This window comes from Boleophthalmus pectinirostris, unplaced genomic scaffold (genome assembly GCF_026225935.1).
Source record: "Boleophthalmus pectinirostris isolate CB_2022bp ecotype Guang Dong unplaced genomic scaffold, ASM2622593v1 HiC_scaffold_16, whole genome shotgun sequence".
Taxonomy (NCBI): Eukaryota; Metazoa; Chordata; class Actinopteri; order Gobiiformes; family Gobiidae; genus Boleophthalmus; species Boleophthalmus pectinirostris.
Window position 1 is genome coordinate 27,296,958 of NW_026571095.1, and position 121,896 is coordinate 27,418,853.

General features: G+C 37.6%; 3 protein-coding genes across 5 annotated transcripts; 1 reads left to right on the plus strand and 2 right to left on the minus strand.

The window, feature by feature from the left end:
• Positions 1-6,230: 6,230 nt before the first annotated feature.
• ankrd12 (ankyrin repeat domain 12) lies at positions 6,231-75,407 on the minus strand. 3 transcript variants are annotated; one of them, XM_020941001.2, is made up of 13 exons: positions 75,250-75,407; positions 36,907-37,023; positions 30,746-30,920; positions 24,509-24,649; positions 22,413-22,607; positions 20,756-20,898; positions 18,890-19,037; positions 14,350-18,296; positions 11,945-12,043; positions 11,688-11,831; positions 11,495-11,590; positions 10,096-10,283; positions 6,231-8,469 (listed from the first exon to the last, which is right to left on the minus strand). In XM_020941001.2, the coding sequence occupies exons 2-12, from the start codon at positions 36,967-36,969 to the stop codon at positions 10,098-10,100; spliced, it is 5,337 nt and encodes a 1,778-aa protein (XP_020796660.2). In that variant the 5' UTR covers positions 36,970-37,023; positions 75,250-75,407; the 3' UTR covers positions 6,231-8,469; positions 10,096-10,097. The 3 variants fall into 3 exon arrangements, with proteins under 3 accessions (XP_020796660.2, XP_020796658.2, XP_055007882.1); XM_020940999.2 differs by having other exon boundaries at positions 11,676-11,831; XM_055151907.1 differs by lacking the exon at positions 75,250-75,407 and adding an exon at positions 71,113-71,362 and having other exon boundaries at positions 11,676-11,831.
• Positions 75,408-76,450: 1,043 nt separating this feature from the next.
• On the plus strand, positions 76,451-120,613 carry acss2l (acyl-CoA synthetase short chain family member 2 like). The gene is made up of 19 exons (XM_020941002.2): positions 76,451-76,553; positions 96,866-97,254; positions 99,630-99,825; positions 103,343-103,434; positions 105,289-105,392; positions 107,006-107,078; positions 107,190-107,265; positions 108,042-108,126; positions 108,977-109,114; positions 110,450-110,620; positions 112,153-112,286; positions 113,562-113,694; positions 115,178-115,234; positions 115,317-115,397; positions 116,593-116,701; positions 116,787-116,855; positions 117,710-117,886; positions 119,169-119,243; positions 119,986-120,613. The coding sequence occupies exons 2-19, from the start codon at positions 97,131-97,133 to the stop codon at positions 120,111-120,113; spliced, it is 2,022 nt and encodes a 673-aa protein (XP_020796661.1). The 5' UTR covers positions 76,451-76,553; positions 96,866-97,130; the 3' UTR covers positions 120,114-120,613.
• Positions 78,467-91,497, minus strand: ndufv2 (NADH:ubiquinone oxidoreductase core subunit V2). The gene is made up of 8 exons (XM_020941014.2): positions 91,354-91,497; positions 90,738-90,800; positions 87,699-87,761; positions 87,497-87,613; positions 86,076-86,244; positions 82,513-82,622; positions 79,823-79,899; positions 78,467-78,638 (listed from the first exon to the last, which is right to left on the minus strand). The coding sequence occupies exons 1-8, from the start codon at positions 91,393-91,395 to the stop codon at positions 78,545-78,547; spliced, it is 735 nt and encodes a 244-aa protein (XP_020796673.1). The 5' UTR covers positions 91,396-91,497; the 3' UTR covers positions 78,467-78,544.
• Positions 120,614-121,896: the final 1,283 nt, after the last annotated feature.

The window sequence follows — 121,896 nt, forward strand, 5'->3', positions numbered from 1 at the left end:
CCTCTCAACGTGGAGGAGCAGCGGCTCTACTCCGAGCTCCTCCCGTGTGACTGAGCTCCTCACCCTATTTCTAAGGGAGCGCCCAGCCACCCTGCAGAGGAAACTCATTTCAGCCGCTTGTATCCACGATCTCGTTCTTTTAGACATTACCCAAAGCTCATGACCATAGGTGAGAGTAGGAACCAAGATTGACCGGTAAATCAAGAGCTTCGCCTTTTGACTCAGCTCCCTGTTCACCGCAACAGTCCGATACAGCAAACACATCACTGCCGATGCTGCATCAATCCGCCTGTCAATCTCACGCTCTGTCCTCCCCTCACTCCTCCACAGGGGAGGAGTTGAAGTGTCACTTGAGTAGTACTTCTCTCAAATATGTTTTTACTGTAACTTCCCCGATTTCTACTTGATCATTTTGAAGTAACAATCCTCTTACTTGAGTACAGATGTTGGCTTCTCTATCACCGCTGCAACTTTTCTGGTGAAGGGTTTGCCACACTGTTTGTCTCCATGGAGATGGTATTGCTTTGCCTGGAATGTTCCACAGCATTGCATTATACTTGCTTTTCTCCATGAAGACAAACAGCACGGTGACGCCACCAGGTCAAGTTCCTGAACACATCTGTGGAGACGTGACCCAGCTCACCGGAAGAATGCACGCTCCCAAGGTAACTAACAAACAGAAGTCACACATGTTGAACACATAAAGCTCTGCAGATTTAGGTTCTTCTCTCAAACAGAAAACGCTCTGTTCAACTTTGTGATGTCATGTGGTAATACAGGAAGTGCTCCACTGTGTTTCTAAACTCCACAAACCTTCACCAGAATCATTTGGATGATTTCAGCCCTGGAATTTCTTATTTCTTCTGAACAAAAAGTGAAATGTAGCTGTTAACTTGAAAACTACAGCTTCATGGCATCACAATTTGTAACAGAGCATTTTGACCCATGGAGATGTAAACACACAAATAAACCAAGATTATGACGTGTGAATGAAGCAAAACACAACTCCAGGTCTGTTTCTGATGAGGGAACAACATCCTAACATGAATAAAAGCTCAATTTTGTGGAATATAGGATCTTTAAGCAAATAAAACCTTGATAAAAGTTGGCACCTATTTATAATTTTTTCCCAATTACATAATCTACTTTAGCAAAATGATGAGTTTGGTCTTGTAGCTCATTCCTTTCTTTATTTGGCTTCTACGTTCAGATGTTTTTTTTCTCTTAGGTTCACCCAAGATTGTAGAGAGTGTGTTTGAAATCACCCGGGCAACTGCAGAGGATAAATCACACAGCTGTCTCTAGTCTATGGCCTCTTTTAAAGGTCCACTCTGGAACTTTTCTAGTGGGGAATCTGTCTCCATGTTATTTGATTTGCTTGGAATGTTCCACTAAAGACTATTATTTGTATCTATTTTACATTTTATTCAATCACAGACAAGCATTTTCACTGTGACTGGCTCGCTTACCTAAAGATTTTGCCCGTAACTTGGCCTGGTGACATCTTTTTGTCTTGTTTTTAATGCCATATTGTGGAATTTTCTAGACAAAGCAGTAACATATTCTCAAGACGACAGAGGTTGAGTAACTTTTTAAAGAAACTGTACTTTTCAGAGTACTTTTCTTGCAGCACTTGTACACCTTTGTGCACCACTTCCTTCAGACGGGATTTAGTTTGTCTCATTTTTGTGTCTGTCCTTTAAAAAGACCAGATTTTCTTATTGTTATTAATGTTTTGTCCTTAAAATTAATCTACATTCACTTCAAACAGGCCACAAATCAAATATTTCATATACTCACTCTAACAATTACTCTTACTTGTGTAGTAGTTTGCCTAAATACTTTTTTTTACTCTTATTTGAGTAATTTCTTTGACCACTACTTTGTATTTCTACTTGAGTATTAAGTACTCTTACTCGAGAAAAATTACATAGTGCAGCTTTAAAACTTGCAGGATAAACACATAACACATAAACTTGCACATAAACACACACTTGCGCATAAAAAAGTACAGATACCAAAGCAAAAAATAAATAAAAAACTCAGGTAAAAGTAAAAGTATCACATGATAAAATTCTACTTAGATAAAAACTAAAATGTGGCTGTTTGCTGCAGGTGTTCCAGTCAGTGGGAGCAGGTCGGCGACGCTCTTGAAAAAAGGATCAAAACTTTAAACACAACAGAATCCAGACACTCCAAAGAAATAAAAAATCACACGAGGAAAAGTATAGTTAAAAGACCTTTATTAAGATGGACAAAGCTTCTTACTTCTCTGGAGTGTCTGGATTCTGTTGTGTTTAAAGTATTAAAATATGTGTTTAAAAATGTACATAAAGAGTAAAAAGTAAAAGTATTTTGAGCTAAAGTTTGAGATCTAATAAAGCTTCAAATGTAGTGACTTTGATACAGATTTGCGCTGAATTTTGTTCCACAGAAACAACTGATTTTTTTTCGAGCTGTTTCTAATTTTTGTACATTTGTGTTTGCTCAAACTATGACCTTGCCAAAAAATAAACCTTCAGCCTTTTCAGCAGGTCTCACATAATAATAAAAAACACTTTTACTTTTCACTCCTGTTCAGAAATGTAAGTAAATCCTTTAATAAATCCTGTTCATGTTGGGAGGGGCTGATATGGGCCTTGTACTTTTAATTTTTATGTATTTGTTTTGGAAAAGTATAAGCAATTTACATTCTTTTACAACAGAACAGAGTATTATCTATATGACATTTATATTTTATTTTTATAATTAATATATTTGTTCTCTTTACTATGATATTATATTGTGATGTGTGAGCTCCTGTGTCCAAATAATTTCCCTTGTGGATCAATAAAGTAGCAATAACAGATTTTTTTTTTAAATTTGTGTATTTGTGTTTGCTCAGACTATGACCTTGATAAAAAAAATAAATAAAAAAAACCTTCAGCCTTTTCAGCAGGTCTCACACAACAATTCAAATATTTTTACTTTTCACTCTTGTTCAGAAAAGTGGTGAAGTAGAAAGTACAGATAACTGCTCTCAAATGGGTAGTGAAGTAAAAGTAAAAAGGTATCCAATTAAAAATGTAAGAAAAGTCCAAATTTTACTTTTTATTTTCACTTTTGTTACGTTCCTCCACTGCTGTCACTACATGGGCATTAAATTCATCCATGGAGGTTACAGATTACGCATTACGCACGCTCTCTTTGGGGGTTATTTAAAGTTTAAGGGCTCCACAAACTTTTATTTATTGAGTTTATTTTATGCCGAGGGTCCAGCGCTGTCCGAGGCGCTGTGAGGTGAGGAGGAGCCGGTGAGGGGCCGGTGTGGGGCCGTGCGTCTGCCCCGGGGCCCCGCGGCGCGCACAGGAGACGCTCGTTTGTTAAAGTCCGTCTGAAGAGCTGCGCGCGCCACAGGGGTCTCCGGGGGCGCGAGGTGTGCGCGTGCTGTCCGGACACTTCAAAGGAACCGCTTCCCGCCTCCGGGGCACAGACGGACAGGAGCTCGAGACAATACACACGTACGTCTGCTGCGTGACCCCGCTGACGTGCAGGTTACGTTACTGACGTCACAGAGCGTTTAGCGCGAGACAGGACCTTTAATAAATCCTTATTTTCCATTACTGCTAATTGAAATAAATCATTATTTTCCATCGATTCATCTCTTATCCTGCAAAAAAGCCATTTCAATAACCAACATATACAAAGAATTAATACACAAATCAGTTTAGTTTCCTTTATTAGGTCTGATAAACAGTGATTTATTTAAATGTATATTTCCATTCTTTTTTCCACATTGTTATGAATGATTGTGAATGTCTGCTTTATGTGTTTATACTGTATATATTATATATATGTATCATAAATTAATAAAAATAAAACATAAAAAAAATACCTGTAATAAATAATAATGTTTCGAGGGACTGATAGGACCCTTGTACTTTTTTAAATGTATTTATTTTGGGAAAGTAAGCAATTTACATTATTTTACAGTGGAACAGAGTATTCTCCATATGACATTTATATTTATTTTATTATTCATAATTTTTACCATTTATATTTTTTCTCTTTGTTATTATATTATATTGTGATGTGTGAGCTAGTGAGTCCAAATAATTTCCCTTGTGGATCAGTAAACTTTGTCTAAATCTAAGACATTAATGCAATCGTAGAAATAACAATAACAAAAAATTTGCCCAAAAAGGAGAAGGAGGAAGAAAACTTATTTAATCCCACCCCCTCTTCTAATTTAACATAATGATATTTCTTTTGTATTCTACAGACATTTTACATTAGACCATATGAACTATTTAGAAGTGAGGACAAAGGTCACTGTTATAGCTTCATCAAACTTCAATAAAACAAAAGGATGCCAACAATGGTAAGGAAGGAACTTTTTCTTAATTATGTTCTGTTTGTCCAACTTCTGATAAAAGAGAACTCTCAACCCCATCTGCAACCCGCTTATTTTCACTCAAATCAACTATTCTGAAAAGAATTTGGACCAATTTGTCGGCCTTCTCCAAACATACAAATAAAAATAACCCCCAAACTCACAAAAATGTAATAGGACTTTTATTTGAATTCCGCCTGGATTACTGTCTCTTCTTTCTAAAACCTAAATTCCCCTGCAATGACCCAAAACCAGAGACTACAACCACTTAAATCATGCAGTAACATTTATTCCTATAGGCTGATGCACACCAGCTATCGGCTGATACACAAGGCAAACTACTTCACATAAATAATTTTAGGGTGACCAGGCGTCCCTGTTTACCCGGGACAGTCCCAGTTTTGAGCCCTGTGTCCCCTGTCCCAGAAGATTTATCCAAAGCCACTGATTTGTCCCAGTTTTATACAAGAAATGTCCCAGATGTTCCTATTTTGGACACATATGATCCCTGCCAACAGTAAAAAGAATCATGAATTGTAATTTGTTTTAAGTAAAATACAGAAAAGCTGCTTAAAAATGACCAAAAACACAAAGAAAATGTGACTATATTGACTCACATGTTAATCTTGAATGGTCTCTGCTTAACAATTTTCCTTAATTACTCACTTGATTCACAATTTTATTATTACCAAAACACTAAAACACTAAAAAATTAGAATGTCCAAGTTTTTTATTTAGTGACTCTGTTCACCCTACATAAATAGCCTATAAAAAACAATTTCCTCGATTATCTGTAGGTTTTATGAGCGTTTTGAACTGAGTAAAGTTGCTAACAGCGCCCTCTACTGTACACCATATGAACTACAAGTGTGTGAATGTGCAGTAGCCCTTTGCTTATTAAAAACACATTTAGTTCTTCTGACCATAGAGGACAATATTTTTTCCGAACTGTATCCTCAAGGACGACATTATCACACAATTGCGTCTCTGTTTAGTCAACATTTGGAACTTGTTAAATCATGTTTTAAAAAGCTGCACTAGTGTTTCTAAAAAGGATAAAATAATGATGGATGATGTGACTAAGGAAAATGTTTAAAGTGAATGAAATCCCAAGTGAGATATTGTAACACACATATGGCTTATTGATTGATTAATGACTTGGTTTGGTTTTTGGGCTGGGGAACGATTATTAAAGAAATGTTTCACCTTTTAATCTGTGAAAGGAGCAGGGTTTATAACATTTATCTTTTTCCTCTTCCTCTTGTTCATGCAGCAAAGACAAGACAAATAATGGTAGAAATATGAATTTATGTTAATTGTCAGATTTGTTGTTGTTGTTCTCTTTAAATTGATGCCAACAAAATAATAGCATACACAATAAAAAGAAAGAAAAAACAATAAAACTAAAATAAAAAAAAATAGATAATTATACTTTTATCAATTAGATTTGAGATTTTCATAAAATACCTTCTTAAAAATCTGATTTTAAAACTAGAATATAAAATAAGTATCAAAGTATCATAAATCAGATTGATATATTAAAATCAGTATTGAAACTAAACTGATTTGAACTGACATCGATACTTAAAAAGCCACATTCACAGGACAAAAATGATCTTAAGCAGCATCAGAACAAGTATAAGAGCACAGAGACTAGTATACGCCCATTACACAGATATAAAACCACAAAGTACTATTATTTCATGTTAAAAATCACATTCTATTGTCTAAATAATATGTTTATTATTATGGTATTGGAATCAATATTAAGTATCGAGTCTATTCTCTAGTATCGAAATAGAGTTTGAAATTCTGACATTATTCTCTCCACATTTTTAAACAAACACAAGAGTCTTGATTTTCATTTCACAACAAATAAAATTTATTCAATTCTATATTACAGATATGTACAGGTCATGTAAATATTAAAATAGACATTTTTAGAACTATCGTTCAAAAGGCATTATGTTGAAAAAATAGGTTTTGTTGTGATCTCACATTGAAACTGTAAAAGTATGTCTTGTTTTTTTTGTTTTTTTTTAATTTTATTTTGAAGCCACAACAGACTTTAATGTGCGCGAGACACGTGGACAACATGCACTGCAAAAAAACAACATCTACACAAGTTAGAAATGACAGAAATTTCAGATCTTCGTGTTTATAGGAGTGGTGTTTGATAGTGTTATTCCCAAAGTCAAGTAGATAAACATTTAAATAACTCAAGAATTGCTTTTATTTCTTTTTTTTTAGACATTATAAAACCAATATCTAAACTAAAGACTGATTCAAGCTTATGTAATTAAACCATTTCATTTGCTGTTGTACGCAGAACTAAATTTCTCTTCAGTCAAATAATGTAACTTAATAAAGCACCTTTAGGTAAATATACAACAACACTAAAGGGTTTTGTTCTTCTTCCAATGTGGGTAAAAGAACTGAAATAAGAAAGTATTTCCAACCCACTGAGGTCCTTTAAGTAAAACTATTTTGAAACCTGCTACAGTTTTATAATTAGTCAACTCATCTACAGGGTTCCCATTCTTTTTCACTGACAAAACTTCAAAATTTTTTCATGACCTAAAGTGAATTTTCCATGACTTTACAGCACCTACAGGTTTAGAACTGATCAGACTTTTAGGGCTAAATATGAAACGTTAACTTTCCACTCACTTTATGGTTTGGTATTATAGTTTTTTAACAATCAAAATACTGTCAGTGCATTTATTGTCGTCTCTTTTAAACAAAACGTTCGGAAATAATCATAACAGCCAATGAGAACTTAACAGAACACTGTAGTTGCGTGAAAGATACTAAAATTCAATGACTTTCCCAGGATTTCCATGACTGTGGGAACCCCGAATCTATAATCTGCAAAATAAAAATTCACTTGTCAAAACGGCTCACATTAAGTTGAAAGGTCCGTAATATTTATTATGCAGTACTGAGCTTTTAGTCATGTTATAATGCAGTTACATCTTAAAAAAAAACATACCTGGAGTTGGCTGGAGTGTTTCATTCACACATGTTTGAGTAATCCTGTACCTCTCAAGCTCGAAAACGCTCTGCTCCACCTTGTGATGTCACGGCAAGGTAGTGGTAGTTTTCAAGTTAACAGCTACCGTTACCACCTTGTTTTTAGTGGAGATTTGGAAATTCCAAGGCTGAAATTACCCAAATGATTCTAGTGAAAGTGTATGGAGTTTAAAAATACAGTGGTGCCCTTCCTGCATCACCACATGACATCACAAGGTGGACCAGAGTTTTTTGTTTGTTTGTTTGAGAGAAGAACTTGGCCTAAATATGCAGGATTTGTGAGTTAAATGAGTGAATGAAACAACTGCAGGTACGTTTTTTTGATAAAGAAAAAACATTATAACACAAATATTTAAAAAAAAAACTACGTAATTTGGGCTTTTTTAGATTTTAAACTCAAGTCATTTCAACTCGCGTAGATGTCGTTTTTTTGCAGTGGGAGGAGTGAAACACGGGGGGTAAGAAGCCGAAATAGCTCACGATAAATTCACGTAAGAACAAATAGTCAAAATGCATGCACAGCCTTAAACCTCCGAAAACTTTGAAAACATTTGATCAGCTGTGTATGAACGCTAAACGAAAATTGCCCAAAAACACATGCTTAAAATTCAACAACATTAACATTAACAGCACGGACGTAGGACACCTGATATAAAAACAACTTTGGTCCATTAAAACGAGACGGAACGAGTTTACAATCAAAATATCTATTATTTTGTACAGGTTTAAAACAATAATTACATGGCTATTTACAAATGCACAATTCGTATGTATAAAATAAGTTAAAAAATTAAGAGCACAAGTCTGTACACGACGTATGAACAACGTTTTTTTGAAATATTCAGAGTTTGTGTTGACAAAGAGAAGCACTTGGGGTCTGCGTCGGGGATCTCGTAACGTGTGGTCTCTTTGCGGTCTTACTTCTACAGACCGGACCGTGGACTTTCCAGGATCCTGGGCTTGGGATCGCGGTCTAGTCTGGGTTTAGACCTGGTTTAGAGTCTTAAGTGCCTGGATGTAAGTGCTTCATGTTTCACGGTTTCTCAAATGCACAGAATCTTGCACTAGAAAGACAAAGAAAAATAAATAATTAGTCAAATTAAGTAATAACTCCACACTCATGTTGATTATGTTAAGAAAATAAAACCCCACTAATCCAAAACTGTCTGATTGGATAAAACAGGGTATCCCCACGTTTAACTTCCCCAAATTTAAGACTTTTTAAAGACCTTTTTAAAGACCACTTACATGAAAATTAAGAACCAACATCGCACCCATTATGCGGGCGAAAAAACATCAGATCCAATTCTAATAATGACCAACCAACTACTATATCTAGAATCTAAGGCTTTAATTAAGGAACATTAAATTTAAGACCTTTTTAAGACTTTTAAGACCCTGTGGCTACCCTGTAAAATGTTAATGTGAGTTGCATCCTTGTGGTTGTACGACGCAGGTTGGACTTTTTAATTACATCATCTCATGTTTAAAAGAATTTATAGCTGTTTAACGCTCATAAGGTTTATAACTGTGACAGAAAGTGTGAGAGGATGTGGTAAGAAACTCATAAAACTATAATAAAATCTGGAAGGTGAACCCAAGATGGCGCCAAAACCTGTTCAATCAGCTGAACGGACACGTCACAGCAACATCATGTGAATAGGAAGACCGGTCGTGAGCAGTCGAAACTGTCAGGTATGAAAACAAACTCTTGGTCTGAAAAATGAATCTGATAACATAAAATATCAAAAGACCAAATGAATCTCATTGGACTATGGATTCGTGTTGTTTTTCAGTGGCCTGTGCTCATTGGCGCATGGGAACAAAAATAAATTCTCTCTGCTCCTCTGCTTGTCTGCTAGAGCGAAGCTAGAGCAGGCTCAGAGCAGGCAAGGCCAAGTCTTACAAAGCTAAATTTTAGGCGCTTTGAAGATTTAAATATTTTAAAAAGCTTATATTGTAAAACTAGAAAAGAATTCCTACAAAAAGACCTCTGTGAAAACTGTCGATGCCCTGTCAGCCCAAAAAAATGCATTGTGCTTCTACGGGAGAATTCTTTTTGGGCCCAAGCTCTCAGAAGCTGCAGTACCTGGAGCGGCCACTAGTCTGTGTCGAGCTGGGCCACAGGGGGAATGTCTTATCCAGATTTTATTATAGATCCATGAAGAAACTACAAAAGGCTAAGATGGCGTTAATGGTGTCTGGCAGTTAGAGATACACACCGCTGTTCCCATGTTAGAACAGATTACTCATGATTTACATATTTGGTATAATCTGTTTAGGAAGGTAAGGAAGGTAGAAATCAGCGGTGTGTCTTTCTGAACCCAGAATCGACATCATTTGACAATCCCGTAAACAAGAAGATAAACCCATGAGGTGTTTTTCAAATGAAATGTGAAGTCATCGTCCCAGATGGGGGGGGCAGGGCATTCCCCTTGGATCTTAACTCATAAATGTTCTTCAAATGCCTCTTCGGGATAAATAAAGTAATGCTGATAGATGGATTGTTTAAAAAAAGGCAAATAGAAAAGTCACAGATGTTGAACCCAGTCCGTTAATTGCTTCACTTCACATTGAACTTTCTGACTTTTGTCTAACGTGTCCAGTGATTACACAAACTGAATGATAAACCCTAGAGAGTGTGACTGTTGTGTCGTCGTCGTGTTGTAGTGGTTTAGGGTTAGTTGTACCTTCAGATGGGCGTCAGGTCGAAGTCGTCGTTCACCTCCACCAGGGGGATGTAGAACTCTGGGATCTCAAAGATGCTGGTGGACTTGTACGTGGCCGGGTCCAGCTCCTGCAGTTTGAGCTGCCACTCCAGTCTCTGCACGGCGTTTAGAGCAGCCGCCTCGTGCTGCTGCCGCATCAAGAGACACGTCTGACACACACACATAAAAGAGAGATGAGCCAGGAGGGAAAAGGACCTGCCATTTGGATTATCAACATTATATTTTGTATACCTAACTCTGTATAATTTCACATGCTTTAGTGTTTTCAAACTTATTTCTTTATCATCTTATTACACAAAGAAAATTGGTGTCTTCTGTAACTCTGATGTTGAACCATAAAAAAAAAACTGTCTGGGATTGCTCTCATCCAACAAAATTAAGTAAAAAATGTCTAGGCAACATCACTCAATCTCATTTTTGTTTCATAATTGGTTACTACATTATAGAAGGAATAAAAGGTACAAGTTCTTCACTAAAGGTTAGGGAGGTAACAATAATCAAAATATCATGATATCGTATAAAAGTCTCACAATAATATCGCGGACTGTCACAATATACTGACTTACAAGTTCCTTTGCTAAAATGCATGGTTTTATAGTAGCAACAGCTAATAAACATAGAGAAGAACATATCCCATGATTCATTTCAGCGCAGACAACAAGAAATTATATGTTTTTACTTGAATTCTTGGGATCATGACGGAAATAATTCACACCAAATTCACACCAAAATCTTGTCAAGGTGTTTTAAAAGCAAAAAAGCGTCCTATCTACAATTATCTCAGCCTCTCCAAAATATCGTAATAAATATCGTACCGAGAGAGTTGGATATCGTTATATCCCTACTAAAGGTTCATCAGTGTAATAAGTTCTTCACTGTAGGTTTTTCAAGGTCTGCAAGTGCTAAAATGTTTATACTGTATTTTCGGATTATAAGGCGCATTAAGTGAAACAAACGGACGACACTTTATTTCCTACAAGGAGGACTCAAATATACATTGAGTAATAATGTGTTTAATGCAGCTTTGCACACATTTGTTTACGTTTTACAGAAACGAAACTTAAAACCACATGGGTAATTTGCATAAACTATAAGTGATAACAAAAAAAAAAAAAAAAACAGCTCGCTCCTTGTGCCCTGATGCAGAACACGACTCAGCGGAATACATGTGAAAATCAGTTCAAGGTCAGAAAGCACAACCAGAATTAATACATAAGGTGCACTGTCGATTTTTCAGAAAATTAAGGAATTTTAAGTGTGCCTTATAGTCCGAAAAATATGGTAATACAAAGTAAGTCTGAGCTATATTAAAAAGTTGAGCTGATGGAATAAAGTTGTGTGTATAATATTGATGTGTTACCTTGAGTTTATCAAACTTGTCGTCTACGTCCTGGAGCCACGACATAAACTGCCGAGCATTGAAGCGGTCTCTCACGGACGTCTTTCCGTCGTCAGTCTGAAGGGGAAGAAAAACACAACATTTTATCCTTTGATTCTGCGCGTTATTAGTTTCAATAATGCTGTTTAATAAAGTTACTGACATTTGCACAAACCTGGACGTCTTGGGGCATGTTGTAAACTTCAGCGTCCAACAGAACCGTGCAGGCGCTGAAAGGAAGCGTCTGATTGGCCAAGGTCCGTGCCGCTCGGTAGTGGACTCTGAGGACTTCCTGTTCATTTGAAACGATCAGCTTTTCCTGCAAAAGAAGAAAAGGACATGCGTCAAACAGTCATAAAAACAGTAACATCTACCATTTTACATTATAGCGATTTTTTATGTAAAATCAGCAGTAATTTTAATCTCTTTTACCCTTTCAATGCTGTGTTGAAGTCGTAGTTTCATTCTGACCACCTCCTGCTGTTTGAACATCTCTTTCAGCTGTTCAGGTAACGACGGAGGCGGAGTTATCTGCAGACAGACAAAAGGGAAATATTTATTGTATGTCTTTCCCCCCCTTTTAAAGTATAAGCCCCTTGTTTGTTTAGACACAAACAGAGCATGTGTTTCTCTGTTCAGCTGTCAATCACGCCCTCTGGAATCAGGCAGAGGGGATGTGGTTCCAGACCCACTTGTCTCGGTAAAGTTTTGTCAAAGTGTGTGGGTGTGGGTTCGGGCTGGACAAGAAGAATTTAGTCATTTGCAGTAGTTTGGCAATTAGAAGTTCTGCATTCTTTTGGAGAAGCAGAAAAAGTCTTAGAGTGATTCGCCAATAACTTGAAGATTATTATTTAAGACAGCGATGTCCAAACTTTTTTCATCAAAGCCCACGTATCTAAACACAGATGGAGCAGAGGGCTGATCGACGGCCGTAGATTGGTGCTTAATACAGTGAATAATTGAAATATGTGCATGTTTAACACGTGAGAATGAGCTATCAATTTTTATTCTTGCAAAGATCCTTAAAACCACACACGAAATATTAGCTTTATCAAGGTGGATTTTCAAAAAACACATTTTTAGTTGATGCAAGGTCATTTGGGCCAATTCACCTGGACGCCTGAGGGCAAAAAAAAAATGTGTCTGAGGGTTGCATTTGTTCCACGGGCCATAGTTTGGACACGCCTGATTTAAGAGAAAACTGCTAAAAAAACTATGACAAGAATTGGCCTAAGCCTCTGGTGGTACACAGTGTAATAATGTTTTTATTCATAGTTTAGTCTCCTTTTTGGACTATGTTTAACTCTAATTTAGATCTGATAAAGTCTGGGTTTAGACCTGGTGTGACTCGAAAGGCAAACAGTTTTAGTTGGTACTTTGTGTGAGAAGTTTGGGAACTACTGTGGCTTTGAAAAAGTTTAACACTGCAGCTGTAACTGCACCAACAACACAATCAGGACCAGCAACACAATGTAATAATAATATTTAGCTTTTAATTGTTTATCGATATGGCAACAATCCTAATTTGTCATCATTCTGAAACCTGAGCATGTATCAAATTTCAAAATTTTTTAACACTATAGTTGTTGATTTAAGTTTATGACAAAACAATGAGCAACAATGTATGATTCTGTAAAACTGAAGTTTAGTCTAAACTGTTTATAAGTCCTATTCACACAGGATAAGTACAACATGGGGACTTCTTGTAATTAGCAAATTACCGCCCCACCTCTGTGTTACTTGCAGCACATTTGCACGGTATAAGCGAGGTCCGTAAATTACTCTATTTTACTAACACTGACAGAGAGATCGAAGGAAAAAAGAACACACAAAAAATGATAAAAAAAAGGCTCGAAATTAAAACAAGAAACACTGAGATGCAGATTCACACGGGACTAGTATTACCACCGGACGTCCGTGTTTGATGTAATATAGTAGGTAATTTGCGGTGGAATTTTAACTTTACAAATACAACATGGAGCATTCGCACGGGATTCAGATCTCAGGCATCCTCCACAGTTATTACAAATCACCAAAGGTCCACAGGTAAAACTAATCTCATAAACTCAAATACAATTTTAGGCAATGTTTTGATATATTGTCTGCCCCCATTTACGATTAAATACAATACAGCTCGTCTTGTTTTTTTTTTTATTAAATTTTTTTAATGGTACTCTTTATGTGACGTCTTTGAGTGTTTAGAAGAGTGTTTTAAGTCTATAAATAAAAGATGTGTGTAAAATCCCTCAGTCGTCCAATTTCCAATCCAATTTGTCGAGTGGACAAAAGTTTATTTGGTCGTTTTGCAGCTCACCCAAACTGCTTCTTCAGTTCTGGTCAAAATGCTGTTGTACACTACACTGAGACTACTCTGAAACTAAAAGACCTACTTGTTTACAGTTTCTGTTAGTTAGCTAGGCATATAAATAAAATGTATTATGACATTTAAAGGTCTTATATTACACAAAATTGACTCTTGTTGTTGTAATGTTGTTACCTCCTCAAAAACAAACCTGGAGTTGTGTTTTGTTTCATTCACACACGTTTGAGTAATCTTTTATTATTAGTCTGTCTATATTTCCAAACCTCAAAATGCTCTGGTCCACTTTGTGATGTCATGAAGCGGTAGTGTTCAAGTTAACAGCTATACCTTTACGTCTAATTAAGTATTTTCTGTTTGAGAGAAGAATTCAGGCTAAATATGCAGGTTTGTGTGTTAAACATGTGTGAATGAAACAAAACACAACTTCAGGTCTAGTTTTTGAGGAGGTTACATTATAACACATCAGAAAATAGCGTAATATTGGCCTTCATAATAATACTACGGTAATACTCACAGTGGGTATACAGAGTTTGCTGAGTGGATTTCCGTCGAGGAGGTAGGACCCATTGAACGTGACGTACTCGTCGTAGTACTGCGGCGGCTGGGGGGTCACGCTGCACAGCACTTTACGCTTCTCCTCGATCTTCTTCCTGATGTGCAGAAACTCGTAGTACGGATTCGCTCTCTCGGTTTGATACGGTTCGATCTCCTCCAGCTTCACCGAATCCACCATGGCCGCCAACGACTGCTGCCCCTTGTCTTTGTCCTGCGGGCTGCAGGACGATTGCGACTGCATCGACACTTTAGGCATTTTTCGCTTCCTCGGATGTTGGACGTTGACGTCGATCTCTTCGTCGGAATTTCGGGTTTTCGTTTTGGCGCCGCTGCAAGAATCCGATTCGCCAGATTGAGGGGAGGAGCTACCAGAAGTGTTACTACTACCACTGCTACTACTACTACTACTACGACTGCTAGTACTACTACTGGCACTACTACTACTACTACTACTACTTGTTTCTGCTACATTTTGGGCTAATTGCTGGTCTTCTGGATTCAGTTGCGTATCGGTTTTATCCTCCGTATTTTCCACTTCCATTGGTTCAACGTTGTCCGGTTTAGATTCACCCGAATTGTCACTACTTGACTGCCCCTCCACTTCGGCGACATCTTGTTGTCTCGTATCTTCGCTTGAAATTTCTTTTTTCTCTTCAATATTTACTGCGGCGTCGATGGGCAAGTTTGATTTCTTATTGTCGTTTATATCAACTTCCATGTCTTCTTCTTGAGCATCGCCGCAAAATCCCGGTAAAGACTCGACCGGTGTGGAGCCAGGAATATTCGCCGTACTTGTGGAGGGCATCGGGCTGGCGGTAGCGGTAGTACTTGTGTCCTGATGTTCTGAAGTCGCTTCTGTGTTGTCTTGGTCGTTTTTCTCACCACTTTCTGGCGTTGTGTCTTTTGACTCAGCGACTTCTACTTTGTCTATGTTGACGACAGCCTCTTTTGTCGTCACGGTTGAATTTTCAGCTGTGCCGGCGTCCATCGTTGTAACTTGGTGATCCTTACAATCCACCTTCTCGACTACGCATTGAACATCTTGTACTGTACTAGGCTCACTGGAGGAAATGGATAATTTGGGTTCAGTAGGATCTTTGATATCTTTACTTTGCGAAACGCTTGCATCCAAATTGCTATCCGGAGCTAAACTCGATTGCTGCGTGTCCGTTTGCGTGTTTAAACTTGCATCGCCTTCCACCGGAGCATCTTTAGGTCCCGTCTCTTCTAACATCACGTTGATTTTTGGGATATTTTCAACCATTTTGCTGTCACTCAAAGCTTCCTCATCCAAAATCGCCCGTAGACATGGGGATTCGTGTCTTACTGGTAGCGCTGTCCGAGAAGCATCTAAAATATTGCTGTTATCGTGTATGGACGGCGATCGTGTTGCTTGAATAACTAGCGAGGATTGTAAGAAACCTGGTTGCGAATCGGACGCGTCCAAATTCATATCTGAATCGTATTCGGTGTGTTTTGGGGTTAATATTGTCGCGTGGCTTGAGTCTTCAGAGCTGGCAACTGATACCATGGACACCGATCTGGACATTAAACGATCGCTACTGTCCGGTCTGGGCGATCTCGTTAAACAATTCTCAACGACGGACATAACTTTTGCGCCGATTGACGGTAGATTTTTACCATCTAGTGACACTGTTCTTTGAGTAGTGTTGTCTTTTAGCCCCTTGCCTTCTTGAGTATCTGAGCTTTTCGATCTCATCAACTCCTTACTCAAACACGATTCCGGTTTTGTCCTGTCTTTCAGTTTAGGCTTCACCGAGTCTCCCATGGCCCTTTGCTTTAGTCTTTCTCTTTCCTTCTGCTTCATTTTTTCCATGTGTTTCCGATGCCACTGCTCGATTTCCTGGTCTTTCAAGCTAAGCATTCGCTCAAAACTTGTCTGCATCAGGTCATCGTTCACCAATCGCTTTTCTTTGGGTTTTGAGTCTTTCTGTGGAGCCGGAGACGCCTTGAGTTTAGCCTTATCTGGATCGTTTTCATTCAGTTTAGGTTTGTTCGGTTTGGCCAGTGGTGTGCGCTCTTTGTGTCGGTCTTTATCCCGGTCCTTATGCCTTTCCAAATCACGATCTCGCTCTCGTCTATCGCGATCTTTTTCTGGCGTCCGCACCACATCCTCCTTTGATTTTCCAGATATTAGCTTCCCGCTTTCCGAAATATAACCCCTTTTTTCTTCCAATAGTAACTTTAAATTCGAACTTGAAGAGTTTGACGAATCTTTTGGCCTATCTCTCCTCTTTTTGTCACACTCTTTATCCTTTGAACGCTCAGATTTGCTGTGATCGCTGCTTTTATCTTGCAGTTTGTTTTTCCTTTCCAAACTGCTGCGATCCTTGTCTCTATGCTCTTTATGTTCACCGATGCTTTCCCTATCTGACCTCTTTTCCATCTTATCCTTGCTTTTCCGGCCGTCGTCGTGCCTTTTAATCGACGACGACGATTTTAATTTCTCATTTTCCTTGTAACTTTTGTCCCTCTCTTTCCAGCGTTCCTCCGAATGTTCAGACTTAACCTTTTTGTCTTTATCTGAATGTTTTTTCTCAATTTTCTCACCGTCTTTTGTTATAATTTTCTTTTCAGATTTTTCACGCTTTTCCGATGTTTCTAGCGACTCCGGATCCACAGTTATGGCCCTCTCCTCTACCTCCTCCTTCAAGTTGGCATCCTCTAAACTTCTCCCTGAAGTATGCCCATCGATTTTATCATCTTTTCTGTCTTTTTTCCTGTCTTTTTCCTCTTTGGGCCTCTTTTCCTTGCTTGTCGAATGCTTTCTCTCCTCTCTTATCGACGGCGAATCAGATGATATTTTCAACTCCTCTCCTTCCTTTTTCACCACGTCTTCAGTGTCGTCGCTTTTGAAGAAGTTCTCTTTCCAAAATTCGCGATCGAACTCCAGATTTCGGTGGCCGTCTTTCCTGGCCTCCTTTAGCTTATGTCTGCTGCCTTCGTATTCTCTTCTATGTTTATCTTTTTCTTTATGTTTCAGTTTGTGCTTTTTTACCACCTTTCCCTCCGTGTCAGTTTTCCTAATCGCTCCATCTGAACTGTCTATACTATTTCCTATGCCTCCATCTTTGTTATACGGACTCGAGTGCCCGTCTTCTCCGTCAGCATTGTCTTTTTGTTGGTGTTTGATTTTTTCCTTATGTTTGCAACCTTTACTAGACCCTTCTGTGCAGTAATCTGAATCAGTGTAGTGGTTGTACTTATCAATATTTTCTTGTTTCAATGGCGTTTGCTTGTCCGTCAAACTGTTATTTAATTTCGGCGATTTTATTGACAAGTGGAAGAGATGGACGGAGGAGTCATCTTTGGGGCTAAACGACATTTTAAATGAATCCTCCTCCCGGATCTTTTCTGTAGTTTCCGATACAGTTGCTAGTGACAGTACGAGTGTTTTGCTATTTTCTTTCCCATCTTCCTGGTTTTCCTTATTCCGACTTTTACTTTTCCGCTTGACTTTCCCCAGTTTTTGATCGTCCTTTTTCGATCTAGACTCACTGTTGTGGGTCTCGGAGTTTTGGGAGCAAGTAGGAGAGTTTCTTTTATCAGGAAGACTGTCCATTTCGTCACTGGATGTGTCCGAACTGCAGTGCACGCGGGATGATTTCTGTTTTTTGGATTTGTCGCCTTTCCCGCTCTGTTTGACGTGGTTTCTTTCCTTCTCCTCCTTCTCGCGTTGCCGTAGCTCGCGCCGCAGGATGTGCCGTTCGTTCAGCGCTTTGCTTAGGTCCTCTTCCTCCTCTTCGTCCTTGAATTCGTATTCGTCGAGTCCTTGGACGTTAGAGTTTGAGGATTTGGGTTTTCCGTCCGAGTCCTTTTCAGTGTCCGAGTCGTCCATGTTGTCGTCCACACTCGAAGGGTTCACGGACGGAGGGTCCTCAGAATCTGCACAGAAAAACAAAATGTATTAAAGCAAGGAACATATCAAGCAAAAGCCTATGACAAAAAAGCCATCTGAGGCGTTGTGTATATTAAAACAATTTTTTGTTGGGATTAAAAAAAGTTAAATGCCTTTTATTATTCTAAAGTGATAATGTCATGTACAAAAATACACACTTTTATCTTAAAACCCTACAAAATGCCCCAATCCTTAACACCTTTTTCACTACTGCAGAGTGAATTGCAAAGCTTTTGTTGCTTCTCATCATTTACAAAATTGGATGGCAACAGTATCAGTCGTTTTGTGCCTCATATGATCCAATTATTTTTATTTGAGTAGCAGTTTCTCTAAATACCTTACTCTTGCATTATTACATGCCAAAAAGAAGATCCAAGAAGATTTAAGAAATCTTAATGTCAACTAAGCAAAAAAATAATCGCTGAGTAGACGAGCAGTAAAATAATTGTTAGATGAAGCCCTTTTCTGAAGTGTCATTACGCATCTCTGTATATAACCAAAAAATATTGATTAAAGTTCTACTGTTCAACGTGTAACAGGAGGACTGATGTGATCTGACAGAACAGCATTGACAGAGTACCTGAGGAGCTGTCTTCAGGCTCAGACAGGGCCAGCTCTCCCTTCAGCAGCTGCTCGAGCTCCTGGGAGTCGGCCACGTCCACCGGCCTCTCTCCCCGTTTGTTCGCCTGAAACGCATTTCCACCATGACGCAGCAGCAGCTTCACAATCTGGACACACACACACACACACAAACAAAGGTTAATATTACAATTTACATCATTATATTCTGTAGCTCCCATCCAAAGCGTCACATAATAACTCACATGGCTCTTTCTTAGTTAAAATGTTGAATGCAGCTTTAATGTACACTTGAAGTTAGAAAAACTCAGTGAAACCTAAGCACTAAAGCCAAAATGATCAGGGAAACTTTTACAGATTTGATGTTCTTTAGGTTTTTTTTTTAGGAACACTGTGGATTCTTCGATATTAAGATTTTAATAGCAAGTATCAGTAGTTCCCAAATGAACTTTTCACTTGTGTAAAAATGTGTTTATCTGGGCTATAAAATCATCTGTGACATGTTTGTTTAAATATGCAGCCAAATTTTAGCCTAACGTCTCTTCTATTTCCATTTTTATTCACTAGTCTGCTCTTAATATCTGGAGAAACCCCTTCGATATGCGATATTTTTTGCACCATAGGCTTTTTTAGACTGATATAAATGGGGGTCATAGCCTACAGAACATATTTTTTCGTAACGCTACTTGAAATTGAGCAGCTCATCTGTCCGTCATTGATTTTAGACACATTTCGTGTATTTGTTGAACACCTGTCCGTTTTCAAGGTTCAAAGGTTTGGCAGCAGCCTGAAAAATGAAGTGAGAAGAATTCACAAAATTTTCCTGGCTGCAGGATTTAACATTGTTGTGTGATTTATTTTTGACTTTGATTTAGTAAAACTCTTTTGACACACAACCAAGAGAAGACAAGAGAAGACAAGAGAATAGTATCAGGTTTGCTTGGGTAAAAATGCGGCTTTAAATATTTCAGGGTTCAAGGTGTCCTATTTGAACATAACATTCCCGTATCATAAAAAGTCATTGATAAATCTGTCAAGTCATCTATAACCATCGCCACGATAACAGTGTACATTCTGTGAAAAGGCTTTGCCAAAGACAAATAAGAGACTTTTGTAGGTTTTCAAAAGGCAGTAAATCAACAGGTCTACAGCTGATCCTTTGTCAGTAAAAGCATGTGGTTTGGAGCAGTTACTGGAGGAAGAAACTTTACTACATTTTGTGTTAAAAGTTTGTCTTGTTTGTGTTTACAAAAGTAATACTGAAGACCATTGTGATAATTATTTGGTTTGGTTTATTACCTATTGTGCGTTATATGTTGCATACACTACCAGTTAAAAGTTTGGACACACTTTCTCATTCATTGTTCTTTTTTATCTTTTTGTTTATTACTTTCTACATTTTAGATACAAATGAAAGACATGAATTACTCACCAAAGAAACAAATAGCTGAATCACTCAACATAGTCATTATATTTTAGATACAAATTCCTCAAAGTAGCGACCCTACAAACCCTTCTTTCAATTAGCTTTTGGATGAAGTTACATGAAACTGTTTTCATTTCACAGCTGTGCCTTGTCAAGGTCAAGAAATGCCAAAAGTGACGTGATAAAAGGGTGGCCATTTTAAAAATTCTATTCTAAAACATGAACTCATAGTTTTGATGCCTTTAGTGACCTACACTGTAAATAATCATGGAAATAAAGAAGAAACAGACATGAAAAAGTGTCCAAACTTGCCTGGTAGTGTATGTATGTTTATGTTTTGTTCTGTTACCAACACCGTCCACCAACTTCTGATGTGGTGACTCATAAATAATAGAGATTCTTTTCCACATGGTTTATAAAAGTACATGTATTTTCTCTTACATCCTTGTGCCCGCTGCTGGAGGCGTCGTGCAGCGGCGTGTCATCGTCCAGACCCTGCGTGTTCACTTCAGCTCCGGCCGCGATCAGCACTTTGGCCACGTCGTAATAACCCAGATTACAGGCTTCATGGAGAGGCGTCCAACCTGGCAACACAAACGGCAAGAGATCAGCATTTGAAAGAGCAGGTAGCACGCTTCTATCGAGTATTCTTTGCCTAACACAAAACATATTTAGATCAGAGCTTTTATTGTCTTGAAAATGCTCTATTCGCCGACAACTACTACTGCACATCACACCAGCTTTGTGAAGTTGTAGTGTATTGTATTGTTGGATTTTGGGGTGAGCACTGGACAGACAGGGCCGTGGAGAGATCTCTAGATTACTCAAACATGCATGGATGACATTTAAAACCTCTTCAGGCACGGTTGTGATGAGGGAACAACGTTATAACATGGCAGAAAGCTCCAAAAAGTCAATTTTGCATACAAGATTGAGCTACTAGGACAAAAATGAGAACAAGAATGCTGGTTAATCTGCTTGTGTGTTTTGGACAAATTACTATGTCAATGCTTGATGATTTTCTTGTCTTGATTTTCGAAGTTTCTGTTGGTTAAATCAACAGTTTTGATAAAGCCTGTGCGGCGACTGCTGTTGTGCTTTTGGGCAGATAAACTGAATTGAAATTGAAAAAGAAAATAGGTTTTAATCGGAGAAAGAGAAACGTTAAATCCACCGTGCACTAAAAGCATTTTGTAATTTTGAAATAAATATTCTTTATATTTTATAATTCACCAAAAATCTGATCATTATCTGATTTCTGTAGCCATCAGATTTTGGAAATGTCATGTAAACAGCTATATCTGAAGAGCCTAATCTGATTTTTTCTATCGATCTATACAGGTTTGGACAAGGAAAATTATGCAAAATGGGCAACCTAATGTGGCAAAGACAAAATGCTAAAAACTGAAAAAAATATTAGAAAATTCATCGTACTTTGTCTTCCAAATACAACAGTTAGTCTAAATAAAATCCATTTATTAATTTACACATGTCACCGGGTGTTTTGGATTATCAGACACAATTGGATGGTGTAGATTTGTAATTTTTTTTGGCCAATGTTTACCCATTGTTCAAACAGATGCTGTCCAGACAAGTTTTAAAAGGACCAATGTTACACTGTTTTGTTTTCTAATCAAAGACAAAGCTGGAGTTGTGTTTTGTTTAATTCACACATGTTTAACACACAAATGCTGCAGATTTAGGATGAGTTCTGTGCTCAAACCGAAAACATTATGATCCACTTTATGATGAGATTAAGTGGTGATACAGAAAGTGCTCAACTGTGTTTTAAACTCCACATTTTCACTAGAATCATTTGGATGATTTCAGCTCTGGAATTGCCAATCTCTAGTAAACAAAAAATGTAGCTGTTAACAACTGCTTCGTGAAATCACAAGGGGGAACAGAGCATTTTGAGGTTTGGACATGTACATATCCTAGTAATCCAGGATTATTCAAACACGAATGAAACAAAACACAACTCCAGGTCTGTTTTTGATAAGTTAAGAACGTTCTAACATGCCTTTAAAGCTCACAATAATACATTTTGAGTAATACGGGACTTTTAACACAGTTCTGCCCCTGTAGGCTCCTCTACCTGCGAAGTCCTTCACGTTGACGTCCGCTCCCAGGCTGATGAGCTCTTTGACCTGTTTGGCGTCTCCTCTGATGGCCGCCATGTGCAGCGGCGTCTCTCCGCGCTCGTTCCTCTTGTTCACTTTGTCCTTCTGCCGAGAGGGGGGCACCTTCTTCTGCACCGGGGGAGTCTGCGAGGGGTGGCTGGGCGTCGAGTCTGGAGGAGGATCAAAACACAAGAAATCAACAAACGAAAAGGAATATTACAATAATGATTCAGATAACACATTGATAATAATAATAAAAAAACACAATTCAGGCAGTAGTGCGTCATTTTGAACCTAAAATAATAGTACGGGCAAAGGTTTTGAAGTGGAATATTAAAAGGAGGCCTATTCTCCATCTCTATTCTCTGTCGCTCCTTACAAAACGGCGCGCTGTCTCTTTAAGAAGTCTCTGAATGAACTGTACAGTACAGTTAACCCAGTTCTCATTCAATGCCATTGTTTACAAACTCTGGAGCACGTCAGGACTTGTACTGACACAAAACACAATTACTCAGTGAACTCATCTCCAGGAAGTACAGTTTATTTAGACCAAAAAAAACCCACAGAGCATTAACAGGCTGTGTTGAACTGGTTTTACTGGAAAGTCCAAATTCGCCTTTTCATTTGTATCCACTGATCACTGGTTACAAAATGATGAAGCTTTATAATGTGTTCTCACAATATAAATCAAAAAGCATTTACAAACAATTGAAAAGCCCTGGAATTTATCAATAAATTATATCAAAGATCAATAAAAGAGTATAAAAATTAGAAGGAGGCAATTACAACATTAGATGTGATATTTTATTTTATTGGTTTTATTTAAATGCTAATTGGCATGACAACTAGGGCTGTCGCGGTTCAAGAATTTTCCTTGCAGTAACTTTACGTGCTGCATCGTGGTGTGTGCGGGGCGTGTGTTGTAGCACAGAGGTCCATAATACTACCTGTACAGTGGGGATGTATTTGAAAAATATCTTTATAAAATCTCAGCCAGGCCTAAGTGACAGACACCTGCATATACATGTGTAATGTAGTTTTAAAGGCGAGTTACAAGAATATTTTATTAGGATCCTTCAGTGACACGCAAAGCCCATACACCCACGATAAACCCACACAGAGGCGCCTGTACACACTGTGCGTACCATAAATGTCCCCACTGAATCTAAATGGATGTCCCAAGTTAGGCCTGGAGGAGTGCCACAGTGATTATTGACCCAACTATTCACCAAACCCACAGTTAAGTGGGTTAACCGCGGGTTAACCATTGACTTTTGTATTTACATGTGTTACCTGCACAAAGGGGACAACTTTACTCCTTAACCAATTATCACCAAATGAAAACCGTGAGACGAGAAAAAGGCGCATGGTGTCCTGAATAGTTTTATGACAACTCATTGAAACTACACAAACTACGGCCTGCTGCAGTGGAGTGTCCCTGTATTTGAACCCATTTGCTCAGAGCCACGTAAACATAAATTGGTTCATAGTAGAAAAGTAAAATTCTGCGCGGCGCGAGCATGGAGCCTCATTAAGATGCAAAAAGTGTTTACTGCAGTCAGTGGTGTGACTGATCGTACTGCGGTATTGCAATATTGCGATTACTGCGACAGCCATAATGACAACAGTGACCATTTTCCATCCCTCTGAAACTTATTGACAGCTTTAAGATTAGCTGTGGGCCCCTAAAATCATACCATTTACGTAACAAAAAGGATTAAAATTTTATCTATATATTTATATATGTACATTTACTGCACCACCTGATATCTATATTTGTACAGTAACAAATAAAAACTGTGTCAAATATTTAACAATGGTAAAAACTGCAACCTGAGGAAGAGTTCAAACTTTGGAGTAACACATTTCACAATTTTTCACTATAAATTGTGATTTTTGTTTTATCACCCACTACAAAACTTCAAAAGGCGCTGTATCTGATTTTTTTTTTTTACTATTTAAAAACGCTTTTCTCAAATTTTTCAAGAGATGTTTTGCGATCGTCGTAAATCTAACAACTAGCATGCCAATCACACACACTCCCTGTTTTTCTGTCAGTAGACGCCATTACCTGGGCTGTTGGCGGTCATCTGCATGAGGAGAGCCATCTGCTTCCTCTCGGACAGTGGATACCCAAACAACAGGTTAGAAGACTGCGACTTTCTGCCTCCAGACTCCTTCTTCACTCGCTTCTTATCAGGTCCATCTTTATCTGAAACAAAACCGAGCACAAATCAGCATTTTTAGTTAGAAGAGTTTTATTTCTGTGTGTGAATATACTGGTATTTTGGTGTGAGAGGAGGAGGTTGGTTTTCCTCTTCGCCTTGTATCTGTCGAGATCTCCGTGAACAGATGACAAGCTGAAGTGTCCAAAAAGGGAAACTAAAGCCATGTTTTCACTGAGAGGTGTGGTACAGAGCGGTTTAGTTCATGACACTTTGGGGCATCAATGAAAAGAATCTCAGCTCAGCAAGCACTGTGAAAGTTGCGTTTCTTGAATTTGGATTTCTGGAAGTCAGAGTTTTGAACTTCTGATTATGGTTGCCAATTTGAGGACTTTTGTTCCTAATTTAATCCTAAAATTGGCTGGTTACGACACTAAAACAGCATAATTCTGAAACCTATACAGAGTTTTGTTGTTAGTTTTTTTCTCCTCTATTTTTGAAAATAATAGCTCTTCTAAATAGCTAAACTAAAAAAAAACGTGGAACAGACATGGGCAAAGAGAGCAAGTCACTATGTCTCATAATGGTTAGGCTTGTGTTTATCCAGTGATGTTTAAATGGCAACTCTTAACATTTGTGTGTTCGCTTATGGAAAAATCTCTGTTTAGTTTTACTTGTGTCAGCTCATGTGTGTCTAATGATACAAGGAACTGGGACTAAAACAAACTTGACCAGAGCCTCTTAAACTCTATAAGTGTGTGATGTGAAGTTAAATGTGCACTCACTGTCTCATTGAAGTTGTGTTTTGTTTCACTCACAAATCTTTAAGTCCTGTTCCACCTTGTGATGTCACGTGGTAAATGGACAGAGTGTGTTGTACTGAATAGTAATATTACAGGTAAGACAATAATACAGTGCCCTCCACCCAACCACCCCCAAAAAAAAAAAAAAAAAAAAAGAAATAAAAAAAAGTAAATAAAAATAATGATTAAGTAAATAAAATTGATACAAGTAGTAACAGATAATTTACATAGTATATTTAATTTGATACAAAAATAAATTAATAATAATATTTTTTTATTATTATTATTATTATTATTATTATTATTATTATTATTATTATTATGTAACACTTTATAATAACTACGGCTTATTTAGCCTTAATAAAGCATGAACAAAGACTTAATAATGAACAAAGACTTAAATAGTTACTAAGAGTGACTCATGATTAATTAATTACTACCTTAAATAGCACTTAACTTGCACTTAATTTGCCTGTGCTGTAAATAGTTACTCATAATTATTTCATACTTAATTACTCATGAACTAACCATTTGTGTGTGCATTTGTAAATGCATATTTAAGTACAAATTTGAGCATTTATTAATGATTAGTAAGCTATGAGAGAATGATTTCCTAATAATGCAATGCAATGATAATTCAGGCAGCTACTATCTGTAAGTTAAGTTTTTTTGAGAGCTTTTCTAAAGTAGGGACGCTGTGTTTTTAAAGTCCATGCACCTCCTTCACTAGAATAATTTGCATAATTTCAGCCCTAGAATTCACAATCCAGACAATTCTACAGAACTAAAACGGTAAAAGGTCGCTGTTAACTTGAAAACTACCACTCTACACTGACATCACAAGGTGGAACAGGGCATTTTGAGCTTCGGAGATACAGACAGACTAATAATAAAGCATTACTGAAACATGTGAATGAAACAAAACACAACTGCAGGTATGTTTTAGAAGAGGCAACATTATAAAATGACTTAAAGCTCATAGGAAATAATTTTGTGTTGTGTAATAGAGGATCTTCAATGCCATACTGTGGAACATTTCAGAGAAAGCAATGGCATTTCCATAGGTACAGGTAGAAATTTCGAACAAGCTTCACGACAATTTGAAGTTGTTAATTGACTTGTCCCGTACCAAACCTCCTCAGTGGAAACCTCATTCTCAGAAGCCAGCCAAGTACAAAATTAAACTAGACTTTTCGGGACGGTCCATCTACCCCTCCCCAACTCAGTGTCAGCGTTTAAAAACAAAAACAACCAAAACACATGCTTGAGCTAGGACGAGGGGCAGCGGATGCAAAGGGCGGGGGGCGATATAAGGGGGGTATATATATATATCAAAAAACACACGTGCAAAAGTGCCTACCATCTCCGTTAGGACAGTAGGGGTGTACTGTTTAGCACTGTGGGGTGTGGGTGGTTTAAACAGGGCGGGGCGCAGAGAGGGGGTTACCTGAGTACATCCTCCAGGGCTCTGTAGAAACGCCCGGCTCTGATTCGTCTACAGAGCAAAAGCAGAAGGAGCAGGAGAGGCAGCGTCACTCACACAGACACTCGCCACAACAACAACAACAACAACAACAAGAACGCTTTAGGCCTGTCACAATCGCCAGCGGTAAAGGGCCCGTATCACGCTATTTTCTGAGCTGTTATAATGTTTCCTCATCAAAAACAGACCTGGAGTTGTGTTTGGTTTCGTTCACACATGTTTAACACACAAACCCTGTAAATTTAGGGCCTGCTTACACGTAAAAACAACAAAATATTTTATCAGAAGTGCCTCTCGTTTACTCAGTGACCGCGTTTTTGGAGCTTAAAAACGCAAAAATCTAAAACGACCCTCCAGAGTGGAAAAGTTAAATACAGACAAACAGAAAACACATTTTTAAATGTATTGTTTGTTTTTAAAGCACTTCGTGGACTGGCCCCAACGTACATTTCAGACCTCATTGTTCCCTACACTCCCTCCGCGTGCTCTGAAGTCTGAGAGCCAAGTCCAACTTATCGTTCCAAAAACAAGATACAAAGGCAATTTTTCTTCTTGATTCTTTTAAGTCTTGTTTAAAAACACACTTTTACTCACTGGCTTTTAACACAGCGTGAGAATTGTGTGGTCCTCTGACTGCTTATTGATTTGTATTTGCCAATTTTTCTATTTGTTATTTGAGTTTTTTTAAGTTCTTTTTTTACTTATTTATTTATCTTATGCTTTATTTTATTTTATGTGTTCATTTATATTATGCCTTCTCTGTGCAGCACTTTGGAGACTTTGTGTTGGTAAAATGTGCAGTACAAATAAAGCTGGACTGGATTTTAAACTCCATACACCTTCAGTAGAATCATTTAGACAATTTCAGCACTTGGACTGCCGATCTCGACTTGAATTAAAGGTAAAAAGGTAGCTGTTAACTTGAAAACTTAGGCTACGTTTATATTATGACGGTCTGAACAGAAGATGCAAAAGTGGAGTCGCGTCTTCACTTTTAATTCCACGTTTAAACGAGCGTTTTCGGGAGGAAATCTGTGTACAGACGGTGAAGCAAAAGTGTGTGGAATTCGACTGGGTTTGCATGCCAGGTGGCTCGGTGGTGATGTATGTGACGTAAACGTGTACGCGACGTGAGCAGATCTGACCAGAGTTTTGCGTCTTGGGCAGTGTAGATGGAAACGCTACGGCGGAGCATTTTGAACTTTTCCACTCTGGAGGGTGGTTTCAGATTTTTGCGTTTTTAAGCCCCAAAAACGCCGTCATGGTCTAAACGAAAGGCACTTCCGATAAAATATTCTGTCGTATTTTTCCTGCAAGCGTTCTCATGTAAACAGGCCCTAAAGCTTCATTACATCACAAGGTGGAACAGAGCATTCTGAAATTTGGAGATCTAGACAGACTGATAATAAAGTGTTACTCAAACATGTGTGAATGAAACAAAACACAACTCCAGGTTTGTTTTTGATGAGATAACATTATAACAAGGCTTAAACCTCACAAGAGTCAGTTTTGACTCTTTAGAACATTTAAAAGAGTCAACAGCCCGTGGTAAAAGGGATCATTTGAGCTTTTACAGTTTTACAAAGTGTGAAAACAAGAACTAGTTCATTTTTAAAACAGTTTGCAGTGGTCCAAAGTTACTCCTCACTTACCTTACGCATTTCGAGCACCCCAAAATATTTGAAACCATTACCGTTTGTGTCAAATGTAAGACGTTTGGCCAATTTTCTTGTTTTTCTTCTAATATTGATTGCATTTTGTACTGCCAAAGTATGCTAATCCTAATACACCCATTTTCTATGATAACATGGATTTTTTCCCCCATATCTGAAACACAATAACACTGTAATGAATAAAAATCACATAAAGCTGCATTTTTACTCATTTATAATTAGACACTATAAACAAAGCCAGGCTGCAGTTCATATTTTGGTACTAAACAGCAATTTGTTTCATCCCTACTGACCACCAGAGGGCAGTGCTCAAAACACAGAACGCACTGAACGCTTCCCTCAGAGCAGCGTATTTATTTACATCTGTCATTTTTGTTGTCCACTGATGCAAACTGAAGCCAAAGTTAAGAACACGTGTATTGCTCTTGACTATTAACGTTATTACAGAAGAATAAATAAGTAGTAAGACGATTGTGACAGGCCTAGAACAGCACTTGATAGAAACAGAGTGATGAGGCCAATGAGATGGTCACTGGAAAGCCACGGACACGACACTTGTGTACATCGGGGCTGCTCACAAACCGAGCTTAAAAACGTATCAGAATCAAAGTAAAACTGCAAATGGATCTGTTTTAGTTGACAGAAAGCAAAACCGAGATACAGCGTCTTGTTTAGAAAAATAAACATCCCTGTGAGCTTATATATTTTCAAAAAAGCAACTTGTATTCAAAGTTTAGCAGGTTTAGGTTCAAAGTCACCTCAAATTTATCTAATTGCAATCCTAATAATGACAATAATTATTAGCAAAAAACAAATAATCCAGCCCTTAGTACAAGCAACAGATAAATTGAAATAAAAATCATAAAATACACTGTATAATTCATCAAAAACATGACTTTTAAAATAAGAATAACAAGGATAAAGGTATAAACGTTGGTGGATCTAAATAACACAACTAAAAATGTACGCTTTTCTTGTTTTAGACCTTAAATGAGTCGGAACAATGTAGATCCAGAGCAAATGTGGAACTTCAGCAGATTCTAAATGAAGGGCTGTTTTGTGTATTCACAGCAGAACCACATATTAAAATGATTACATGTAATCTCTAAATCATCGAAACTCCTGCTAAAAAATGGCATGTCTCAGAGTAGAGCAGAAACGCCACAAACGAAGACTTTCTTATTTGAAACGACTGTATGTGTGTAAAGGCGTTTTAATATTTTGAGATAAAAAGATCATGGGTAGAAATATCTTCAAAACTAGTCTCTTAAAATGTAAAAAAATGAGTAAAATACAAATAAATTCAGCTCCAAAGCAGAATTTTAAAAAGGCATCTATTAACTTAAAGTGCATATGACAGGATTTCTTCTTTTTCTAATCATGATTTAGTTTGGTGGGATAATACCTGTGGTCAATATTTATCATACCAGTTTTCTATCGTTAAGTAGAAGTTTGTGGGGAAAAAAAAATTTAGAAGCAAAGTCCAAAAATTACAGGAGGAGCTATAAAACTAAATCCCTCTACCAATGTCACAAACACAGGAAATTCCATCTGAACCCAGAGACAGTTTACGAGCAACGAAGGCATTTTTCTGACAGTTTATGGATCGTTTTAATAAAATAAAGGTGTTGTCATCTATTTTAATTTGCCAGATCATAACTATCGTGTCTATTTAGATTTAGGCTTTCGTCCCTGTAACACAACTGGTATTACCTCTGCAGAACGTCACATCTGCTGCCCGTATCCAACAAGAGAAAAGTGAAATTATAAACTTTGAAAAGATGAAAAAAACTAGACAAAATCAGGCAAATTTTATAACGTAATTTAAGATTTTTTTTAAACCTTTATCTTAAATAATAATAATGAAAAAGTCCTCAGCCTGTCATATGCACTTTAAACATCTTTTCTTACTCTTAGAAGATAAAACACTCCCTTATGCTTGGACCAGAGAACAGGATCTTAAAAAGTCAGAAAATATTAAAACAGGCTGAATAATTTTGCCTAATCTACCCAAATTCCAATTTCCAGACAGGAAACTTGTTACCCAAAGTAACTGAATTGCAAGTAAGCATGAAATCGACCACAGTCATAGCATTATGTGAGTCAGTATCCAGCAGAGGGCGCTGTGAGTGTGTGGCAGAGGGCCAGCAGCGGAGCACCAGGCCCAGGGGGACAGAGGCGTACCTGTGTCCGAGTCGCGCTCCTCTCCTCGGGGCTCGGCGCGGGGCTCGGAGGGGGGCGGGCTGGAGCTAAAGGAGAGTTTGCGTTTCATGGAGGACTTGGCTTTGGCCTCCTTCCCCAGTAACTCGCTCCGGTCCAGCTTCGGAGTCTTGGTGAAAGGGGACAACTTGTCTTTACTCTGTCAAAAACACAAGAGAAACATGGGTCAAATAATATGAAAGTTAAAATAATTGTTGGGTTTCAGATGACATCACAACAATCTATAGGCCAATAATATTTATTACAGATGGTCGAGTCCTGGATGGGGCAGCGAATTATCGATTGAATTGAGAACAGCTTCTCATTTGCACTGATGACTGGCCAAGACAGACCAGAAAACATCACAAGAAGAAGAATACACACACTCACTCAGCAATCATAATATGAAACACACTGCATATTTGTTTGTTTCTCCGTTTTTCACAAACTCTTAGATTTAGGGGTGTAATGGTACAAAAAAATCAGTTCATTTTCAGAAGAATGGGAACAAAATATTAAACAATTTGCTTGTTGTTTATTTGTGTGTTTATTAAACCAACAATTTGTTTTAACATTTTTCAAACGAGACAATAAAATAAATGCAAAGTGCTGCTTGATAATACTAATAAGTTAAATAAAATATTCTCAACTAAGCAACAAATGTATGAAAAATAAATTCCTTGTAAACAGTAAACAAAACTTTTCAAAAAGTAAAGCGCTGCACTAACAGTTCCAGGATGAAGTTTTACTCAATCTTCATATTTTTGGCCAGAAAAACCAACTTGTCCACATTGTCCAAGTGCAGATCTGCTGGCTTTGGGGAAGCGGAGATTCCGTGCTGGCAAATTCACTCACATGATTTCCAAAGAGTGTATATCGCCAAAACATTTAAAATAGTCATGAAGACGATATGTTGCCCATCTCTGGCTAAAAACTAAAATCAGTTCATTCTTTAACATTCTTATATTGTATTTGAGAAAATGTAAACCACCTTAAATTACATGTGCACAGACATCTAATTGATATTGCAGAATAATCCTGTTTTGCAAGTAAAGTCAGGGGTAAACTTGATTCATAATAATGCTTGATTCCACAATTTTTCAAAATCTTTACTATTAAAAACCTGAATTAAATGGATTAATTACCCAGCCCTACCCACCCCTGTACTGTATCTAAATAGTTATGTTGTTTTGTTATTCTGTCAGTAGCATAAAGTAGTTTCAATATTTTCGTTTATCACAATATTTCCTGCTTTTCAAAACTGGTTCTGGTGACAGGTCTGTGAGTTGTGTAAATAAAATGATGCTTAGAGGTGGATCAACACCAAAATATTGAGATTTCAGTTGTGACTCAAGTATCAAAAAGTGTCAGTTGTCTTGTTTTTAAATCAAATATTAAGTGACGTTTCAAAATATCTGTTGCCAAACATGCAGAAGCTGAACCTGAAGCCGAACAGCGGCAGTGACTTGGTAATATTTTAGTAGGTGGTGTGCTGTAAATGAAAAAGGTTGAGAGACGGGAGCTGTATAAACCCGAGTAGGCGTGCAGCTGTGATGTAGCACAAATGTGATTGTGGGCCTGTTTTTTGGTGCAGTGAGATTCGTGTTTTTGGCCTGGGCTGAAGTGTCTGAGGAGTGGAGCTCTTTGATCTTTAGTGAAGCTCCGAGCACCAGTGAGGAAAATGAGTCCAGCAGATTCCACAGGACAGGGCCACGCACTCAAATGCGGCATGAAAACACTGCAGACGTGTGTGGACGGGACACTTCTGTATGATCAATGCACAGGAAATGTGGAGATGAAGGGCAAAGCAACACAATAGGGCACTCTGTTTACATATTACTTTCTTTAAACTAAATATGGTCACTCATGGACACATGTTGATCATTAGAGAAATAAAATAAAGATATTCTCATGCAAAATTGACTTTTTGGAGCTTTCTGACATGTTATAAAGTTGTTTCCTCATCAGAAACATGCCTGAAGAGGTTTTAGACTGTCATCCATGTGCATGTTTGAGTAAACTCCCCCAGATTCTGTCCAGTGCTCAGCCCACAGGCCTCTACGTCACCCATGCTTCCTCACTCACATCATTTTTCCATAAATGAACGCCAAATATAGCATTTTCAAAACAAGGTAAACATGGTGATCTAAATATGTGTGAGCAGTTAATATCTCATAGAAGTTTCCCACAAGAGCATTCATTCCAGAAAATATTAAGAGATCAAATTAATCAAAGATTGAGCACGTGTGTTTACATTTGGTTTGAACAAAAAAGGTTAGGTGCTGGTTAGTGACTAGGGATGTGCAAAAATATCAAAATATCAATATATCGTCTCCTTTAATGTGATGATACAGTATCGTTATCGTGGGCTGCTGTATCGATATATCACCAAGAGTATTTTTTGCTATATTTTGTTAAAGCGCCACAGTTTTGTTGCTTGTTCAGAGGAAGGAAACTCATTTATGTGACACATTTGACATATTCACTGTTTTGATTATTAAAATGGGCGTTTTTCACATGAACCTTGCAGAAGAAGTGGCTGTGATACTAAAAGTCTTTGTTAAACCATGATTTAGCCTTTATTTTTTACTAAACCGTACCAAATTGATTTGAAATATCTCTTATCGAAATGAAAAGGCACCGTATCGAGATATGTATCGTCAAGCAACTTCTTAATTATACCCAGCATTATTATTAGCTACTGTATCACTTAAGAAGCAAAAAAAAGGAAAAAAGTGAGGCCAAATCTGTGAACTGAACAGCACGATTTACTAATTATATCAAAATCATCTTGTCTCGTTCTCATGGACTTGATCTCATGTCTTGTTCCAGCTCTAATAATAACAACAATAAGAATAATAACAACAACTGACATTGACATAATAAAATGTGATCCTGAGTAACTACTGTATTTTTCCAAAGTAAATTTTAGTAAATAAACACTGTCAAAATGTTAGTAGGCTATGGTTTATACAAACATACTGCAGGACATAAACAACTACTGCTGCTTGCCTACCACCAATTATTATGCTACAAGTCCCTTTGGCACAACAAAACCAAAAAGTCCTCACTTATTCCAGTAATTAGTTTAATATAAAATGCTAAAACAATGCATTTGCACTATTTGGCGACATAATAAAGTTAGCTGGCATGCCGATTCCAAATGAAAAGAAATGAACAAGTGATCCATGCCCTTTTTTTTGTCTCATGTCCAGTGTGGTTTAGTCTTGATGAAATAAACACACGCACATGTCCAGAACAAAGGAGCTCAAACGCTGCCTGCTTCATTATTTGTTTACATTCTTTCTCTTCATTAAATTTGTCGACAGATGACTTAGTCAGAGCGACGCTGCAACGTTACACAAACTGCGAGTGAGCGAGCGCACAGAGCAACGACTTATACTGATCAAAATATGGTCCAATTTTACACAAACTGAGTGAGTCCACAGAGCGAAGAGTTATTCTGATCAAAATATGGTTCAGTGTTACACAAACTGAGTGAGTCCACAGAGCAAAGAGTTAAGGCCTGTTTAAGCGAGAACGCTTGCGGGTAAAAACAACAAAATATTTTATCGGAAGGGTCTTTCGTTTAGACGATGACGGTGTTTTTGGAGCTTAAAAATGCAAAAATCTGAAGCCATCCTCCAGAGTGGAAAAGTTCCGCTGTAGCGTTTCCATCTACACTGCCCAAGACGCAAAACTCTGGTCAGATCTGCTCATGTCGCATACGCGTTTACGTCACGTACATCACCACCAAGCGTCACCAGCTCGCTGCCTGGCATGCAAACCCAATCGAAATCCACAAACTTTTGAGTCACTGTATGCATGCACATTTCCTCCCAAAAACACTCGTCTAAACGTGGAATAAAAAGTGAAGATGCGACGCCACTTTTGCCTCTTCTGTTCAGCCCGTCATCACATAAACGTATCCTTATACTCATCAAAATATGGTCCAGTGTTACATAAACTGAGTGAGCGCACAGAGTAAAGAGTGATACTGATCAAAATACAGTGAATATCAGTGTAGCTGCTCAATCAATTGAATCTCATGGAGGAATCTGATTCCAGCTCTGTACAGATCATAATGTTTTTGTTTTTTTTAACTGGTGGTAATTTCAATAAATGAAACCATTTGGCATTTTTAGAATTTTTTTTTAGATTTTTTGATTTACCACTACAAATAATAACAATGCATAAGTCTTGTATCTTGTATTGTTCTTTTGTAGTCGCTTTACAATTTCATGCATTATACATTTACTCTACACTCTGTGTTGGTAAATAACATTTGCAAGGTGCCCAATCTGTGCCACTGGCCCCTTTAACCAATTCTGTACAAAGATCAGACTTCAAACGTGCCGAGGAGCTGGTTCAGAAATGACTGATATATGAACTGAAATAACACCAGAAGCTCATTTTAGAACATGTTTATGTAGGTCTAAACTAGAAGGTCAGCAGCTTTTGTTTTGTAGAATATTTAGTCGTTTACAGGATTAAAAAAGATGATTAATTTGCTGCTTTGGTATTTGGATTTATTTTCCATTATTCCTGCAGTCCTGTTCTGAATGACGATAAATATAGAGCTGCACTGATCGTTTTAGGACAACGGCTACAATGATCTCTGAATTCCTTCTGTAATTTTCTCAACAGCTCTTATTGACCCTGAGCATCCATACATAAAGCAGCTCCTGTCTGATGAGTCACTGTGATGTAATGCTCGAGTGCCAACGTCCTTTTCCACCAGAGTGCAGGAACAGCAGCGTGCCATGAGGGACTGGCAGCCGTCTATCAAACTGACCCACACATTATTTATTTTTGCTGTTTAATTTAATAATTTGGAGAGGTTTGAGTATATTTGTGAACCCCCAAAAATGACCGATGCAATAAAATCTTCAGTATCAGACATTCACACACAATTTTTCTATAACATAAAGTTTCAGTGAATGGTGTTCCACTGCAAGAAAAAAAAAAACAAGAAAAAGTGTGCGGTCACTGTGACAAAGGATAATCTATTTCTGTCTGGTGTTTAATTGACAGACATTGTGACTAATCAGATGCAATTGTTTTCAAGTTTGGTTGACAGCGCTACGTGTTTTAGTTGTTTTCAGGAGCTCGTGGGTGCAGGTCTCGTGTGTGTTTTAAAGAAGTGAGCAGTGGTTTAAAAAACGCACACATATACATCAACGTGTCTGCAGAGTGTCTGGAAGTTGTTAGGAGTAGAAGATTATAGAAAATTTGTGTTTAACGGTCAATTAGCATATCACGACATCACAATTAAAATCTAAGTGCCAGCTGTATTTATAGAGTATATTATAATTTATATATTTTTTCCTTTGTTTGTATGTTTCGGGACCACACACACAACCAGACAACCACACAAAGTCCAGCTTTTTTAACACAAGTCATAAAACTTCATCATCTTTCATCGTGCAGTCTTACCAATGACTACAACACCAGCTCTCCCTAAAACATTCACACAAAGGCGGCTGAAAAACACTACAGTTGACCTGCTACTGCTGCTACTGCTGTGATGAGATCAGGTCAACGGAAAGGTTACAAAGCCATTTTTAGGTTAAAGGTGAGCAATTGAGATTTTTCTGGATAGATATATAAATTTCCATCTGTCTGTCGCTCAGAGCGTGACAGCAGGTGACCAAAAGAAGTGGACAGTGTGGGTGAGTGGATAACATATCGTCAGAGGGATCAGAACATGACACCTCCTCCAAATATGGGCCATTTTTTTTCTTTAACTTGTATTATTTTAAAGTAAGTCACAATGTACACATAGCAAATGCTGTCAAAACAGTTTTAAGATTGACTGAACTAAAAGGTTTATATAAACACTGCAATTTAAGGTGCTTGAGCGTTCATAGTTCCACTTAGGGGTCTGACTTTCAATGAACAGGAAGGCGAACGTGAAGAAGTGAAAAAAACAATTGGCTGAAGTGATATTTACCTTGTGACTGTCATGTTATTTGAGAAGGGCTTGTTTAACAGCATCATATGAGCCCACTTGTTGTAGTTCTAACTAAGTAATTGCTTTTGTTGTTTAAGTAAAACCTAAATTAAAGCCTAACAAAGCCTCAGACAGAGCAGTGCACACAGTTATCACCACATCGCCAGTGTATCAAGAGTGTATGTTCCTTTACCTTCTTGCCCGTGGGCTGTTTGTCCACCATGGCTCCATCACGGTCGCTCCCGGGTTTGGCCATGGTCCTCCTCCTGACTAGCTGTCACTGCAGACGCTCTGTCGGACCATCATGCACCTGGAGCACAGACACAAGCACAAAGGTTAGATAATCCTACTCATACGTAGGAGTTCATGAAAGTCTGTACATAAAAAAAGGACACAAGGTGGTTCTAGGGCTGCCCGACTATGAAAGGGAGGACCAAGGAAGAGGGAGGAGAAGTGAAGAGGAGGAGTTATCACTGCTTTAGGTGGACCGGATCCTCCGAACCAGCGGTGGAAATTCCAGTCAAAACTACAACTCCCAGAAAACAGACTACAACAAGAACAACACCCTGAGCGCTGAGAATGATTTACACCTTTCAGTCTTTTCATCACAACAGAAGCCAACATAAATAAAGTGACTGTACATGAGTGAAATGGATGTTAAATAAAGAGCTTAGCAGCACACGTACGACCCGGCACACGTACGATCTCTGGAAAGCTTAACATGAACCATCTCCAACGCGATATAATGCTTTTCTCAGTGTGAATGTACACAGCATATCCCAAATACTGCCTTAAACGGAATACGGCTAATAACCGGGATACTGATGTGCGTGTTAACCCACTCAGTGTTTATTCACGGGGGTGAGGGTTAAAGTATCGGTATCTACTGTACTCTTATCGGTTTTCAAAAAAGTGGTATTAGTGCAACCCTACTGGGCTTCAATCATACACAATGAAAATTTCCCCAGATCATACTGGTCTGATACTGAACATTTACATTTTCGGATTTAGTTATTTTTACAAAAGTTCAAAGTTATAGTGAAATTTGCAAATTAAGGCAACAGATTTGGTCTGTTTGATTTAAGAGCTTTGTAAAGGACATTTTAATTACCAATTGTTGATATATATGGTAAAATGGTCACATTTTTTTATAGCGCTTTACAACAAGGAACCATTCACCCATTCACACACACATTCACACACCAGTGTACACAGACACTGTGGGCAAGGTGGGATAAGTGTCTTGCCCAAGGACAGCATTCATCTGTGGGAGCTGGAATCACACCAGCCAACCTGTGGGTTAGTAGATCTGACCGCTCAACCTGTGATGTTTATGTTGAGAGCTGGATTCGAACCACCAACCTTTAGATCAGTGGGCGAATGCTCTACCAACTGAGCTACTGCCCCCCATATATATATTTTTTTGAAGGTTATATGGCTAAAAAGCAACTCTACATTTAACCTGTCCAACTTCCACCTACTATCCTGCCTCACGATTTCATGTGGCAATTTGTATACACAAGTATAAGGTCTCAAATATAACAAAGTAAAAAATAGGGCTGTCAAATGTATTGAAACTTAGATACTAAAACTTGTATCGGAACAAGATACTTACTTGGGCCTTTCCTGAATAGCTTTAGAATGACATGGAGCTCTATCAGAACACTCATAAGAGCACACAGACTAAAGAAAGAGTATTTTATAGTGCGGACTGTCCTTAGCATCAATATAGAGTTTAAAATTTTAGTAGCGTGACAGCACTGGTGAACACATGAAGCAGTATGTGAGACCAAGTGGGGAAATCCAGCATTTTTAGCTCAGAAGAGTGCGTTTATAAGAGAAAATTAAATCTAAATAAAACCCCCATCACCTTCAGAACCTATATTTAACACTTTCTAAATTACAAACAGAGAGTGGGCCATGTTTGAGGAAGTAGCGATCAGTGACTGTGGACTTTTATAGAAGTTTCCGTTGAATAAAAGGGCACAAAGCAGCAGCAGCGTGATTCACTTTGGTGCAGGTCTGATGTCGTCTCGGACAAACAAAAACCTCTACCAAAAATGATGATTAACTTTAGAAGCATGTTTGTGTCTAGCAGCTGGATTTTCAATAAATACACTATGAGCAATCAGAAAAAGTCCAAGGCCTACTCTGATAGAAAGCCACATCCTTAGGCAACTCTAAAACGTGTTACATGGTGAGACCTGGGCATGCCGTTTATGAAGGTTTGTTTTGTTTTATTTTGCAATTTTGCCCACACAAAGAGATAAAGAAATGGTGTTGCAACTACAGTGCCAGGGTAATGAAATCAGACACCAACACATTTGATACTCATTTGAACCTTTTCTGAATAGCTTTAGAATGATCTTGAGCTGTATCAGAACAAGTATAAGAGCACATAGACTAGTACATGCCCATGGATGGACCACTATGGAACCTACCTGGATCACTGAGGGATTACACAAATATAACACCACATGGTAATATAAAAGAAAGTACTAATATTTCTAACTAATAATAATCATATTTTATTGTCAAAAAAAACTTAACGAAGAGTATTGCAAGAACACTACTGGTAAGATTTCAAATATATATCAAATATATATTTTTATGTATTGATACCTGAAAGTTCAATCCAGGCCACTAGAGATTAGGGCTGGGCATCATTAAGAACTTCCCGATACGATACATACCTCAATATATAGGCCACGATACGATACACATCTCGTACAGTGCGATTTGATTCAATAAGATATATTTCAAATCGATTCAACAGTGTTCACTAAAAATTAAGGTTAAACCATGGCTGTGATGCTAAAAGTTTTTGTTAAACTTCTAATTTATGTCTCTTTTTTAATTTTAATCTTTATTATTTATGTTTTGATTTGTTTTTATTATGATTTTAATGTATTTCTTATTCTGTAAAGCACTTTGAATTACTTTGTGCACGAATTGTGCTGTACAAATAAACTTGCCTTGCTTCATGTGCAAAGTTAAGATAAAAGACGCCCATTTTAATCCTCAAAACAGTAAATATGTCAGATAACAGAGTTTCCTTCCACTAAACAAGCAACAAAACTGTAGCGCTGTAACAAAATAATTAGTAAAATATACAAAAAAAATACTCTTGCCAATATATCGATACAGCAGCCCAAGATATCGACACTGTATCATCACATTAAACCAGAGACGAACAATTATTTTTTTCATGGGTTTGGCGAAAAACTAATGAAAATATTGCAGAGCGCCAAAATGCTCAAACTCAATTCTGCGTAATATTAATTGTATTTCTTTATAAAAAGCAGTAAATAACATTGTTTTGGACAAGCTGGTCAGACTGGGAAGAGTTTATGTTATGACCAAGCAATGAAAAACTGAAGCTACCTTACAAAAAATGTCATTTAAAAACACCTCTAAAATAGCAACAATGCAATTTTAGTCCATGCATGCGGTAAAATTCTAAAAAAAAACCCTCAGAGTTAACCAAAGAGGCCTTGGGGCTGTACCCAGGTCTCTCATTAAACGATGAGATATATCGATATTTGAATATTTTTGCACACCCCTACTACAAATAGGCCACAAGGCGTCACAAGATCCTGTGAGATAAAACTGCCACAAGACAACAATATGTGGAATATGATCTAGTGTTTTTATGTGTGTTTACATTAGCCTGGGACAAAATAGGGCATCGCGCTGGTGAGTTACACTTCTTGAAAAGCAGAGCACTACAATGAAAGCAAAACATGGAATAAAATCAATCAGTAATTATGAGGTTTAGTTTATAATTTGACCTCACAATTTACTATAAATCTCGTCTCGTTCTTGTTCTTGGATCAAGAGCACACACTTCTCCAATAGTTTTAATTTTACAAAACAATTCTCTCGAGCCACTCTCAAAAGCACGTGTGTTATCGAACGTGGAGCAGACTTATGGAATAGTTCAGACGACCATATCAAAGCTTGTACTAATTTGTTTCACTTCAAAAAACTATATGAAAATCAAATCTTACAGAAATACTTAAAAGACTAGATACACTGTCTTCACCAAGACTATTAACTAAACACATGCTTTTCTTTAACATTACCTTTTAATATGATCACAAATGATAAATTCTGTTCCTTCTTTGTCATTGTTATTAAATTGTACGAGCATAAACGAAAAAAAAAATCCTCATTCTTATTTTGCTTATTTTGATTCAATTATAACCTTCTTCGTCATTATTATTAGTTTGTATGATCGTAGAATGACCTTTATTTTACTATGAATAAATATTTGTAAAGTACCGTGTTCAGTGTACATAAGAAACCACATCCTTTTTGAAACTATTTGATGAACAAGTGGTGGGTTCATTTACGTTTTTTCCCACTTCCCACTCCTTTTCGAGAAATGTGCAATGTATATATATATATGTATGTATTATGTGTATGATTATTGTTTCTCTCTTGGCATGAACTTGAAATTAAAAAATGAATTTAAAAAAATCACGTGAGTCTGGTCCTTAGTGAATCTCCGACGTGACTGACAGGTGGATTAGCCAATCAGGGACTTGTATCGTCTACCCGTATCAATACAAATACGGCTGCTTATGAGGAAAAAATATATCACAGGAGACTGAAAAAACATTGTGGATTTCTGTAGAATTAATGAGCGAAGCACTAAAATCTGTAAGTTATTTGTAAATGGCAGGTGACCAATGAACTCCTTTGCGTCACATGAGTCACTGGAAAAAAAACAAAAAAAGTAAAGAGATTGGATGAACTATTGGACCATCCAGACGGACAAATGCATTCTTTGTTTTGTTAAGGAGGTATTGTTGATGTACTCGTCACCCCAGTTCCTCAGAACATTGACGTTACGCCCCCCAATTTAAAACTTCACAACAGCAGAGTGAAACCATCATTCCCTGCAAAAAGGTACAGAATAGACTATGCCAAGAATAATAAAAGTTTAGAAATCAAAAGACATTGTGACGTGCCAACTGGAGCAGCGACTGTTCTGGAGGATCATAAACGTTTACCAGGAAAAGCGTTGTTCGCCTCACTGTGACTCACTGCTATATTTATCATCTGGAACAAAACTCAAATACAGAGGGAAAACATGGAATGAGCAGGAATTTTAGAACAAAATCCCACACTAAAGCTATTTTTGTCACAACAAGCTCCCCGTTTACAAACTATATTCTTGACTTTTCCTTCAACCTCTCACTAAAAAACAAGCAGTTATTTCATCTGTGTTTGATCTAAAAACAATCACTATGCTACAACGCGACATTCTGTGTGTGCCCATTCACAGTTTTGATGTCGCCAGTGGGAATCTACAGTAAATAATCATGGAAATAAAGAAACAACAAATGAAAAAGTGTTCAAATGTGTGGCTAGTAGTGTATTGATACTTTCCAGTGACATCATGCTGGGGGTGTACTACATGTTTCTTTATGGTAGCGTGTTCAGAAGTTGGGTCGTAACAATTTTAAGGTTGTCTGAACTCAAGAAAAAACACAAAATGGATTTAAACAACATATTTTCAGGAGCTTGTGGTCAATACGAGTGTTCATGGTCCTGTTCAGGTGAGATTGACAAACATAAACTGAACAAATGAACTCACCTGTTGTAGTTTCAACTAAGTCAGTTCTTTACGGTCAGATTCTAGGGATGTAACAATAACCGAAATATTATGATATCGTATCGTCAAAAGTCTCACAAGGAAGTGAGGTTGGTTGCCTTGGCCTTAGAAGCAGTTTTCCCAGGAAGAACCAAGTACACGGAGGATAGACCGCTCAGGAGCAGCCCACCCGGACCTATACTCCACTGCGCATTCTCGCTTTCGCCGTATGAGTTCATTGTGCACCATCACCCCCAGTCCGCGAAATTTAGTTGGACATGAAACCTGTCTCTGTGGTGCAAAAAAGGTTGGAGACCACTGCTTTAAGTGTTTCTTTATGGTAAAAGTGAAGTGTTCAGCAGTTGGGAGAGACACAATGCACACACATTATCAAATATTGTTATAACAATTTAAGGTAGTCTGAACTCCAGAAAAAATACAAAATGAATTTAAAGGAGGAGCTTGTGATCAATACGAGCATTCATGGCCCTGTTCAGGTGAGAAGGAAAAGCTGATATTCTGTAACTGATGTTATTTGAGAAGCACTTATTTAACAGAACACAAAAACTCCCCTGTTGTAGTTCCAACTAAGTCAGTTCTTTATGGTCAGATTGTGTTAAACAAAGCTGATTACTTAAGTCTAACTTAAGTAGCAGAACTTCGAATACCGGCTCAAGCGTCCCTCTGGCTTGAAAGTCCAAGCACGAGGGGGAACATATTGATGTATTGAGATAGAAAATTAGCTTTTATATCATAATAAAACTAAATGTGAATGTAGTGAGACCAAATGTCGAGCTTTGTTTGTGGTTTTAACAATCTTCCCAAAGTGGCACATGTTTTCAGTATGTATCATCAATATAATCCTCATTTCCTCGCAGACGTTTACTATGAAATTGTATATTTTAAATAATTTTTCTTGTTCCCCATGTCCTATAGTACATCTGTATCTGTTGATTTGGGAAGAAATATTATTTCATTCCCCGCTTGCCATGAAAATAATTCGTAAGCAGTGCAACACAAGAGACTTGTAAAGCTACAGGATTTGTTGCTGGGCCATAACATGGAGTTGATTAACCAGAAGTTAACACAGTTAATTTTCGCATATTTTGTTTGTATGTATGAACAAATGTGCTGAGATATATTGTAACTTGGATGTGTAATTAATAAAATATATATAATGAAAATGTATATGTACAGTATGTAGATTATCTTAATTTCATAAAAGGTACAATTCAGGGGGGGACTTTCCAGCTTGGGGACCTTCCAGCTGATTTCCCTTCAGACAAAGCAGTACCTCCAGTTAGTGTCACACCTCCAGGAAATATTGCTGACATTTGCTGCACAGTTTTAACAGTGGCTAATAGATTTACAAAGCAGTATTTCACCACACCGCAAAGCATGCTGTATATTTGATTAAATGAAAGCCAAATTGTCCCGGCGTTCATAAAGTAAACGACACATAATTACACGTGTATTGATACTTTATTAAAGTTGAAATGTGGTTCTATTCATCATTAGTCGTGTGTGTAATATTTGAGCAGTGAGGAGAAAGCAGCCCTTCACTGCTGAACGCTGCAGTGGCCCGGGCAGCTGAGGGTGTGACTACAATTACTGAGGTATTTGGGTCTAGGCCAGTTTGGCATATGCAGCCTGACAGGAGTAGGAGCAGGGCAGGGGCAGAGGCAGGAGCAGGAGCTGGAGCAGAGGCAGGAGCAGCAGCAGAAACAGCAGAGGCAAAAGCAGGGCAGGGCCAGGAGCAGAAACAGGAGCAGAGACAGGAGCAGAGACAGGAGCAGAGACAGGAGCAGAGACAGGAGCAGAGACAGGAGCAGAGACAGGAGCAGAGACAGGAGCAGAGGCAGGAGCAGGAGCAGGGCAGGGGCAGGAGCAGAAGCAGTAGAGGCAGAAGCAGGGGGAGGAGCGGAAGAGGCAGGGGCAGAGGCAGGAGCAGAGGCAGGAGCAGAGGCAGGAGCAGAGGCAGGAGCAGCAGCAGCAGGCAAAAGCAGAGGCAGGAGCAGAGGCAGGTGCAGAATGTGTTGCGACAGTACTAAAATGTCACACTCGATTTCAGTACTAAAGAAAAAAAATTCTATACTCAACCCAGATTCAGATACCACAATGAATTGTGTACTGAATTTATTTATTTCGATTAGAAGTGTGCAAAAATAACAATAAAAATATCCATATATCGTATTGTTTAATTTGATGATACAGTATCGAAATAGTGGACTGCTGTATCGATATATCCCCAAGAGTATTTTTAGGTATATTTTACTAAATTATTTTGTGTAAGAGCTACAATTGTGTTGACATTTTCACCATTTTGATGAGTAAAATGGGTGATTTTCATATTCACTTTGCACAGACTTAGTGGATTTTTAGTATCACAACCATAATTTAGCCTTTTTTCAATGAACAGTATAGAACCAATTTGAAATATTGATTAGAAAGTGCACTGTATTAAAAAATGTATCGTATGGTGGCCTATATATCAAGGTATGTGTTGTATCAGCAAATTCTTAATCATATTCAGCTCTACTTACGATTTATTTTTTACTTACTGTACATATATTTATATAATTTAAGTCTTATTTATATCAATCTCTTCCCATTTTTTATTGGTACTTATTTAAAAGTTTATTACAATATGTTTTATGTTTTTTAAATCTGTGTTATTGTAATATATTGTGATGTGTGAGCTACTGCGTCCAAGTAATTTCCCATGTGGGTCAATAAAGTTCGTTTCAGTCTAAGTCTAAGACAAAGCAATAAAAAAAAGCAATCTCCATGCAGACAAGCGTTTGACGGCCCCTCCACCTGAAAAGTTACACAATGCACCTTTAAAAGCCTGAGCGTGTGCAAATGTGTGACAGCTGCTGACTCACGCCTCCGTCAAAACAAAACCTGTGAGCTGCTTCAGTGGGATGAAGCCTCTATAAACCCTTATCTAATCACAGCGTCTTTGTGAACCTACAACAACACTAGAATGCAATAAGGGGATGTCCAGGGCCGACATGAGAAATGACTGAACAAAATATTGATACCGTGGAGCCGAGTTCATCCACGTTCCCCGGGGGTGGGATGCTAATTGAGGCACTGCTCCGTCTGAAGCTCTGTGACTCAAGTTTAATTCATTTGAGCTTTGTTTTAACACAATTTAACCAGAAACAGCTGAGTTAGTTGGAACCACAAAAGATGAGATGATTTTTTCTGCTCAACTCTCAACATTCGCACGTACAATCACAGTCACTGCAAAAAAGCTTGGCCAAAATTTAAGATATAAACACTTAAATCAGGGGTCTCCAACCTTTTTCCTCGGGTGATCTACCTTTACAAAATGAAAATTCAAGAGAGCTACTAATTTTAGCTGTCACAGGAAGAGCCAGGGCAGCTTTAGATGAGGCACAACTGGATAAAACATAAACCATTATTTATTTATGAATGATAAATTTACAATAATAGGCATTTAATTCATCAAATTTGAGTTATTCAGGACAATATGTGTAATTCCCGAGCTACAGGTTGGAGATCCCCGACTTAAATCGTTCAGAAAATGACTTAAAAGTGGTGAAATTATCTGTCCGTGCAGCAAGATCATTTTACTTGGCAAATTATCTTAAAATAAACTACCTCTAGACTAGAATTAAGAAGTCTCAGGTCTAGTAAGTAGATAATAAATCTGATAAGTTTCAAAATCTTGGCCAGATCAGAGAAATTTGCAGTGAGAGTTAGCCAATGTTTTTTTTTTTCTCACTCTCACCTTAATGTTGAAAATCAAACACTTAAAACTTCACCATGAACGTTCGTGTTGATCACAGGCTCCTGAAAATGCTTTGTTTAAATCCATTTTGTAGTTTATACTGCAGTTTTCAGGGAATCTAAAAACTCCTCGGGCTGTATTTGCTGATTTGGGTGTTGTGTCACCATGGTAACTGCTGCACATTCCTCCATAGAGATACATGCAGAACATATCACAGCGTGTCACTCAAACTCAAATCTTTTTTTACGATTACTCTATTCAGTTAGAAAAATGTTATAAACTACAAAAATACAAAAAACCTGGAGTACGGCCACTTTCCCTTTTACATTTATACTTTGGCGTCACATAATCTGAAAACTACAAACTCTCAGATGAGGAACAAGAAACGGATTTCCCTATTGATAATATTATACTTTGTCATAAAATATCCAAAATCCACAAATGTTGAACCTGATTATTACTGACAAGACCCTGTGATGTAAATTTATATTGTGGAAAGATTTCTCTCAATCCGTCTTTGTGTAAATGAATGTGATTTCTACTTGAGACCAGACCAGTGATTAACATGTGTAAAGGCTCAGCAGACACAACCGTCTCCTCCCTCAGGAAACTGCGTGTTGTCTTAGCCGTCCTCAAATGTATGTGAAGTTGATTAGCACAAGTCGCTCTGCTTTGATATGTAGGTAACTTTGTATTTCTGTATAAATATTCAGAGTTCGGATGCTCAGGACAGAAGGGGTGACTGGAGAGGCTGTTGGTCTCAGGGCAGTGCAGGCCTAGGTCCACATCTGATGAAACAAGAAGAATAAACTTCCGTCTGTATTCCAAAAAATTCACTGGGCTTCGGAAATGGATTTATCAAGAGAAACGTTTATTTTCCACAACAACCCAAAAACTCACTGTATTGCAATGAAAATCTGCATTGAAAAGAACAGTAACTTTTGCTGCCACATCTGTATTAAATAATATTCCTCTATACCAAGTGTGGGTAATTATTTTTTCCATGGAGAAACAGAGAATATTGTGAAGGGCTGGGCCAAAAGGCTTAACTCAATTCTGCATAATATTAATTGTATTTCTTTGTAAAAAGCAGTAAATAGTGTTGTTTTGACGAGCTGGTAAGTGTTTATGTCATGACTCGGCAATGAAAAAGTGAGGTTGCCTTACAAAAAACACCTGTAAAATAAAAGCAACACAGCTTTAGTCCATGCATGAGGTAGAATTATAAAATATGTTTATTTTGTAATTTCAAATTAGCTTAAAACGGGTCAGAGTCAAACAAAGTATGTCCAGGAGCTGTACAATGCCCAGGTCTGGTCTATACTATACCCACGCAATGGGTTTATGGCAAAAAATACACAAAACTTTAATAATAAAAAAAGATACTAATGATAAAAAATATATATATATATATATATATATATATAATAAATAGTAGGTCTATACTTTCTCTACAATTATTTCTATTTCAAAATGAACCTGTAATTTTAAATTTGAGATAAATAAGAGTGATTGGAAGTTTTGCCATAGTTAGACAAAACTGAACAAAACAGTTTTTGAACAACTCATGGTTAGGGTTGTGCAACATTGAATTGAAAGTGCACTGTATCAAAAAACATATCATATCGAGACCTATGTATCAAGTACAGATGCAACAATAACCAAAATATCATGATATTGCATTGTCAAAAGTCTCCCAATAATATCGTGGACCATCACAATATATCAAATCTTAAGTCTCTTTACTTAAATTCATTGTTATGTAGGACTGGGTATCATTAAGAAGTCGCTGATAAGATACATACATACCCCGATACGTAGGCCATGATACGATACATATCTCGATACAGTGCACTTTCGATTCAATACGATATATTTCAAATCGATTCGATTCAATAAAAAATAAAGGCTAAATCATGTCTGTGATGGCAAAAGTCTTTGTTAAACCACTTCTTGTGCAAAGTGAATATGAAACACAAACATTTTAATCGTCAAAACAGTCAAAATGTGCTGCATAAACAAGTTTTCTTCCTCTAAACAAGCAACAAAACTGTAGCTGTAACAAAATAATTTAGTAAAATAGACCAAAAAAATATTCTTGGCGATATATCGATACAGCAGCCCGCGATATCGATACTGTATCATCACATTAAATCATATATACTGATATTTTTGCACACCCCTATTGTTATGGTGCAGCAATAGCTAAAAGAAACCGAGGGAACTACATAGACCATGATCCTTTGCTCTGTTTCAATCCAATTTACATGAAGAAATAAGATTTAAAAGTGCTTAATAACTTAACTCCTTGGTTTATGACAGAACTGAAGGCATATGTAAAAGAAATAGTAGTATATTCACAATTTTGTAAGCCTATACAAAGTGTATCGTGAAAATATTGTGTGGATATTGTTACATCCCTAGTATCGAAATATAAATCTTATCTACAACTTGTTAATGATACCCAGCTCTACTCATGGCAAAAAATGTGTATCATTGTGCATTAAAAATGAATAAAACTGTGTTAAATTAAAAAAAAAAAGAGAGAGAAGAGTGTGTGGAGTTTATAGTGTTTTGTAAAAGCAGTGTGTCGTGTGTCATGTAACAGTTGTAATGATGAGTGCAGTGTCAGTGTTTACGTGGGAGGAAAGTGGCTCACACCCGGAGTCTATGAATGATGTTAATGAGCCACGTGAGCCGCTCTTACTACTATTACTACTACGACGACGACAGGGACGTCCGCTTCCTCTCAATCCAATCAAACGGACAATTAACGAAGCGCGAGGGGAATTAAGATGATAACGCGTGTTTGGCGGACGATTCAAACGGACGTATGAAAGTGCACGCTGAAGGTTCTGTAGTGCTCATTAAAATGCCACACATCTATTGGTGTTAGGAGAAGAGGAGAGGCTCAAACGAGAAACAGAGAAAACGGAGCGAGGGAAGAGATGTACTGGAAAAAGAAAGGGGTAGAGATGAAGAAGAGAAAAAGAGAAAGAGAAAGGTGAAATACAGAGGAGAGAAAGAGAGACACAGAGAGAGAAAGACAGGAGAGAGGGAAAGACAAACAGAGAGAGAAAGAGATAGAGGAGAGAGAAAGAGAGCGAAAGACAGAGAGGAGAGAGAGAAAGACAGAGAAGAGAGAGAAAAAGAGACAAAGAGAAGACAGGAAAGACTGAGAGAAAGAGAAACAGGAGAAAGAGACAGAGAGAAAGAGAGGAAAGACAGAGAAAAATGGACAGAGAGAAATAAAGAGAGAGAGGAGAGAGAGAAAGACAGAGAGGAGAGCGGGAAAGACAGACAGAGAAGAGAGAAAGACAGAGGAAAGAGGAAGAGGGGAGAGAGATGGAGAGAAAGCGAAATGGGAGAGAGAGAGAGACAAACAGAGAAAAAGAGAGGAAAGACAGAGCGAGATGGACAGAAAGAAAAAGAGGAGAGAGAAAGACAGACTGACAGAGAGGAGAGAGAGCAAAAGACAGAGGAAAGAGAGAAAGACAGAGAAAGAGACAGAGGAGAGAGAAAGACCCAGAAAGACAGAGGAGAGACAGAAAGAGAGAGGAGAGAAAGACAGAAGAGAGAGAGAAAGAAAAAGATATACAAAGAGGAGAGAGAGAAAGACAAACAAGAGAGACAGAGAGGAGAGAAAAAGAGAAGAGAGAAGGACAGACAGAAGAGAGAGTAAGGGAGAAGAGGTGAAAGACAGGACAGAGAGAGAAAGACATGGGAGAGAAAGACAGACACAGAGAAATAAAGAAAGACAGAGAAGAGAGAGAAAGAGAAATAGAGATAGAGAGACCAAGAGAGGAAATCTGGAGGAGAGACGTAGAGAAAAGCTCAGTGTAAGGAGCGAGTAAGGGAGAGGGAAAGATTGAGAAAGAGACAAAGAGAAAGGGAGGACGTACAGAGCGAGAGGAGCGAGGGAGGAGTGAGGAGAGTGAAGAGAAAGATGCACAGCGAGACAGAAATACAGACAAAAACAGAGGGGAGATACTGTATGTGGAGAGAGGGCCAGAATGTTAGCGACAGAGACAAAGAGGAGAGAACATGGAGAGAGATGGAGAGATGGAGGGAGAGCGCAGATTGGAGAGAGAGAGAGAGGGAGAGGGATGGAGGGAGGGAGAGGGAGAGGTTGTGTTTAGAGCCGTAGCTGGAGAGCACATGCAGTACAGTAACCTGAGCCACTGCAGAGCGGAGGGAAGAGCAGAGCTAAGAATAGCACCGCGCTACATCCAAAGCTCGCTCCCAACACGTGTGCAGGAGACAGGCCTCCGAGTGAAGACGACGAAGACGACGACGATGAAGAAGAAGACCACGTTTAACACACGAAGGAGGGATGAAGGGGGGGAGATGAGAGTGCTCTTAGAACGTACAGAAAAACAAGAGGAGTGAGCGCACTGGGCATGAGTCATCCCAAACTGGATTAAACCAAGTGTAAACCAGGAACAGGCAAGGTTAAACACACATGGTCGGAAAAAATTCACACAATACTTATTACAACACCACACCGAACATTTTTACTAACAGAATGTCATTTTCATATGAATAATTGCACTTTATCTTAGCAGGAAGTCTTATATTCACTCAGGAAAGCTCAAAATGTTGTCATGTTAATGTCATTTTTTTTTACATTATCGATTAAGATTGCACCGATCCAGCTTGTCCAGTCCTGAGACAGATTTCGATACTTTTCTTTTGCTTATCGGCCGATATTTGATGTTAACTAGAGGCGAGTAGGGCTGGGTATCATTAGGAAGTTGCCGATATGATACATACCTCGATACATAGGCCACGATACGATACATATCTCGATACAGTGCACTTTTGATTCGATATGATATATTTAAAATCGATTGGATATGGTTCAATAAAAAATAATGGATAAATCATGTCTGTGGTACTAAAAGTCTTTGTTAAACCACGTCTTGTGCAAAGTTAAAATGAAACACAAACATTTTAATCATCAAAACAGTGAAAATGTCAAAAGTGTCGCATAAAAAAGTTTCCTTCCTCTGAACAAACAACAAAATTGTGTAAGCGCTGTAACAAAATGATTTAGTAAAATATACAAAAAAATGCTCTTGGCGATATATCGATACAGCAGCCCACGATATTGATACTGTATCATGACATTAAACGATACGATATATCAATATTTCGATATGTTTGCACACCCCTAGATGCGAGTATAGGCAGGTAAACCAGCACGCATTTCCTTAAAACACAGCCCTTCTCTACACTAAACCACTGCTCGATAAATGAAGGATTACACTCACACTCACGTTCTCATTTCGTTCTCATTTCTTAAAACAGAGTTAACTACTACGCGAGTGATCCAATTGTCTTATGAAACTGTAATCTTCAAATAATTACTGAACAGCTTCACAGCAATTCAAGTTCAAACATTATGACTAGTTCTAGGCCACATCGGCTTGGAAATCGTCTCATTACATTGAATTTAAGGCACAACCAGGATATCGGTGAACTGATCATCATGGATTGAGGTATTTTGTCAATGTCAGTGCATCCCCAGTATTGACGGCTGCTCAAATGACTATCTAGTTCGATATTAGTTTTAGTATTTTTCAGTACAGTACTCTAATTTTGATCATTGCAATTATCAGAATTAGACTATACAGATGCTAAAAACACAGGCCAAAAGAGCTTTTATGACAAGGAACGTGTCATTACATTATAAATAAAATAAATTATACAGAATACCAAAAATTCATTAAAAAAATCTCTTATTTAAATCAACAAGATACTTTATCTTAGGGTTGCTCAATTATGGAAAAAAAAAAAAATCAATATCATGATTATTTTGGTCAACACTGAAATCACGAATATTAAAATGATTTTTTTTTTGTTACATGATGCATTTCTTCAGCATTTCTCTCTCTCTCAAAAAAAACCCCAAAACACTTTGTTATTGGTAATTTACGCAAAACTTTCAAATTAAAAATAAATATAGGCTACAGATATGTACCTTAGAGCAGTTTTGTGATGTATAAAATATAAAAAGAATCAAATATACTTTGAACACAAAATAAGGCATAGAAAACATAAATGTATTAAAATATATATATATATATATCCAGCTCTTCTACAATGTCTGCTTTTAACAAATAAAGTAAATGTACTTTTTAATATAAAAAATTTCCCATAATAAACGTGTTAAGCTTTAATCGTTTCAACACGATATGAGTTTGGAGATCATTTGATACACAAATAAAAATCACGGTCAAAATTCAATTAACTGCACAGCCTTACTTTGAAAGCTTTGGTATAGAATATTTACAAACAATCGCCGTATTTCAGCCTCTATTTGGATAAAAATATCTCGTAGTACAATAGAAATAACTAAACTCATTTGTCGACCAATCCAAAAATCATCTCGGACTGCATACATGGCCGACGGAGCAATGTTTCTGGGGTCAGTGTTTTTTTTATAAATTATTTTTTTTGGCTATATAAAATTTGAACCGTAGAAGGTTGAATTAATAACTTGAGTCAACATACAGTAGATGGAGATTAAGTATTAAAGTGATTCAACCCATTGTTTATTGCAGCTCGTGATTTTTTTGTAACAATATTGTAGATTTAGAATAGTTTTTGTGGTTTAATATTATAGTTTTAGTCTAATTACTTCAGCGAAACATCACTCTTCAAACCGTTATGGTGAAAGGTCTGCACGCGAGGCCACTTATTCCTCGGATTTTGCATTTCTCTATGGAAACAGAAATATTAAATTCTGCCAACTGGACAAAACTTACTGAATAAATCTGAAGATGTTTCGCAGATGATCCGAGCGGCTTCTTCAGTTCGGGCAGATGTAAGCGCAGTCTCCACCAGCAACCTGATCAGAAGGAAGGCGCTGACTACACTGAAACTAACACGTCTATTAGTTTACGGTTTCTGTTTAATAGACCTTGCTAACAAACAAACTGTAAACAAATAGATGCTCTACGTTTCAGACAGATAAGGCAGTGTCCGTGTGCAAACGGACCAGAACTGAAGAAGCCACATGTCTGACCTTTTTGTCGAGTCACAATAATTACTAAAGTACATCGACTTTTATCATATTTATCGTGAGTACAATTTGGGGGGGATTTTTGCCGTAATACAATAACATTTGAGCTGTAAAAAGGTTAAATATGTCACTGCTAAGGCTTTTTTTTTGGTTAATTCTGTTTATCTGCTGCAGCCCAAGCCTTTTAATGGTGCATTATGTGACTTTACTGGCAGTGGTTTTCCGTCAAATGTTTTTCTGCGTGGAGATGTTATTGCTTTGTCTGGAATGCTTCACAATACAGCTTTAAACATTTCTATCTTCATGGAGAGATCTGTGGAGAGGTGACTGTTTTTCTAAGTATTTTTGAGCTATAAAAACCACCTGTAATTGAGTCAATGTAAGGTAGAGCTGTTTAATGTCATACTGTGGAAAATTTCAGGCAGAGCAATGACATATCCGCATTAAAAAGGAGGTGACGGACCCTAAACAAATGTTACACAGTGCACCTTTAATGATACTGTATTTTAAAATGGTTTGTTTTTGTGTTTGTTTGCGTTTCAGTAATATCGTTTATCGCTGAGTATATCTCTGTAGTGATGATACCTCTGCCACCACTCCACAGTGTTTAGTATCATTTCATTTACATTTTCATGACATTAATTACAGTACACATACAGTAATTTCATTTAATTAATCTATTTACACTTCTATTTTCTAATTTGTGTGCACACGTTTTAGTTCATAGGTCAAGTCTGAATTATTTACTAACACTTGTTCTTTTTGTTTTGTTTTGATTCGAGCCTTGGCAGAAACTATCTTCACCAAATCGAGTCGGGGTGTGCAAAAATATCAAAATATCGTATCATTTAATGTGATGACACAGTATCGATATCATGGGCTGCTGTATCGATATATCACTAAGAGTATTTTTTAGTAGATTTTATTAAATAATTTTGTTACAGTTACAGTTTTATTGCTTGTTCTGAGGAAGGAAACTTGCTTATGCAACACATTTGACATTTTTACTGTTTTTATGATTAAAATGGGTGTGTTTCATATAAACCTTGCACAAGAAGTGGTGTGACAAAGATTTAGTATCATAGACAAGATTTAGCCTTTTTTTTAATTAAACTATATAAAAAAAAATCAATTTTAAATATATTGTATAAGCTCACTGTATCGAGATATGCATCGTATCGGCAACTTCTGAATGATACCCAGCCCTGAAACCGAACACTAGTTAGTTTTGTCAAGTTAGATTGTCTAGTTTAAGGTTATTTTATGATCACGCATTATTTTCTGTATTATAACTATTTGCCTTCTTCTTGTAAGTTAGTTGTTTTAGTTAATTATTTAGTGTAATTCCTCCCTCTTATGTTCAGTTTTAGTTGGTCCGTCTGTATTTAAACACCCCGTTCTTTGTTTTTTGGGTTAGTTTTGTTCTGTACAGTTTGATTTACGTTAATCCCAGTTGGGCCTAATTTGAGCTTTTTTTTGTTACTTAATTATCTTGTCTTTGCCTTTGTTTGGTCCACAACATTTATCAAGCTTCAGAGTTTGTTATTGTGTCAGGCCAAGTTGACAGAACAGAAATTTGCTGCGGATCCTACCTGGACGACCGAGGGTTTACACAGAGCGTTTTCGATGGTGATACACTTCAAATCAGCGTCTACACTTTCATCCAAACCTGCCACGGACATGCCCCAGCTGCTCCATCGAACCCCAACATTACATTACATTACATAACATTTAGCCCCAACTCCAGTCACGGCCTCGTCTCCGATTGCACCGACCCCAAGCTGCTCGCGCGCTCAAGACTCAAGAGTCATTTGTGCTTTGAAAATAAAACGGTCTCTATTTTTCTCAATAAGCCACAGAAACTAATTCAACTGTAAAATTATGACAGTGTGATGGAGCAAAAAGGAAACATTGTGTGCTAATGCATGCTTTTTCAATGTAAATTCAGTGTAAAATGTGTAGTTCCTAGATGCAATTGTCTTACGCTACTGCATTACTCTCTGTGGCTAATACCATCACTTTTTACATTGACATAACTGGCAAAGTATGCAAAAATATCACAAGATCGAACATTTGTACTCACACTCAAACAGAAATTGGAATATGCACTTGCGAAATAAGCAAATCGTAAAAAATAAATATAGCCTAACCTCCTTCTGCGTAAAAAAAGGCCAACCCTGGAGTTTAGATCTGCACGTGTTCTGAAATGTCATTCTTGTATTTCCTGCTTCGTATTTCAGTTTTTTTTACTTTCCAGTTTTCCTGGACAAGTTTAAAAGGTGAACTCTGAATAGAATAGTCAAAAAAATCGCAACTCATAATTCAGCTCTAGACAACAGCATGTAAATCTGTAAAGGAATAAAAGGCGTCTGCCACGGGTCTGAGAGTCTAGACACTGAGAATAACTTGTTCCCATCTCGAATCAAAACCACTATGGCCACGTTTACATGTTTTTTAATTCTGAATTAATTGCTCTGAATTAAATAGTTCTGAATGAAAATATTCTCCTTCGAGGTTACATGGAAATAAGAATTCTGATTTGAGGTTTACATGGAAAACACCTTAAATTGCCTTTATTTACTTTCGCTCAATGTCTGGGGGTGGGGAAGGGTTCTGACTGGACAGGGACACGAACATATTTACGTCGACCGGAAGAAAACACACTTCAGCTGCTACCTCCTTTTTTGTCATCTCGGTTTGTCGTTACGAAACATCAGTGGCTCCGATGATAATGAAGCAGCAGCTTAAGAATTCTCTCATCACACTTTACGGTTTTTTGACTGTCAGCTGAGGAGGAGAAGGGAAGAGTGTCAGAGAAGGAAGGAAGAAGACAAACTGAGTCAACTGCTGCTCTACCTCAGCCCACTCCCACTCGCCAAAGAGCCGTGAGGGAAAGTCCGAAGCGAGGACTGGTGGAGCCACTGTGGTATAGGATTTTGACCCCGAGGTGAGGTGACCCCGGGGTCAACATACCATATAGTATTTTGACCCCGAGGTCAGAATCCTATTATGGTATGTTGACCCCCTATAGAATATTGACCCCCCTATGAAAATCTATATTTTATTAATAAAGAACTTGAATTCTATAAAAAAAACTTTGAATATTAATACTCTATCTGCTAATTAAACATGTTGACATATTGAAAAGTGTTTTTTGAAGAACTCAGATGCATTTTTTATGTCGATTATAACTTCTGAATGTTAAAAATTACTTAGTTGTTTAAACACATATTTTACTGAAAATAAGATTAGCAGTTATTAATTACTTAGGTAATCAAAGTGATGTATAATGATTTGGAATGTTGTTAAAATAAACAGGGCTGATCAACAGAGTAGTTAAATAGGGGATACCTATGACTATAGTAATCTGACTGCCCAATATGTTTATTATAGTTACGATGATGTAAAGTAAGAAGTAATGTTGAATATTAACAATGATCTATTATATATTAAAAAAAAAAAAAAAAAAGGTAAAAATCCTATGACTATAGTAATCTGACCCCCCAATATGTTTTTTATAACACAACATTCCTAAATTCAAGGTTGTTATTTTACAAACCATTGCCTAAATTGACATTATGATCAAGGATTATCTGAACATAGCAAACTAAAAACCATAACAATGTAAAATACAATATAAAAAGTGACAAGATTGCTATGTATATGCAATTTTAACAATATGTTACATTTACACAAAATACCAAGTCATTATCCATTAAAACATTCCTTAAAATACTTTAAAAGAGAGTGAATATGTAGCAATATATAATAAAAGCAAATTCCATGAGAAATAATGATCAGATAAGTAACTACTAAAGAAAAAAGTAAGGGGAGTCAAAATCCTATGGGGGGGTCACTTTACTATAGTGTTATGTTGACGCCAGGTTCAGTATCTCACACCGGCTTTTTTGTCATTTCGGTTCATCTCAAACATGATAAAAACTTTTTCGCGGTCGCTCTGATGATAATGATGCAGCAGCTCGAGAATTCTCTTATCACGCTTTACGTCTGTCGGCTGAGGAGGAGGAAGGGAACCTCAGCTCAATCCCGCTCGCAAATCCAAAGAGCAGAGGATAAAAGTCGGAAGCGAGGACTAGTGGAGCCAGAATGCATCAGAAGGGCGACCCGACGAGCAAATGAAGAACCAGAATTATTTTTAAGAAGAACACACGTTTACATGATCGAGAAATAAATAAATTCGGCTTTAAAATCAGAATGAACCACCCACTTACTTCAGAATTAAGTATAATAATTAAGTATAATAATTTAGAGTTAAATTATTTTTATTTGGAATTAAATCTCTGATGTAAACGTGGCAAATGAGTATCCCCGTCTATACACCAAAGCCAATACCCATTCCCATTTCCTTCTTCTCAATAGATCGTGTGCATTACATTAGATTACATAACGTACTATTCTAAAGGCCTGGCTCTGTTGAATGGTACTACAGCAGCAGCAGCAGCAGCAGGAGCAGCAGCAGAGGGTGATGGTAAACAGCTGGTCACATGATCAGAGCGAGGGGGCGGGGGGGTGATCATGTGACCGCAGTAGTGGGGGCTGGTCATGTGACGCGGGTCTAAACGATGGGGGAGGACTGGCTCTGGCTTGGAGAGAGACTGCATAATGAGCGGGAGCAGGACAAAGCCAGCCTGCGCAGATTAGACAGGGAGGGGGAGAGAAAGAAGGGGGGAGAGAGAGAGAGAGAAAGAGAGAAGGGGGAAGGAGGACAACAATAAGAACATTTCATTTCAGCCGAGGCTCAACCGCCACGGAGAAAAGATGTACTGGCGATTTCACTGACGAATATTGTGAAGGAGGTGGAAGATCATTTTTAAATCCACATTCAGCTGACAGAGAAAATCACAACTGAAAAATTAAATGTTTAACGCAAAATAAACGCACGAGAGGAGAACCTCGAAGACGCTTTTAATAATGGTTATGTGGAGTATAAACCGACTGTAACACAAGCCACATCTAGAGAGGGTTTACCAAAGTCAGCACCAAGATCAAATCATTTGGCCTATGGACGTAGAGAGAAACAAACAGACAGACAGAGAGAGACAGAGGGAGTAATAGGGACAGAGAGAGTGTGAGTAGCAAAGACAGAGAAAGAGAGACAGACAGACAGAGAGAGTAACAGGGACAGAGAGAGACAGAGAGACTAAGAAATAGAGCGTGAAAGAGAGAGAGAGTAACAGAGACAAAGAGAGACAGACGGAGCAACAAAGAGAAACAGAGACAGCAATAGAGAGATACAGAGAGAGTAACAGGGACAGAGAGAGAGTAACAGACAGAGAGTAACAGAGACAGAGAGAGACAGAGATAGAAACAGAGAGAGAGAGAGAGTATCAGAGAGACAGACAGAGAGAAAGACAGTAACAGAGACACAAAGACAGAAACAGAGATGGAGAGAGAGTAACAGAGACAGAGAAAGAGGGAGAGTAACAAGGACAGAGAGAGAGAGTAACAGAGACAGAAGGAGAGAAAGAGGGAAAGAGAGCGAGAGTAACAGACAGACAGAGAGTAACAGAGACAGAGAGAGTAACAGAGACAGAAGGAAAGAAAGAGGGACAGAGAGAGAGAAACAGAGAGAGTAACAGAGACAGAGAGAGTAACAAAGAGCGAGACAGCCAGACAGAGCGAGTAATAGGGACAGAGACAGAGAGAGAGAGTAACAGACAGAGCATAAAAAAGTGAGTAACAGAGACAAAGAGAAACAGACAGCAACAGAGAGAAAAAGATACAGTAACAAGAACAGAGAGAGAATAACAGACAAAGTAACAGCCAGAGAGAAAGACAGAGACAGAGAGAGTAACAAAGACAGAGAGAGTGATTAACAAAGACAGAGAGAGAGATTAACAAAGACAGAGAGAGAGATTAACAAAGACAGAGAGAGAGATTAACAAAAACAGAGAGAGAGATTAACAAAGACAGAGAGAGTAACAGAGACAGAGAGAGTAACAGACAGAGAGAAAGAGAGAAACAGGGACAGAGACAGAGAGAGTAACAGGGACAGAGACAGAGAGAGTAACAGAGACAGAGAGCGTGAAAGAGACAGAGAATAAAAGAGACAGGCAGAGAGAGAGAGATAGAAAGAGAGGTACAGACAGATAGAGATACAGACACAGATAAACAGAGTATGACGCGAGAGAGAGACAGACAGACGGGGATGCCTCGAGCCTCTCCTCACCTCCTGACCTCTGACCCCCACAGGCAAAAAAACATTTAAAATGAGAGGGAGAGAAAGAGAGAGATAAAGAAAGACAGACAGAGAGAGAGCAAGAGTGACGTTTTCAGGGATGTCATGGCCAAGACGAGCTGCAGCAGACAAAAGGCTTCACACAGGCCGTTCAGTGCGATGGGGGAACTGTTACTGAGCGGATACAAGAAACACACACGTAACATTAAAAGTGCTGAGGTTTGACTGCTTCAATTAAAACACTAAAGGGCAAAACAAACACATTTGCTCACGATGACGAGTAGAATCAGTCTGGCTGCACAAAGATAAACCCGATCGTTTCCAGTAAACTCCAAACACTCCACAGTCCACACGCTCAGGGCTGGAAGTTACTCACAATTGATTCTGGTTTAGTGCAAGTTTGTATAGTTTACCGGATGAGACTTAACATAATTGCTTTCGTTAAATGGCTAATTGCTTTGCTTTTTTGTGACAGGGATTAGTTTACAGCAATAATATCGGTGTTATAAAAGCACATCTATGACAGAGTAGCTGTTAGGAGCACTTCATGCAATCTGTTTAACATCTCTGCAGACTTTTATTAGAGAAACTACAGCCCACACACCTCTGTCCTCTGCAGGGACACAGTGCGGAGTTGGTTTAGAGCAGTTCATCAGTGTGTTTGTGCTTTTAAAGTGCGCAACATAAAGCAGTTTGCATTTCGGACTGAGAAAAGCATTTTTAGGACTACAAACTACAGAGCACCATGAGTGTCTTTTCCTGGAAACCCAAACGTGAGTGACATACAGCCTCAGACAATCCGTGTATCATTCATTCATTGTTTTTTCAATATAAAACCAAAAATAAGAAAAAAAAAAAAAAAAAACTATTTTCTTCATTATTTGTCTCCAAAACCAAACTGAAAAAAGTTTTCGATTTTGTGTTTAAATGAAAAATGGAAAAAACTGATAACGTTTTTTGTGCCACATACAGATTGAACCAGAACTAAACCAGGACTAAACTAGGACTAAACCAGGTCCAGGACCAGACCAGAACTAGACCGGGACTTAGACCAGGACCAGGACTGAGACCGGGACTGGGACTGGAACTGAGACCAGGCTCAGGCCATGATTGAGACCAGACCAGGACTGAAAACAGTTCAGTCCTGGTTCAGTCCTGGTTCAGGCCTGGTTCAGGCCTGGTTCAGGCCTGGTTCAGGCCATATGTGGTGCAAAAGTCCAGCATCCGTCACGAAAATCCGTTTTCCGTTTTTTCCATTATTCATTTAAACACAAAATCGAAAAAAAAAAAACGGATAATGATTCATTTTTCAGTTTTCGATTTTGGAGACAAATAATGAAGAAGTAGTTGTTTTTTCGTCTTATTTTTGGTTTTATTTTGCAAAAAGAATGAATGAATGATACACGGATTTCAGTCAAACTCTGAACAGAGAAAGATTTGCATTGGTCATTGGTCTGTGGACTTGTGTGAACAGTGCAGAGGTCAGAGTCTGAGGACAGGGCGGCAGCAGCAGCAGAAGCAGCAGAAGCAGCAGAGGTCTGTGCAGAGCAGAGGGAGGAGGCGGGACTCAGAGCAAGAGACACGGGGAAAAGAAACAGGCAGAGTGGGCAGCTTCAGCTAAACTTCACATTCCGATTATTGGCACATCTGCACTGATTCAGAATCCTTTTAATCGAATCCACGATGCATCTAAAACAAAAAAATATATATTCTTTTTCCCGCCCCTAACAGTCCAGTCAACAATTATTCAATAAATGAGTCAAGAATGAATTAGCTGCGATCGATAAATGAACCTGTTTCAGCGCGATGGCAGGTGGAACACAGCACGCTGAACTGTTTTACGGTTATGCAAAACAGAGAGGTTTCCAAAAAAATAAACAAATAAAACAAGACTTGCACACACATTATGTAGTTAGTCAAGGGTTAACTTCTCTGGCATGACCTAAAACACGCCCAACTAACTAGCTCTGCAGAGAGGGAGAGAGAAAGAGAGAGACAGAGAAGGAAGGGAGGGAAAGAGGCAGGAGACAGAAAGCGAGAGAGAGAGAGAGAGACAGGAGGGGAGGGGTAACACGTCTTAAGCAAGCAGATGGATAGAAAGACAAGAAAAGGAGAGAGAAGCAGAGAGAAAGACAGAGGGAGGAGGAGGGAGAAAGAGAGAGAAAGAGGAGAGAAAGAGGAGAGAGAAAGACAGGAGGAGGAGGAGGAGGGGAGAGAGCGAGTCTTAAGCAGGCAGCTGAATGTAGGTTAATGTCGGGATAGCCCAGAACAATGGAGCCTTTGGTTGGGCTGGTTGTGTTAAAGCTCAGGGGGGAGGATTAGGGCAAAGGTCGGGGTCGAGGCGTGGGGCTGCGGGTCACATGACCTGAGCACCAGTCCACATGCACAGGACTACAGTATAGGAGATTTAGAAACACATGCCCAGTGACTAGGAGTCGTATGTGCTGTAACAGGTGGAGTTACTAAAGGTTTTTTTTATGATAATGTCAATTGTATTGCATAAGAAAGTTCCCCTTCTCTTAACAAGCAGCAAAACTGAAGCACTGTCTCAAAACTATTTCATAAAGTATACAAAAAATACTCTTGCAGCCCATGATATCGATACTGCAACACGATGATCATGGCATATTTCTATTTCTATATTTAAGCTCGCTCCTTCTCTGAAATACACACACATCCTAAAACCCGTGACACATGCAGGAACTTCGTCGTAATATATTTTATGGCATTTTTTGCTTAGAATTGAGAAGTTAAAAGTTTGCAGTGAGAGTATGACTTGCAGAAATGTCCCGCGAGGTGACCAGAGGCCATTCGCTCAAACCGTGACTTGGGAAAAATGTGATCACGCAAATTTGGATTGGCAGAAAAATTGTAGTTAGAAATTATCTCAGAGTTTTGATGGTCTAACTAGGTACATTTACATACACCTTTTGCTGTTCTTTCCATCCTCCTTATGCACAGAAAAGGCTTCAGACGCTCACCTCTTCTACAAGATTCTGCACTGTCATGTTCGGCTCTGTTCTTTTCCATTGGGAGGAGAAATTGCGGTCAGCGTTTAGATCCTTAAGATGCAGCAGCTAACACAAAGATGCACAAGATCCAAGGGGAAAGCAGATGAGTTTAATGACACAAAGATTCTGAAGTGACACAATGTCATCGCAGTCATATTTCTTTACTAGCTAGCAAATGAATTTAATTAAATCTGAATTGCACAGCTGAAAAACAAAACAAAAAAAACCCCTGTGTCATGTTCATCTCTTGAGAAAACTTCTGAGTCTCTCTTTGAAAACAATTGACTATTCTATCCCCGCACCTCTAATTATTCTCCCCGACAATCCTGAAAAGGCCAGTGTGGGAAAGCAAGACATCCACGCCAAAACAAACGTGTTAGAATGGTGTACTGTGTCTTAAACATGGCCCTGCCTTCACCTGTCAGTCTTTATAAGATCACATGGACGACAACCACAGCTGTGAAACTTTAGACAGCAGAACAGGCAGACAAACTATTGAGAGAGAACTCTGTGGATAAAGTAGAGGTCGGACAAGAAACAAATCCCCAAAGGGAGAGAAATGACACAAGAAAACACCAAAACCAACTTGACTTCACAATCACTGAACGGATAAGATTTGGTTTACAGAACTACTGCTTGAATCAAACATTTCCATACAATAATATTCTTTTCATGAATGAGTTCAGCGAATGCATTGTGCTCACGGCAGATGAATGGTTATTGTACTATTCACCAATGAATGACCTACATCTGTGCACTGTAGGACTGTCAAAAGCAAACAAAATCAATACTACAACTGGTATGGATACTACAAAAAGTCAAATGAACCTTTCCTGAATAGTTTTAGAATGATCTTGAGCTGTTTCAGAACAAGTATAAGAGCACAGAGACTAGAACCAGACCACTGTGGAACCTACTGGACCTTTGAGGGATTATTATAAAGTAAGACCAGTGTTGGGGAGTAACAAATTACATGTACCGGAGTTACGTAATTAGAGTACAAATTATGAGTAACTGTATTCAGTTACAGTTACTGTTTCAGTGAGTGGTAATTTGATTACAGTTACTTTGTTAAAATAAATGGATTACACGGAGGTATTTTCCTGTTTTCACATTTTGGGCTATATCCCCTTCCCCCCCCCCACCCGGTAATTCCACTCATTCCCGGAAACTAAACCAGGTCTAAACTAGATCTAAACCAGGTCTAAACCAGGTCTAAAACCAGGATTAAAACCAGGATTAAAACCAGGACTAAAACCAGGACTAAAACCAGGACTAAAACCAGGACTACAGCAGGACTAAAGGCAGGTCCAAACTAGATCTAAATCAGGTCTAAAACCAGTACTAAACCAGGACTAAAACCAGAACTAAAACCAGGTCTAAACCAGGTCTAAAACCAGGTCTAAAACCAGGACTAAAACCAGGACTAAAACCAGGACTAAAACAGGACTAAACCATGCATGGACCATGTCTCCTCATTTTCTATCAATAATATTTTTAATACGGTTAAGTAAAGTCTGGGCTTTTCATTTTCTTTTAGCAGACAAAACATCTTAAGTTACGATATCCTGGTCTTTGCTTCTCTACAGCAAATCAAGTAATCCAAAGTATTCAGATTACGTTACTCACTTTAAGTAATTTAATGGATTACGTTACAAACTACATTTTGGAGTATGTAATATGTAATCTGTAGGGGAATACATTTTAAAAGTAACCTTCCCAACACTGAGTAAGACTGTGATACCAGAATATTGAGTATCAAGTCTATTCTTTAGTGGAAATCAAGTTTGAGATTTTTGCTTAGTGATGACATGTTGGTGGCACTGGTATTTTACAAATACCAAAGAGACCACAAAATTGTTCCATCTAAACCGAAATCCATTTACAAGATTGAAATAATAAAAATAGACCAATATCAACAACTGCTACTTCAGGACAAAACTATTTTTAAATGCTTTTGAAAACCGTCACTCAAAAATGTGCAACAGGCCATGCAAGAATGCGGCGACTAGAAACTCTTGACAAGCATTGTGATTGCGATTAGATTTGCAATTTCTGGTTTAATAATAGGATCACATTTCTGAACGTGTTTACAATGTACAGAGCTAAACGACGGGGTTATCAGTTTTTGTGCAGAATAAGGGATTATATTACTATGTGCAAGGAAATCGCGGTACTTTCCAATTGTGTCAAAATTCAAATTGCGATTCTGATTCGAGAACGATTAACTGTGCGAGAAAATAATTACTGTACTATTTTCTCAGTCGCTCGTAAAGACGTACTGGTTCTGAACCTTCCTCAGTGTAAACAGAAACATGTCCTGACACGCTCCGAACTGGTACAGAAATTATAACTTCGAATCCACTGCACACGATCTAACCCATTAAGACGAGTATATCTCAAAGTACATACAGTTCTAATCTTTCATTTTCATTTTCAGTGCAAAGGAAATACTAAATAATTGCACAATATTTATTTTTACGACTTGGGGAGATCACTAATCTTAAGTAAACAAGATAAAAGCACTTTCGTTTGAGTTAGTGAATCAAAATAACCCAACGCAAAGGAAAGAAGAGCATAAATTATAGGCCATTTCTGACAGGATTCATTTCAAAACAGACGAGTCATTCATAAAAACACTGTAGATGTTTCACACCAGATAAATCCATGATGTGAAAGCAGCGCTGGTTCTGAGAATACATGAGGCATAGGGATGATAAATAAACAGGACATGAGCATTTTCTTTGGCACTGGCAGAGACAAGAATGTAGGAGAAAGCTTAAAGTTCCAAAGAAAACAAAATCTATCAATACACAAGGTAGAGCTGTGCCAAAATATCGCTATATTGGTACATTTCCGAATTCTGTTCATATTGTTGGACGCTGTTCCATGAGATGAGACATGAGATCGGGTATAAAGACGTGGACTAAGTGAGTGTAACTTCGCCCACAGCGTACAGTCAAATGAAGCTCATCGAAACGGTCAGTTATGGGGTGAATTTGGAGCAGAGTTCCATATTAGGAATAGAAATTTATTTATGGACAAAACAGCGAAATAAAAATACCAAGATCATGTAGGGCGGGTTAATAAGGACATTTTAAGACCAAAATGATGAAGCTCACAGCAGCAGATACAGAAAGGAGAGATGATATTTCAATGTAAAGTCAAATGGAGTCGATGGAACCGGAAATGCACCCAAATGTTCACTTTCTATTTGAAACACTGTGGCTAGCGGGTTAGCTTTGTTCATACATGGATCACAAGATTATATTTTGACACAAATTACATAAATTGTTCAGTTCAGTTCACAATTTTGGTCTCACTGTTACCGATTTACTTCATTTTTAAAGTACCCTATTTGTCAGATTATCAGACGCACTGGATTATAAAGTGCAATATCAATAATGTTGAATTCTCTCGTCTATTTTCATATATAAAAGGTGCACTAGATTATATGGCGCATTAAGAGAAACAAACAGACGGCACTTGAGACTGATCCCTTAGCCGAGGCATCCATGATCCATTGGCAGATCGTGGAGTAATTCGCCCAGCGTTGCCTCCCTGTCTTGGTGAATGGTTATTATGAATGTGAATGTGGGTGGATAATTTAAGTTTGTCTTTTTATTTCCTATGAGGACGACTCAAATATACATTGAGTAATAATGTGTTTAATGCAGCTTTGCGCACATTTTTTTTTAACGTCTTACAGAAATGAAACTTAAAGCCACATGGCAAATTTTTATAAACTATAAGCTCTGAAAAAAAACAGCTGCTCCTTGTGCGCTTGGACTAAAGGACACTACTCCACGAGGCTTCTGACTACGGTAGCCGTAATGCTCCGACAATTCATCAAGCGGTGCAGCTTCGTAGCTTACAAAAGTCATACTAAAACATTCTGACAGATTTTTGAGTGCTGTGTGCCACATAAAATCAGTTCAAGGTCAGTAAGCACAAAAAGAATTAATACGTAAGGCACACTGTCAATTTTTTGGAAAATTAAGGGATTTTAAGTGCGCCTTTGTGTCTGAAAAATATGGTAAGTCATTGTAGAACTGCCTTTTAGAACTACGGCTCCTCAAGAAAACGGAACTCGCAGCACTTAACTCAAATGTAAACACATGGCAAAAAATCTCACGAGATCATGTTCCTCTGCAGCACTCAAGGTAATTTTGTTTTGCGAGATCTCGTGCCATAAGATCTTGTCCAGTCCCCGTCATTTAGGAAAGGAATAGTTAAAAAGGACCATATTATACGCTGTTTTTTGATCTATGTTGTCTAGTTTCCTCATCAAAAACAGACCTGAAGTTGTGTTTTGTTTCATTCGCACATGTTTAACTCACAAATCCTGCAGATTTTAGCCGACTTCTTCCACAATGTGATGTCATGTGGTAATACAGAAAGTGCTCCACTGTGTTTTTAAACCCCACACACCTTCACTAGAATCATTTGGATAATTTCAGCCCTGGATTTGCCAATCTCTATTGAACAAACGATAAAAGGTGTTAACATGTAAACTACCAGTACGTGGCATCACAATGAACAGAGCATTTTGAGCTTTGGAGATCTAGACAGACAAATAATAAAGGATTACTCAAACATGTGTGAGTAAAACAAAACACCCCGGGCCTGTTTTTGATGAGACAACTACATTATAACACGTCTTAAAGCTCACAAGAGTCAATTTTGTGTAATATTGAAGCTTTAATACAATAAATGTGACTGTTTTGGCAATTAAAATAGGTGCATTTCATTGTAGGTCTGCACAAGTTTAACAAAGACTATGAATTTCCCGATCATTATTTATCCAACTCAAAAAACTGAAGTAATATTTTAATCAAATTTGAACATGTACAGGCCCTGAATATTTGCACATTTGAAAAGCACATGGGATTTATTGAGACAACACTGGCGTCGGTTACAGCGTTACTGCCACACACACACGCACACATGCACACGCACGCACTGCTGCTGGCACACACTCACATGTTGTGTAATAAACATCAGGCTCCGCCCCCTCTGTCCTGTCTGCAGCTCAGATATTCCTCTGAAGAGAGACCAGCAAAAAACCCGGGAGTAAACAAGAGCTAAAACAACTTAAGAAGCAAGAACAAAACACCAGGTCTAGAAAGATCCGAACCAGAGCTGAATTAAAACATAGAAAAGACAATAATACTAATCAGAATTCAGAAATCAGGAGTGAAAAGGTACAGAACCAACCTTGATATGTTTTCAAGTCATGTAATCAAAACATAGGAGGGTCTTAGGGCTTGTTTTCGTAATGGTCACATTTTTAACACAGCGTTTTTCCACCTTCGAAAACCTTTTACATCAAAGAACCACTCACCCACACACACAAAAACACTCACACACCAATGTAGACAAACACTGGGGGCGAGCTGGGTTAAGTGTCTTGCCCAAGGACACAACGTCAGCATTTATTTGTAGGAGCTGGAGTTAGGTGGATCTGACTGCTCTCAAATGATGTTTAATGTAGAAAGCTGGATTCGAACCGCCAACCTCCGAATCAGTGGACAAACACTGAGGCACAAACTGAGCTGCTGTAGTTTGATGATACTCTGTCTTAGGATGCAGCCAAAACAAAACCTGTGTGATACTTTAGTGCAGGGTTAGCAGTGAGGCCTGTGAAATATCGTATCGTTTAATGTGATGATACAGTGTTGATATCGTGGGCTGCTGTATCGATATATCACCAAGAGTATTTTTTGGTTTATTTTAGTATATTATTTTGTTACAGCGCCACAGTTTTGTTGCTTGTTTAGAGGAAGGAAACTCGTTTATCCAAAATATTTGACATATTCACTGTTATAATGATTAAAATGTTTGTGTTTCTTTTGAGCTTTGCACAAGAAGTGGTTTAACAAAGACTTTAGCCTTTATTTTTTATGGAACCGTATCAAATCGAAAGTGCACTGTAACGCGATATATATAACGTAGGGCTGGGTATCATTAAGAAGTTGCCGATACGATACATACCTCGACACATAGGCCACAATACAATACATATCTTGATACAGTGCACTTTTGATTCAATACCATATATTTGATCAAAATCAATTTGATACTGTTCAATAAAAACTAGATCATGGCTTTGTTAAACCAGTTCTTGTGCAAAGTTAATATGAAACACGCCCATTTTAATCATCAAAGCAGTGAAAATGTCAAATTTGTTGCATACATGAGTGTCCGTCCTCTAAACAAGCAACAAAACTGTAGCGCTGTAACTAAATAATTTAACAAAATATACCAAAAATTACTCTTGACGATATATCGATACTGTATCATCACATTAAACTATACTTCGATATTTTTGCACACCCCAAATGTAACGTATCATGGCCTGTGTATAGAGGTATGCATCATATTGTGGCCTATGTATCGAGGTGTGTATCATTTCGTGGCCTATGTATCGAGGTGTGCATCATTTTGTGGCCTATGTATCGAGGTATGTATCGTACCGTGGCCTATGTATCGAGGTGTGTATCGTACCGTGGCCTATGTATCGAGGTGGGTATCGTACCGTGGCCTATGTATCGAGGTGGGTATCGTACCGTGGCCTATGTATCGAGGTGGGTATCGTACCGTGGCCTATGTATCGAGGTGTGTATCGTACCGTGGCCTATGTATCGAGGTGTGTATCGTACCGTGGCCTATGTATCGAGGTGTGTATCGTACCGTGGCCTATGTATCGAGGTGGGTATCGTACCGTGGCCTATGTATCGAGGTGGGTATCGTACCGTGGCCTATGTATCGAGGTGGGTATCATACCGTGGCCTATGTATCGAGGTGGGTATCATACCATGGCCTATGTATCGAGGTGTGTATCGTACCGTGGCCTATGTATCGAGGTGGGTATCGTACCGTGGCCTATGTATCGAGGTGTGTATCGTACCGTGGCCTATGTATCGAGGTATGTATCGCACTGTGGCCTGTGTATCATACTGTGGCCTATGTATCGAGGTGTGCATCATTTTGTGGCCTATGTATCGAAATATTTATCGTAGTATGTATAGTATCAGCAACTTCTTAACGATTCCCAGCCCTAACAGTCCGAGCACATGGCTAATTATGCACAATAAACAAAGTCTATATTTAGTCAATTTAACCAAAATCCAGCTCCGACTGTAAATGCAGCAGTAAAGAGAAAACACAAATGTCTTTCTTTTCTGTGTCATGATCAGCCAAGAGTCAGGGTTGAAGCTGCTCTGGTTGTTAGCACTAGCATCAGGCACACGGCGTAAACAGCTGCGCCACTCCACTCTGCGTTCGACTATAAATATTCTGTGTGATGTTTGATCAGTGAATATGACGAGCACTCGCTGATACAATATTTAACAAACAAAACACAACTCCAGGTATGTTTTTAATGAGGCAACAACGTTCGAACATGGCTTAAACCTCAACGTGAAGTCAATGCTCTGTGATATAGGAAATGTAAAAAGCTACAATATGTGCACTTAAATTAAAATAATAAATGTACGTGCGTTTAATGTATTAGTCAAACTGGGGCCAAATAAAAACAAAGACAAAACCAAGTCCAACCCAAGTCTAATAATAAGGAACTTAGGAAAATCACAACTGTAATTTTTTACTTTTACTTTTTTTACTTTCCAAAAACAACACACGCACGTAAAATGGAGAACTTTGTGTTGTTTCCATTTCTTTTTTGATTAATTATTGCGTCAGCCAGTATTGTGAGAGATATTTTTGTTGACATATTATGTAGCTGAAAACAAAGCCAAATGAAGTCCCAAATTACTACAACGAAGACGACAGGTACTTGTATTTTTGTATTTAATAAAATAAATACAAAACCAAGTCCAACCCAAGTCTAATGGACGGTCAACTGTACTTTTTTTTCTGTAATTTTTATCTCTTTTATTTTCCAAAAGCAGTATAAGCATGTAAAATGGAGAAGTTTGTGTTGTTTTGTTGTTGTGACAGATATTTTAGTTGACATATTATATTGTGTAGCCAAAAACAAACAAATGCCACACGAACTCCCAAAATAATACAACTAAGAAGACAGATATTTGTATTTTTGTTTTATAATAAAACAAAGACGAAATCAAGACTAACCCAAGTCTAATGGACGACTTAATAAGGAAAATCGCAACTGTAATTTTTTTTCCGTTTTACTTTCTAAAAACAGTACAAGCATGTAAAATGGAGAACTTTGTGTTGTTTCTATTTCTTTTTTAGTTGATTACTGCTTCGGCTAATATTGTGACAAATAATTTCGTGACATATTGTGTAGACAAAAACAAACAAATGCCAAACGAACTCCCAAATTACTACAATGAACACAACAGATATTTGTAATTTTGTATTTAATAAAACAAAGACAAAACCAAGTCCAACCAAAGTCTAATGGACGACTTAATAAAGAAAATCACAACCATAACTGTAATTTTTGTCTGTTTTACTTTCTAAAAACAGCAAACGCATTTAAAAATGGAGAACTGTGTGTTGTTTTTGTTTTTTTTAATTGATTATTGTGTCAGCCAATTTTCGTGACATATTGTGAAGCAGAAAACAAACAAATGTCAAACGAACTCGCAAATTACTGTAACGAAGACAACAGATATTTGCATTTTTTGATTTTTTCCTTTTTTATAAGGAATTTGTCATTTAATAATGATTAATCTATATATTATATTTTGGCATCCCTAGTTTTCTCCTGCTTTGGTATCTGTATATTTGATTATGTTAAAAATTTGTAGTTGCCCCAGAGGAAAAAGACAAAAAATCTTGCTTCACTTTAGAAAATACATGTTTTTACCTGGTCATTTAAGTCACATTAACTTGCCCATTTCATAAAGCCGTTGTCACACACTTGAAGAACATGGCGTGGTCATGGTGTCAAAATCTTCGAGTAATCCAAAAATCATACATTCCTACTGAGAACCATTTTAACACTAAAATTTAACACCTCAACATCGGTGCTTTTAAGATTACGTCTGATATTATATTGCCAGAGTGAATGGTATGGTTAGAATATTTACATTAGTAACCACATGGTCCACACGTGTTTAAGACAAATCCATGAGAAAATACGACGGTGGTTTTTGGGGGTTCCCCTGAAAAGACGTGAAACGGCTGTGATCATAAAAAGAGAAAAGAGGAACAAGATCAGGCTGCTCTGTGGGAGGGAAAGGGCAACATTTTACTACTTTACCATGACACATGTTTCTGCGCTGTGACAGGCAACAGCCCACAGTCCGGGGCTCCATTTGGACCAACGTTTTGCAATTACGATTTCATGTGCGACTTATGTTTTAATAGTTGGAATCTGATTTAACTGCACCTTGTAAACACGCTGCATTAACGTTTGTGATATGAACTGAAACTCATACAAGACCCACATGTATTTCAGAACATGTATACACTTTTTTAAATCTGTGGTTTGCAAAGGACTTAAATAATTCAGATTTTCTAATTGTGGCCATTCAAATTTCGATTTAATAACGATTTATCTCAACACTGAAGGTTAAAGATGAACTGAAAACCGTACGGCACTGTTTACACTTTAAGAAATTTGATTGGTGATTTAAAATATCTTGGGAAATAATTTTTAAAACCCCAACTATGCCTTTCACGGTAATTCTATACACTTACGTTCATGCGATATAGGATTTTGTTGGCTTAATTTTGATCCCGTGTACCTGTTCTTTGCGCTGGTGAGGAACTATTTTTAGTATTGCATTTGAAGTCTGGGTATTAAGCACTTACAAATGCCTTTCAATTTGTTATTTATCCCAATGTCTTTATTACGTGGTTCATTTAGAAAAGAGCTTACGGACATTACCGAGCTTTAGAGTTGTCGAGTCATGAAACAGTCTCCAGTGTATTGTAAGATTTTCTGGAGTAAAAATGGTTTCTGCTGTTGGGTTTTCCGCAGCTTATGGGGCAGGTGCAGCCCAGCTTTGCCTCCGAGACTGTCCGTTATGTAGATACTTGCTTTTATAGCACTTATTAAACGCGTTGGATCTTTTGGATTTAAAGGAACATTAGTGGTGTTGTTTAATGAAGTCTTGAGGTGACAGAAATGTTAATATTGCTAATGTAGCTTCATTTACATTTGTTTTTTTGTTTAAAATTGCGACATTCACTTTATTTGAGACCACAATCTATGTCTGAGAGTATTTTGGATCTTATACGGTCTGAAATAAGTAGAATTATCAGCCTAATTTTGAAGCCAAGTTACTCAGACGCTGTGACGTGCTGCTTTAACTGCCAATTATTTCCTTATTTCCCTAAACTGTTAATTATTGTTTGCACTGATGGTTGAATTCTTGCCCTCTTGTCAGTGAGCAAGGCATTCATATCGATTTTTTTGCACTTTTTACTGTATCAGCCTTAAATCTCCAAGCCGATATTTTGTTTTGCCCTACCTGCTGCCTAAAAAGTACACACCAAAGCTTTATTTCTTTTATTTTAACACAAGAGATAACAGCACGAATTGTGACTACACAGCTCTGTTATAGGTTTTTGATAAAAAAAAACGGGATTTGGGTGAGTTTTTACTCAATTTAAATAGCAGATTTGTGGAAAATAATCTAAATCTACACTACATATCGGCTCAAAAAATATCGGCAGAGCAAACCAGCCATGAAAAAACCCATAATGGTCAAGGCCGACTCTATTCTCATCAGATTTTATTAGGTAAAAGATTACCAAACGACAATGAAAGGCATTTGTTATGATATTGCGAGCGTCGTTACAGCCACATTGACCGTAAGGAACCGAGGGAATACCAGGTCCTTATATAATCGTACCTTGCGCCCGGCGTCTTGGTCAATACTCTGGGCTCTAAGAGGCTTACCTTCTCCCTGTCAAGCCCGTGGAGCCCTGCTGTAGTTACTGTACAAGCTAACACAGGAGACTGGGGCTTATTTACAAAGTTATCGTAAAAATAACATATCAATAAACGAGCTTATACTTCTACAAATACAGCGAGTCCTTCAAATGCGTGGCCAGACTACGAGGTGAAAAATATAATGTACATTTTTTCACTTATCGACGCGATTAAGAAGCAAAACATACAATTATTCCTCAGGCGACGTTAAGATTCAGCTTGTTTTTAGTACGTGGCGCCACCATAACAAACACTGCAACATATTCACTACTAGAAAGCATAAAATAGGAGCCCATATAAAAGAGCAGAATTAGATAGTATTAGTATTCACTTTGTGTTATTCGATCAGTGTTAATGGATTTTGCCATTTCACTGCTCATCGTTATGAATAATATAGAACAAGAAGTAAATGAGATTATATTCGATTTGTATTAAACTAGCATTGTCAAAAGTATCGAAAAATCAAATACTAATCCGTACAAAAAATAGTAACAGGATAAAATTTGACCTTTTCCTGAATAGCTTCTTTTCAAGTTTTATAAGAGCTTGTGTAATGTTGAATATATTGTATAAAACCGCTTTTAAAATGATTATTATAAATTTAGGTATGCTTTAGTTTTAAGGAACACTTCTCTTTTTTGTTAATATGCAAACCCTGATATTTGTGGACGTTAAACTGAATTGGTGGCTTGGTATTTCACAAAAATTACCATTTCTATTTATCGTTCAATATATGAAAGCTTGGGGCTTATTTATCGTGTGTATTTTTTGTTTGCAATTATAGAGAGGATTTTTTAAAATGTAACGTAATATGGTTTGAGCGATATACAAGGTAGAATAAATAACTTCTATAGCCAATAAAAGGTTGCAGCTCAGGCTTTTTAACAACACTGTCCATTTACAAACCTGTTTTGCTGGTATTATCTTGCTTCAATATCATCGTTAATCGCAATATATCGTGCTTCAAAATGTGTTATCGTGACAGGCCTATTGGTTGTAGCGTTTTATTGCAAAAACTGGCAATAAATAAAGAAAAGGTACTTTCTAATATTGCGAAATAATCTTGCGAAATGAATTGGTTTGTGCGTTTTGGAATTAATGTTTTGAGATAAAGAAATATATATATATATTTATAAAAGCAAATCTGTGTCTTAAATATGTAGATTGTGTAAAATAAAGGTGATTAGTGCATTATTTGTGTTTGAGGTGGTGGTTTTTAGGTTCAAAGCGGCCGTTGCAGACAGCCATCTAAAACAGACAGCTTTTGTATCAGGCAACACACCCCCAAGATGTCACTGTGACTGGGAGAAGCACGCTGCTCGTTATTCAGCAGCAGCACACTGCCTTTTTGTGCCTAAAACACGGTTTGGCTCGGGGAAATTTCTAGAATACGTAAAAGCTTTAGATTATACAATAGATCTATGGAAAAAAATTGCGTTTAACAGGCAGCACCTCCCACCTAACGACATGTCGCCAGCGTTGCGAAGCTGAGCGCTAAAATGCTCAACTTGGGCATGGTAAGTAAACATAAGACAAATGGGGGCTTCGCTGTGTTGTTCTAGTATGCTTTTTAAGATCAGTGCGTTTTCGGATAACAGTGTTTCTCGTGTGCAAACCCAGTGCAAAAGCAGAGCCAGCGCTTACACGGTTATATTGAGTATTACGAAAGCAGAGCACAACCTGAGACAAAAGCCCACTGCAGCCTGCCTGCCCTCCCCAGCGCTTCACAGCTAACCTACGCTAGCTGCGGGGCTAACTGCGCTCTCCTAAGCTCCGACATTTTCCTCTTACTGCGTGCACTCTCACGGGCGTCCACTTCGTACGGGAACGTGTTTCTACAAATGCGCACAAAGTAAAGAAGGTGTGGAAAGCACGTGGCACAAGCCTATACCGAATCCACGCAAAACATTACATTCATTTCCCACGCAGTTTACGTCAAGTTAGCTTAACTCTACATTAGCCTACGTGCTACAGAACTTAGCCAGAGAGCTAACGTTGAACAGGGATTTTAGTGTTTCTGCGCGGAGCTAAACCAGCACCCAAACTAAGCACGGCTCTTACCTTCAAACGGGCCCTCTGCGTTTCATTCAGCTTGTGCGATACGTGTAGGTTGCGCAATGTATAGAATAAGTGCCTAAATAGTGGCGTTTACCGTAGCCCACGGCGGTGTGACGTTCAGTTTGAAAACATCAGCCGCTCGTCTCTGAGAAAAGCCCAGAGTTTTAGAACGGTAGATGTCGCATTGGCTAACGCTGTCTATTGGAACGAATGCGTCAACAAAGCCGCCATCTTGGTACGGTAGTAACGCTGCTTTGAATGAACATCAATCAGAGACAAGCATGGATCTACAATAACAACTTTTTATATTTTATTTTATTTTATTATAGTTCAGTGGGGACAAGGTGATATCAGTGTTTCCCACAGATCAAGTAGTATTGTGTGGTGCCCTTTCTTTCTCAAGTCCAAGATTAGTCCTGGTTTAGCTCTGGTTTAGACCTAGTTTAGTCTTGGTTCAGTCCTGGTTCAGCTCTGGTTTAGTCCCGGTTCAGCTCTGGTTCCACTCTGGTTTAGTCCTAGTTGAGTCCTGGTTTAGTCCTGGTTCAGTCCTGGTACAGCTCTGGTTTAGTCCTGGTTCAATCTTGGTTCAGCTCTGGTTTAATCCTGGTTCTGCTCTGGTTCAGTCCTGGTTCAGCTCTGATTCCACTCTGGTTTAGTTCTTGTTGAGTCCTGATTTAGTCCTGGTTCAGTTGTGGTTTAGTCCTGGTTCCATCCTGGTTCAGCTTTGGTTCAATCCTGGTTCTGCTCTGGTTCAGACCTGGTTCAGCTCTTGTTTAGACCTGATTTAGTCCTGATTCAGCTCTGTTTTAGTCCTGGTTTAGCTCCGGTTCAGCCCTGGTTCGGTCCTAGTTCAGCTCAGGTACAGTCCTGGTCCAGCTCTGGCTCAGTCTGGTTTCAGAACACAACATTTAATATCATAGGCCTACAAAATTAAACTTTACCTATGAAATGTTATTCCTTACATCTTCACTCACTGATACTGTAGAAAAACTTCACCTTGCAAGCCCATGGAACCCCTGTACCAAGATGGCGGCGGTATTAACGCATGCCAAGCTGCTGAACGCGACATCTACTATTCTATATTTCAGAGAAAACCCCAGCAAAACACGGAGCCGCGCTGTGATTGGCTGAGCGCGAACACGTGACCCCCCCAGCCCCACTGAGCGCGTCTGTCTGCGGGACGGGCTGTACTATGGCCGTACATGGGGACGTGCAGAACTGTTTTACCCACATTTTTCGTAACGTAGCATGTATGTACCAGTACAGATCCCGTTGTTGTTACGCTCGGCATCGTATTTCATCAGATGGTAAGGTCCATGACACCTGCTAGTGGACGTGAATGTTTAATTTAACCTGGAGAGAGCCGTAATGGGCGCTTGACGTCATCTTTTCCGCTGCTGTTGCGGTCAGTGGGAAGTTTCTAGAAGATCATAGTTATGGCTCACGGAGGATTTGGCTGGTGCTATCTTTTTGTGAGCTCGTCTGTGCAATTTCCTACACTTTTGACAGCCTATGCACGCAGTTAATTCCTCCTGGTCCCCGCCGGTTCGTTTTGGTTCGGTTGCGCAGTGGCATTTGCATCATACTGCGGCGTGTGCGCATGCGCCCTGGTGCATAATAAATGTTGCGGAGCAGGGCTTGTAAATTCACGAGGCAGCGGGGTGGGGGAGGGTCAGTCTCGCCATCGCATCGGGGTGGGCTGCAATTGACAGGAGCGCTGGAAGGACGTTTTTATTAGGCTATATCTCCTTAATTTGCATATGCATAACGCTGGACTCACGATACAAGGTTGTTTTTAGATTTTTCTGTATCCAAACTGCTTGATGTGCACTTCTCTGTACTGTATTTGTCTGTGTGGAGTGAAATTGAAACACAATTAAAGCATTAAGATTTGCGCCTCTTTCACGTTGCCTTTACATTGATGCTTGTTGCCATGGAAACGGGAGTCAGATCCAGATATTTTGTCATCATAACAAAAGGGAAGATCTGTTTAAATCACAAAATAGGCCTTTGGGGGAAAAAAAAAACAAATTGTATTACAAATTTCTAACAAATATTGTGATTTGTGTGGGTTTAAACATGTCTAGGGGCATTAATATTTAAGAGAAGAGTGAAAATTGAACTGATAAATTAATCACAATAATAATCACATGTTTGTAAAGGTCCAAAAAAACAATTTGTAATCATGGTTATTTCATAAATACACCAACTCAAACTGTGATTTTGATTCAGTTGTGATGCAATTGTGTAGCCAAAAAAAGGGAAGTAATAAAATGTAAACATAAAAATATTAAATGTCAGGTGTGGTTCGTGTACCATTCATTCTTTTGAATTTCAATTAAGAACGAGAAACGATAAAATGGGAAAACAGTTTCATTTAATTTTTTCGTATTAGTGTCAAACAAAAAAACTGATTTTTGACCTCAATTTAAAATATTTAATTTAAAGTTTAGTCATCGTGTCTATTTCAGTTTTGATATTTTCAGTTTTACAATTTTATTTTCTCTCTTATTTAAGTTTTGCTGCTAGAAGGACTTACCTAAAAAATCGTTGCAATTTTGTGGACAAACATTTCACTTTTTACTTTGGCGTCTTAGAAAGAAATTGTTGAACTCCATGAAGAGAAACAGGAAGAAGGAATATCAAAATTAAAATAGGCGCTGAAACTGGTTTTTGATAGGTATAATTTGAAGTAAACTTTAAATGAAATATTGTAAATGGAGGTCAGAATCTGTTTCTTTTGTTTCACACTAAAACGAAAAAATAAAATAAACTGTTTTCCCATTTTATCGTTTTTTGTTCTTAATTGAAATTCAAAACAACGAATTTTACACGAACCAGGGACCATGTATGAAGCAGTCATTCATTTTCACTCATTTTTGAAACCTTTGTAATATTTTGCCTATAATTTTAGTAACTACCCATTTCTAGATCTGGTCTCTAGAATGGTTTATAAGCAAATTTAAATTTCCCATTGTACTATTGAGCTACAGAATGTATTCCCTACTCTAGTACACATTCATTAACAACGTTTTAAAGTCTAGTGATTAATATTTCAGTTGTTTCCATTGGTTCCAAAATTATTAATTCGTAGGATAATTGAGATAGCGATAAACAATTTAAAATGACATATAAATATTGTTTGAATGGGGAAAATGTCAAAATGAGGAAGCTTAAACGCATGTCTAGTGTTTGAAAGAGCAGCACACCGACACCTACAACACATGTATAGGAACGTTTTATTTACACAATATAACTTTAACATTACATTTTCTTACGGGTGCCACATCTGTGATCATTATAAATCTGCCCTTACACCAAAACCGGGTCCGTTAGGTGGCTCTGTTAAAGAAGTCAGTCCACCAGCTGGTTCGCAGGAGAAACGCCCACTCCTGCAAGAAAAGGAAAAATGCGCTGTATTAGGAGAAGGCTGAACAAAAAAACAAGAAATTCCATCTGAAATTGAATCCTTTCTATTCAGAGTCGGATTAACAAAAAACTAATAAAACCAATGTAAGAGACAAACAAATAATTTTCGTTTTAAATGAAAAATTCCTCATATTATTTCTATATTTAATCCATGTTTTAATGCTGTTACCTCATCAAAAAAAAAAAACTGGAGTTGTGTTTTGTTTCATTCACACATGTTTGAGTAATTTTTTTAATATTAGTCTGTCTACTCAAAGCTCTAAATGCTCGGTTACAGCATCCTCTTATCTTTTGTTTAGTAGATATTGCATCATTTCGGCTCTAAAACTATTCAAATGATTCTAGTGAAAGTGCATGGAGTTAAAAAACAGTGGAGCACTTCCAGTTTCACCACATGATATCACAAGATGGAACAGAGTGTTTTCTGTTTGAGAGAAGAACTCAGACTAAATGTGCCGGATGTGTGAATGAAATAAAACTCAACTCTGGGTATGTTTTTGATTGGGAAATGACATCATAACAGAGATCAACGATATGTTTTTTTCATGGCCAATGCTGATACTGACAAACCGATTATTTTTGGGACAATATGTGCAGAAGATTTAGATCATTTCCCCCAAATTATGATACGTACATTAACTACAAACTCACCCACTGCACTTTTCTTTACCACAAATCTAAAAAAGAGCTGTATAGTCACGTTTTCAGCTGTTATTTCTTCGCGCTAAAGAATTCAAGCTTTCTGCTTTTTCTTTGTGCAGCAGGTCAGCCAAAAACTAAATTCAAGCTTGACAGAATATGAAAATAGCATAATATGAGCCTTTTAATCAATACTCAAAGCCTAATTCTTAACCCTAAAGCCTTAATTTAATTAGTAACAAAGCCTGAATGATTCTTAATGGACTAACTGTTAAAGAGAGTAGCGATAATAAAATGTAAGCAATGAAAGCTTAACGATAGAATAGATTTTTACAGGAATTTTAGACAAATTCACATCTAGTATTTGACCCTGACATAGTTTTACTCAAACAAGTGTAGACTGTAAAAACGATTTAATAATAATAATGATGTGTAAGGTTTAAAAATGGCATTTAATGTTTAGTTTGCTGAATGATAAACTGAGAATCTCATCAGAAATTGCATTTACCTGGGTCCTGGTGGAGGGACTCTGCCAGCTTTGAGTTCATCAATAATATCCTCGATGTCTTTGGGCGTCAGGTCCTCCTAAAAGAATAAACACGACATAATCTCTTATTAACTGGTTTGTGGAATAAAATGATAAGATACATTAAATTAAAAACTGTCAAAGGCTCATCAGGACTGATAAAAAGTACAAAAAAATAATATTAATTGTGTGATTAATGTAGTATACCAGTATCAGATAGTAATTAAGACTAAAACTAATATCGAAACTAGATACTTATGTGAGGAGGTATCGATACTGCAAACAGTCGCAATAACAGGACAAAATCTGAGTACTGAGTCAATTCCTGAGTATCAAAGTTAGGGATCATTAAGAAGTTGCCGATACGATACATATCTCGATACAGAGCACTTTCGATTCGATACGATATTTCAAAACGATTCAATACAGTTCAATAAAAAATAAAGGCTAAATCATGTCTGTGAGTCTAAAAGTCTTTGTTAAACCGTTTCTTCTGCAAAGTGAATATGAATAAAGCCCATTTTAATCCTCAAAACAGTGAAAATATCAAATGTGTCGCATAAACAAGTTTCCTTCCTCTGTACAAGCAACAAAACTGTAGCTCTGTAACAAAATTATTTAGTGAAATATACCAAAAAATACTCTTGGCGATGTATCGATACAGCAGCCCACAATATCGATACTGTATCATCACATTAAACGATACGATATATGGATATTTTGACATTTTTGCACACCCTTAACCAAAGTAATCGAGTTTGAAATTTTAGTATCGCGACAACACTAAAGACATTCACCAAAAACTGCAATAAAATACAAAGTGTTTTCTTGTTATGCCAGTAAAACACGATACTTCATCTCAAAATAATCACAAATTACACACATTTTTAAGAAAAAATTGCAATCTGTGATATCCCTGAATAATTTCTTTAAAGTTGCATGATTGAGGGTCTATGTCCTGCTAGTCTCCATGGAGATGTTATTGCTTTGCAGAGAATGTTACATGGATAAGTTTAATGCTTTTCTATTTCCATGGCCAAGTTGCTGGTCAGTAAAGAGAGGTAAGGACGCATGTTTTTCCAGAGAACAAAAATGACACACGCTATTGAAATGTACGCAATATTGATCAGTTTAAAAACAAATTACTGTGCTTGTGATTGCTAAATAATAATCTATGACAGAGTTTGCCACCAAAATCACTGCCGAATCTTACGTGTATTGATCGGCAATTAAGAAAATAAAACTGGAGAACGAAATAAGAAAACAGAATAGTGAGTGTGTATTGCGGCGGTGAAAATGGGGGTGAGAATAAAAATGATTCAAACTTGCATAAAATCACTCTAAATGCAGGGTTCCCACAGTCATGGAAATACTGGAAAAGTCATGGAAATTGAAAATGTCATTTTCCAGGCCTGAAAAAGTCATGGCTTTTTGTAAATTCAATGAAAGTTCTGGAAAAGTCATGGAATTTTAGTATCTCTTTCACGCAACTACAGTGTTCTGTTAAGTTCTCATGAGACTATTATGATTATTTCTGGACTAGGGATGTAACAATATCCAAATCTCACGGTACGATATTTTCACGATATACATCTCACGGTACGATATTTATTGCGATACTTTGTGGAGGCTTACAAAATTGTGAATATGCTCCTTTTTCCTCTTAAAATGCCTAGACTTAAAAGTGTTTAGAGCTGTTATTTCTTCATGTAGTTGCACCAAAACGGAGCAAAGGATCATGGTCTATGTAGTTCCTTCTGTTTTTTTAGCTTTTGCTGCACCATAACAATGAATTTAAGAAAAGAAACTTGAGATTCGATATATTGATGATTGTGATTATGAGACTTTTGATGATACGATATCATGATATTTTGGTTACTGTTACACCCCTATTCCGGACATATGCGCCTTTTGTTTAAAAGAGACAACAATAAATGCACTGACAGTATTTTGAATGTTAAAAAACTATAATACCAAACCATAAGGTGAGTGGAAAGGGTTAACACTTCATATTTAGCCCTAAAAATATGATAAATTCTACACATGCTGTAAAGTCATGGAAAATTCACTTTGAAACTATTGAAATTTTGTCAGTAAAAAAAGAGTGGGAACCCTGTAAAGACAACTCCGAGAGGGTAACTAAGAGGAACATAAACATATAACATGAATAAAATTTAAAAAAGTGTATCTATTTAGCATAATATGTCCATTTTAATGCCATAGTGTGGGCAAAGCAATAACATTTCCTTGGTTTATGTAGTGCATTTCTAAAAAAAATGACATGGTATATACCCAAAAAGGGACGGTACGATATTATCACGATATTCATCTCACGGTACGATATTTATTGTGATATTTTGGAGAAGCTATTGTAGAGAGGATACTTATTGCTTTTAAAATACCTTAACAAGACTCAATACTGTCATAATCCCAAGCATTCAAGTAAAAAACATATTTCTTCATGCTGTCTGCGCTGAAAAGAATCATGGGATATGTAGTTCCCGATGTTTCTTAGCTGTTACTACTATAAAACCATATATTAAAGCGAATTAACTTGTGATTATATCTTTTGACAGCCCACGATATTATTGAGAGACGTTTTACGATATGATATCACAATATTTCGGTTATTGTTACATCCCTACGCCCAAACCAAACTGGACCAAACTCACGTAGTAGTTGTCGTTGATCTGCACCATTGGAGCGTTGACACAGGCTCCCAGACACTCCACCTCGAGGAGAGTGAACATCTTATCTGCGGTCGTCTCTCCTGCCTTGATACCTGCAAAGATAAAATACATATTGTGTTACTGAAGCCGAAACATGTTACTTTAGCTACCCATATGGAATTACGATACTTAAGCTGTAACACTACACACACGAGACAAAAGGATAGGGTCATTAGAAACTTTAGTAACAAGGTGTGTTTGAGCACTTTCGATACATAACACAGTCGATTTAATACGGCCTTTTTCTATTCTTAATAATATACCATATTTTTCAGACGATAAGTCGCACTTTTTTCATGATTTGGATGGTCCTGCAACTTATATAAGTCACACCGGAGTAGGGATGGGCATTCGATGAAATTTTCTTAATCGATCGTCGGAAGAATTAATGATTGATTATTGATTAATCATTAACGTTTTTATATTAAAATGATCATCATTATTATTACTATCTGCACTACTAATCTGCATAAATAAATTCAACTTTACGACATATAAACCGTAATGACTCTAGAGCCACATCAATCTGTTTGACATTATAATGTGTTTAATTCAGTTTTGCGCAACTCTCACAGAAACGAAACTTAAAACCGCATCGCTAATTTGCATAAACTCAGCAAAGATAAAACTACAGCTCTTGTGTCGCTGATGCGGTCAGTTTCTGTCTGGATTAAAAGACATGACTCAGTTGAATACAGGTTAGTGTGACCATATTTGCGTTTGTCAAAACCAGGACACCGTACGGGAGGTGGGAGGTTGGGACTCGTCATCGACACTGCGCGATTCTCACCTGGTAAAGCTTTTTCCCCCCTGGACACCGAAACATATGTGCTGCTTTGTACACTGTGCACATGGACTCACACTTGTCCCGAACGCAACAGAAAGCGTGGAATTTCTTGTACAAATCATCGTTAAATACACATTTGTGCTTCGGTACGTTGCAGACTGACCGACTGTTTGTGTCTCGCTCCTTCTGAGTGCAGAGAGACACATGTACAGACCCCTGTTTGGTCACACTACGCACAGCAACCTACATTCGGTTTGTCGATTAAAATTAACGTAATCGATGAAATTCTTAATGATCAATTATCGATTAATCGATTAATCATGCCCATCCCTACACCGGAGTATATTAAAATTTTCATACTGACAGCCACGAGAGGCTCTAGGCATGTGTGTCTGTATCTAGTACTACTTTCCTCCTGTTCCACTGTCACTTCGCTCTCTACTGCGCATGCCTCCTGTGGAAAAAGCCGCTGTCTTGCCGCAAATAGTGAAATATTCAGCTGAAAACGGTAATCAAGCTGCAGAAAGAAAGTTTGGAGTGAGAGAGAAACTTGTGAGGGGCTGGAGAAAAGCAGGGATGGAGAACACAGCTTCATGGCAACCGGGCGGGTGAGCCATGCATATTTACTGGAATCGAAACCATCCTGTCGGGATTCAGAAAGGCTGGAATAATTCTAACTGGAAATGACGCTGAGTCTGACGACAGCTATGCACAAGAGTAAGCGGCGTTCTGTTTACATCATGGATCTATGATTTATCTCCGGAGTTGCTCAGAAGTGACACCGAGGCTGAAGAATTCAATGGATTTAGTGATTTGGAGTGAGATCGTGAGTTTGGTAAACTTATGTTCTGCTGTTTATGTAATTATCTGAATAACTTAATATGTTACGTTTACATATTAACACCTGTTCAGCCTGTTGTTCTCTGTTCTATTGTATTTACTATAACTATAACTATATTTTACTATAACGGTTTCTGGTCTCTGATTTTATAAAATACATTTCCCCAAAAAGTGTGACTTATAGACCGGTGCGACTTATATATGTTTTCTTCATTGCGTATTTTTTGGCTGCTGCGACTTATACTCCGGAGCGACTTACAGTCCAGAAAATACTGTACTTTTTATCTATTACTAGTACTATTATCTATTTTTATCTGCTTCAACTTTATACTTGTTAGGACTGTTGCTATAATAAACAATTAAGATAAACAACTTATGGCATGTTTATGTTTTTACAAAGTGATGTTAGATATCCAACAAGCCATTCAGATTTTTATATTCAAAACAATGATTGGCCAGTTTCAGTTCAATCAAAATAATCAATGATAAACCAGTATATTATTATTACGACAGGGCAGGCGTAGATAAGGACATGTTATGCAATGAGATACATTGGTTTGAAGTTTTGTGAATGAATTGTAAACCTGTCATTTGTACACCCGTCAGTCCTTCATTAGACACTTTAAAAGTTAAAAATGTTTATTATTTAGTCTGTACAAATGGCACTCTCTGACACTAATCGTCACAAGATCTTATTTGTCGTATTTTTGACATCTGACTAAATGTCAAACAACGCATTAAGTCTGCAACAATTAACCATGACTAAGTGGCAATGTCGACGGAAATAAATGTTGACTGTTTTAATAATCTTAAAACAATAAAACCGACTAAAACCTTCTGTAGGGAAAACAAGTTTAATTGAAAAGACAGCACCCCTTATTGAATCAAAATTAGATCATCTTAATTAAATCATCTTAAGTCAAGGTTAATTTCTGCTCTGCTGAGGCAACCTGTGAAGCCCGCTGTGGATTTTTAATAAAAAATAATCAAATTGTGTTATTTATCCTTGAAATAACCATAGAACTTCTTTGTATGTGTAAAAGTTCAACCTTTATGAGACATTCAGGGACAAATTGAGCCTGTAAATAGTCTTATTACTTAACTGATATCATGGATCTGATTCCTGATCCAGCTATTTTTTCAGTATCAGCGCAGATATTTGTGGATCCCTTGGAAATCTTCTCCATCAGGAAGCCTTCATTTAGCATTTTGGGCTTTTAATATTTAAAAGATGTTCGGAGGATAATGTTTGTTGACTTGATTATGTTACCTGCAGCTCTATATTTGACCATTAGGGATGTAACAGTAACCGAAATGTCGTGATATCGTATCGTCAAAGTTCTCAAAATAATATCGTGGACCATCACAATATTGAATTACAAGCCTCTTTGCTTAAATTAAGAGTTATGTTGCAGCAATAACTAAAAAAAGATAGAGGAACTGCATAGACCATGATCCTTTGCTCCACTTCAGTGCAGACTATAAGAAGAAATAACAGTTCTAAACACTTTTAAGTCTTAGTTCTTTAGATTAAGTCTTGTCAAGGCATTTTAAGAGGAAAAAGTAGCATATGAACAGTTTTAGCTGTTTAACCTCCTCAAAATATCGCAATAAATATCGTATAGTAAGATGTATATCATACTGAGAGATTTGGATATTGTTACATCCCTAATCGAGAGCCTCCCCACCATATTGTAAGCTTTTCCACGATATCGCAATAAAAATCGTACCGTGAGGTTCATACCGTGACAATATCGTATCGTGAGACTTGGATATCCTTACACCCCTATGGACCATCATTATAAGCTGAATCAAAAGCAGCTTTCCTGTCCATATTTCTTTGTTGTTTTGTGTGTGTTTGTGAGGGAGCGTCTCTTACCCAGCTTGTTCTGGATGGCCTCGAGGATGCTGTCGGAGTTGCAGAGCATGCACGGTGTGGTGGTGCAGATCTGGATGAAGTACTTTCCCACAGGCTGCCGCAGGAACATGGTGTAGAACGTGGCCACTTCGTACACTCTCATGGGAGGGATTTCCAGCACCTCGGCCACCTCGAGTTCAAAACAGACAAATAATTCTTAAAAGGGGAAGTATAACGACTACACACGAAGGCTGTCAAGAGTAAAATCAGATATTAATTGATTCTAAAACTTGTATTTAAACTAGATACTCATTTGAGCAGTTATTGATACTAAAAAAGTTGCGTTTAAAGAACAGAAATGAACCTTTCCTGAATAACTTTAGAATGATCTTGAGCTGTATTAAAAGAAGTATGAGATGACACAGACTAGTATACGCCCATGGACCAATATGGAACCGATTTGGACAACTGAGGGATTACACAGATATAAGAATATAAAAAAGAACTATGATTTAACGTTGAAAATCACACTATTGTCTAAAGAAAGAGTGCTTTTTATTATCACTGTGGTACTGAAATCAGTACTGAGTCTTGAGTCGATTTCTCAAAACAGAATTTGAAATTTTAGTATCGTGACAACACTAATATACACTCTAAACCAGGCATGTCCAAACTATGGCCCGTGGGTCAAATGCGGTCCTCAGACAAATTTTTCTTGGCCTTCAGGCTTCCAGGTGAATTGGCCCAAATTACCTTGCATCAATTAAAACTTAAGTAAAAAGTTATTTTTTTAAAAAATCTACCTTGATAAAGCAATTTTTTTATATTTAGTGTGTGGCTTTAAGGATCTTAGCATAAATAAAGACTGATGGCTCATTCTAATGTGTTAAACATGCTCATATTTCAATTATTCACCGTATTGAGCACCAGTCTACGGCCCTCGATCAACCCTCTGCTTCGTCTGTGTTTAGATATGTGGCCCTTGATGAAAAAATTTTGGACACCCCTGCTCTAAACAATGATCTAAAATAACACAAATTAAAATGTTCATGAAAATAATAAACATTACATTACCCATATTATTAGTGAAACTTCAAACATGATATAGATACTAAGGACAGGGCTCAATACTGATTACGTAACTGCAGTGATAATAAAAACCAACACATTTTCAAATATATACATATCTACTACCGAAATATCATGTGCAATCAAAAATCTAAGTCGTTTAAGATGTTCTGATAAAAATCTAATGAATTCTTAAACTATTAATAGTGGTTAGTGGGATAATCTACTAAAAAAAGACCTTATTTGATAAAACGGACTAATGGGTACCACAGTCAGTCCAGACATTGCCATTTACACCATGATATCAATTTATTGTTTTTTGGAAAGGTCTATTAATTGACATTACTATATTAAAATAATCTTTTCAGTTGTACCTTGTTCATAGCAGAGATTGGGAGCCATCCGTGTTGCCTCTGAGCTAAATCCAGCACTGGGATGGTGGCCGCCTGCTTGTGTCCGTGCGGGTAATTTGAAATAATGGCTTCAATTCTCTGTAAAAGAAAAAACACACAGTTGAGATGTCTGTTTACACAAATATACAATAATATATGTGTTGAAATTACATATAATGCTTACCTTTTTGTTTTCCTCTGTGAATTCAAAGGGGGTGTCGGGGTTATTGTCAGGCGTGTTTCTGTGCTAAAAGAGAACAGGAAAATATCACTTTGTATAAAATGGGACTGAAAATCGCCAATAATATTGTTCAAATTAGGGTGGTCAAGTACCGAAAATCAGATCTTAATCAATATTAAAACTTGTATTGAAACTAGAAACTAATTAGCAGGTATACTACTAAAAATAGAAAAAAAGTTGCATTCACAGGCCAGGAATGAACCTTTCCTGACCCTTCAGAATGATCTCGAGCTGTATCAGAACAAGTATAAGAGCACAGAGACTATTATATGCCCATGGACCACTGAGGGATTACACAGATATAAAACCACATGGGAATATAAAAAGTACTATGATTTAATGTTGAAAATCACTTTCTAAAAGTGTTTGTGTTGTCTAAAGAGTGTTTTTTTATCATCACTGTGGTATCAGAATCTGTATTGAGTATCAGAATACAGTTAAATTTTAATGCCATGACACTAGTTTAAATGAAACCATAGTCACACTGCCCCCTGGTGTACAGTTTGTTGGGACGATTAGTTTGTAGTGACTGATATTAAAGTACTATAATTGAGAAGAGAAACATTGCTACAAACAAGCTCCTGTTCTTCAATGTTCAATAACAGGTGTAAACATGCATAATATTGCCTTGGGATTGTGAAACCATGGTGTATTTCCATAACATGAAAACCACAAGTGATGTTTCTGGTGAACGGCGGCTTTAATTAGAACAAAAACACATGCCAAGGGCTATAAGAATAAAGTGGTGTCTTGGGACTAATTAATAAAATATTAATATTTAGTTAAGTAAGTGTAAATAAGTGCAAGACAACTGTTATCTAAATTCATTAATTATATGATATAAATAGGCTTTAATTGACAGGTCAGTGTGGCGTAAAATGGGAGTAAGATGTGTGGAGGAAAATGAACATGTGGTTAGTGTTGTCATGATACTAAAATGCTGGGACTTTGACATAGACTTGATACCGATAACACTCTGATAACACAATGATAATTAAACACACTCTTTATTTAGACAATCAAATTAGATTTTCAGCATTAAATTATAGTATGTTCTTTTATATTCCCATGTGGCCTTATATCTCTGTAATCTTGTACTTGTTCTGATACAGCTCAGTCCAAAGCTACTTATAAAAGAATAATTTCTGTCCTGTAAATGTCGCTTTTAGAAGCGATACACACCCACATTATTATCTAGTTTTGATATTATTATTTAGAATTTTTAATACTTTCACAACCGTAGTATGTAGCATATCAGATAGATAAATATCACTGGCCCATTGTCTTCCTTTAATTTTTTTTACTTTACTTTATTACTTATTTTTCTATTTTGACTTGTACATTTATATTTACACAATTATGCCTTATTTGACACCTGTCTCTTGCTACTTTTTTTTTGCTACTTACGAAGAATTTATTATTAGAAAAAAAGGTACCTACATGTTTAAAAAAAAATGATTCTGACTGATATAGTTTTATTTTTGCCCTAGTTTAGTCCTGGTTTACATTTGGTTTAGACCTTATATAGTTCTATTTTAGCCATAATTTACTCCTGGTTTGGACCTGGAATAGTCCTGATTTAGCCCTAGTTTAGTACTGGTTTACATCTGGTTTAGACCTGGTTTAGACCTGGTTTAGACCTGGTTTAGACCTCATATAGTTCTATTTTAGCCATAGATTACTCCTGGTTTAGACCTGGAATAGTCCTGGTTTAGCTCAAACTGATCCAAAACAGGGACACCTTGGACATTTCTTATATAAAACTGTGACAAATCACTGGTTTGGATAAATCTCCTGGGACAAGGGACACAGGGCTCAAAACTGGGACTGTTCCAGGTAAAAAAGAGATGTCTGGTCACCCTGACTCAAGAGCAAGAGTAGTCTAACTTTCTGGGAGTAACATTAGATTTATAATTTGAACCAAGGAGCAAAGCATTGCTGTGAAAGGAGTAAATTTATGGAATAGTCTTGATAAAGATATAAAATAATCAAGTACAATGATGGTGCTTAAAAAACACATAAAATCCAGTGTGATGTGTATGTATGAAAAAGAAAATTAAGTTGTTGTGCATAAAAGTGAAGATTTCTGTTTGCAGTTAATTACAGGGTATCCCCAGGTTTGACTATCCCAAATTTAAGACATATTAAGCCCTTTTTAAGACCACTTAAATGAAAATAAAGACCAACATCTCACCCATTATGCGGGCGAAGAACACCAGATCGAATTCTAATAATGACCAACCACATACTGGTATTATATCTATAATCTAAGAGCCACTGTGAATTAAACCTACACTTCCCCATGATCCATCCAACATGTTCCTCCACTCTACTGATTGTTTATTAATTGCCGCCAGCACCAGAAACAAAAGTACTGTTTGTACATACTCCAAGTTAAATGTTCAATCACGCAGTTTTTTTTTTCCCCCTCCCTCCGTTTAACATCGTACTGCAGCCCGGTTGAGTGTACAAAAAAATAAGATAATGAAATTTAAGACCTTTGTGAAAAAGTCAACATAATTTAAACCTTTTTAAGGCCTTAATTTAGGAACATGAAATTCAATACCTTTTTAAGACTTTTAAGACCCTGTGGCTACCCTGAATTAATACCTGAGACTGAAGTGAAATATTCCAATTTGAAATGTTTTAAAGTAACTATCAGTGTTGTTGTTTTGTCAGGAAAAGGGAAAAGGAGGCAGATAACATAAGATGACTCGTCTATCTGATCGTTTTCATTTATTTCTTGTATGTTGAAGTTGTGAAACGGTTAATGTCTTTTTATACTTTATGAATGAAATAAACAAAACAAAAAAATTACCTTTCATATTTTTACTCTTTTATTGTGATGAGTGATCTACTGTGTCCCTTGTGGATTAATAAAGTTTGTTTAAGTCTAAATCTAGATGCACTTTGTTCAGAAAAGCATTACTGAAATGCATATTACTATATTATTATTATTTTAGATTAGTCAGAAAAACTCACCACAAAGATGCCCCCTGCTCCAGCCCTTGCAGCCGACCGATGCAGCCCTCTCACCTGTCTGGCCTAAAGGCACAACAACAGAAATAAAAAACACAAACAATTATACAACACCAGAACTGATCAAATATTTGTCCATTTAAGCCTTTACCACTAACAAAAAATACTAACTCAACATTTTAAATCCTCTTGAACATAAATTAGTAAGAAACAACCCCAACAACTATATAATTAATTACCAAAATCAATAATTGACCTTTAATTTATTTCTATGTTATAAAACACAAGGTTGGATCAAGAGTTGGTGATGTAAACAAGGTCCCTCCGAGCAACGTGTTACAAAACCGGTGCGATCGCTTGCAGAAAAACAAATAAACAGTACAATTTGATATTTCTTTTATTAAATACATCAGGTTAATTTAATTTAAGCTGTCTGTAAAGTTTAAAATATCCAGATTTGTTTCGTTTTGACAGCTTAGGCTAAATGCTAAGCTACTCAATATTAGCTTAGCGGCCTATCCTCGGTTGCCCTTGTGAGAAGTCATCGCCTTTTCGTTCACAATCGTCACGTCTATGCATTACCAGCGGTTGCAAATGAATAAAGACAGAGTATTTGTACCGTTTGAGACACGGCAGAGCGAAGTGCAGAGGCCAAAAACATCTTAGGGCCGTAGATTGTCCCGGTTTGTTTGCAGATTTACGGGACAGCGGCGGCGAGAATCCACCCAAGCGCTCGGTGATTGATTATGAGTGGCTGCGTGTAGAGAACATGTGACCAGGCAAAGCAATCGAGCCCAGAGAGAAGCATCAAGATCTACAAAAACAATCCCAGATCCTCAGAGCTTTTAGACATTTGGACAGAGGTGGGTAGAGTAGTATAGGTGACCAGATGTTCCTGTTTACCCGGGACAGTCCCAGTTTTGAGCCCTGTGTCCCCAGTCCCAGCAGATTTATCCAAAACCAGTGATTTGTCCCAGTTTTATGCAAGAAATGTCCAAGGTGTCCCTATTTTGGACCAACATGATCTAAACCAGGGCTAAACCAGGTCTATCTAAAACCAGGAGTAAACTATGGCGAAAACAGAACTATATGAGGTCTAAACCAGGTCTAAACCAGGATTAAACCAGGACTAAACCAGGTCTAAACCAGGTTTAAACCATGAGTAGGGCTAAAATAGAACTATTTGAGATCTAAACCAGATGTAAACCAGGACTAAACTAGGTCTAAAATAGAAATATATGAGGTCTAAAACAGGTCTAAACCAGGAGTAAACTAGAGCTAAAATAGAACTATTTGAGGTCTAAACCAGGACTAAACCAGGTCTAAACCAGATGTAAACCAGGACTAAACTAGGGCTAAAATAGAACAATTTGAGGTCTAAACCAGGGCTAAACCAGGTCTAAACCAGGCCTAAACCAGGTATAAACTAGGGCTAAAATAGAACTATATGAGGTCTAAACCAGGTCTAAACCAGGAGTAAACCAGATGTAAACCAGGTCTAAACTAGAGCTAAAATAGAAGTATATAAGGACTAAACCAGGGCTAAACCAGGTCTATTTCAGGTCTAAACCAGATGTAAACCAGGACTAAACTATGGCTAAAATAGAACTCAGTCTGAGTCTGCAAGAAATGCCCCAGGTGTCCCTATTTTTGACAATTTTTTACCTGCCAACAGTAAAGAGAGGCATACATTGACATTTGCTTAGGTAAAATACAGAAAAGCTGCTTAAAAATGACCAAAACGCAAAGGAAATGTGACTATACTTGCTTACATCTTCGTCATGAATGGGCAGAACAGTTTTACTTAATTAAAACTCATTTCACAATTTTATTATTAACAATCACCCCAAACCAAGAGTGTCCCAGTTTTTGATTTTGAAATTCTGGTCACCCTACACTGAAAAAAAAAAGGTCGCTGGATTTGCATAAAAAAGTTATGGAAAGTGGTTGCATGCAATAAAATAATGTTTAGGCTTTGAAACTTATTTCGATCCCCTCTACACATATTTTTCTCAGAACATGAATGTCACTTTTTCATGTTAAAGAAATTTGACCAAATCATGCTGAATATGCATATTTATCTTATGTTACCTTATCGTGAAATGTATTTGTATGTATAATTAAATTTAATTGGTCTATTTCTGTAAAATAATTAAAAAACAGTCTTTAGTTTTCCACAGTTCTGTATTGTCTTAAACACACAAAGAGCACAAGTACAGAGACACACAGTTTGGAGCTGGACAGTGTGAAGATTTATTCCAGTGAAGAAGCTCTGGTCTCTGCCTGTGGACACAGGAATAACACATGATGATCACATTATGATGATCTACTCTGTTGTACATGTTTAAATACATTCTATAATGGACCAGAACAGCATCACATGAACATTAGAACTGTATCTGCAGAAACAAAACTCATCGTGTGCTGCTTTTCTTCCTCTAAACGCATTAACAGGAAGGGCATCTGGTATAAAGTCTCCTAGTGCCACATCACCCGCATGTAGAAACACAATAACTGTTTAGGAATAGGAAGTTCATTTTGAAAAAATTGTTTAAAATAATTTTAGTTGAGTTACTCACTTTGTTCATCTGTGGTCTGTGGTTTGTTGGTTCTCAAATATCTTCCTTTTTTCTGAAACATCAGCTGTAACATTCATGAACTTCCCCACAGCTCCAGCAGAGCTCTGGACGTCACTCTTTGTTTGTAGACGACTCTGGAACAAACACATTCAAATCTGAGTACAACTGTCACACTCTTGTAGATGGACAGTCAAAGACAATTTGTCTCATGGAAACAGTTCTTACATTAACTCTAATTTAAAATAAAACACCACAAACATGTTTTAACATTGACGACATTCTAGTCCAGAGAAACATATAAAATCTTTAAAAAGTCTTACCTCCAGATCAGCTCTCATAATCCTCCTGCTCCACACTGTGTGTCCTCTGCTCCTGTAACTGTCCTGTGTCCTGTAACATTTGAATTTTCCCTCCAAATGTTTTGGGGAGGAGAATTCCAGAGGGAGCAGCCTCACCAGAGATTATGATAAAGTCATGCTTCCTCAACCTGATTTAAACATGCTGGACAGAGAAACGTAAAAAAGTCATGTTAGTGTTGTCAAATTAGTTTTTGCAATTTGAGCAACCCCTCTCAGACCATTTTTTCAGTGTATAGGGTACAGATGTAGAGTAATGTTACTTCAAAATAATATTGAAATGGAAGTACACAGCAGTGGTCTAAGAAATTACTCAAGTAAAAAAGTAAGAGTTAAAACAGGGTGACCAGATTTTCAGAATTCTAAACTGGGGCACACCCAGGTTGGAATAGTTGGTATAAATAGAAATCTGAAAAGGGCGTGCAAGATTGTGCATTTTTGTGTCGTAATCTAAGGGAGTTCTCTTGCTGCATTTTTTTGCTTTAGGGTCATTTGCAAACATGTTTTTCTGTATTTGGCTGAACAAATGACTACTTATGCTCCTCTTCACTGTTGGCAGGGGTCAGATTAGTCAAAAATTGTGATTGTCCTGTTTTAGTCCTGATGTCGTCCTGGTTTAAGCTTAGTTTGGTCTTGGTTTAGATCAGATTGGTCCAAAATAGGGACACCTTGGACATTTCTTGTATAAAACTGGGACAAATCACTGGTTTTGGATAAATCTGCTGGGACAGGGGACACAGGGCTCTAAACTGGGACTGTCCCGGGTAAATAGGGATGTCAGGTCACTCTAACTTAAGAGGAACTTAAAGAGTAGTGTACCATTTAAAGTTAAAGTAATTTTAAGCAGAAAATATTTTTAAAGTATAGACACAAGAATGAGAAAACAGCATTTTGTCTGAAGGAGCGATGCAAGAAACACAAATGTTCAAATAATTTCATGTTGCTAAAGTTTTTGTCACTTGTAGACTTACTCACAGTGGGAAGAGTAACCAGAAATTTTACTCAAGTAAGAGTACTGTTCAATAAAAATATAAGTAATGCTCTGACAAGTCCAGAGTCTTTAAATAGTTACTCAAGTAGACTAAATGTAACTGTAGCTATTGTCAACATAAAGCTTTTGTCACTTGTAGACGAGTAACCAAAACTTTTACTCAAGATGAAGCAAGAGTACTGTTACTTCAATAAAAAAATAAACTCAAGTAGAAGTATGCTGCTAGAAAAGTACACTGAAAGCACAATTTCTGTTAGAAGTTACTCAAGTAAATGTCCTACCCTCCTCTGCACATGGACATACTTCAGGTTATGTAAGAGGCTATAACACAGCTGCTTTGCACATTTCACATTGTATCCAAAAGAGCAGAGATCTACAGGCTTTATATAGTCAATGGTAGATAATGGTTTTATTTTACAGTGGACATAAAATCACTAAAACATATTTCAAACATATTCAAATATAATTCGCTTTCAATGTTTATGATAGTATCTTCTATAAGTCGCTCAATATAAAATACAATTATAATGCTGTTATAAACATCTAAGTAGCTTGAACTAGGAGAATAAATGTATATGGGAGTCATGTGCTGTCACTGTATGGATTCAATTAACATATGTGCTTTTTATTCTGCTGTGAAGGGAATCTAGTCTTCAAAACTACTCCTGTAAAACTTTTACTACAAGGGCTGGCTCATGTATTTCTACTGTACTGTCACTTTATAATTTCTTTAACAAACACAAGAATTAGGTAAGAATTAGTATAAGTCAAAGTCATGTCCCCAAATCAAATTCTCTGCTTTGTTCTTTCAGGTCTACAAAATTATTTAGTGCAACTTTATAAAAGTAACAGTAGTCTACTCTTATTTGAATGAAAGTTTTGGTTCGTCTTCCCACTGTGAGTTTATAAGTGACAAAAGTTTTATGTTGACAATGTGAAATCATTTGAATGTTTGTGTTTCTTGCAGCGCTCCTTCAGATCTGATTTAGTTTGTCTCATTTTTGTGTGTATCACATAGAGCAGGCGTGGGCAATTATTTTTCCCATGGGGCCACATGAGAAACAGAAAATATTGTGGAGGGCCAGGCCAAACTGCTTAACTCAGTTTTGCATAACATTAATTGTCTTTCTTTATAAAAGCAGAAAATATCATTGTTTTGACGAGTTGGTAAGACTGGTAAGAGTTTATGTTCTGACTAAGCAAGGAAAAATTTTGCCTTGCAAAAATGTAATTAAAAACACCTCTAAAATAAAATCAATGCAGCTTTAGTCCATGCATGAGGTAAAATGATAAAATATTTTTATTTTGTAATTCCAAATGAGCGTAAACGGGCTGGTCAGAGTCACCCAAAGGGCCGTATGTGGCCCGGGAGCTGTACAATGCCCAGGTCTGACATAGACTGTATAAATAAGTGGAGTGTGATGCCACCCACAGCATTCTGCTCCAGTCAAATGAAGCTCATCGAGGCTGGCAGTTATGGGGCGAATTTGCAGCCAATTTCCATATTAGGAATAAGAATCTATGTAGGAACAAAACAGATAAATAAAAACACCAGGATCATGTAGGGTTGTTTATTACAAACTGTAGCAGCCAATGGCTGGCTATGGCTGCAGTGTGTGTGGTGTCTCGGATGTGTGTCTTTCATAAAAGAGTCCAAATACTGTGTTACAAATAGCGCCTCACAGTGGCGGGAGGTACACACAGGTAACATGGCTCCAACAATGAACATTTTAAGATCAAAACGGCGAGGCTCACTACAGCAGTTACAGAGAGAGAGCGACATTTTCTCAATACAACATGAATTGGAGCCGTAGTCGATGCCCAGGCTCACTTCCTGTTTGGAACATGGTGGCAAATTAGTTATGTCCATTTATATAAACAGTCTATGGTCTATCCCTAGAAAATACCAGATTTTGTGCATTATTTATTGTTTTGTTACTTTTACTTCAGTAGTACTTTACCTAAATACTTTTTTCCTCTTACTTGAGTAATTTCTTTGACCATGACTTTGTACTTTGTTCTACTTTAATAATATTGTTTTGAATATTAAGCACAATATTTGACTACTCTGCATAGTACACCTTTAAAGTTATTTGAGCTGAAATCTTGTTATGTCATACACCCTCATGGTCTGGTACACAAATTGGTATTACCCTTGGCACTCATCCCTTATCCCTCCTTTTGTGTTTTACCTCCACGCTTTAGGACAATGATGCCATCAACAGACCAGGGAGGGCCCGACCAATCCGAAAGTGGGAGTGCTGATTCCTGCGATCCCATTGGCCGCTGTGGCTCTGAGCAGACAGTAGGAGCATGTGAGGTGGGTCTCTGTGCATGCTCAGTTTTGGCACACAGCACAAGAGGATATTACACAGAGAGAGAGAGAGACAGAGGCAGAGGCAGGGACAAGGACAGTAGCAACAGTAGCACTTTTAGCTCATGGTAAACTCGTCAAGCTCTTCTGAACACAATGGTTGTTCCAGATTCAGAGGACAAAGTGTACTACCCGCCTTTACATCTACAACGGGATGCTCACGTTCCAGATTTTAACACTTACTTGGCACGCTACAAGAAGTCTATCGAGAATCCAGAAGGTAGGATCATTTGTATTGCTCATAATAATGTTATTTCTATCTTTAAAGCCACAGTAAGTAACTTTTTAGCCAAGATAAAAGCATGTTTGTTTAGTTTTGGTGGTGTTTATTGCACTGAAAAACTTAGAAAATCTAATGTCCTTGCTCTGAATGAGGCTTGCATCTCCACAAACCTGACTCTTGTTTGGCCTTTTGGTTATAATCTATCAATCTCTTAACTTTCTATTTCTATAAAGTTACATACTGTACCTTTATGCACTTTGAAACTTGCTTTGGCTTTGGAGAAATGCAGTAAAAAAATATAATATAAATATAATAAAGTACGTTCATATAGAGTCTAATTCATTTCTGAGTAATAAGAAAATTAAAGTAGAGCTAAAGAAAAGAGGCATTTCTTTAGTTAATCTTGTCAATAAATAAAGTATGACCCAAGAAATTCCAACATCGTGTGTGAGGAAATTCTGTGTTTACAAAAATGAGGAACAGAATCAGAAGTGCTGATTTAGCTGGAAATGAATGTGATGTGACACACGTAGCACTACATTTTGACTTAATAAAATAGAAAATAAATTGTACCTCCTTAAAGCTACAGTATGTTAAAAAAAAAAGATTCAAATAATAATAATTTTTCCGTTATGGATGTTTTTATTGCACTGAAAAACACGTGTCTTTACTGTGAGCGACTCTTATTTGACCTCTCCCTGCTTGTTTCTTTGGATGTATTGTTCCTTTGGCTATAATATTCCACAGTATGACAAATAAAGTACCTAACGTATTCCCTCTCCTCCCCGGTTGCTTGTCTTGTCGATTATGTCTGTACTATGTTTTTGTTGAGGGGTTTCTTTTTTCTTTATGCACTGGTTCCAGATAGTTAGTGTCCCAGATTCTAGACATTTAGTATAAGTTTCCATATTCCAGATAGTTAGTTGTAAAAAAGATAGCTATGTCAGTTTTCAGATAGTTGGTAGTAATAATAATTTTTAAAAAAGATAATTACTGTATGTCATGGATAGTAATCTGGTGTAATGAAATGTGGAATTGTTTTTAATCACTCTAAAGCGCTTTGTGTTGCATTTTTTTGTATGAAAAGCGCTCTATAAATAAAGTTTGATTGATTGATTGAACGTATGGTTAGAACGTAGGTTTTAACGTAATATTTACATGGAATCACGAAGTTGATATGACACCTCCAGACAATTACACACTATCACTTTAGTTATAAAAGGACAAAGAATATACTGTATGCTCCTATTTTTCTAAACTTACCTGAGAATGACTTGTAATTGAATCTGTTCACTCAACAAATATGGTTCTGTATCAATATTCTGACCTAAAATGTACATCGTTGTTTTACTTACATGTTTTATTTTACCATAATTTAAGAAAATAAACCTCTCTTAAAGGGGCACTAAGTCATATTTTTAGACGAGGGTCCGTCACCTGCTGAGATCTTATTGCTTTGTCTGGAATATCTCTCAGTGTGGCATTAAATGTATCTATCTCCAAGCTTGTAACACCATCCTGGACCATCTATATTACTGGTCATGATCTGTGGAAAGGTGCCCCGGCTCACAGTATGGATGTATGTAGGCAATAAAAACACTTATAACTGAATAAATGCTGTACAGATAAGGCTATTGTCTTATTGCTGAATATTCTAGGAAACACAATATCATCTCCATGGAAACGTGCACGTGGCCTATCTCCACTGAATTTCATAAGGCGGGGAATTTCTCTCTTTGTAAATAAAACAAAAGCATTAGTCAAACATTAATCAAGTATTAAAGGGAACATAAGATAAGATTAGAAAAAACATTTGTCTGCCCTTGTTCATTTGTTTGTCACAATACTAATAATTCAAACACTATTTCAGTACTAAAGGTGCACTGTGGAACATTTTGGTTGGGGGTCCATCACCTGCTTGTTTCTGTGGAGATGTTATTGCTCTGTCTGGAATGTTCCACAGTATTTTTATTGAATTACAGCTGGTTTTATAGCTCATAAACACCTAGAAAAACAGGCATTCTGACTGTGAGCAGGGTCGTCTTTTCACAGATCTGACCCGTAACTTGGTTTAGTTTGGTTTCCATGACAACAGATGAAGTTTAATCCCATGAACTGAACTGTGAAACATTCCAGACAAAGTAATAACATCTCCATGATACTTATTACCAATTCTGATACCACTATAATAATAAAAAACATGATTTATTTAGACAAAAGAAGGTGATTTTCAACATTAAATTTTAGTACTTTCTTTTATATTCCCATGTGGTTTTATATGTCAGTATGACTTTTTTAATATTAATACCTGCTCAAATGAATATCTGGTTTAGATATTATCAGATTTTACAATATACCGTTTTATTTTTCAGCTTTTTGGAAAGATGTAGCCGATGAGTTCTTCTGGAAGAAACCCGCCACGGGACCAGCGCTTCAGTACAACTTTGACGTGACAAAAGGAAACGTCTTTGTCAAATGTTTGGAGGGTGCGAAGACAAATATATGTTACAACATCGTGGACCGGCACGTCAAAGAGGGAAACCTGGGAGAGAAGGTGGCCTATTACTGGTGAGTGAGTTTGCTCAAAGGCACAAGGGCAGAGGAGAAGAGAGAGATGAGGTGGTGCAAAAAGAAATTATTGTATTGTTATAGTCACTTGCAGACTTGATCAAACTGAGATTTAACTAGGACTAAACCCGAATCTAAACCTGGACTAGACCATGACTATATCAGGACTTTAACAGAACTAAACCAGAATCAAACCAGGAAGGGAAATTTATTACTTGTGAGTGAGTTTGCTCAAAGGCACAAGGGCAGAGGAGAAAAGAGAGAAAAGGTGGTACAAAAGAAGTTATAAAAAAATTCTTATTGCATTTTTCTCACTCTTGCACACAATATATGCTCAAACTGGGACTAAACTAGGACTAAACCTGGACTAGACCATGACTATATCAGGACTTCAACAGAACTAAACCGGAATCAAACCAGGAAGCGTGAATGCAGTTTAAAAATATTATTATTTTTAAACATGATTACTTTTTTGGTTTTAAAATACCTTGACAAGTTTTTGGTGTAAATTATTTCCGTCATAACCCCAAGAATTTAAATAAAAAACATATTTCTTTATCTTGTCTGCGCTGAAATGAAGCATGGGATATGTAGTTCGTGATGTTTATAAGCTGTTGCTACTATAAAGTCAAGCATTTAAGCAAAGGAACTTGTGATTCTATATATTCTGACAGCCCACGATATTATTGTGAGACTATTGACGATACGATATCATAATATTTCTGATACTGTTACATCCCTAGACTTGATACTCAATACTGATTCCAATACCATAATGATAGAAACACTGTATATTTAGACAATAGAGAGAATAGAGTCATTTTCAGCATTCTGTACTGTAATTGCTTCAACATAAACTGGAGCTAGAAAGCAAATTTGCATTGTTCAGACTTTTCTTATTACTATTACTTGCTCTTAAAGGTCCAATATTACACAAAATGGATTCTAGAGAGCTTTACAATATGTTATAATGCTGTTTCTTAATCAAAAACATACTCAGAATTGTGTTTTGTTTCATTCACACATGTTTAAGTAACTCTTTATTATCAGTCCGTCTACATCTCTAAAGCTCAAAACGCTCTGTTCCACCTTGTGATGTCATGAAGCTTTAGTTTTCAAGTTAACTTTTACCTTTAGTTCAGTAGAGATTGGTAATTCAAGGACTGAAATCATCCAAATGATTCTGGTGAAGGTGCATGAAGTTTAAAAGCACAGTGGAGCACTTCCTGTATGAGACGTGACATCACAAGTTGGAACAGTGTTTTTATTTTGAGAGGAGAATTCAACCTAATTGTGTAGGACATATGTAAATGAATCAAAACACAGCTCCGGGTATGTGTATGATGGGGAAAGAACATTATGACACAGATTAGAAAACAAACACTGTTTAGTAACAAACAGTGTTATAATTCTGTGATCAACTAATATAAATGCAGAGTACTATTTCAATTAGACGAGAAAAACATCTGAACCAAAGTTGGCTGTCATGTTAATACTCTCTACATGAGTACATTATGTGAGTTAGCAGTATCACGCACTGTGATTGTGCACAGTAAGTGACCAGGACTCAGGAGCTATGTAAAGTATTCACAGTAAATAGCAGCTGGTGTGACCTCTACTCTGTCCCCGCTCCAAAACAAACTGGCCGCTCTGTCTATGAAATCTGTCCTTGGTTAAACTACACGAGCCAAGAGACTGAACTACTGTGAAAGATCAGATGTTATCAGACTGAAGAGGAAGGGAACAAAGTTAAAGTAGTGAAGTATTGTGCTTTTAAGTATCTATACTTCACTTAAGTACATTTTAAAGTGGATAGTTTTTACTTTCTACTCCACTACATGTTTGAATAGGACTGAAAAGTAAAAGTATTTATTATTGTGTGAGACCTGCTGATAAGACTGAGGCATAGTTTGAGCAATACACAAGCCAAAATACTTTTACTTTTTACTCTTTACATACATTTTTTTAACTTAAGTAGAACAAAACTGAGAACTTCTTCCACCACTGCATGTAGGGGTGTGCAAAAATATTGAAATATCGATATATTGTGTAGTTTAATGTGATGATACAGTATCGATATCGTGGGCTGCTGTATTGATATATCGCCAAGAGTATTTTTTGGTATATTTTACTAAATTATTTTGTTACAGCTAAAGTTTTCTTGCTTGTTCAGTTGAAGGAAACTCATTTATGTGACACATTTGACATATTCAGTGTTTTGATGATTAAAATGTTTGTGTTTCATATCAACTTTGCACAAGAAGTGGTTTAACAAAGACTTTTAGTATTACAGACATGATTTAGCCTTTATTTTTTATTGAATCGTATTGAATCGTAAGGGCCATACTGACAAAAATTAGAAGCTTGATATTAGTAGTAGTATTAGTCATAGTATTTATTTTATTATGAGCTTAATACTTGAAACAAACTAGAGTAAAACATGAGGAACAAAGTAGGCCAGCTGAACACATGCCATGAAAGTTATGCGAAGAGTACAGATAGTAGAGATATTAATACACGGACTGGACTGCTTTGACATGCAAGAGTCTTAGTTCAGGAGGTTCTAGAGTTCAGGAGTAAAATTATCAAAACTTCAGATGACTTGCTTGATTTTTGGTGGGTTCATGTGATCAAGACATGTGACCAATAAAACCCAACGTATACCCAAAGTACAACACATGTACAGATGTCATATTATTACTGACTGTGGGGCACTGACAATAGACAGTGATTTGAAAACAGCAGAGACACATTTTGTACCACTTCATACTTGCATTTACACTTTAATCATCTCTTTTTACAGCCTTAAAAAATAATAATTAATACATTATCTACAGATATTTTAGAAAAGGTAAAGGTAAAAGAGGTAAACTAAAACTAAAACACAGAGGAGCACAGACTTGAGCTCTCAAAGGGAAACAAAAAAAAAATAAGCGATAGGGTTGACAAAAATCAAATATCAGATACTAATCGATATCAAAACTAGTGCCGAAATTGGATACACATTTGAACAAGTATCGATACTAAATAATATTGCTTAAACCGGACAACCAGACTTATACAAGCTTTAAGACTAAATGGTAATTATTATTTAGTGTTGAAAATTACATTCTATTGTGTAAAAAGGGCCTTATTATCAACATTGTGGTATCAAAATTGAAAGTATCGAGCCAGTTCCTCAGTATCAAAATCCAGTTGCAGTGTTTTCAGTATCCTAATTGAATTCTGAAGCGTTTGAATGACATAATGCAGGATATACTTGGTTTTGAGTACACATGAGTTCATTCTATATTTGCTTTGTAAACCGCTCCTGTTGCTGATGCAGCAGATTTCAGAAGGGATCTTTCAGTGTTTACACAACGACATCCCACATATTGGACCTGATGGACATGACCTTTTTAACAGACACACACAGACACCTGCACTGTCATAATGATCCATATGTAATCCGAATTTACATTTTCTTGTATATATATATTTTTTCCTGTTGTGTTTGATCTGTGTTTTGTACTTTCAGGGAGGGTAACTCTCCAGACCATCACTCAGAGATCACCTACAGTCAACTGCTGAGCCAGGTCTGCAGATGTGCCAATGTGCTCAAGAAACTGGGTGAGACATTACATCTATAATCTAGACCAGACCTGGGCACTGCACAGCAACAACTAAACATATTTTATAATTTTACCTCATGAATGGACTAAAGCTGCATTGCTTTTATTTTAAAGTTGTTTTTTTAATGACATTTTTTGTAAGGCAACCTCACTCAGTCATAACATAAACTCTTACCAGTCTTCCCAGCTCATCAAAACAATGACATTTACTGCTTTTAATAAAGAAATACAATTAATATTATGCAGAAGTGACTTAAGCATTTTGAGCCTCCACAGTATTTTCTGTTTCTCATGTGGCCCCATAGAAAAAATAATTGCCCAGCCCCGGTCCATACTGTCTACAGTCTATAATCTATACAGTTGTTTCCCAAAGACTGGGTCGTGACCTGAGGTGGGTTGCAAGAAATTTTTTTTTGGTCGCCTTGTCACGATCTGCATGCAGGTCTGCAACATATAGTTCTGACACATGTAAATGTTAAGACATGTTATGTATAATTTCTAATATTTTTGTAATTAATTTATTGACATTTGTTCCAGTATTGCTGGTTTAATTGAATGTTGAAAAGAAAAAGAAATGGGCTACATTTAATGTTCAAATAGGCAACTTATGGATCCTTTTATTGCTGCTTCAATGACTGTTTTTCATTGTTTAAAACTTGAGTAAAACTAATTGTTCAGAGAGACACGATCACTCAGTCAACAATAAAATATCCTCATTAATGTTCAATAATGGTCAAATCCACCTTTATTTTGTGATTTACAAATAATGTCTATTGACTTGGATCAGTAATTTAACAATAACAGGTTTGTGACTTTTAAAATATGGGGTCCCAGAAAAAAAGTGGGTAACACTGTTCTATAGTCTGTTCTGTCTGTAGTCTATAGTCTTCTATCTGTAGCAGAGTGCCATAGACTGATGACAAATGCTGTTTGCCTTTCAGGTTTTAAAAAAGTTTTGAACACTCATTTCAGGCCTGCTTCATAATACAATGTGAAGTAATAGCAGTAGAATTGCTTAATTTTGTGCAGTTAAAAAATTACCCTGGATCATTTGGGCATTTGGCCCCCAGATCACAGTTTGGACAGCCCTGCTTTTTAGTCTATAACTGACAACAATAATCACGCCTTGAGTTGGGCTTGAGAAATGCCTTCATATTCTGAAGCGATTGTGAAACATATATTTTTTTAATTTATGCTTTCAGCTTTTCTGTTATGTGGATTGACCCAATAATTACACAGATGAACCATGAACCAGATCAACAAAACTACACTGGTTCTTTGTCGTTAAGATTTGTACCAGTATTTATGATGTATTTTGAGCTTTTGTGTCCAAGTAACTCCCCGTGTGGATCAGTAAAGTTATATAACATTATATAACATCATAAAGACTGGCGAAATTATTATATCTTTTGATTTTAAGTCAGAAAAGACATGTAACTTTTCAAGTGTAGGTACCAAGTTACAGGTCAAATCTGTGGAGAGGTGAACACACTCACAGTAAAAATGTTTTTCAAGGCATTTTTCAGCAATTTAAAAACAAATGATGTAATTAATTGACGTGTTTAACAAAATACTGTAACATAATATTTTAGTCAAGCAATAACATCTCCATGGGGACTAGCTTTAACATGTTTAAAGCTCACAAGAGTCCATTTTGTGTCACATAGGACCTTTAAATTCATGTACAATTGTGTTACTACCCGGATATTACTTGAAACTCTTCCAGACACTTCCCAGAATAAACATGTTGGTCGTAAATCGCTTTGTACCTCATCACCTCTTAACATAGCCCCCTGGCGGCGATGGCTGTTACTGTATTTAACTGAGTGCACGCGTTTGTGTCGTGGTGCAGGCGTGCAGAAGGGAGACCGAGTGTCCATCTACCTCCCCATGGTCCCAGAGCTCGTCTACTCCATGTTGGCCTGCGCGAGGATCGGGGCTGTACACTCTGTCGTGGTGAGGAAAATCTGCTATGTACTTTCTCTGACGCTCACTGCTATTATCAGAGAAGGGTAGAGTATACAAACACTGTACTCAAGTAACAGTAAGATTACTTCAAATATTTGTGGAAATACAAAGTTGTGGTCCAAGAAATGACTCAAGTAAGAGTAACTTAAAGAGTAACTGTCAGGACGTAACATCTGATTTATAATTTTAATTAAAAAGTTAAAGTAATTTGAAGGATAAAAGATTAAATAATGGATAAACATCGAATATTAGAACTACAGTAAAGGAGGTGGAGGAGCGTTGCAAGAAGCACAAACGTTCAAATCATTTCATATTGTCACATAAAGCTTTTGTTACGTGTAGATTTACTCACAGTGGGAAGAGGAACCACGGCTTTTACTTAAAGGGACAGTTCGAATTTTGGACATATTATTATTGTTAATTATTATATATATTACTTCCTAGTGAGCCAGAGTGTTGGAGAGGTGTGGAGACACTTTTTTAAATATTCCATCCAGTCCTTGTATTTGCAGAGGTCGCTGGTGTTAGGCTAGTGCATGTCAATGGCCATAGTTATCCTGCCACTAAAAACCATCTTACCCACTCCACAAAACACCTGAAGAAAATCTGTTACTACACCAGACTGTCGATGTGAATCTTTCTGTTGATAGAATAATTCTAGAAGTAAAATCAACCTTGCATTTGAAGGATTAATGTCTGAGCAGCAGCAGTGAGTTGTACTTCCTGATAGAAAGCTTGAAAGAGGCGGACTGATATATGAGAAAATAGTCCCTTAACATGCGACGATTCATGCGATACAAGGTTAGTTTTATTTCAGACATTATTCTATTAACACAGACATTTACATCGATAGTCTAGTGTAATAATAGATTTGCTTCGGGTGTTTTGTGGAGTGGGTAAGACTATTTTTTAGTGGCAGGATAACTATGGCCATTGACATGCACTAGCCTAGCACCAGTGACCTCTGCAAATACAAGGACTGGATGGAATATTTAAAAAAGTGTCTCCACATGTCTCCAACACTCTGACTCACGAGGAAATGAGGTCCTATGTCCAAAATTCCAAACTGTCCATTTAAGTTAGAGTACTGTTCCTTCAATAAAAATATTACTCTAGTAGAAGTAAAAGTATGCTGCTAGAAAAGTACTGTGAAAAGTGCAGTTTCTTTACTACTACAATACCTCTGGCAACTATAAAAGCCTAGTTTCTTCTTGTCCTCTATCAGTTATTATTTGTAAGCACAGCTTTTTAGTTTGAATCCCCAAACTACAAGATGAAACTGGTTAAAAAGACAGATACTGGGCAAAAACCAGGGGTGGATAAAATGATTTGAACATTTGTGTTTCTTGCCCTATTCCTTCAGATCTAATGTTTGTTTGTTTTTTCTCATTTTTTGTGTCTTTTTTGTGCATTATTTAATGTTTTGTCCTTCAAATGATATTCACTTCAATTTATAAATCAGATGTTATATCCTGACAGTTTTTTTTTTTTTAAGTTACTCCTACTTTACTTGAGTTGTACTTTTTCCAAATACTCTCACTTGAGTCATTTCTACTTCTACTCAAGTAATACTGTTTTGACGTTCCCTCTGTCTGTTGCAGTTTGCAGGTTTCTCCTCCGAGTCTCTGTGTGAGAGGATTGTAGATGCCCAGAGTTCTGTCCTGATCACAGCAGGTAAAATAAATCAGATTTGAGCCATTTTAACACATTTTAATTAATAACGGTTTATCGTTTATTGTTTAATTATAGAATATTTTGGTTTTAAATTTTTTTTTTGTTATTCAGATGGAGTGTATCGAGGAGAGAAGTTGATAAACCTAAAGCAGATTGCGGATGAAGCTCTTGAGAAATGCAAAGAGAGGTAATTTTATTTTTTAATTTTAACTGAACTGAACTGAGGATGCTTTGAAATGCTTTATATATTATCTTGCTTCATAGAAATCCATTAAACATTTTTCATAGATTAAAAAAAAAAGTAGTTTTTAATCAATAATACATTTCATCTGGATATTTCATAGACTAAAACACCATTTAGAGAAAAGATGATATTTTTTCACAGTGAGGAGAGGTTACTAAGGAAACATCACATCCCCCTTAGCAACCAGAAACGGACAGCTGTGATTGGTCAGTTCAGATCCATTCAGTCGACCCCCTGAGGAAATATATTGACAACTGTGAGCTTCAACCTGTAGCTCTGTATCCAAGTCTTTATAAATACAACTTAAACCTTAGTAATCACATTTCATTTGTAATTTATGAAGCATAAATTTATCAATATTAGTGTTCTAATTTTCGATACAGAATACACTCGACACTTAATACTGACTCCGATGCCACAATGATAATAATAATAAAAAAATAAAAAATTCTGTCCTGTGAATGTGATGTTTTAGTATCAATACCTGTTCAAATGAGTATCCAGTTTTTATACTAGTTTTCATATTGATTAGTATCTGATAGTCGATACTTTTTACAACACTAATTTCTACAGAAAATATCACGATAAACGATAATACTGAAACAAATTAACATCTTATTGTTCTACTGAAAAACAGCACAGTTCTTCACAGAAAAGGCATGCGCTAACCACTCTGCCACTGTTATATATATAAAAGTTCAAATCTCCTTTCCTTTCAGGGACTGTTCCAGTGTGGCCAAGTGTCTGGTGGTTAAACATCAGGCTCTGAGGACCAAGAGCGGAGCTGCCTGCAACAAACTACAGGTTATATACACTGCAACAAACTACAGGTTATATACACTACAACAAACTATAGGTTATATACACCACAACAAACTACAGGTTATATACACTGCAACAAACTACAGGTTATATACACTACAACAAACTACAGGTTATATACACCACAACAAACTACAGGTTATATACACTGCAACAAACTACAGGTTATATACACTGCAACAAAATACAGGTTATATACAACAACAAACTACAGGTTATATACACTATTAAACTACAGGTTATATACAACAACAAACTACAGGTTATAGACACTATTAAACTACAGGTTATATACAACAACAAACTACAGGTTATATACAACAACAAACTACAGGTTATATACAACAACAAACTACAGGTCATATACACTGCAACAAAATACAGGTTATATACAACAACAAACTACAGGTTATATACAACAACAAACTACAGGTTATATACACTACTACAAACTACAGGTTATATACAATAACAAACTACAGGTTATATATAACCACAAACTACAGGTTATATACACTAAAACAAACTGCAGGTTACATACATTCTAACAGAGTATATGTTATATACAATAACAAACTACAGGTTATATACGTACACATGATACAGTTATGACTGCACAGGTTTCATTACAGAGGTGAGAGATATACAGTATATATCGAAAAAGTGACTATTCAAAGAATTCAAAATTACCTAAAAAGAGATGACCGCAAACTCAACCAGGATATGCACAGGGACATGTGGGCACATTCCTGATACACCAGTCAAATATCGTCTCTGTTATACAGCCATATTGTCTCTGTTCACACTCTGCTTGTTTCTCTCTGACGCACAGACGCCCTGGGACCCGTCATGTGACGTGTGGTGGGACGAGGTGATGAGGGACAGCTCTGACCAGTGTGAGCCTGAGTGGATGGAGTCAGAAGAGCCTCTGTTTATCCTCTACACCAGCGGCTCCACAGGAAAACCCAAGGTGCACACGCGTTTAAGAGTCTGTGTTCTGCATGTTTCACTGGAAATACTTCTCCTTTGTCTAGTACGTTAGATTCATTAAGACTTACTCAGAGAGCTCTATACTGCTGAGTTTCAGATTACATTTCATTTTGTCATAGTGGGCTATTGTTCTTCATCGGTTTCTTCTTCTTTTTTTTGTTCTTGGTATCAAATCACATTTTTTACCCCCTGAACATGAACGAAAAGTCCCCAAACCTTGTATGAGATTGACTACCCTGGCAAAAAAATTGATAAAATGGGCATCACTACAATGTCCGTAGTGACCCGACTCAACAGCGCCACCTAGAAGTGGGAAGTGGGAGTGGGGACAAGCATAGTTTGGCCTAGGCAAACGGAATTTTGAATAGTGATGGAGAAGAATAAGACAAGGCAAAAGTTGAACTGGCGCATGGCTCTTTGATGAACAGGAAATCTGCCATAGTGGATAAAAAATTTGACGCCACTTTGACTGTGTGGTTGTAAAATGCATCTAGTCTGCTTTTTGGTTGAAATGAGTTCAGATTTGATGTGTCACATTTAGACACATAAATCCACAAATCTGTACCAAATTTGGGGATTAAATTCTAAAAAAATATATCATGGACATGGGGCAATTTTCACATTGGCCAGCAGGGGCTCAAAGACTCAGACTAAAAAAAACATTTAAAGGTGCACGGTGTCATTTTTCTGATGGAGGGTCCATCAAATGCTTTTCTCCATGGAGATGTTATTGCTTTGTCTGGAATGTTTCACAGTATGGCATTAAACCTTTCTATCTTCATGGATACCAAACCAGATCAAGTCACAGGTCAGATCTGCGGAGAGGCGACCACGCTCAGAGTCAGAATGTCAGTTTTTCTAGGTATTTTTGAGCTATAAAACCACGTTTAATTGAATAAATGTAAGTTAGAGCTGTTTAAAGTCATAGTGTGGGACATTCCAGGCAGAGCAACGACATCTCCATAGAAACAAGCACTTGTGACGCACCGCCAACCAAAAAGTGGCATAATGCATAAATTCTATAGACCAATACTTAATGTAGATAGGGGCAGCTAAAATGCTAAATGTTTGTTGTCATATAGCAAATTAAAATGGCTTGTCACTATTAGAAATGGTCAGATTGAAGATTATAATATCATCAGGAGGGAAATTTAGCTCTTGCCGCCATCTAGACGTCACATCATCACAGATTAGATAAAAACCGTCGGTATTTGCAGCTGATGTCATCCACATGCCCTGGAGGTGTGATGCTCACTGTAGGCATGCTCTGTCTGAAGCTCTGTTATTCCGTTATCTTACCTCTTTGTGTCTGCAGGGCGTCCTCCACACAGTAGCCGGGTACCTCTTGTACACGTATCTGACATTTAAGTACGTTTTCGATTATCACCATGGAGACGTGTTCTGGTGCACCGCGGACATCGGCTGGATCACTGGACACTCCTACATCACCTACGGACCTCTGGCCAACGGAGCTACAAGTGTACTGGTGAGTTTAGGGACGTCACAATAAGAAATTTTAGTGTTTTGCTTATTATTAAAGGTCCCATATTACACTATTTTTTGATCTATGTTATAATGTTGTTTCCTCATCACAAACAGACCTGGAGTTGTGTTTTGTTTCATTCACACATGTTTAACACACAAACCCTGCAAATTAAGACTCCATAAACCTAGAATTTAGATCAGTCCAGGAACTGACAATCTTTACGAAAAAAAAAAAAGAAAAGCACTAGGTAAAAGAAATTGTTCACTTAAGCAACGTTCAAACTGCAGCCTGAAGTGACCCAAATCCAATTTTTTTGCCCCTATGCGACCTGTATCTGATCTTTTACACTTGGATATGTGCTCCTAAAACTGATACATATCTGATCTTTTGTCATGCGACTTCAGTCTGAACGGCCAGGTCGCATTCATCCCACCTATACGTCACAAATGTACACAAACGTTCTTCTCGTCATTTGAAAATTGTGTCTGAACTCCGTGTCAGTGAAGCAAAGAAGCACATATCAATCCCGCCACTCTTGGCTGCGACTCACGCGTTCCTTTCTACGGACATTGCTGTCACTGCCCAACAAAACGCCCTGAATGCCAAAAACCTCGTCCTTCTCCTTCTCAATCTCCTCCTTAAAACAAATAAGCTGTACATGTTCTGGCTCCGGTACGACAGCAACTTTAAAATCACCAGGTGCTTAAAGTGAGAGCGAGATACTGGCTGGTTTTGTTGCTGACGAAAGTAATCCGGCAAGTTGGCTGGGGACATTAAAATAAAGCGTTTTTCTTCTTAAAACAATATGTGTTCAAAAGAGTGATACATTTGCATCACAAAACTTTCAGTTAGACCTCATAATCGCTTGGCACTAAGTTTCTCTCCGTTCGTATCACCACGCACGGATCCATCACGTTCTCCAGTTGTTCGGCAGTGTATTGTCCATGTTTAGGCAACTTCCGTAAACACTGAGCATGCTTGTTGTGTGTGACGTCGTCGTGTCCTCCAATGCGCATGTGGGACACTTTTGAGGCGTTTAAAGTTCACACTGGAGATCACATACAAGTCGCATTTAATTGGAAATGTGAACTACCTCGCAAAAAAATCGTGTTTCACAAAAAAATGCAAGCCCTGCAGTCTGAACGTAGCCATAAAAAGTGCCGTTTCATGACATCACACAGTGGAACAGAGCATTTTGAGCTTTAGAGATGTAAACAGACTAATAATAAAGAGTTACTCAAACATTTGTGAATGAAACAAAACACAATTCCAGGTATGTTTTTGAGGAGGTAACAGCATTCTACCATGACTTAAAGCTCACAAGAGTCACTTTAGAGTAATATAGAAACACAATTCTTCACAATTTTAAACACAGTGAGCAAACAAGACTGAAATCCTTAATTGTCTTTCATTCACATTGTCTAACTACAGATTCCCAGGAGGCTGTAATTGGCTGAACACTGACATTACATTTCCTGGTTGAGTTGACTCTTGAAGAAAACAAATTATCTTTTCTGAATGTTGTTTTTCAGTTTGAAGGAATCCCCACCTATCCTCACGTGGGAAGACTTTGGGAGATCATCCAAAAATACAAAGTGACCAAGTTTTACACAGCCCCCACCGCCATCCGCCTGCTCATGAAGTACGGACGAGAGACGGTGCAAAAGTGAGTAAATGGCCATGTAAGGGTTTTTATTCTATGATTTTAAGTTGTTAAGTTGGTGGGATGATACCTGTTGTTAATATAAATTATAGTTTTACACAAATAAAGATGCAATTTGTGATGAAAAAATTAAAAACATGTTGAAAATGACAATAAGTAGAGAGTAGAGAGTAATTTGATGGCATCACACCAGAGAGATGTTTGATATTTTATGATAATGTTTCATAATCATTCAATTGTGGATGTGGATATTTTAATCTATGTTTGAATCAAATATATTTAATCTAAGATGTGTAAATGTAATTTTTTTGTAATTCACAGCTATGTTGTGAATGTTCAATGTTCAATTTTACAGTATTCATTCATAGTGTGGGTAATTTTAATATAAGCCCTTTGGTGTTTTTTTTTTTTTTTTTTTGCCTTTTCTGGCGACTACTTTTTAAAATCTAATTTAATGTGCTTTTTTGTTGTTATATGTTATAAATGTGCAAAAATAAATAGAGTTGGTGCAATTTACATGTAAAAAACACATTTTTCTGATACTTTAATTATTATTTTTTCACATGGTACATTAGTGGAGTTTTGGACCAGTGTATAGCCTGGTTGTAGGTAACAGTTATGAATTCCCTAATAATTTCACTCACTCTTGTGTTTAGTAGGGATGTAACAATAACCAAAATAATGTGATATTGTATCGTCAAAGTTCTTATAATAATATTGTGGGCCATCACAATATATCGAATTACAAGTCTTTCTGCTTAAATTCATTGTTATGGTGCAGCAATAGCTAAAAAAAACAGAACTACATAGACCATGATCCTTTGCTCCATTTCAGTGCAGACTACAAGAAGAAATAACAGTTCTTAAACACTTTTAAGCCTTAGTTCTTTGGATTAAGTTTTGTCAAGGCGTTTTAAGAGGAAAAAGTAGCATATTAACAGTTTTAGCTGTTTAGCCTCCACAAAATATTGCAATAAATATCAAACTGTGAGATGTATATCGTGAAAATATCGTACCGAGAGATTTAGATATTGTTACATCTCTAATCGTGAGCCTCTCCACCATATCATGACTTTTCCCACGATATCGCAATAAATATGAGACTTGTATATTGTTACACCTCTACTGTTTAGTACTCAACGTAGTGCCAGGTTCAACAGCTCTATTTGAAATGTGTTGTGGCCGAAGTTTAGATGTTTAGTCCCACTTTAAGCACTTCATATTTGATTCTTCTTACTTTGATTCATACATACATGCTCTTTGCCTCTTGCCCCTCAGGTACGACCTGTCCAGTCTGCAGATCCTGGGCTCTGTGGGGGAGCCCATAAACCCTGAGGCCTGGCTCTGGTATCACTCTGTGGTGGGACAGGCCCAGTGTCCTGTGGTGGACACCTTCTGGCAAACCGAGACTGTGAGTACAACAGATCACACAAAACATCACACACGCTTTAGAGTAATATTTAGTATGGTAGTACGTGGAATAGTGTTTTTATGTATTTTGGATCTTAAAACCATTCCTGAAAATATTGTGGGATGAATGTAAGGGGGAAATCAAATCAAGGTGAGCAGTAGAATCCCAGTAAATCAGGGCTCTCCAACCTTTTTTCCTCCAAGATATTGTACAAAACAAAAATTCCAAAGAGCTTCTCATTTTAACGGCAGTAAGACAGAGACAATTTTAAGAAAGAGGGCAAGTCTTGGGGCACAGTAGCAAGGCTGGCGCCACCTAGTGCCTCCGCTCAATTTCATTTCTCTCCACCGACTAGACTAGGAATTGGAATACACTAGTCGGTTCATAAAAACACTGGAAGTGCGAGTTCGGGCACCAGCCAATCAATCATTCTGTGTTGGCAACGATTCCCGAGATCGAGGATTTAAAGCCAGAACAAAGAGATTTGTTTGGTGAATTTTATCAAGAGGAAAGATGTTATTGTCCTTCTTCCTACGGGATTTGGGAAAAGCTTAATATACCAGTTAGCCCCGTTAGTGGCGCATTACATACATCACGACCAAATAGCAGCGATTGGTTAAATAAGAAAGTAACTGCCTACCGTCAAGCGAACGAATCCTAATGCTGCGAGGTCAGACGGTTTCCACGAGGTGAAACCAGGCGGATGAATCAGGTTAAGGGCACAGTTAGATGCCTATAAAACATAAAACATTGTCCTTTTAATAGTGCACAAAGTCAAAGTTGGGCTTCAAAATTATACATTTATAATAGTAATAGGCATGTAATTAAACAAATTTTAGTTAATCAGCACAATTCTGAAATCCCTTGGTGAGCTACTTGGAAGGGGGTGGAGATCTACAGGTTGGAGACCCCTGCAGTAAATCATTTTAAATAGACATTTAAAGGGCTCATATTACGCTATTTTCTGATCTATGTTATAATGTTTCCTCATCACAAACAGAATACGTTTAACGCACAAACCCTGGAACTGGAAACACTCTCTTCCACGTTTTAATACACCTTCAATAGAGTAATTTGGATCATTTCAGCCCCAAAATTGCCAATCTCTACTGAACCAAAGCTAAAAGGAGCTGTTAACTTGAAAACTACCACTACATCATGACATCACCAGGTGGAACACAGCATTTTGAGCTTTGCAGATGTAAACAGACACATAATAAAGAGTTACTCAAACATGTGTGAATGAAACAAAACACAACTAACATTCTAACATGAATGCAACAAATAAATTGCAAGTTACTCTTTCACTCATATTACAACTAAAATAACACAAATCTCTTAATTATTGCAAAGAAAATGTCCCAAAATATATCATTTCAGCTATAATATATTGAGTCAATATAGTAATGACCATGATAGACCAAACACTGAAGTAATTATTAAGTAGTTTATCATTTCACTTGAGAATTTTTTTTGTCCACAGGGAGGTCACGTGCTCACTCCTCTTCCTGCAGCGACTCCTCTCAAACCGGGCTCTGCGGTAAGTTTCCCCATCACGATTTCAGATTTAAACAAACAACAGAATATCCGAGCAAATATCATGAATACTTTGTGATTTCCAGACGTTCCCGTTCTTCGGAGTGGAGCCGACCATTCTGAACGAGCACGGAGAGGAGCTGGAGGGAGAGGGCGAGGGGTATCTGGTAAATACTGTATTATTTATTTAGTTATTTTGGTTACAGCTATTTTAGACATTTTGATTATTATTTTATTTCTATTGTTTATTCATAGGAGCATTTGTTAAAAAAATCTGTTAAAGTAAAGTTTAAAGTGTCCATATTTATGATATAATGTTGTTTCCTCATCACAAACAGACCTGGAGTTGTGTTTTGTTTCATTCACTCACACATTTAACACACAAACCCTGTAAATTTAGGCTGAGTTCTTCTCTCAGACTGAAAACACTCTGTTCCACCTTGTGATGTCACTGAGTGGTAATACAGGAAATGCTCCAGTGTGTTTATAAACTCCATACACCTTCACTAGAATCATTTGGAGAGAGAAAGAGAGAGAGGGAGGAAAGAGGGAGAGAAGAGAGGGAGGAGAGAGAGAAAGGGAAAAAGAGAGGAGAGGAGGAGGGGGGAGAGAGAGAGAAAGGAAAGAAGAGAGGAGAAAGGGAGGAGAGAGAGAGAGGTGGGGGAATAGAGGAGAGAGGGAGAGGAGAGAGGAAGGTGAGAGGGAGGGAAGAAGAGAGGAGAGAGGGAGGAAGAGAGGAGAAAGGGAGGAAACAGGGAGAGGAGAGAGAGAGATGAGAGCAGAGGGAGAGGAGAGAAGGAGGAGAGAGAGAGGAAGAGATGAGAGAGGAGAGTGAAGAAGAGAGGAGAGAGGGAAGAAGAAGAGAGGAGAAAGGGAGGAAACAGGGAGAGGAGAGAGGGAAGAAGAGAGAAGAGAGGAAGGAAAGAGGGAGAGGATAGATGGAGGCAAGAGAGCGGAGGGAAGAAGAGAGGAGAGAAGGAGGAAAGAGGGAAAAATGAGAGGAAGGAGAGATAGGAAGCAAGGAGAGAGAGAGGGAAGAAGAGACTGAGTGGGAGGAAAGAGAGGAGATGAGGAGGAGAGAGAGAGGAGAGAGAGTGAGAGAGAGGAAAGAAGAGAGATGAAAGAGAAGAGAGAGAGAGAGAGAAAGGAAGGAGAGAAGGAGGACAGAAGGTGAGGACTGTCCATTTTGTCTGATCCTAAAGTCGTGGAACAACCGTTTAACCAGAATAAAGGAGGAGAAAGAGACAAGATGAGAATGAAGAGAGAGACAGGAGAAGAGAGCAGCAGTAGTAATAGTAGTAGTAGTAGTAGTAGTAGTAGTATTAATAGTAGTAGTAGTAATTCTGCGGTGGTGTACTGCAGGTGTTCAGGAGGCCGTGGCCTGGGATCATGAGGACACTGTACAAAAACCAGGACAGATTTGAAAGCACCTACTTCAAGAAATTCCCAGGATTCTACGTGACGGGGGACGGTAAGAGACAAAGGACAATTGTTTTATTAATTCCAAAAAAAGTAAAAAATTGTTCTAACTGTAGGCACTGTTTTGTCTTTTCCAGGCTGCAGGAGAGACAAAGACGGATATTACTGGATCACAGGAAGAATCGACGACATGCTCAACGTGTCAGGTACAAACACAGAGACTAAAACTACAGAAACACACGCTTTATTAGAAGGACTAAACCAGGATTAAACTAAGACTAAAACAGGACTAGAACAGTACTAGACTAAGACTAGACCAGCACTAGAACAGAGCTAGACCAGGACTGAACTAGGATTAAACCAGGACTAGAACAGGGCTGGAACAGGACTAAACTAGAACTAAATCAGGGCTATACTTGGACTAAACCAGGATAAAACTAGGACTAGACCAGGACTAGATCAGGACTAAACCAGGGCTAAATCAAGACTAGAACCGGACTAAACCAGGACTAAACTAAGACTAGACCAGGACCAGAACAGGGCCAGACCAGGACTAAACCAGGACTAGACCAGGACTAGACCAGGACTAGACCAGTACTAAACCAGGACTAAAACTGGACAAGACCAGGACTAGAACAGGGCTAGATTAGGACTAAACCAGGACTAGAACAGGACTAAACCAGGACTAAACCAGGGCTATACTAGGACTACAACAGAACTAGAACAGGACTAAACCAGGACTAGAACAGGACTAAACCAGGACTAAACTAAGACTGGACCAGGACTAGAACAGGACTAGACCATGACTAAACCAGGACTCAATCAGGACTCAACCAGGACAAGAACAGGACTAGAACAGAACTAAACCAGGACTAGATCAGGATTAGAACAGGACTAGATCAGGACTCATCTAGGACTGGACCTGGACAAGTTTAAATGCAGTTTTAAACAAATCTGAGGATTGTTTTGTTGTTTTGTTGTTTTGTTGTTACACCCACAGAATAAAACTCTGTGGATAATACATTTAAAAAAAAAACCTTACATTTACACAATGTTATAGGTCACCTGCTGAGTACCGCGGAGGTGGAGGGTGCCCTGACAGAGCACCCTGGGGTGGCAGAGGCGGCCGTGGTGGGGCGCCCTCATAAGGTCAAAGGGGAGTGTCTGCACTGCTTCGTCTCTCTGAAGGGAACGTCTGAGTTTAACCACAGCCTGGTGCAGGAGCTCAAGACTCTGGGTGAGAATGAAGATTTACACTTTTAATTAAATGTACAAAACAGATCAAATGTTTCGCTCATGGTTATCTCAGAAAGTGTTGTTGGTACTTAGCACTTTTTGCGTGTTTCTCTCTGTGTCTGGGTTGGTTTTCTTTGGACACTTTGGTTTCCTCCATCATCCCCAAAACATGCACCAAAGGTTTAATTCTCCAGCTAAGATCGTCCTGACCAAGAGTAGCTCAAGATCACGGAGATGTGTTCTTCAGCGCTGCTCTGTGGTGCTCTCTGCTTTGAGGGGACACTCTGGAGACACTGAAGAATTGGTCAAATGCAGAGGACCAATAAAGTGTATCTTAACCTTAACCAAGGATATAGGTTTGGTTAGGTTACTTGATTAACAGATTAATTACATAATATTTCATATGATGCACACTGCAAAAACCAAACAGCACATCCTTATAAGAAAGGGTAAAATGGGATAAGAAGCTGCATATATGTTTAATTAATTCTTCCCAAAAACACTCAGAGTCTGGGCAGGTCCAAAATAATTGAGAGATAGTTCATTTTTCAGTACAGTTTGTGTCCATTGTCCTTCTAAGATGATTCTTTAGTGGATAACAGCGATGTAGAAGTTTGTAGCAGATTTCCCTTTGCTTGTTGCTGATGAGATATTTGTGAGGTCATGTCCAAACATTTTTCCATGGAATATTGTCAGTAGATTCCAGCTGCTCACAGTGCAAGAGTAGAATTCCGTTTGGGAGGTGTACTTGGTGGTGATAGTCGCACGGTGATAGTTTCACGGTGACTCATTCTAAGGCAAGTTTAATTGAAGATGAAGCCAAGTAAGTTCCTTTTGAAAAGTTTTTCAAAGTTAATTGCGCAGCGTCTTCACTCACGCCTGCTCAAGTCGCCATCTTCAGGTGCTGGCCCTGTCCTGCCGCTTCCCCAGTTTAGGCTCCTGGCTCCACTCATGACATCACTCTGTTGCAGCCAATGAAATAGTGGCAGGTGTAACCCTGTCATCATATCACTGAATACATCTCAGAGGTTGTAATAAACAAAATGTGAACTAAAACGTCTTAAATTAATACTACTGAATTTGGAAAAATATCAGAATAAATGTATGTTTTTGTTTATTAAAATAAAATGGCAAATATTGGTAGGGGCTATTTTGTCTAGTTGTGACATGTCCCCACCGTTCCTGTGCAAACCTACGCCCTTGACCTTGACCTTAACCTTAGCCAGTAAGTGTTTTCATTATGTAGTTTTATTTAACTCGTTTGAACTTTTGTGTGTTTTTAGTGAGAGAGAAAATTGGACCAATCGCTACACCAGATTTCATCCAGAACGCTCCAGCTCTGCCCAAAACACGCTCAGGTGAAACACAATCTCCACTGAACTAAACCAGGACTAAACTAGGACTAAATTAGGACTAACCCAGGGCTAAACAAAGACTACAAAACCAAGAAAAAACTAGAACTAAATCAGGACTTATCTTAGACTGTACCAGGCTTACCTTATAGAACTAAACCAGGACTAAAGTGGCATCAAACAAGGCTAAAACTAGAACTAAACCAGGACTAAAGTGGCACCAAACTAGGCTAAAACTAGAACTAAACCAGGACTAAAGTGGCACTAAACTAGGACAAAACTAGAACTAAACCAGGACTAAAGTGGCACCAAACTAGGACAAAACTAGAACCAAACCAGGACTAAAGTGGCACCAAACTAGAACTAAACTAGAACTAAACCAGGACTTATCTTGGACTGTACCAGGCCTACCTTATGGAACTAAACCAGGTCTAAAGTGGCTCCAAACTAGGACCAAACTAGAACTAAAACAGGACTAAAGTGGCATCAAACTAGGACAAAACGAGAACTAAACCAGGTCTAAAGTGGCACCAAACTAGGACAAAACTAGAACTAAACCAGGTCTAAAGTGGCACCAAACCTAGAACTAAACCAGGACTAAAGTGGCACCAAACTTAGGACAAAACTAGAACCAAACCAGGACTAAAGTGGCACCAAACTAGATCAAAACTAGAACTAAACCAGGACTAAAGTGGCACCAGGATAAACCAGGATTAAAGTATATTTTTGTGTGTATTTTTTTCTCTAGGTAAGATCCTGAGGCGAGTTTTGAGGCAGGTCGCTCGTAACGACAGAGATCTGGGAGACCTGTCCACTCTGGCCGATCCTAAAGTCGTGGAACAACTGTTTCACCAGAGGAACGAAGGAGCAGCATGAACGAAAGAGAAAAGAGAGAGGGAAGGAGAGAGGGAGAAATCAGGGAAAAGAGGAGGCGTATGAATATGCAGTGGTACAAATGAAAGTTGTCAGTGATGAGTGCACTACTTTTTCAAACCAAACAAGCTTTATATATAACTGTAGGTGAAATGTGAAACAGCACTACTATACTGTAAATACTCGAGTTTAAACGTGACTAACTGGCCAGGACATGAATGCTTTTACTTCTACACTTTTGACTCGATGTTATCACAAAAAAATGGCGTTTATATTCCACTTGTACATCTGTTTTGTGCGTATCATGAGAATTAGTGGAGCTTTGTTTTTTAAGGATTCTTGTCATTTACATGGTTGCTCCAGACAGAAATGTGTTTTTTTTTGGGCCAAATTTTAAAAACAGACCCCACTCACGAGAATATAGTTCTTTTGTTTGTATTTTCTAGAAAAGATATGTATATTTTTTGAGTCTCTTTATCAAAATTAAATTGTTGCACATTGGAGTGTCTCTTTCTTCTGTCTGTGTTAATGCTGAAGTGCACTGATGACCTCTAGTGGTTAAAAAGAGGTACTGTGGAATGACAAGCACATTTGGTCCAGCATAAAGGACAGAAATTGCTCCTGAGAAAGTTTAGATGTGCCATAAATCGGAATAGATGTTTTCCAAAAAGCTTTCAAGATCAAAAAAACATTCAAACACAATGGATTCCAGGCATTCCAAACAAGCAGGAAAAAGTAAAAAAAACGCACAAGGAAAAATATAGTTAAAAGGTCTTTATTTGAATGGCCAAAGCCAACATGTTTCGACCTTAACTGGTCTTCATCAGGGCTTGAATGGGCCTTTTAACTATCATTTTTCCTCGTGCGATTTTTAACTTTTTCTACTTGTTTGGAGTGCCTGGAATCCGTTGTGTTTGAGTTTTGATCCTTTTTTCCAAGAGCATCCTCTACCTCACAGGTGTCAAACATACGGCCCGGGGGCCAGATCCGGCCCTCCAAGACCTTTAATCTGGCCCTTGACTGATATTGTTAATATTCTGTGGTGTTTATCACAGCAGCGTCTCCAGCGTCTCTGTACGTGGCCCCTCCCACCAGAGCAGCACAAATGAAGACTTGTCTCTTTCCAAACGCTCTTAAAGGACGATCGTTTTGACTGTTGACCATGACACCCTCATCAGAAAAATGTCCAACATGAGAAAAGCGGAGCTGAGTGCAGGATTTTCCAAGAAAAAATTATTTATTCCTATTTGCATACAAGTTAAAGTTAAAACATTGTGTTGAAATTGTATTTTTCTTAAAGTTTCAGGTTGTTCATAATATTATAATATTTTGTAAAAGAAAGAGTTCATCAATTAAAAAAAGATTTCTGTAATAGATTTGTGTTTCTCTGCACAAATATTTGAACTTAATGTTATTTTTGGGGTTTATATGCCATGAGTTTTCTGATCTGGCCCCTTTGGGATCAAAGTAGATTGGATATGGCCCCCAGACCAAAATGAGTTTGACACCCCTGCTCTACCTGCTCCTACTGATTGGAACACCTGCAGCAAACAGCCACATTTTTGTTCTTTCTTCATCAAAAAAATATGGTTGATGCCAAAATTTAGTCTGGAGTGAGGCTTTTTGACCCTGCAGGCAAAGTAGGCAGACCTGTTTCAAAGGTAACAGTGAGGGGTGTCTGTCTTGTTAATACCCACTCACATTTGATCTCTGAGACACTCATCCCAAAACTGCCAATGTGTCTTTGTTTATTTTCATGGTGTTGTGGATGGAGGGGCCGATGGTA

Bases quoted from the DNA above. Each gene is read 5' to 3' on its own strand.
- ankrd12 (XM_020940999.2), bottom strand. From the start codon at position 36,969: ATGGCCAAACCCGGGAGCGACCGTGATGGAGCCATGGTGGACAAACAG. The intron at 30,921-36,906 runs GTAAAGGAACAT...TGTTTTTGACAG, and splicing joins AACAGCCCACGGGCAAGAAG to AGTAAAGACAAGTTGTCCCC. The intron at 22,608-24,508 runs GTAATGGCGTCT...ATCCTCCTCCAG, and splicing joins GATGACCGCCAACAGCCCAG to ACTCGACGCCCAGCCACCCC.
- ndufv2 (XM_020941014.2), bottom strand. From the start codon at position 91,395: ATGTTTTTGGCCTCTGCACTTCGCTCTGCCGTGTCTCAAACG. The intron at 87,762-90,737 runs GTGAGTTTTTCT...GTTCTCTTTTAG, and splicing joins GAGCAGGGGGCATCTTTGTG to CACAGAAACACGCCTGACAA. The intron at 78,639-79,822 runs GTAAATGCAATT...CTTTTCTTGCAG, and splicing joins GTCCCTCCACCAGGACCCAG to GAGTGGGCGTTTCTCCTGCG.
- acss2l (XM_020941002.2), top strand. From the start codon at position 97,131: ATGGTTGTTCCAGATTCAGAGGACAAAGTGTACTACCCGCCTTTACAT. The intron at 115,398-116,592 runs GTAAATACTGTA...GGTGTACTGCAG, and splicing joins GAGAGGGCGAGGGGTATCTG to GTGTTCAGGAGGCCGTGGCC. The intron at 116,702-116,786 runs GTAAGAGACAAA...TGTCTTTTCCAG, and splicing joins ATTCTACGTGACGGGGGACG to GCTGCAGGAGAGACAAAGAC.